General features: G+C 37.5%; 7 protein-coding genes, 1 non-coding gene and 6 pseudogenes across 8 annotated transcripts; 7 read left to right on the top strand and 7 right to left on the bottom strand.

Moving 5' to 3' along the window:
* Window positions 1–4,036: 4,036 nt before the first annotated feature.
* Window positions 4,037–4,984, top strand: LOC110121996 (olfactory receptor 8B8-like; annotated as a pseudogene).
* An 8,455-nt stretch (window positions 4,985–13,439) lies between these two features.
* On the top strand, window positions 13,440–14,372 carry LOC110121994 (olfactory receptor 8B3-like). The gene has a single exon (XM_020869320.2). The coding sequence runs from the start codon at window positions 13,440–13,442 to the stop codon at window positions 14,370–14,372; it is 933 nt and encodes a 310-aa protein (XP_020724979.2).
* Window positions 14,373–19,762: 5,390 nt separating this feature from the next.
* On the top strand, window positions 19,763–20,696 carry LOC110125163 (olfactory receptor 8B3-like; annotated as a pseudogene).
* Window positions 20,697–22,590: 1,894 nt separating this feature from the next.
* Window positions 22,591–22,663, top strand: TRNAV-CAC (transfer RNA valine (anticodon CAC)). Its single transcript has one exon. It is a non-coding gene; the product is annotated as a tRNA-Val (tRNA).
* Window positions 22,664–29,011: 6,348 nt separating this feature from the next.
* Window positions 29,012–32,733, top strand: LOC110123154 (olfactory receptor 8B3-like). The gene is made up of 2 exons (XM_070463003.1): window positions 29,012–29,022; window positions 31,797–32,733. The coding sequence occupies exons 1-2, from the start codon at window positions 29,012–29,014 to the stop codon at window positions 32,731–32,733; spliced, it is 948 nt and encodes a 315-aa protein (XP_070319104.1).
* A 9,442-nt stretch (window positions 32,734–42,175) lies between these two features.
* Window positions 42,176–43,114, top strand: LOC139033582 (olfactory receptor 8B8-like; annotated as a pseudogene).
* Window positions 43,115–44,413: 1,299 nt separating this feature from the next.
* LOC110121988 (olfactory receptor 8D1-like) lies at window positions 44,414–51,698 on the top strand (annotated as a pseudogene).
* A 10,473-nt stretch (window positions 51,699–62,171) lies between these two features.
* LOC110121987 (olfactory receptor 8D1-like) lies at window positions 62,172–63,113 on the bottom strand. Its single transcript, XM_020869315.2, has one exon. The coding sequence runs from the start codon at window positions 63,111–63,113 to the stop codon at window positions 62,172–62,174; it is 942 nt and encodes a 313-aa protein (XP_020724974.2).
* Window positions 63,114–76,351: 13,238 nt separating this feature from the next.
* Window positions 76,352–78,068, bottom strand: LOC139033583 (putative olfactory receptor 8G3; annotated as a pseudogene).
* A 4,360-nt stretch (window positions 78,069–82,428) lies between these two features.
* LOC139033574 (olfactory receptor 8G1-like) lies at window positions 82,429–83,391 on the bottom strand. Its single transcript, XM_070462982.1, has one exon. The coding sequence runs from the start codon at window positions 83,371–83,373 to the stop codon at window positions 82,429–82,431; it is 945 nt and encodes a 314-aa protein (XP_070319083.1). The 5' UTR covers window positions 83,374–83,391.
* A 3,700-nt stretch (window positions 83,392–87,091) lies between these two features.
* LOC110121986 (putative olfactory receptor 8G3) lies at window positions 87,092–88,051 on the bottom strand. Its single transcript, XM_020869314.2, has one exon. The coding sequence runs from the start codon at window positions 88,025–88,027 to the stop codon at window positions 87,092–87,094; it is 936 nt and encodes a 311-aa protein (XP_020724973.2). The 5' UTR covers window positions 88,028–88,051.
* A 9,789-nt stretch (window positions 88,052–97,840) lies between these two features.
* Window positions 97,841–98,803, bottom strand: LOC110121985 (putative olfactory receptor 8G3). Its single transcript, XM_020869313.2, has one exon. The coding sequence runs from the start codon at window positions 98,777–98,779 to the stop codon at window positions 97,841–97,843; it is 939 nt and encodes a 312-aa protein (XP_020724972.2). The 5' UTR covers window positions 98,780–98,803.
* A 9,323-nt stretch (window positions 98,804–108,126) lies between these two features.
* Window positions 108,127–109,095, bottom strand: LOC110121989 (putative olfactory receptor 8G3). Its single transcript, XM_020869317.2, has one exon. The coding sequence runs from the start codon at window positions 109,060–109,062 to the stop codon at window positions 108,127–108,129; it is 936 nt and encodes a 311-aa protein (XP_020724976.2). The 5' UTR covers window positions 109,063–109,095.
* A 9,511-nt stretch (window positions 109,096–118,606) lies between these two features.
* Window positions 118,607–119,617, bottom strand: LOC110125530 (putative olfactory receptor 8G3; annotated as a pseudogene).
* Window positions 119,618–126,900: the final 7,283 nt, after the last annotated feature.

Consider the following 126,900-nt stretch of genomic DNA (forward strand, 5'->3'; position numbering starts at 1 on the left):
TGATTGGATGATTATTCAGTAAAAGAAAGAGGCTTTTTTGCTTTGTGTAAGTGAAAACTATTTTCAGTTTTCTTTTTTATTCTGTTTTTGTTCCAGGAACCCAAAATGTGGCTGAAATATCCTTTTTTCAGAAAACAAATTTTTCTTGTTATAATGTAACACACAGTTGTCTGGTATTAAAAAAATTGAAGAATGAATAACACAAAATTTTTGAAATCTGAAAATTCATAAATATATAAAACATAAAAATCATGAGTAATCCCATTACTCAGAGATACCAACTGCTATCTGTTTAATATACACCTCTCATGAACTTTTAAACTGCCATTTATATAAGCATTTATTAATATATTTGTGTATTTATGTGTGTGTGTATTTTTCTTCTTAACAAAAATAAGATTTTAGTGAGGCATTTTTTTTTTAAATTTCAATAAACATAAAAGCACCACAAGAAAAAAGTTATTTTCAAGACTGTGTAGAGAATTTATGGATTAGGAAATCTCACAGGGAACATTTTTCCTATTAATGAGTCATTGATAGGCCAGTTAATTGGGATTCCCTGGTAGCTCAGCTGGTAAGAATCCACCTGTAATGCAGGGTACCCCAGTTCAATTCCTGGGTCAGGAAGATCCCCTGGAGAAGGGATAGGCTACACACTCCAGTATTCTTGGGCTTCCCTGGTTTCTCAGATGGTAAAGAATCCATCTGCAATGAGGGACACATGGGTTTGATCCCTGGGTTGGGAAGATCCCCTGGAGGAGGGCATGGCAACCCACTCCAGTATTCTTGCCTGGAGAATCCCTATGGACAGAGGAGCCAGGTGGGTTACAGTCCATGGGGTCTCAGACAGCTGGACAAGACTGAGCCAGTAAGCACAGCACCAGCACTGACTTGCTAGGACTCATTTCTGAATCACATTGTCCAGACATGCAATTTTTCATTGCCCTTACACCCAGCTTCAGTATGGCTGGCTTCATGCGTGAACTGGGTGAAAGATTTTCTTAACAAGTTTCTGAACTTCTTACATATTCACTATATAAATTATATTTGCATCAGTTTTTCTGTAGTAAAAAAAGAGACTAGGGCTTCCTCTTCATTTCTGTAGCCTAAATGAACAGAAAATGAAAGGTGGGAAATGGACAGTCCCTAAGTGAAGGGAAAACTTGAGTAAACTATTGAATCTCTAGGGGACTGACAAATTAAGGAACAGAATGTAAATGCAATCCCCCCAGGTTCCTATTATACATAGACTGTTTTCCTGTGGAAGAGACTGAGCAAGCTTCTGTCACATTTATAACTGAATGCATTATAGCATTACACTGACATTAAGTCTTTTGTGACTAAGTGACGAAACTAATAATAATGAAGAATGTTTATTTTTCTCTGTTGCTTGAGTGGACTGAAAGTCATAAACATAAATTGTGATCTATATTTCTAGAAGATTTTGAAGGCAAATCAGAAAATGCATATGCATTCTCTTAGAATCAAAGGAATCAAAGCTTCAGAACTTGAAGTTGCCGTACCAAGACCAGAGGGTAAAACCAATGATAAGAAAGCCCTGGGGTTTTCTGGAGACAGGAAGGTGAGTTTCTGAATTCCATTTATTCATGTGCTTCTTGTTTGAAATGGAAGTCCAAGGATCTAAGATATGACAACTTATTTCCCAATTTTGCGTCATGAGACTCACACAAAACTTATTCAATGCAGGAATCAGTGAATGACCAGAGATACTAGGGGCCTAAAAGTGTGCATTAGACAGTCGGTAAGTCCCCTCTCCATGGATGAAAGTCTCACTCATCTATAGTTACAGCTTTTACTCCGTGATGTGGAGTGAAGAGTTAACCTCACATAGACTCTGGCTGTTTAGTTTTAGTTAAGCAATTTTCTTTGTTCTCACCCCACCAGGTCTAATCTGCTTTAGAGACCAGCACCTAAGTGCTAGAGTCTCTGCCTACAGTCTTATTGGTGAGTGGAGACTTCAAGTGAATGGAGAAATGTTGAGATGTGGGAAGAATGAGTCAATCCCGGTCCAAACCTTTCCTTTATCCACTCTTTGTTTTTTTCCCCAAGCTGTCGAGTCTGCACAGGGCAGTCATTTCCTTCCTTCTGTAGGCTAAGTTTTGATACTCTTTCCTACTTAGTTTACAAAGACCCAGTTCAGTTCAGTTCAGTCACTCTTTGTGACCCCCATAGACTGCAGCATGCCAGGTCTCTCTGTGCATCACCAACTCCCAGAGCTTACTCAAACTCATGTCCATTGAGTCGGTGATGCCATCTAGCCATCTCATCCTCTGTCATTCCCTTCTCCTCCTGCCTTCAATCTTTCCCAGCATCAGGATCTTTTCCAAGGAGTCAGTTCTTCACATCAGGTGGCCAAAGTATTGGAGTTTCAGCTTCAGTATCAGTTCTTCCAATAAATATTCAGGACTGATTTCATTTAGGATGGACTGGTTGGATCTCCTTGCAGTCCAGGGGACCCTCAAGAGTCTTCTCCAACACCACAGTTCAAAAGCATCAATTCTTCAGTGCTCAGCTTTCTTTATAGTCCAACTCTCACATGACTACTGGAAAAACCATAGCTTTGACTAGACAGACCTTAGTCGGCAAAGTAATGTCTCTGCTTTTTAATATGCTGTTTAGGTTGGTCATAAATTTTCTTCCAGGGAGCAAGAGTCTTTTAATTTCATGGCTGCAGTCACCATCTGCTGTGATTTTGGAGTCCCAAAAAATAGTCTCTCACTGTTTCTGCTGTCTCCCCATCTATTTGCCAAGAAAAGATGGGACCAGATGTCATGATCTTAGTTTTCTTTTTTTTTTTTCCCTTAGTTTTCTGAATGTTGATCCTCAAGCCAACTTTTTCACTCTCATCCTTCACTTTCATCAAGAGGTTCTTTAGTGCTTCACTTTCTGCCATAAGGGTGGTGTCATGTGCATATCTGAAGGCTCTTGATATTTCTCCCGGCAATCTTGATTCCCACTTGTGCTTCATCTATCCCAGCAGTTCTCATGATGTACTCTGCATATAAATTAAATAAGCAGGCTGACAATATACAGCCTTGACACACTCCTTTCTCTATTTAGAACCAGCCTGTCATTCCATGTCAAGTTCTAACAGTTGCTTCCTGACCTGCACACAGATTTCTCAGGAGACAGGTCAGGTGGTCTGGTATTCCCATCTCTCTCTCTCTCTCTTTTTTTTTTTTTAGGATGGGGCAATTTATTCAAAGCAAAAGGAACAGGACAAAGGTCCTGAGTTTTTTGCAAACAAAATCTCTGCAATAATTCTGCAAAATCAGCATGATTGTTATATCCATCCCATCTCTTTAAGCACTTTCTGCAGTTTGTTTTGATCCACCCAGTCTAAGGATTTGGCATAGTCAATAAAGCAGAAGTAGATGTTTTTCTGGAACTCTCTTTTTTTGATGATCCAGTGGATGTTGGTAACCTGATCTCTGCTTCCTCTGCCTTTTCTAAAACCAGCTTGAACATCTGGAAGTTTGTTGTTCATGTACTGTTGAAGCCTGTCTTGGAGAATTTTGAGTGTTGTTTTACTAGTATGTGAGATTAGTGCAACTGTGCGGTAGTTTGAGCATTCTTTGGCATTGCTTTTCTTTGGGATTAGGATGAAACCTTACCTTTTCCAGTCCTGTGGCCACTGCTGAGTTTTCCAAATTTGTTGGCGTATTGAGTGCAACACTTTCACAGCACCATCTTTTAGGGTTTGAAATAGGTCAACTGGAATTCCGTTACCTCAAATAGCTTTGCTTGTAGTGATGCTTCCTAAGGTCCACTGGACTTTGCATTTCAGGATGTCTTGCTCTAGGGTGGTGATCACACCAGATGCAAAAAGCAAAAATTATGGTAACACAGTTCCATGAGAGAGTAGCTAAGACAATTCTGCGAGTCCAGGCTGGGTTACTCTCAGATATTCCCAGCCCAAACATCACACTTGTGAGAGGAGATATTATGTGAAAATTGAGTCATTGTTCTCTATGTAACCTTTTTCTTCTGTGCTCACAGATCACCTTAGAAAAGAATGGCTCCTGGAAAAGGCTTTTTTGTGACCAAATTCATTCTGCTGGAATTAACAAACCAGCGAGATCTTCAACTCCTTCTATTCTTCCTGTTCCTAGGGAAGTACATGCTCACTGCGCTGGGAAGTTTGGGATTGATAATCCTAACTGCACTGAATTCACACCTACACACCCCCATGTACTTTTTCCTGTTTAACTTGTCTTTCATAGGCCTCTGTTATTCTTCTGTACTCACACCCAAAATACTGATTAACTTCACATCAAAGAAGAATATTATTTCTTACCTGGGGTGCATGACCCAGCTCTACTTCTTCTGTTGTTTTTTTTTTTTTTTTTTAATCATTTCTGAATGCTATGTGCTGACATCAATGGCCTATGATCACTATGTGGCCATCTGTAACCCACTTTTGTCTAATGTTGCCATGTCCCCTAAAGTGTGTTCTAGCCTAATGATTGGTTCATACTTGGCATTTTCTGGTGCCATGGCTCACACTGGATGCATGCTGAGACTGACCTTCTGTGATGCAAACAAACACCATCAATCATTATTTCTGTGACATCCTCCCTCTGCTCAAGCTCTCCTGCACAAGTACCTATGTCAGTGAGCTGGAAGTCTTCATTGTAGTGGGCATCAATATCATTGTGCCCAGTCTCACCATCTTTGCCTCTTATGGTCTTATCCTCACCAACATCCTCCACATCAGCTCCACAAAGGGCAGGTCCAAAGCCTTCAGCACCTGCAGTTTGCACATCATTGCTGTTTCTCAATTCTTTGGATCAGGGGCATTATGTATCTCAAACCACCTTCTGCTGAGTCTATGGATGAGGGGAAAATCTCTTCTGTCTTTTATATCAATATGGTTCCCATGATGAACCCACTAATCTAGAGCCTGAGGAACAAAGATATTAAACTTAATCTGAGAAAAACCCTGAGTAAGAGACAGTTTTGATTAGAACTGTCTGTATGCATGAGTTACAAGACTGAGATGTTGAGTGTTTAATTTTAGTGACAACCTTCTTGCCATATTTTTTATTATCTTTTTTTACCTCGTATCTTAAAGAACTTTGAGTCCTGTTTGAATAATTTATTTCCATTTTTATATATTTCTCTCACTGTTTTCAAAATACATATAATTTCCTTTTCTTGCATAGTAATAATATTAAATAGTGAATATATTATCTCTTTTCATTATCATTTTGAATTTATTTTTACACTGGGAAAAGATGAATGGTCTCCAAATAAGGAATTACATAACACTAGATTGAAAACATATCACTGGGGTTGTTTTTAATCTATCAACTTGCAATAAAAATGATAAATAAAATACTCTGTTTCTACTCTTATCGTCCATATTTAACAAGGCAATAATATACCTTCTTTAAATACCTTCTTTAGATTATTGGTTCTAAGAGTATCAAGGATAATCCATTTCCCATCTGTAAACATTTAGTGTTAATCTTCTTTTGGCAAAGAGTTTATTTTTCACCTTTGTAAGTCAAATTGACACATAGCCAATCATCAAAATACATGTTTTGCATGGGTGGGAAAGTGAAGCCAAGTCTGGATAATGATTTACTTAAAGTCACACAGCTTTAGAAAGAAAAATTGTAAACTAACTTCTTATTCTGATTTCAAGTGTATTATTCTTCAGTATACTCTATATACTCTTGATCATGTTATTCTATTTCAGTGAGCATGAAATATAAGAAAACATTCCTGATTTAAAGTTGACTCTCCTCTGTCTCAGAATGACATATGAATCGTTCTCAAGGTGGGTATTCCTTTCTTCTTTTTAGCAAAACAGTTTGATTGTCTTTTGCTGTTGTTGTCAGACAGAGAAAGCCTTTTAAGCTCATATATTACAGAGATGATTTGTTCAAAAAGGGAAATTACTACTTCTGCAAAATTGAAAACCTGAATTTGGAATGCTTTCTAGTGTTTATACTTCAGAGAGCAGGGCACGAGCAGTAAGGATGCTCAGAAACATTTAATTATGTCAGGACTTAAGAAGGCATATGGTCAATAAACAAGATGTCCCAGTGTGAGATGTGGTCATGAGATTTAGGGACTCAGTCTCCCTTGTGGCTCAGTTGGTAAAGTATCTGCTGCAGTGCAGGAGACCTGGATTTGATCCCTGGGTTGGGAAGATACTCTGGAGTAGGGAACCCACTCCACTATTCTGGCCTGGAGAATTCCATGCATTGTATAGTCCCTGGGGTCACAAAGAATCAGACATGACTGAGTCACTTTCACTTTCATTCTGAAACTGTTTCCTGTTTTGCATATTTCACTATTCATAAATCTTTGATAAAACTATTTGCATAATGAGCACACTTGTTTAGTGTTTTGGAGAAGGGAAGTGGAAGAGCTGTGATTTCATTTGGGGAAGTAAATAGAGAGACGGCATCAATTACAGGAGATAAATCGTGAGGAGTAACTGAATTAAGAAAGGAAGAAACAATTTATACAAAACAGTTTTGGATAAAGAAAACCTTTACCTATCGACTCACTCCTTGTGCAAGGCCCTAGATACTACTGAGATCACAGAATTTCTCTAGATAAGGTGAAAGCTTAAGTTATTTATGATTTAAAATGTTAAACCAACAGGAATAAATGACCTTTGAACAAGTAGATTATTGTGCTACATTCATATGGAGTTTTAGGTATAGAAACATCAAATTGCAGCTGGGAGAATAATGACAATGTGAAAGAAATATTTGGAGAATGAAGCAAGTTATGACAAGAATCTTGGATTATTTTTTGAAAGCAAAAATGTGCTACTTAAACATCCTCAATGTGCTGTTATCAGTGGCACTGTAATCATTTTCTAAGATTTTTTTTTCACTTTTTAAAAGAACAGTATTTTATTTTATTTATTTATTTATTTTTCTTCATTTATTTTTATTAGTTGGAGGCTAATTACGTTACAATATTGTAGTGGTTTTTGTCATACATTGACATGAATCAGCCATGGATTTACATGTATTCCCCATCCCATTCCCCCCTCCCACCTCCCTCTCCACCCGATTCCTCTGGGTCTTCCCAGTGCACCAGGCCCAAGCACTTGTCTCATGCATCCAGCCTGGGCTGGTGATCTGTTTCACCCTAGATAATATACATGTTTCGATGCTGTTCTCTCAAAACATCCCACCCTCACCTTCTCCCACAGAGTCCAAAAGTCTGTTCTGTACATCTGTGTCTCTTTTTCTGTTTTGCATATGGGGTTATCATTACCATCTTTCTAAATTCTATATATATGTATTAGCATACTGTATTGGTCTTTATCTTTCTGGCTTACTTCACTCTGTATAATGGGCTCCAGTTTCATCCATCTCATTAGAACTGATTCAAATGAATTCTTTTTAATGGCTGAGTAATATTCCATGGTGTATATGTACCATAGCTTCCTTATCCATTCGTCTGCTGATGGGCATCTAGGTTGCTTCCATGTCCTGACTATTATAAACAGTGCTGTGATGAACATTGGGGTGCATGTGTGTCTTTCAGATCTGGTTTCCTCGGTGTGTATGCCCAGAAGTGGGATTGCTGGATCATATGGCAGTTCTAATTCCAGTTTTTTAAGAAATCTCCACACTGTTCTCCATAGCAGCTGTACTAGTTTGCATTCCCACCAACAGTGTAAGAGGGTTCCCTTTGAATAATAGTCATCACTTAACATTCTTCTTAATCTCCAGTGATTATTTATGTATTTTGAAATTTGGCAAAGCTGATTTTTGACTTGTTTTTTGTTTTTGTTTGTTTTTTTGATGTTCAGCATAGCTTAATCCTTGGCTGATATTTTTAGATGACCACTCATGTTTCATCTCCTGATTGCAGTATGAACATGATTGATTTTTCTTTAACAAGTTTTATTTACATACATCTAAACTAGTGAAATTAACTGGGCCATTTGGAAACCTACAGAGTACAGCTGCATGTACTCTATTATGTATTTTATAACAATTGGAAGATCCCTAGGAGTGAGTTAAGCCTGGTCACTAATCTTCCTTTTCATGAGCCTCAAAATTAGAATGAAATCTGTTCACTTACATAAAAGAACTACTCCTTAAAATGAGTAATTTATATCTTTGGTTAACTTGAAAATAATATAAATCACTTAAAATACAATTTGTAATAATTACATGTAGTAACATTGTAAAGGAGGCAACTTTGCTGATTGTTCAACAAATTAATCATGTTTTAGTTAGCAATGGAAATGTGCATCTCTCTATTTGGACTTCTTCTAAGTGGAGGGGAATCAAGCCAGAGTATCTTAAATGTTCAGTCCAGTCACTCAGTTGTGTCTGACCCTTTGTGATGCCATGGGCTGCAACACACCAGGCTTCCCTGCCCATCACCAACTCCCAGAGCTCGTTCAAACTCATGTGCCTCGAGTCGGTGATGCCATCCAACCGTCACATCCTCTGTCGTCCCCTTCTCCTCCTGCCTTCAGTCTTTCCCAGCATCAGCGTCTTTTCTAATGACTCGTTTCTTCTCATCGGGTGGCCAAAGTGTTGGAGCTTCAGCTTCAGCACCAGCCCTCCCAGTGAAAATTCAGGACTGAGTTCCTTTTGGATTGACTGGTTTGATATCCTTCTATTTCTTCCTTTCTTGAGTTATGTGACTGGCACAGACAGGTTTTGAGGAAAGTTACAATTCTACTGAAGGTGTTCAATCTTAGAGTCAAATTTGTAAGCTCTGGGTTTCTCCTATGCTCATCAACCAGGACACTTCAGCTCAGTTCAGTTCAGTTCAGTCGCTCAGTCGTGTCTGACTCTGTGACCCCATGAATCGCAGCACGCCAGGCCTCCCTGTCCATCACCAACTCCCCGGAGTTTACTCAAACTCATGCCCATTGAGTCGGTGATGCCATCCAACCATCTCATCCTCTGTCGTCCCCTTCTCCTCCTGCCCTCAATCCCTCCCAGCATCAGGGTCTTTTCCAATGAGTCAACTCTTCGCATGAGGTAACCAAAGTATTGGAGTTTCAGCTTCAGCATCAGTCCTTCCAATGAACATCCAGGACTGATCTCCTTTAGGATGGACTGGTTGGATCTCTGTGTAGTCTAAGGGACTCTCAAGAGTCTTCTCCAACACCACACTTCAAAACCATCAATTTTTTCAGCACTCAGCTTTCTTCACAGTCCAACTATCACATCCATACATGACCACTGGAAAAACCATAGCCTTGACCAGATGGACCTTTGTTGGCAAAGTAATGTCTCTGCTTTTTAATATGCTCTCTAGGTTGGTCATAACTTTCCTTCCAAGGAGTAAGCGTCTTTTAATTTCATGGCTGCAATCACCACCCACAGTGATCCTGGAGCCCAAAAAATAAAGTCTGACACTGTTTCCACTGTCTCCCATCTATTTCCCATCAGGTTGATGAGACCAGAAGCCATGATCTTAGTTTTCTGAATGTTAAGCTTTAAACCAACTTTTTCACTCTCCTCTTTCACTTTCATCAAGAGGCTTTTTAGTTCCTCTTCACTCTCTGCCATAAGGGTGGTGTCATCTGCATATCTGAGGTTATTGATATTTCTCCCGGCAATCTTGATTCCAGCTTGTGCTTCATCCAGCCCAGTGTTTCTCATGATGTACTCTGCATAGAAGTTAAACAAGCAGGGTGACAATATACAGCCTTGACGTACTCCTTTTCCTATTTGGAACCAGTGTGTTGTTCCATGTCCAGTTCTAACTGTTGCTTCCTGACCTGCACACAGGTTTCTCAAGAGATGGGTCAGGTGGCCTGGTATTCCCATCTCTTTCAGAATTTTCCACAGTTTATTGTGAGCCACACAGTTGAAGGCTTTGGCATAGTCAATAAAGTAGAAATAGATGTTTTTCTGGAACTCTCTTGCTTTTTCAATGATCCAGCGGATATTGACAATTTGATCTCTGGTTCCTCTGCCTTTTCTAAAACCAGCTTGAACATCTGGAAGTTCTCAGTTCACGTATTGCTGAAGCCTGGCTTGGAGAATTTTGAGCATTACTTTACTAGCGTGTGAGATGAATGCAATTGTGCGGTAGTTTGAGCATTCTTTGGGATTGCCTTTCTTAGGGATTGGAATGAAAACTGACCTTTTTCAGTCCTGTGGCCACTGCTGAGTTTTCCAAATTTGCTGGCATATTGAGTGCAGCACTTTCACAGCATCATCTTTCAGGATTTGAAATAGCTCAACTGGAATTCCATCACCTCCACTAGCTTTGTTTGTAGTGATGCTTTCTAAGGCCCACTTGATTTCACATTCCAGGATGTCTGGCTCTAGGTGAGTGATCACACCATTGTGATTATCTGGGTCTTGAAGATCTTTTTTGTACAGTTCTTCTGTGTATTCTTGCCACCTCTTCTTTATATCTTCTGCCAGGACAGAGTTCTTTCTAAATTGGTGTGAAATTGGATTCTTTTCCAAAATGTTGCATCATGAATATATATTTTCTTTCCTAATTTAACTAGACTAGTGACTTCAAATATTATACAATATGTTGGGAAGATTCTAAACAAGAGATTGAGAGCTAAGAAGATGTTTCAAAGAAGCTTACATGTAAAATTTCATATGGCATGATTTTAATTTTCATTCATTAGAAATTCAGTGCTTAGAAGTTTCTTCCATCTCCCTTTTAAGTTTTGCCCCACTAAAAAGAAACAAACAAACAAATTATATAATTGTGGTAGCTCACAAGTCATTATTTTGTGTGTGGATGACCTCTTTTTGGGGGGTATTTTGAAGGCATGTTTTTCAGTGTTTGATGCTTTTCTATCTATAAGAGAACACTCTATTATCATAGAACGATACTCTTCTCCCTCCTTCCATTCAATATAAGTAGAGTGTTTAAAGATAAACTCATGTAGAATTATTTTTCACACAAAAACACATATATTTATAAAATGGGTTGAATCTCCCAAGACAATTGAGTGGTCTTTGAAAAGTAAACATTCTCCTGCTTTCTTTTTTATGTTTTTGAGAAGGTTAAAGTTTTGTACCATATTTAAAGTGTGCAAGATATTCGATCAATCAGAAGAGGACTTTCATGGCTTCTCATCAAGTTAACTCTGACTCAATTTCTTCTATAATTTTAACCAAGCCTTAATCATAGTTTTGAGAATTATGTTTTTACTACATAGCTTCAGTTTTCAAGTGGGTAATGGAGAACCACTGAAAGTTCTTGAACTAGGGAGGGACAGAGCTGTGATTTCAGACTTTATTCTAGCAGCATTATTCATGAACAAATAAGAGTGAATATGTGGCAAAATGTGAAAATAATAGTTAGGAGCCTTTATAGTTCAACATTACACTAGTTCAGTTTAATCATAAAGCCAGAAGTTGTATGGTGTCTGGGGACAGGTGGGTGCAGGTCACTGTCATTGTAGATGATGTGGTTTAGCATAAGAGAAGTTTTGGATGTATTCTGAAAACTCTTAGATTAAAAATAAGATGAGTTTCAGAAGTATTCATTGAATTCTTTCTGTGTACTCAGGATTGTTCTTAGTTTCAGGATCCAAATAGTTAACAAGATAGAACAAATGTTTGTCCTTATAGGACATACAGTTCATAGAAAAGCACAAATTAAAGGGGAAAAGCCTAATGAGTATTATGAAAGAGAATCTACTGAAATTTATGAGAACATGAGTAATAACAGCTGACGTTAATTGACTCTCACATGCCAATACTGGCCCAACCACTTTACTTAGGTGTTTTTTTTTGTTTTGTTTTTTTTTTTTCATTTGGTTAGCACAATAGCTCAATGAAAGAGAAGCTATTTTTACATTCCTTATTTTACATAGAATCAAGAGATTCAATAACTTGTCCAAAGTGTTATAGTGTGTAAAAGTGGAAGACGGGAGGTAAGAAGGATTCACAGCACTCTCTCTAACTCTATAACCCATACCCTTTTCTATGATGAGAAGAATTGATAACTTCAGTTATCTGAAATGTTACTAAAATGTTTCAGAAAATTAGGCCGCAGTAAAGTCTCCTGGTAGAAATTTCAGGAATACATTAAACATATAAACTATAGAAGGGATATCCTAAATTGCAAATTATTTCAGAGACATCTCACAAAGAGAACAACTGAAATGAGTTGCTGCAACATTTGATGTGTTCAGATAAAGAAATAAAGAAACCTGGAAGTAGGTCTTTTCTGGAAATATGTCCATTTAGTAAATGTGAATAAATGTAGTAGCTTTCCCCCCAGAGGTGTAGATAATGAGGAGGTGGGAATTCGCTTTGGATCTACCGAGGGATGTACAGTGCCCAGAGTAAAGCAAAAATGAAGAAGAGCGAGTCCCTGAGGAACTAAGGACAGATCAAGAACCAGAATCCATAATTTCCTTATTCCATATTGTGCGTATAATCTACACCTGGGGAGGAGACCAAGCAAGCTTCTAACCTGCCTTTCACCAAGTACATTACATCATTACACTCATGTAAGGCTGATAATAAAAGGATTATTTTTCTTCTGTCACATGAGAACACTGAAAATAAGAAAAATTACAGAAGCTCAGAGTGCTTTCAGGGCACAGGTGAATTAATGTCTAGCTCCTCTCCCCTAAAATCAAATGGATCAAGCCTGGAGAATGTGAAATAACATTTCCAGAATCAACAGGGTAAAGATATAGGGTAAGGGAGACAGTCCTGCAGTTTTAAGATCAAAGTTGGGTGAGTTTCTGAATTTAATTTACAATACTTATTCCTTGTTTTGTGATCAAAGTCCAGGGACCTATTATATGTCCATTATTTCTTATTTGTGCAGCTGAGACTCAAGTAAAACTACTAGAAGCATCTGTTGGAGAGGAATCAGAGAATATTAGAGGGGCTCAAAGGCCATATCAGTCAGGAAGTTTCCTCTAAATAGGTAGATCTCTCACTCTTCTTCCTTTATGATTTTTACTCTGTGACAAGGTTGGTAACTTAATTCTCATAGACTCTGGTCCCCTCATCTTGATTTAGAAACAGTGCTCCTGGTTCCTGCCACATTAGGTCTAATCTGCATGAGAAGCCAGCGCCAGGTTGCTAGGGTCACTGCCTCCAGTTGTACTGGTGAGGGAAGAGTTCACAGGAATGAGGGAATGTTGAGAAGAGAATAGAAGATTTGCATCCTTGTCCATCCTTCTTTTCCCTGGGTTTTTCCAGAAGGTATATTTGCATATGGTAGCTCTTGCCTTCCCTCTCTAGTATGATTGTGATGTCCTTTGCTATATTTAGCTTATAAAAACTCTAATTAGGTGAGTCCACATCACTCTGTATCCTGATAATGGAAAAGGCAGACTGTATGGGATCAGGTCAGGATAGTGTCAGGCATTCACAGTGTGTATACTGTTTTGTAGAATGGGACACTGGATGAGGTGAGTTGTTCTCTAATGGAACCCTTTCTCCTGTATCCACAGAGTCCTTTAGAGAAGAATGGCTCCTGGAAATGGGTCTTTCGTGACTCAGTTCATTTTGATGGGATTAACAGACCAACCAGATCTCCAGCTCCCCTTGTTCTTCCTGTTCCTAGGAGTGTATATGGTCACTGTGATGGGGAACCTGGGCTTGATAATCTTAATTTTGCTAAATTCACACCTACACACCCCCATGTACTTTTTCCTCTTTAATTTGTCCTTCATAGATCTCTGTTATTCTTCTGTGTTTACACCCAAAATGCTGATTAACTTCACATCAAAGAAGAATATTATTTCTTACATGGGGTGCATGACTCAGCTCTACTTCTTCTGTTTTTTTGTCATTTCTGAAATCTATGTGCTGACTTCAATGGCCTATGATCGCTATGTGGCCATCTGTAACCCACTTTTGTATAACATTGTCATGTCCCCTAAAGTGTGTTCCATCCTTATGCTTGCTTCCTACTTGATGGCATTTTCTGGTGCCATGGCTCACACTGGATGCATGCTCAGGCTGATCTTCTGTGATGCAAACACCATCAACCATTATTTCTGTGACATCCACCCTCTGCTCCAGCTCTCCTGCACAAGCACCTTCATCAATGAGCTGGTAGTTTTCTTCGTGGCAGGCATCAATATAATTGTGCCCAGCATTGCCATCTTTGTCTCTTATGGCCTCATTTTCTCCAACATCTTTCATATCAGCTCCACGGAAGGCAGGTTCAAAGCCCTAAGCACCTGCAGTTCTCACATAATTGCTGTTTCTCTGTTCTTTGGGTCAATGTCATTTATGTATCTCAAACCATCTTCTGCTGGGTCTGTGGATGATAGAAGAATCTCTTCTGTCTTTTACACCAATGTGGTTACTATGATGAACCCCTTAATCTACAGCTTTAGAAATAAAGATGTGAAAACATCTCTGAGAAAAAGTATAAGTGGAATTCAGTTTTGATTAGCAACAGTCTCTTTTTGTGCAGATATTCAAAGTATAGGAAGATATTCTTTTCAATTATCATAATTTTATTAGCATCTTTTTATGTTATTTTGTTTTTATCATATTGTAGAAATTTGAGACTTAACTTATTTATACTTATCATACAGGAACACTTCTCTCCTTATTCATCATTTGCATAATTTCCTTTTCTCACATGTTCCCATGTATTAGCACTATTAAAAAGACATTTACTATCTTATTTACTATTTATAACTGTGGTGTTGGAGAAGACTCTTAAGAGTCCCTTGGACTGCAAGGAGATCCAACCAGTCCATCCTAAAGGAGATCAGTCCTGGGTGTTCATTGGAAGGACTGATGTTGAAGCTGAAACTCCAATACTTTGGCCACCTGATGCGAAGAACTGACTCATTTGAAAAGACCCTGATGCTGGGAAAGATTGAAGGTGGGAGAAGAAGGGGACAACAGAGGATGAGATGGTTGGATGGCATCACCGACTCAGTGGACATGAGTTTGAGTAAACTCCGGGAGTTGGTGATGGACAGGGAAGCCTGGCATGCTGCAGTCCATGGGGTTGCAAAGAGTTGGACATGACTGAGCCACTGAACTGAACTGAACTTTCTATTTATGAGCTTCCCAGTTGGCTCATTGGTAAAGAATATGCCTGAGATTGCAGAAGATGCATTTTCAATACCTGGGTCAGGAAGATACTCTGGAGGAAGAAACAGCAACCCACTCCTGCATTCTTGCTTGGGACATCCCATGGACAAAGGACCCTGGGGGCTACTCTCCATGAGGTCACAAATACATATGACTTAGTGAATGAGCTTGCACATGTTACTACTTATTCTAATACATTTTATTTGTTTATTATATTATGTTCTAGAAAACATTTTTCTCCATTAGTTTGAACTTCCCTTTCCCTCTGAAAATATAAGACTGGCCAACAAATGATCAAATCAGGGAACATTATTGTGACATAATGTCACTGGGGATGTCTTATCTGCCAATTGCCATTGGATGCATGAATCTCAGAATGTTTCCTCTTTCCATCTTTCCAGGCTCCATTTAGCAAGACTCAGTTCAGTTCAGGTCAGTCACTCAGTCTTGTCTGATGCTTTGGGACCCCAGACTATAACGCTTTTCATTCCTGAGGTGGAAGATCTCAAGACACTGTTAAGTATAACACACTTTGCATATATAAACACTGCATTATACTTCCTTTGACAAAGTACTTTTTTTTTTTACCTGCACTCAATGGTTTGTCAAAATATATCTATTATATGGATAGTGCAATAAAGCTCAGAGTAGTCAATGATTTATTTACAATCATATATGTTTTTGATGAAAAACTCTAGAATAAATTTAGGTTTCTGATGTCAAGTTTCTAATCTCCTTAGTATCCTTTGCTTCTATTTTATTTCATCAATTTTGTTTAAGTAAACATGGCACAGGAAAAACTATTCTAACTTGTAAGCTGACTGTGCTTTGTTTCACGGTGGTACATGAATTTTTTTCAGGGTGAGTATTGCTCTTTTATTTTATTGTTCTTTAGGAAGAGTTTTTCAGGGTGTTTTTTGTTGTAGTTACTTATTGGAAAGATAATACCTCTTGGGCTAGTATACTGGGAGATGATTGGTCAAGTAAGAAGGTTCCTTCTTTCACAAAATTTAAAAAAACAAAATAGATTTGGAATGCTTGCAAGTGTTTGCAATTCAGAGAACAGGGCATGGGAGAGAAAGGAACCCAGAAACCTCTCCTGAGGCCGGACATCAACAAACACATGGCCAATAAATAAGACGTCCCCTGTGGAGCGTGGTTGTGGGGCTTGGGTCCTGCATTTTAATTTGGAAGTTTATTCTGATCCATCTGGTGAGATAAATATATCCGGTCCATAAAGTTTTTTTCTAAACTTATAGTGCACAGCGACCATACAGTAGTAGAATTAGGTGAACAAAGGTGAATAAGCTATGATCAGACTGGGGAAAAAACAGGTAGAAATAAGACACTTTTTCATGACATAAAATGGTGAGTAGTAATTAAAGCTCAAATTAAAAGGAATCTAGAAAATATGATAGAAAACTAAACCTATATTTATGAGTCTCCTCCTTTTCCTGGACAGCCTTAGAAATATTATAGAGATCATGGGATTTATCTGGATAGCATAAAAACCAAAACTTTTGATATTAAAAAAAGCTAAACTCACAAATCTCTGTTCCTTTAGTGTAACCTTGGCACAACCAAACCACTCCTGCTTTTGTTGGCTTCTGTATGCTACTTCCTTATGAATTTTAAGGTATAAAACCATAAATCAATCTGCAGTTAGAACTACGATAATTTGAAAGAAACATTTGGTGGATATCTCAAGTTGTAATAATGTGTTTTCTGGAATAGGTTATTGTATTTCTTTCTTTCTTTCTTTCTTTTTTTTTTGAGAAAATAGGGAAAATGGTTAGTCTAAAATTCATAAGCCTTAATTTGACAATTTCAACATTTTTAAAGGTAATTTTAATAAGATTTTTGATTTTACTTGTTTTCTAATCTCCTCTCAAGAGTTAGATATTGTGAATTTAGCAACACTGGTATGTTTGCTTATTTGCATTTTTATATGTTCAGCATTGACTTATGTTTTCTTTCTCCTTGCTGTATCCTTGACTTATGGTTTTAAATGACCACTCATACCACAGCCCCTGGTCTCAATACAAACATATATGATTTTCACATGCCAAGGTCTATAGGTATACAAAATAGTTGACTTAGTTAGGTATTTTTTCTCATTTACATATTATCCCTTTTAATAAACTTGTCTTCCTTATTGATAGAGGAGTGCATCTAAAGAAGTAAATAATAATTACACTATTTGGGAACTGTTATATGCACTGAAGAAGTGCATCCAATCTGTCCTGAATTTTAGCATTATTTGAGGTGCCAAAAATCCGTTAAAGATGACCACAAGTCTTCCTTTTGAGAAACTTCAAAATAGAAGTGAAATTTGTCTCATTTTTAGAAAAAGTAAGTGCTCTTTCATATTAGATGTCATTCTGTCAAAGTATTGCAGAAAAAAGGCTGAGCAACTAAACAACACAAGTGTTATAGTCAGTAATGGTGGAATAAGGAAAACAAGATTCACAACAGTCTAACTCAATATCCCCTACTGTTTTCTATGATAAGAAACTGATAACTTCAGTTACTGAAATTTTACAGAAAGTGACCCAACAGGAGAGCCAGGTAGAAATTTCAGGTGTTTATTAAAGATATAAACTATAGAAGGGATATCTGTGCTGTGTGCTTAGTCGTGTCCGACTCTTGCAACCCCGTAGACTGTAGCCTGCCAGGCTCCTCTGCCCATGGGATTCTCCAGGCAAGAATACTGAAGTGAGTTGCCATTTCTTTCTCCAGGGTCTCCTGCATCGCAGGCAGACTCTTTGCCAACTGAGCTATGAGGGAAGTCCCAATAGAAGGGACATAGAGTATTGCAAAATATTTCAGATATCCTACAGAGAGAACAACTGAAATGAGTTATTTCAACATTTGAAAAAATTTAGGTAAAGAAATAAGGAAACCTGAAAGTAGGACCCTTGGAGAAAATACATTCACTTAAGAAATGGACAAAAAAGGGAATGAAGCAATGCAGTAACTTTCCCTTTGGATGAGAAGATAATGAGGGAGACGGGAATTAACCTTGATCCACCTGAGGAATGTTCAGTCCCTAGAGTAGAGTGAAAATGGTTAAAAGAGTGAGTCCCTAAGGAACTAAAGATAGATCATGAACCATGTATATAATTTCCTTCTTCTTCTTTTTTTTTTTTTAATATGATCTACTCCCTGGGGAATTGTTGGAGCAACCCTCCAGTCTGTTTTTAACCATGAGCATTACATCATTGCACTCATATTAAATCTTCTGTGTCTAATCAAGTTGTGATTGTGATAATAAAATGCTTTATTTTCCTCTACCTCCTGAGGGGACTGAAAATAACTGGAAATTATGGTAGTTCATAAAGTTTTTGAGGGCATACATCAATGCTGTCTCATTTTAGAGTCAAAGGAATCAAGCCTCAAGAACCTGACATTATGTTTCCAGTACCAACAAGGTGAAGACTAATGATAAGGGAGACAGCCCCAAGGTTTTCTGACCTGAGGGTGAGTTTCTGAATTCATCTTACATGCTGAATTCCATTTATGATAATTATTCCTTGTTCTGAGATGAAAATCCAGGGTCCATTGTTTCTCATTTCGTGTGGTTCTGGGAGTCAAGTGAAACTAGTAGATGAATCTGTTGGAAAGGAGTCAGAGAATGTTCAGAAACACGAGGGGGCTCAAAGGGCATATCAGTCAGGAAGTTTCTTTTAAGTAGGTGCAACTTTCACCCTTCTGCCTTTATACTCTGTGACAGGTGGAGTAACTTAACTTATAGATTCCATTCCCTTCATTTTGGATTAGAAGACATGTTTTGATGTGGACCATGTCACAGCTATTCTGCCTTAGAAACCAGTGCCAGGTTGCTAGGATCACTGCCTCCAGTTATAGCGGTGAGGGAAGAGTTCAAATGAGGAAATGTAGAGATGATAGTAGAACAATTGTCCTAATCCATCTCTTCCCGTTAGATTTTCCAGCAGGAATGCTTGCATATGGTAGGACTGGCTTTCCCTCTGTAGGCTGTTTGTGATGTACTTTGCTATATTTAACTTGTAAAGCTCTAATAAAGGGCAAGTCCACATCACTCTGTATCGCGACAATGGTAAAGTCAGATTCTTTTTTTTTCCATTTATTTTTATTAGTTTGAGGCTAATTACTTTACAATATTATAGTGGTTTTTGTCATACATTGACATGAATCAGTCATGGATTTAAATGTATTCCCCATTCCGATCCCCCTTTCCGCCTCCCTCCCCACCCTATCCCTCTGGGTCTTCCCAGTGCACCAGGTCTGAGCACTTGTCTCATGCATCCAACCTGGGCTGGTGATCTGTTTCACCCTTGATAATAAACATGAACAGCATCAAAACATGTATATTATCAAGGGTAAAGTCAGATTCTATGCGGCCAGATAGGTATAGTGTCAGACATTCCCAGTGTGTATACTCTTGTGCTGTGCTTCCCTGGGGCTCAGTGGTAAAGAACACTCCTGCTAATGCAGGAGATCTGGTTTGATCCCAGGGTTGGGAAGAACCTCTGGTAAATGAAATGGCAATCCACTCCAGTATTCTTGCTTGGAAAATTCCATGGACAGAGGAACCTTGTAGGCTACAGTCCATAGGGTCCCAAAAGAGTTGGACACAACTTAGTGACTAAACAAGAAAAATAACTGAGTTCTTTTATAGGATGAGACACTGTGGAAGAGCTGGGTTGTTCTCTAATGGAACCCTTTTCTTCTCTATCCACAGATCCCTTAGAGAAGAATGACTCCTGGAAATGACTCTTTCGTGACTGAATTCATTCTGTTGGGATTAACAGACCAACCTGATCTCCAACTCCCTCTATTCTTCCTGTTTCTAGGAATGTATATGGTCACTGTGCTGGGAAATTTGGGATTGATAATCCTAATTGCACTGAATTCACACCTGCACACCCCCATGTACTTTTTCCTCTTTAATTTGTCCTTCATAGATCTCTGTTATTCTTCTGTGTTTACACCCAAAATGCTGATTAACTTCACATCAAAGAAGAATATTATTTCTTACATGGGGTGCATGACTCAGCTCTACTTCTTCTGTTTTTTTGTCATTTCTGAATCTATGTGCTGACATCAATGGCCTATGACCGCTATGTGGCCATCTGTAACCCACTCTTGTATAATGCTGCCATGTCCCCTAAAGTGTGTTCCAGCCTTATGCTTGCTTCCTACTTGATGGCATTTTCTGGTGCCATGGCTCACACTGGATGCATGCTGAGACTGACCTTCTGTGATGCAAACACCATCAACCATTATTTCTGTGATGTCCACCCTTTGCTCCAGCTCTCCTGCACAAGTACCTACATCAATGAGCTTGTAGTTTTCATTGTGGTGGGCATCAACATCATTGTGCCCAGTTTCACAATCTTCATCTCTTATTGTCTCATCCTCACCAACATCCTCCAAATCAAGTCCACAGAGGGCAGGTCCAAAGCCCTAAGCACCTGCAGTTCCCACATCATTGCTATTTCTCTGTTCTTTGGATCATGTGCATTTATGTATCTCAAACCATCTTCTGCTGGGTCTATGGATGAGGAAAAAGTCTCTTCTGTCTTTTATACCAATGTGGTTGCCATGATGAACCCCTTGATCTATAGCTTGAGAAATAAAGATGTGAAAACTGCTCTGAGAAAAACACTGAGTAGCAGATAATTTTGAGTAGATAGAGTATCTCTCTGTGCAGTTGGGCACAGGAAAGTTTCTGTGTTTAATCTTAGTAACTTTATTGACAAACTTCTTGTTTCTTTTTCACCATGTGGAAGGATATCTGAGTCATCTCACAATTTATTTCCACTTTTTTAGAATCGGTCTCTCTTTTCTTACCACCACTTTCCTTTTCTCACTTTCTTGTATTTATTAATACTCTTCAGAAAAATGGATTTAATCTGTTTTTCTCTATCATTTTGAACTTTTTTACTTGTTGAAATAGAAGACTGGTCTACTGATGATCAAACTGGGGAACAATAGGTTAACGTGGTGTCTTTATGGTTGTCTTATTTGCATCTGCTACTGGAAGCATGAATCAGACAATGTTTTCTCTTCTCTTCCTTCCAGTCTTCCCTGAGCAAGAATATATTTCATTTAACCCCTGAGATACAAAGTTTCATAATGACTGTTCATTATAAAGAGTTTTGTTTTTGTTAACAGTGCACATTTTGCTTTCTTGAAAAAGATTTTTCTTACTTTTCCACAGCCAGTCCTGCACATAACAGATTATAAACATATACTGCCTGGATGGGAAAGTATGACTCAGGGTGGTTTTTGCTTTATTTACAGTTGCGTATCTTTTAATGAAAACTTCTAGACTAAATTCAGCTTTATGATTTAAAGTCTACTATTCTCGGTATACTTGCTTCCACTTTATCTCATTATTTTTGTTTCAGTAAACATGGTAAAGAAGAAAATATTTTAATTTTAAATTTGACTGTGCTTTGTCCCTGGGTGGTACCTGAATTTTTCTCAGAATGGGTATTTATTTTTAGTTTTCTTAGTTTTTGAAAATAATTATTTTGTTCTTGTCATTGTTGGAAAATAGCAGGCCTTATGAACCTGAATACTAGGGAGATGGCTGGCTTAAGTAAGGATATTATTTATTCCCAAAAATTAAGGGGGAAAAAAAAAGGAACATTTGCAGGTATTTGCAGTTTAAGGAAAAAAGCTTGGGAGATTAAAGAGTCCAGAATCCTGGCATGAGGTCAAGGTTCAACAAGCCACATCACCAATAAATAAGAAGTTTTTGTGTTGATTTCTCATGAGGCTTAGGAAATGCCTTTAAATATATTTTATTTTAAACTATTCCATCTAGAACGTTAGATATTTTGTCCATAAAGCTTTCATAAACTTATGATACAGAGTGACTATATGATAGTAGTGTTGTTTGAAATGAAGGCAGAAAAGTGGCTACATGTGAGGAGAAAATTAGAGAACTTTGTTTTTTTTTTTTCTGAAGATAAAATAACTGTTAGTGATTAAAACAAATTAGGGATAAGGAAATTAGGAAATAAATTTTTGAAAATAAAGGCCTCTTTTTTATGATTCTCCTTTTTTTTCTGGAAGACCTAGAAATATGAAGATCCCAGGATTTTGATGGGTAGGATGAAAACTTATTTGATAATTAAAAAATTAAACAAATCAACCTCCAATGCTGCGTTTAACCTGGGCAAGACTAAATCATTTCTCCTTTTGTTGGCTACTTCCTCTTGTATTTTAAGGTATAAAATCTTCAAATTGCTGTTTGAATGACTGAATTGGTGTTTGAATGATAGTTTGAAAAATACATTTGGTGACCAACTCAAGTTATGACTTTTCTCAAATAGGACATTGGATTACTTTCCTTTTGAGAAAATATGGGGAAATGGATACTCTAAAATGCTTAAACAACTCTTGTGCAGAGTCACTCAGTTGTGTCCTACTCTTTATGACCCCATGGACTGTAGCCCACCAGACTCCTCTGCCCATGAAATTTTCCAGGCAAGAATACTGGAGTGGGTTGCCATGGGTTTGTTGTACATGGCCTTTATTATACTAAGATGTACCCCTAGGCCTTGTTTCTGTAGTGTAGTGGTTATCACTTTCGCCTCACATGCCAAAGGTCCCTGGTTCAAAACTGGGTAGAAACAGACTTTCAGAAGCCTAAGGGTCTCTGTTTGTCGCTAACTATTATGGGCTTCCCTGGTGGCACAGTAGTAAAGAATCTGCCTGCAATGCAGGGGACCCAATTTCGATCCTTGGTTTGGGAAGATCCCCTGGAGAAGGAAACGGCAACCCACTCCAGTATTCTTGCCTGGAGAATCCCATGGACCAAGAAGCCTGGCGGGCTACAGTTCATAGTGACACAAAGAGTTGAACATGACTGAAGCGACTTAGCCCACATACATATATATTCTCTATGTCCACTTTCTGGAGAGTTATTACCATAAATTGGTGCTGAATTTTGTCGAAAGTTTATTGTACATCTATTTAGATAATCATATTGTTTTTATTCTTCAGTTTGATGTGGTGTATCACATTGATTGATTTGTGACTACTGAAAAATCCTTGCATTTCTGGAATGAATCCCACTTGATCATGGTGTATGATCTTTTTAAAGTATTGTTGGATTCAGATTGCTAGGATTTTGTTGAGGATTTTTGCATCTGTTTTTCATCAATGATATTGGCCTATAATTTTCTTTTTTGTGCTATCTTTGTCTGGTTTTGTTATCAGGTCCTGGTGGTCTCATAGAATGAGTTTTAAAGTTTTCCTTCCTCTGCAATTTTTGGGAACAGTTTCAGGAGGTTATGTATTAACTCTTCTCTAAATGTTTGATATTTTTTTTTATTTTATTTTTTTCATTTATTTTTATTAGTTGGAGGCTAATTTCTTTACAATATTGTAGTGGTTTTTGTCATACATTGACATGAATCAGCCATGGATTTTATTGGGAGTTTTTAAATCACAACTTCAATTTCAGTGCTTGTGATTTATCTGATCATATTTCTATTTTTTCCTGGCTTAGTATTGGGAGACTGTGCTTTTCTAAGAATTTGTCCAGTTCTTTGGGTTGTCCATTTTATTGGCACACAGTTGCTCATAGTAATCTCTTTTGATCCTTTGTATTTCTGTGGAGTCATTTGTAACTTTTTCTTTTTCATTTTTAATTTTATTAATTTGAGTCCCCTCCCTTTTTTCTTGATGAGTTTGGCTAAAGGTTTATCAATTTTGTTTATCTTTTCAAAGAACCAGCTTTTAGGTTTCATTGATCTTTGCAATTGTTTTCTTTGTCTCTATTTCATTTATTTCTGCTCTGATCTTTATGATTTCTTTCCTTCTACTCATTTTAGGTTGAGTATTACTTCACACCTGCCAGAATGACTATCATCAAAAAGTCCACTAAGAATAAATGCTGGAGAGGGTGTGGAGAAAAGGGAACCCTCCTACACTGCTGGTGGGAATGTAAATTGGTACAGCCACTATGGAGAACAGTATGGTGGTTCTTTAAAAAACTAAAAATAGAGGTACCTTATGACCCTGCAATCCCACCCCATAGCATATATCTGGAGAAAAATATGATCCAAAAGGATAAACAAGCACCCCAATGTTCATTGCAGCACTATAGCCAACACAGTAGGCAAGACATGGAAGCAATCTAAATGTCCATTGACAGAGGATAGATGAAGAAGTTGTGGTGCCTATGTACAGTGGAATATTACTTAGACATTAAAAAGAATGAAATAGTATGATTTACAGCAACACAAATGGACCTAGAGATTGTCATACTGAGTGAAGTATGTCAAACAGAGAAGGGGAGATATCTTTTGACATCCCTTATATTTGGATTCTAAAAAGTAATAATACAAATGAACTTACTTACAAAATGAACTTACTTACAAAACATAAAGAGACTCACAGAGGAAGGATGGGAAGAAACTGTTAGTGAGTTTAGAATGGACATGTACACACTGCTATATTTATTTTTATATTTATTTATTTATTTTAAATGGAGGCTAATTACTTTACAATATTGTAGTGGTTTTTGCCATACATTGACATGAATCAGCCATGGGTGTATATGTGTTCCCCATCCTGAAGCCCCCCCCCCTCCCTCCCCATCCCATCCCTCTGGGTCATCCCAGTGCACCAGCCCTGAGCACCCTGTCTCATGCATCAAACCTGGACTGGCAATCTATTTCACATATGGTAATATACATGTTTCAATGCTATTCTCTCAAATCATCCCACCTTCGCCTTCTCCCACAGAGTCCAAAAGTCTGACCTTTATATCTATGTCTCTTTTACTGTCTCATATATATGGTAAAAAATGGATAACCAACAAGATTGTATGGTATACCACAGGGAACTCTACTTAATGTTATGTGACAGCTTGGATGGGAGAGGAGTTTGGGGATGGATACATGTATGTATATGGCTGAGTCCTTTCACTGTCAACTGAAACTATCACACTATTGTTAATGAGCTATACCCCAATAGAAAATAAAAAAGTTTAAATTTTAAAAAAGAATTGCTTTCCTTCCCTATTAACATTCCTCCAAAGAACTCAAAGTCTCAGAGCGAGATAAGAGGAGGTAAAAGTATATTGCTAAATAATTACCAATTTGTTCTCCCATAGGGCCACAAAGTTTTCTGCAATTAAAAGCATTAGACATATATTGCAAGGATCTTAATCTGATTTTTAAAGTTTTTCTTAATAGCTATCATTTGGGAAATTCCCTAAAGCAATTTTTTGCTTTTAATTATTTCAAGTCTTATCCAAAACTTAAAATTCCCACCAATGGGAGATGATTACTCAGATTATCTTGAAAACATTTGAAAGTGTTTCCTATACATTACCAGATGATAAAATCCCTGTTCTCTGACAAAGATCTACTCAGAGACAAATAGCATTCTTCCTTAACAACAGGGAGAGTTATGAGAGATTGATTTTTCACACTGTGGTAGTTTTGATTCAGAAGAATATTATTACTTTCAGGACAGATGAAATTTGTAAGAAGGCTCTCTTTTCCCCTTTAGGAAAAAGACCTTTAGACCCAATGTTCTTTCTCTCATCTATCATCTATTATGTTGTAGACTATGGTGAATTTATGAACTAATAAATCTCAGAGGCAATAATTTTTTCCTGTAAGTGGTTCATTGATAGGATAGCTGGTACCATAAGTAGAATAGACCACAGATTACTGCACATCTCTTCAAATAATGAATGAAATATTACACTGTGGGATTTGTTAAGACACATTTCTGCATCTTACTTTTCATTCTTTCACGTCTCTGAAATTTCTGGTTAAGGAAGTTTTTAAGGAAATGAAAGGGCACTCAAATATGGCCACTTGCTTCTGAAGAGGACATGAAAACAACACTGATCACATGAATCATGGATTGGCAGTTCCTCTTTCTGCTTCATTATCTTTACTTAGAGTCTTTACTTTTCATTATCTTTGATTAGGTCTTGGAAGCATCACTATCAGCAAAGTTAGTGGAGGTGATGGAATTCCAGTTGAGCTATTTCAAATCTTAAAAGATGATGCTGTGAAAGAGCTGCACCCAATATGCCAGCAAATTTGGAAAACTCAGCAGTGGCCGCAGGGCTGGAAAAGGTCAGGTTTCATTCCAATGCCAAAGAATGTTCGTACTACAGCACAATTGCACTCATTTCACATGCTAGCAAAGTAATTCTCAAAGTTCTCCAAGCCAGGCTTCAACAGTACATGAACTGTGAACTTCCAGATGTTCATCTGGACTTTTAGAAAAGGCAGAGGAACCAGAGATCAAGTTGCCAATATCCACTGGATCACTGAAAAAGCAAGAGAGCTCCAGAAAAACATATGCTTCTGCTTTATTGACAATGCCAAAGCCTTTGACTGTGTGGATCAAAACAAACTGTGGAAAATTCTCAGAGATGGAAATACCAGACCACCTGACTTGCCTCTTGAGAGATCTGTATGCAGGTCAGGAAGCAACAGATAGAACTGGACATGGAACAACAGACTGTTTTGAAATATGAAAAGGAGTATGTCAAAGCTCTATATTGTCACTCGGCTTATTTAACTTATATGCAGAGTACATCATGCAAAATGCCAGGCTGGATGAAGAACAAGCTGGAATCAAGATTGCCAGGAAAAATATCAATAACCTCAGATATACAGATGATACCACCCTTATGGCAGAAAGCGAAGAAGAACTAAAGAACCTCTTGATGAAAGTGAAAGAGGAAAGTGAAAAAATTGGTTTAAAACTCAGCATTCAACAAACTAAGATCATGGCATCCAGTTCCATCACTTCATGGCAAATAGATGGGGAAACAATGGAAATAGTGAGAGACTTTATTTTCTTGGGCTCCAAAATCACTGCAGGTGGTGACTGCAGCCATGAAATTAAAAGACACTTGCTCCTTGGAAGAAAAGCTATGACCAACCTAGATAGCATATTAAAAAGCAGAGGCATTAGTTTGCTGACAAAGGTCCATCTAGTCAAAGCTATGGTTTTTCCAGTAGTCATGTATGGATATGAAAGTTGGACTATAAAGAAAGCTGAGCACTGAATAATTGATGTTTTTGAACTATGGTGTTGGAGAAGACTCTTGAGAGTCCCTTGGACTGCAAGGAGATCAAACCAGTTAATTCTAAAAGAAATCAGTCCTGAATATTCACTGAAGGACTGATGCTGAAATTCCAATACTTGGCCACCTGATGTGAAGAACTGACTCATTTGAAAAGACCCTGATGCTGGGAAAGATTGAAGGCAGGAGAAGAAGGGGATGGCAGAGGATGAGATGGTTGGATGGCATCCCTGACTCAATGGACACGAGTTTGAGCAAGCTCTAGGAGTTGGTGGCAAACAGGGAAGCCTGTTGTGCTCCAGTCCCCTGGGGTCACAAAGTGTCGGGCATGACTGAGCATCTGAAATGAACTGAAGGGTCTCAGAAACACAGTCAGCTTAGTCAGCTCTTAATACATCATAAATTCCACTGGAATCGTTATTGTGTATAATCAGACTTTCTTTGAGATGGAGAGCCAGGACTGGTTCAAGGATTTCCCTGAAGAGAGCCTAGTGTCTCTTATTTAATATCAATATCAAAAACATTTGTGAAATGTCCTGGGATATTTCTAATCTCTATTCATAGAATTATTAAGTTTTCTTTACATAGAATTCTTTTCCAAAATGCTGTATCATACCTTCTCTTGCCTAATTTAGTTAGACTAGCAGATTTAAATATTATACAGTATATTAGAATGATTCTATACAAGAGATAGGGAGCTATGAAAAAGTTTCAAAAACCCTAATAATTTCAAATGGCATAACCTTAATTTAGAAATTCATGGCCTGTTGGTCTTTTCCGTCTCTCTTTCTTAGGAGTTGTTATGTAAAAAATAAATAAATCACATAACTGTGGTAGCACAAGTTACCAATTTGTGTGTGGAGAAACTTTTTTCTTAGCACATTGGAGACTTTTTTTTGACAGTTTGATGTTTTTCTACTAATCACAGAAGTCTCTTACATTGTCAAGTGATAATCTTCCCCTCATTCCACTAAATATAAGCAATGTGTGTATACATATAGACTTATATATGTTTATTTTTCATCTACAAACACATATATATTTCTAAAATAAGTTGAACTTTCCAAAGCAATTGCATTGTCCCATAAAAGTAAAATTCTCCAATTTTCTTTTTTAGGTTTTTGAGAAAGTTAAAAGTTAGTACAATAGTTAATCTGCACAAAATGCTTCATAAATCAAACTGGTCCTTTCATGGTTTTTCATCAAAGATAACTCTGACTCAATTTCTTATTTAGTTTTAAGCAAGATTTATTCATAATTTTAAGAAGCATATTTTTATTTTATTGCTTGAATTTTCAAATGAGTAATGGAGGCACACTGAAGTACTTGAACTAGGGTGGGATAGAGCAATGACCATATTTCAGTGTCTATTGCTAAATAAGAGTGAGCTTAGCAATGTTTATGGCTAAATAAGAGTGGGTACATTGGGAAATGCTAAAATAATCTTTAGAAGCTGCTAAAAGTTCAACAATACAGTAGTTCAGCTTAAACATCGAAAGCCAGAGTTGTTGTGTGATGGCTGACAGACATGTGTTGAGGTCACTGTGGTTGTAGAGGTTGTGTTTTGGTGTAAGAGAAATGTTGAATACATCTGGAAGGCACTTTGAGAAAAATAACATGATTTTCAGAAATCTTTATCGAGTTCTTTCTCTGCACTTTACACTGTCCTTAGATCTAGAAGCCAAACAGTAAACAAAATACAAGAAATGTTGTTCTTTACAGAACTTATAATTTATAGAAGAACACAGGTATTCAGGGGGATAAAGCTCTGATGAGTGTTATGGTGGAGAGTCTAGTTTAATTTTTGTTCAGTTCAGTTCAGTCACTCAGTCATGTCTGACTCTTTGAGACCCTATGAATCGCAGCATGCCAGGCCTCCCTGTCCATCACCAACTTCCAGAGACCACCAAAACCCATGTCCATCGAGTCAGTGATACCATCCAACCATCTCATCCTCTGTCATCCCCTTTTCTTCCTGCCTTCAATCTTTCCTAACATCAGAGTCTTTTCAAGTGAGTCAGCTCTTTCGCATCAGATGGCCAAAGTATTGGAGTTTCAGCTTCAACATCAGTCCTTCCAATGGACACCCAGGACTTATTTCCTTTAGCATGGACTGGTTGGATCTCCTTGCAGTCCAAGGGACTCTCAAGAGTCTTCTCCAACACCACAGGTTCAAAAGCATCAATTCCTTGGTGCTCAGCTTTCTTTATAGTCCAACTCTCACATCCATACATGACCATTGGAAAAACCATAGCCTTGACTAGATGGACCTTATTGACAAAGTAATGTCTTTGCTTTTTAATATGCTATCTAGGTTGGTCATCACTTTCCTTCCAAGGAGTAAGCGTCTTTTAATTTCATGGCTGCAATCACCATCTGCAGTGATTTTGGAGCCCCCAAAATAAAGTCAGTCACTGTTTCCACTGTTTCCCCATCTATTTGCCATGAAGTGATAGGACCAGATGCCATGATCTTAGTTTTCTGAATGTTGAGCTTTAAGCCAACTTTTTCACTGTCCTCTTTCATTTTCATCAAGAGGCTCTTTAGTTCTTTTTCACTTTCTGCCATAAGGGTGGTGTCATCTGCATATCTAAAGTTATTGATATTTCTCCCAGCAATCTTGATTCCAGTTTGTGCTTCCTTCAGCCCAGCGTTTCTCATGATGTACTACTGCATAGAAGTTAAATAAGCAGGGTGACAATATACAGCCTTGACATACTCCTTTTCCTATTTGCAACTGGTCTGTTGTTCCATGTTCAGTTCTAACTGCTGCTTCCTGACCTGCATACAGGTTTCTCAAGAGGTCGGTCAGGTGGTCTGGTATTTGCATCTCTTTCAGAATTTTCCACAGTTTATTGTGATCCACACAGTCAAAGGCTTTGGCGTAGTCAATAAAGCAGAAATAGATGTTTTTCTGGAACTCTCTTGCCTTTTTGATGATCCAGCGGATGTTGACAATTTGATCTCTGGTTCCTCTGCCTTTAATTTATGAGAACATAAATAATGACAACTGACATTTATTGACTACTTACCATATGAAAGGCACTTTCTCAACCAGTTTACTTAGGATTTTTTTCATTTAATTAACACAGTAGCCCAAAGAAAGAGATGCTATTTTTCCACCCCTATTTTCCCACATTGAACAGAAAAATTAAGTAACTTGTCCATAGAATTATAGTTTGTAAGTAGGAAGTTAATATTCACAATACCCTCTCTAAATCCATAACTTCTACTCTTTTCTATGACAAGAATAAATTGATAACCTCGGTTACTGAAATGTTACAGAAAATGGCCCAGCAGGAGAATCAAGTAGAAATTTCAAGTAAGTTTTTTTAAAGTATAAACTACAGAAGGAACATGCTGCTGTTTAGTCACTAAATCTGTCCAACTCTTTGCAACACCATGAACTCTACCCATCAGCTCCTCTGTCCTTGGAATTTCCAGGCAAACTACTGAAGTGATTTGTCATTCCTTCTCCAGGGTATCTTCCCGACCAAGGAATCGAATCTGTATCTCTTGCACTGGCAGGCGAATTCTTTACCCTGAGCCACTGGGAAAGTCCCATAGAAGGAATATACCACATTGCAATTTTTTTTAAGAGATATTTAAGAGAGAGAAGAACTGAAATGAGCTACTGCAACTCTTGAAAATTTTCCGATAAAGAAACAAGGAAACCTAGAAATAGGAACCTTACAGAAAGTATGCGCATTTGGGAAATGGGAATAAAAAGGGAATAAAACAATGTAGTAGCTTTCCCTTTAGAGGTAGATGTAATGAGGAGATGGGAATTTACTTTAGATCTACATTGAGGGATGTATAATACCTAAAATGAAAAGGAGTGAAAGATAGAGTCCCTAAGGAATTAAAGACTGATCAAAATAAAGATATGTAATTTCCTTATTCCCTTTTATACAGTTCTATACCCTGGGGAAAAGAGTCAGCAAGCATCTAGCCTGTTTTTAACCAAGTGCATTACATCAGGACTCTCACATTAAATTTTCTGTGTCTAATCAAGTAGCAAGTATGATAATAAAAGGCTTTATTTTCTCTGCTGCTTGAAAGGACTGAAATAATTATCAGAAATTATAATAGTTCAGAAAGGCTTCTCAGACATATGTCTTGGCCAGCTTCTCTCAGAATCAAAGAACTCAAGGCTCAGAAACCTGAAATTGCATTTCCAATCCCAACTGGGTAAAAACCAAGGATAAGGGAGCCAGCCCTGAGGTTTTCTGAACTAAGCAGGGTGAGTTTCTGAATTTAATTTATAAACTTGTTCCCTGTTTAGAGATGAAAATATAGGGACCAAATACATGCCCATTCGTTCTCATTTTGTGCCCATCTGAGACTTAGGTGAAACTAGCAGAGAAATCTGTTAGAAGGTCATCACAGAATGTTTACAGACATTAGGTGGCTCTGTCCTGATCTATCCTTCTTGCCCTTTGTTTTTCCAGCAGTTATATTTGCATATGACAGCACTGGCCTTAACTCTGATGTTTGTGATTTCCTTTGCTATGTTTAGCTTATACAAGTCCACATCACTCTGTATCCTGATAAAGGTAAAGGCAGATTCTGTGGGACCAGGTAGGACTAGTCTCTGACATTCCCAGTGTTTACCCTCCCTTGAAGATGAGACACTGTGGCAAGGGCTGGGTTGTTCTCTAATGGAACACTTTCTCCTGTGTCCACAGATTCCCTTAGAGAAGAATGGCTCCTGGAAATGACTCTTTTGTGACCGAATTCATTCTCTTGGGATTAACAGACCAACCAGATCTCCAACTCCCCCTGTTCATCTTCTTTCTAGGAATGTACATGGTGACTATGATGGGAAATTTGGGATTGCTAAATCTAATTGTTCTAAATTCACATCTACACTCCCCCATGTACTTTTTCCTCTTTAACTTGTCCTTCATAGATCTCTGTTATTCTTCTGTGTTTACACCCAAAATGCTAATTAACTTCACATCAAAGAAGAATATTATTTCCTACATGGGGTGCATGACTCAGCTCTACTTCTTCTGTTTTTTTGTCATTTCTGAATGCTATGTGCTGACATCAATGGCCTATGATCGCTATGTGGCCATCTGTAACCCACTCTTGTATAATGCTGCCATGTCCCCTAAAGTGTGTTCCAGCCTTATGCTTGCTTCCTATTTGATGGCATTTTCTGGTGCTATGGCTCACACTGGATGCATGCTGAGGCTAACCTTCTGTGATGCAAACACTATCAACCATTATTTCTGTGACATCCTCCCTCTGCTCCAGCTCTCCTGCACAAGTACCTACATCAATGAGCTTGTAGTATTCATTGTGGGAGGCATCAACATCATTGTGCCCAGTCTCACCATATTTGTCTCTTATGGCTTCATCCTCTCTAGTATCCTCCGAATCAAGTCCACAGAGGGCAGGTCCAAAGCCTTCAGCACCTGCAGTTCCCACATCATTGCTATTTCTCTTTTCTTTGGATCATGTGCATTTATGTATCTCAAACCATCTTCTGTTGGGTCTCTGGATGAGAGAAAAATTTCCTCTGTCTTTTATACCAACGTGGTTGCCATGATGAACCCCTTAATCTATAGCTTGAGAAATAAAGATGTGAAATTTGCTGTGAGAAAAACTCTGAGTCATAGACAGCTTTGATTAGAAACACTGTCTCTCTTTGTAGTTAATCACAAGGTAGGAAGGTTCTGGTTTTAATAATAACAATTTTATTGACAATCCTCATCTTATTTCTTTCTCACCATGTTGAAGGAAATTTGAATGTTCTCTTAACTTATTTCTGCTCTTTGTAGAGTAGATCTTCCATCCTTCCTCACTATTTGCACAATTTCCTTTCCTCACAGTCTCTTACTATCACTTTTATGAAAAAAAAAAAATTTTTTTTAATCTCTTGGTGTTTTTCTTTAGCATTTGAACTTTTTTCCCCTCTGCGAATAGGAGACTGGTTTACAAATGATGAAATCAGGGAACATGAGGGTGGCATAGTGTCATTGAAAGTGAAAGCTAAAGTCACTCAGTCATGTCTAACTCTTTGCGACCCCATGGACTTTCCATACAGTCCATGGAATTCTCCAGGCCAGGGTAGTGGAGTTGGTAGCCTTTCCCTTCTCCAGGGGATCTTCCCAACCCAGGGATCAAATCCAGGTCTCCTGCATTGCAGGTGGATTCTTTACCAGCTGAGCTACATAGTGTCATTAGGGTTCTCTTATCTGCCACTTCCCATTGGAAGCATGAATCAGACAATATTTTTTTTCCCATGTTTCCAGTCTTCCTTGATCAAGACTATATCACATTTAATGCCTGAGATGGCAAGTCCCATAATGACTGTTAAATATAAACCACTTTTCATCTGTAAACACTATATGCTATGCTTCCCTGGGCAAAGGATTTCCTTTTCTTTGCACACACAGTCTTGCTAATAATAGATTGTTAAAATATATTGCCTGGATCAGAGGGTAAAGTTCAAAGTACTTATTAGTTTATTTACAGTTATATTTTTTCATGAAATTATCTAGACTAAATTAAAGCTTATAGTTAAAATCTACTGATCTTAGTTAACATTGTTTCTACTTTATGTCACTAATTTTGTTTTAGCAAATATGGCACAGGAGGAAATACCCCATTTTAAAGTTGAATATGTTTTGTTAGAGGATCGTACATTAATTTCTTTTAGTGTGGGTATTGCTTTCTTTTGGGGGGGGTTTCTTTTGTTTGTTTATTTAGGAAAACTGTTTGTTGACTTTTGTTGTTACTGTTGGGAAAGAGGAGGCCTTTTATTATATACTGTTGAGATTACTGGCTCAAGTAAAAAGCATTGTGTCTACCACAAAACTAAGAAAAAAGCTTTGAAATGCTCGACGACTTTGTAATTCACAGAACAGGACATGCGAATGAAGGAGCCCAGAATCTTGTTATGAGGTCAAGAATCAACAAGTCACATGACCAATAAATAAGAGGTCCCTGTGGGTAGTGTTCATAAGGCTCAGGGACTGCATTTTAATACATTTTTTTTCATATTCTATTCAGTACAGTTGGTGTACATGTAGTTCACAAAGCTTTCATAAACGTATGATGCACAATGACCATGTAATAGTAGTGTTTTGGAGAATGAAGACAGAAAAATTGTGTCTATATATGAGGAAGAAGTTAGAGAGGACATTTTTTTCTGAAGTGATTAGCAATTAATTAATTGAGTAATTAAATTGAGTAATTAATTGGGTAATTAAAACTCAAATTATGGATAAGGATCTTAAAAAAAAGAAAGGTTGAAAAATAAAAGTCTATTTTTCTGATTCTCCTGTTTGTTCTGGAACACCCTGGAAATATTATGGAGAAAATAGGATTTTTATGGATAGGATAAAAACTTATTTGATAATAAAAAAAATTAAACCCACCAACCTCCAACCCTGTGGCTGTGACCTGGACACATCTAAATAATTCCTGATTTTGTTGGCTTCCATATGCTACTACCTCATGGATTTTAAGGTGCAAAGTCCTCAAACTGCTCTTATAGCAATCATAATTTGAATGAAACATTTGGTGAATAAATCAAGTTATGACAGTACCTTCTCTGAAATAGGATATTGAGTTATTTTTTGAGAAAATAAGGGGAAGATAATACTGGCATGTTTGCTTTTTGGATGTTTGGCATTTACTGAGAGTTTAACTTCTTGTTAAAACTTCATTTTGTGGTTTAAAATGACCACTCATATCACATTCCTGATCTCAAACGTGTATGATTTTCACTTAACAAGTTGTATTTATATATTGTAGTTGATCCAGATTTGTGTTTCTTTTATTTATTTACTGTCCCCTTTCATAACATTTTTTTATTGAGGGAAATGTATTAAAATAAATAAACAATAATTACACTATTTGGGAGCCTTTATAGGCATTGCATAGTTGCTTCCACTCTGTTGTGTATTTTATAATTATTTGAGCTGTTCAGAAGATAAAGAATCTGCTGGTAATGCAGGATACACAGGAAACTTAGGTTTGATCCCTGAGTCAGGAAGATCCCCTGGAGGAGGAAATGGCAACCCATGCCAGTATTCTTGCCTGGAGAATCCCATGGACAGAAGAGATTGGCAGGCTACAGTCCAATGGGTTGCAACGAGTCAAACATGACTAAGAACACACAGGTGTTCATTCATAGGAATTGCCCAAAATGTGTTAATACTGCTCAAAACCTATCATGTAAGAAACCTCTAAAAAAATTAAAATTGTTTTATTTTTAGAAAAAATTAACTTTCTTTCAAATCAGGTTTTTATTCTTTCAGATTATTTTGGAAAAAACTTAAAAGTTCAAATATTACTTGTAAATGTTATGTCTGGAAACATTTTAAAGGAAGCAACCTAAGTATAACTTATTGTTAGCAACTCAAACTCTGTGTCCCCACCACTAAAAGGAGGGGAATGCAGTTAGGGTGTTTACATGTATGACATAAAGTTATCCTTCATATTTGCTTTTTTTGTGTTATGCACTGAAGAAGCTATAAGAGAAAGGATAATTCTATTAAAGTTTTTCAGCTAAGTGTTAAATAGGCAAGCCATGAGTGTCTTCCATACCTGTGTAATAAGAAGGCTATTTTTAGAATCCAATCTGGAAGGATGGACCTTGTGGACAATAACAGAAAGTGGTCCTCTTAGTTAAACCTTAAAGAAAATTCTTCAACTTTATTTAACTCCATTTTCCACTCTCCTTCACAGATCCTCCCTACACACAAAGACACACACACACACACACACACACCACATCACACCAGGCATGGTATCTTTAAGTATTGCATTTTATGAAATCACTACCTAACATCCACTGCATGGTATGCGACCCACTTTTCATCCTAGGCAAATTTGGGTAATGTTTCCAGGTTCCAAGTCCTGAGAGGAAGAGTTGAGCAGGAAATATTTACTGAATTTAGGAAGAAGAAATATAGTTATTGCTTTAGCTATTCACTTGTTTATGTTAAAACAAAATGAAACATGACACATATTTTATACCTAAGGGGCCTAGCAACAGGTAGCAATGTGTTGTATGTCAGGATCATAAACAAGGAAATGGAAGCAGTAGTTATAATGTTAGATTTTTATAATGCAACATAGTAGATTAACATCTTATTTTGGGATAGTTTTCAAAATAGATCTTACATGGTTGCATTATTCCTGAAAATTGATTATATCAGCAAATGTCCATACTGGAGACAGAAGTGGTATTCTTCCATCAGTTTGACTCAGTTTCTGTTTTCCCCACCTTTGAGATATTTCATTGTATATTCATTTTACTGTCAGATGAAGTAAGTGGATTATATGCAGGACTTTGCTGTACAAAATATGAACCTTTGCATGTTAAAATTACTCTCTTATGTGGGGAAGTTTTACATTTTGAGACTGGGATTTCCAGGCCCCTCAGTGAGTGGTAAGTTGATGGGATCACCTTGGTTGTTTAAAGTCCCTCTGACATCACATTGAATTAACCCAGTTCAAATATTAATAAAGAAAACATATATACACCAGACATGGTAACTTAAAATATTGCATTTTATGAAATCACTGCTTAAAATCTACTGCATGGCATGCAACCCATTTTTCATCTTTGTGGGCACATTCAGGTAATGTTTCCAGGTTCCTGGTCTTGAGTGGAAGGGCTGAGCAGGAAATATTTAAAAGAGATGATGAAGTTTACTCTGCACTATTGCATCTGTCAGTATAGGTGTTTTCAGAGGAAAACCTTGAGGTACATAGGAAAGGAACCAAGTTCCCATCTCATAGGTGTTAAAACTGATTCTCAGGGATATTCATGGCTTGTTCTAAATCACAATTAATAAGTGGTACAGCTAAGACTAAGTCTTGGGTGTTTAGATTCTAAATTTCTCATGGTTATTTTTTGAAATGATTATTCAATAATTTCCATACTTTCAAAAATCAGTGCAACATGAACAACAATTTTAGTGAATAAAAATGCCTCTAAACACAAGAGAGACATACTCATATATAAAAAACTGCCAGAAACTATATTTTATATTTCATATTCAACATCTTATTGCCTAATTTAGAATGTGTGAATACATGCTTATTTGACACAGCTCTCTGCAATAAATGAAAAACACAGAAATGTAGTCTATAGTATTCACTATTGACATAGTGCTTATCCAGGTATAGCTCAGCACTAAGCTCATAATTTCAACATCTTATTTAATCTTCACATCAGAGGCACCAATGTAATTAACCCAGTGTATTAGAGCTCCACTTAAAGTAAACATTAAAGTATTCCATAAACAAAGTGTGAGAAGAAAGTCTTAAGTCTTATAGTAACAACATTTTGAGTACACAGTGGAAGAGAACCACTGTATAAAGTTCAATATTACAGAATAATACAGACTAGATCAGGGCAGAGACAATTCTCTTTACCAACCTGATGAAGAATTTCCATTAATGTCTGTAGGAGAAAGAAAGACCATGTGTAGCTCCATTTGATGGAATTTTAGTATTTCATGTATCATAATGCCCTCACCCTGGCAACTAAGGCGACTATCAGGTCACCAAGACACAACCAGTCAGAGACTATCAGGCCACCCAGATACAGCCAATCAGAACTTGTTTACGGAAAGATCCCGCGCGCGCGAATGTCTGACCAATGAAAAGACCCCCGCGAACATGTAACCAATCCGCTTCGCTAAATGACCCCTGCTTATGTTTGAAATTGGATGTTCTATAAATATGGGTAGAAAACCGGGCTCGGGGCTCTCAGCCTGTGCGCCACTGCGTTGGACACAGCGGGGGCCCTAGCTCGAGCTAGCAATAAACTTCCTTCTTGCGTTTTGCATTGTCTCTTGGTAGCTTTCTCTCTTCCCGCTCGGGGATTCGGACATCGGGCATAACACATAATGCTTAGGTTAATGATGTAGTACAAAGCATACAGTTCCAATTTCATGTTATAAAATTTCATTCTCTGAATCATTACTTTCTTTATAAAATAGTTACTTAAGGAACTTTATTGGCATTTTTTGACATCTGAAATGCAAAGAATTTGAAAACAGAGGAGTATGAAAATACTTAGATGTGGAGGAAAAGACTGCTTCAAGCACCAGTAGTTTTATCAAGAGTGAAGATTAAATCAGAATCAGGAATAAAATTGAATTTCTCATTCAGAGATGATTCAGAAGTAACTTTGTGCTGATTCTCAGTGTATTGTGTCAGAGTAGCTTATACCTCATCTGCCTCACCTATTTCTGAGTCTGAAAGTGAAATTCCGTGATATTCAGTTAATTAGAGTGTGAATAACTAGTTTGTGTATATTCATGGTCTTTGTGTATATTTATATGGCAGTTATCATGGGTTTAATCATTCTACATATAGGTGACAGTATTGAAAATTTGTCATGAATTCAGAATAAATTGTTTGACTTATAAAAGCAATGGTGAAATGTGAGGATGAAAAATCAGTGAAATAAAAATACGATAGTTTTTGCTAAGAATAATAAAGATAAATGACTCAAAAAGATTAAACCTAGAATGTGAATATTATACAAAATAAGGGCCAAGAAAAATTGCTAACTTGCCACTGACACTGGGATTAAAATATATGATATAATTCACATTATTCTGACAGAATTCAGTCTTAAAAATATGGGTTAAATTTTCCAAGTAATAAAGTTTGCAGAAACTGAGATTCAGTGTTTTTTTTGTGAATTTAATTTTTATTTCAGTGGTTACTAATAATATTGATCATCTGTTATTGGCCTTTTGTATATATTCTTTGGAGCAATATCTATTAAAATTATTGTCCCATTTAAAAATTGCTCTCAATCTAAGAATAAATTATCAATTATCAATATATTTGTACCTGACATAGGAGCACTTAAATGCATAGAGCAAATATTGACAAACATAAAGGAAGAAATGGACACACTAATACCAGGGCATTTACCATGTGATTTATATAATTGACACATTAAATCAGTTGGATTATACACACTCACACGTATAACATTTGATTCATAAACTGCAGAATAGAGATTCTTTTCAATAGCATATGGAACACTGTCCAGGATAGATCACATACTATGGCCCACCAAAATAACAGGAAACTAGAAATCAAATACAAGAAAAATCCTTTAAAGAACACAAACATGTGAAGGATAAACAACTAGCTACTAAAAAACCAGTGTGTTGGTCCTTTAATGGACTGGAACCTGGTGGTCTGGAGTCGACGATGAGAAAGTGAAAGAAGGAAAGAGGCTAATATTCCCTGGGTTATGCAGCCGGCTTCCGCGCTCCAGGGAATCAGCCAGAAATAGAGAGATAGAAGAGAGAGAGAGAGGAAAGACAGACAGACATGGGGACCAAAGCTCTGATGAAGCAAAGGTGTTTTAATCAACATGGTGTGGGCATATATACTGTCTTACAAGGTAGTTATTCTCAGCAAAGATAAAGATTAAAATTCCAGACTTACAAAACATAAGGATCCCTATCAAAGAGAGAGTTGCAAACAATCACCTTTTACCATATGGCTCATAAAAAGGAAGAGTGTACTTATCACCGTAATGAGAAATGCCTGGATTCCTCAGCCCCGGGAAAGGCCTGCCTCTCCTTTTAATTCCTGAATATTCAGGAATCAATAAGGGCCAGAGGGTTCCTGACAGATCCAGAACAGCACACAGGAAGCCTCTTGTTCAATGCTTCCTGACACCAGTGGGTCACTAAAGAAATTTGAAAATAGCTAACAAGAAACAAAAATACTAGCACAACTAGGCGAAGTCTATTGAACACAACAAAAACAGCTCTTAGAGGAAAGTTGATAGCAGTAGAAGCCTACCTCACAAAACAAGAAAAACTTCTAATTCCTTTAGGTTTAAGGGATTAGAAAAGAATTAGAAAAAGAACTAACAAAACCTAAAGTTAATCAGAAAAAAAAAGTAAATCATAATGATTAGTACAGAAATAAATAACATTGGGGCTACCCTGGTGGTCCAGTGGTAAGGAGTCCAATTTCAATTCTGGGGACACCAGTTTGATCCCTGGTCTGGGAAAATCGAGAGCTGTGTACCTGAGGAGGGCATGAAAACTCCACACTCCTTCTGGAAACCTTTCCCTATTCACCTCTTCTATCTGGATTTTCAACTGCATCCTGTATCAGATCATTTTATAATAAACTGGTAAACATAAGCAAACTTTCCCCCCGCGCGATGGGGCGCTCTTCTCTTCCCGTCTTTGGATCGACGTGCCCTCACGCCTCAAAGATGGATTTTCCTGCTATCATCTAAATAAATAGAGCTGTAACACTGAGCTGTAACACTGATTTATTTAAGAGCTATAACACGGTCTGTCCTCTGAGAGCTGTGACCCGCCAAGGGGCTTTAATGTCCGTCACTCCAAATTTTTGTTGTGACAAGGCAAAGAACCGAGGAGCATACACTCGCGTGACAGTTCAATGCATTATGATATATCCACACCATAGAATTTTGGAGAGATTTTAGTAAAGTTCTGTTCAATGAAAAAAGGAAAATGTCAAAAATATGTAGTTTGTAATCAGTTGTAAAGTCTATAATTGTAATGTTTTACATCAGCAAATAGGAAAATATAGGAACATGTTCTTGATTATAAGCATGGATAACAGGGTGATTGATAGAGGGGAGATAATATGTGGGGGAAAGACAGTCCTAAGGAGAAAGGAAAAGGAAGTGATGTGCTCTAAAAATATATAGTATGATTCATATGATCATTTGTGCCATAATGTTAGAAACACATATGTGTGGGAAGATGTGTATGTACATGTCATATTTTTACAACTTTTAAAAATATCATTAGCTGCGTGCTAGCAATTGTACCTAAAGTTCAAAGAAATGCTAGGAGAAAGAGGAGAGAAGAGAAAATATTTCTACCTGGAGGAATGTGCAATCCCTAATGTGAATTTTTGAGTAGAATATTGAATTTCCAAAGATATCAGTGTTAAATTATCTTCACACGTGCATAAACAATTTTTAAAACTATATTTCCTCTATGCAGATGTTTCTGAGAAAGCCTCTTAATCAAACCACAGAGACCTTGAAGCTCAGAATAAAATAATGTACATGATGCTAGTATTAATATGCTGAAAACAAATAGTGCTTTTTGGATTTCTTTCTGTGGTTTGATGATCACTTCTGGGCAAAACCTTAATTAAAAATCATGTTCTTCATCTGACTGACTCTCACAGCAAGAGAAATGATGAGATAAAAATGCTCAGAGACCCTCCACAGGGATGGAGGAGACAAGTGAGTTCAGTTCTGCTGCCTCCTACAGCAGAAGAGCTCTCCCTCTTTGGAGAGCCGTGGTCGAGAGGAAACCACAAGAACAATTCTGATGCCTGTAGACAAAGAAGAGTGAGCATTGAATCCTTTTTGTTTTTATGTCTTTCACAACCCATAGTTTTTAGTAAGTAACAGATTTTTCTGCTTCCCCCAGTTCTGGCCCTGAGGTAGAGATGACTAATGGGTTTGTGGGGGAGGAAAGTAGAAATTGAAGACAGTGCTGAGATCAGAGGGTTTGCAGTGTTTCTACTTTGTGCCCGTTAGGGAATTTCTTGTGCAGGAGACCCAGGTTCTAAGCCTGACTTAATGACTCCTTATTGTGTCTGCTCTGAGAAGCCAAAGGTTCTCTCTGAGTCTCTGTTTCCCCACTCTGCTGTGGACATGTGATTATGATCACCCTCTACACAGTGTCCAGTCTGGATTGATAGCTAGCACAGGGTAGATGAAGTGTGGTGAGTAAATATTAGCAAATAAAATGAACAGGTGAAGGAATAAAAATGGTTAGCAACAAATTGAGGGGAGAAAAGGTGAGAAACACTTGCTCTTCTTACATTTTCTTACACTCTTATATTCTCCCAGTATTACTATGCTGATGCACCCCATGCACTTGTCTTTCTCAGTATGAGCAGAGCCAGATCCATTTATTAATTATTTATTTCTATAAAGTAGTTAAGCCTCAGCAGTCTTTGGGCTTCCTGGTTCCAGAATGGACTGGGCATGGGATTGCATGGGGAGTCTGGGTTCTGCCTCAAATATGACTCTATTCTCCTATCTTTCAGATCCCACTGGAAGAGAATGGACATTGGAAAGAGCTCATTGGTCACTGAGTTTATCCTTGTGGGTTTAACTAAACATCCAGAGATCCAGGTACCCCTGTTCTTCCTCTTCTTGGGAATTTGCATCATCACCATTGCAGGAAACCTGGGTTTGGTCACACTAATTAGACTGACTTCTCACCTTCACAACCCTATGTGATATTTCCTCTTTAATTTATCCTATATTGATTTCTGTTACTCTTCTGTCATCACCCCTAAACTGTTGGGAAATTTTTTGTCAAAAAAAAAACACTGTCTCCTATGCAGGATGCATGATTCAACTGCTTTTCTACTGCTTCTTTGTCAGTGCGGAGTGCTATGTACTGACAGTGATGGCCTAGAACCCCTATGTGGCCATCTGCAAGCCCCTGTTATACAAGGGCACCATGTCCCTTCAGGTCTGATCTCTGCTGACTGTGATTGTATACTTGGGTGCCTTTTATGCTGTCTGGGCCCACACAGGCTGCTTGCTAAGGTTGAACTTCTGTGATGCCAGCATCATCAACCACTACATGTGTGACATCCTCCCCCTCCTGGATCTCTCCTGTACCAGCACTCACATCAATGAACTGGTGGTTCTCATTGATTGTTGGCCTTGATGTTGCTGTGCCTGGCCTCACCATCATCGTCTCAATTTTGTTTTATCCTTTCCAGTATCCTCTGCATCAGTTCCACTGAAGGAAGGTCCAAAGTCTTCAGTACTTGTAGCCCACATATAATTGTTGTTTCTGTTTTCTTTGGGTCGGGGGCATTCATGTATCTTCATCCTTCTTCTGTTTTGTCCATGAACCAGAAGAAAGTGTTCACCATATTCTATACAGTTGTGGTTCCCATGCTTAATCATCTAATATACAGCTTCAGAACAAAGGAGGTTAAGGTTGCCCTGAAAAAAACCTTGAGTAGAAAAATATTTTTCTGAGCTGGAGCAGTAGTAATTACTATAATAGAATACAGCTTTCTTTCAAAATCATTTTTGTTTCTGTATAGAGTTCTTTCACACAGGAAGAAGTGAGGTATAATAGAAATACTGTGTAACAGAAAGACTTTGATTTAGAAGATTTGGGTTGGTCACTGTGCAAAATATGGGCATCCTGTTACTTTATAGGGTTATTGGGAAGAAACTGATGCAACTTAATATTTGTAGCAAAGAATTGGGGGTCTCACAGTTGTGAAATTTATTCCTTCTTCCTTTCTCTTCTTCCTCTATTTCTATCTTCCTTCCCAGTGTTTTCCTCTTAAAAATCAGCAAGAATATTCACACCTTTTTAAAGTAAATTGACTAGTTCATAGTAGATAAGAATGTTCTGATTATGGAAAATTTCTACACAGAAAACACAAATAGGACTCACATTTGAACTTCAAACCTATGTTTAACTGCCTAATATCTCTCTTTGAATGCTCCATAGGCATCTAAATTTATAAGAATCAACTTAATCACAGAAACATCACCAAGCCTACCAAACTCTCTTCTCTTCTTCTGGTCTCTGTCACTGTGAATGGCACCATCTACTTAATTGCTCAAATCCCAAATTGGTATCTTCCTTGAGCCCTCTCTCTTTACTTGTCCTCCACACCCAATTTACCAGTTGCTAACAATTCTTGTTCTTCTTATAAACATTTCTCATCATTTCTCATCCAGACACCAGCCTTCCAAATTGCTTCTCCCTTTCTTGCCGTTCCCCTTAAAATCCACTCTCCACACTGCAACTGGAATGCTACCATGCTTCCAATAAGATCACATTTACCTTGGTTTACTCTGTTCACTGGAATTTCTTTCAAGGTAAAAGCAAAGTTCCACAGTAGGCCAAGCAAGGATCTTTCTGTTTGAACCCTGCTCACCTCTCCAGTCTGATCTACTGTCACTACAACTCCTTCCTCCCTGCTTCTTCCCAGTACTCTGCTGAAGTTATACTGAACTTTCCCAAATTAAATAAACTTTTTTTTCTTTGCATACTTTTCTACAAGCTCTTCTCTTAGCCTGAGACACTTTCATGTACAAAGAAAGAGTCCTTTGTCTTACTCAGTCTATCTATCCAGAACTCCAGGGTGTCTTTCCTGGACAAAAAGATGGGTAAATGACCTTCAGGTATATGCTTGTGGCATATATTCTACTGTACTGTAATTTCTTTGCTTTCTAAATGTTTAATCTCACTCTAGATATTTAATGATAAGAAAAATTTAAGACATTTATTTGCAGGAAGAATTTCAGTTAAATACAATGGAATATGTTAGGTAAGACATACGTTTGTTTATTCCACTTGGATTTTCAAAAGTGGGGTGAGAATCACATGATAACTTATAGAGTACATAGAGAGTTTCTCTTGTTTTCATTTTTCTGCCTTTCCATAAAAACTCATTTTGCTCACCGAACAATGAGGTTTCCTCCCTGATTATATTCTATTTGCTTTCCTTTTTCTAGCATGCTCTTATTACCTATTTATAACCCACTTCATTTTCTGTTGAAGTTTTAAGTATCAGTTAACTGTAAACCTATTTAACCCTTCTTATAAATTTAGGTGCTCTTTTTTTGTATTTCCCAGAGTGTAGCAGTCAAGCCTGACATGCAGTAATTGAGCAATTTTCACATGTTTTTCTAATCATCTGATTATCTGTCTTCCCTGTGAGGAAGGCACCTTGGGTATCTTCTCAGTTCTATCTCTAGGGCTTAACATAGTGTTGGGTGTTTAGTAAAGGCTCAATAATTATGTCTGGAATAAGTGAATACTTCTATTTGATTTTAAGCTTTGAGTCATAAAGAAGAGATATTTGGGGAGAAGGCAAGTCATTCTAAGAATTACTATCACTTCTCCTTCCTAGAATGATTTTTGTAACAATTTACTTTCACAGTGTTTTTCTTAATGCACAATGATGGACAACAAAGATTGATTTATTTTTATTTGGATTGTTGTGTGTAAATACACACAACATGCCAGGGAAGCCTGGTGTGCTGCAGTCCATGGGGTCACAAAGAGTCAGACATGACTGAGAGACTGAACTGAACTGAAATGAATTGCAACATTAAGGAAAATAGAGAAATTACTATTACTCAGTCTTTGCTATGTGGAATGAAATCTACCTCTGGGACAAATATTGCAGATTCTGTAATAAATTAATAGAATAATATCACAAAATATCTATCTACACACTAAAGTGGTATATCCAATATGTTGATGACTTAGTGCTAAGTACGTCCTTGGTGTCCATATTAGAATTCATATGACACAGACACAGTTTCAAATTTGCTCACAAAAGCAAAAGCAGTGAACAAGAGCATTTGTGATTTACTATTTTCATTCTTTCCAGGTTTTATTAACATTTGCAAATTTTTGCCAACTTCTATTAGTCTTTAGAAATTATTAGATGAAAAAATATAAAATGGCAGTCAGTGTAGATGTGTGTTGAAAATAAGTCCTATGGTGAATGCTGCCTTTCACAGTTTAGTATCTATCAACTTCTCTAGCATTAATCAGTTCTTCATAGTTTTAAGTAGTCTTTGTTAACCCTGGTATACTACTTGACCCAGTTAATCTTGAAAAAGAATTATTTCTCTGCTACCCCTAATATATTGTGAAATCCTATAAAACTCTGATTGATTTTTGTTTCACCTTTGTATTCCTGGTGTTTGGAAATCATTCAGTGTTTTATACTCTTAATATTGTAATGTAAAATAAATTGTAATATACTTTGCTTCCAAAATATAAAAGTTGGTATTTCAACCATTCAGTATGATGAAGATACTGCTTAATATAAAATTTGAGAGATAATTAAAATGCTTAAAAATGCTGCAGTGTCTATCTTTGCATCTAATCTTAGTGATTTTTTTAATTTAAAAATTTCAGAAAATCAATACAAATCATGCATATATATTTTATTTTTGTGGTTTTAGAGCATGAATTCATTAAAAACAATTTTAAAAGTGATTGTAGTTTCATATCTTAAGGCATAAATAAGATATATGAAAGTATTTGTTAATTTCTGACAAACAATTCCACTTTGCTTTGACAATGAATTAGGTGAATATTTGTCTTAGAGGTTGTTTTGAAATATGGAGTCTATTTTCAAATATTAAAACATGGTAAGCATATTGCTTTTCTCATTCTCAAGAGAAATTGTGCAGTGAAATAGAAAGCAAGGAATTTTACTGAGGGTAAATGAAATGCAGAAAGAAATTAAAAGAGCTTTAGAAAAGTAAGAGTTATTTTGTTAACATTGGAAGCAATTTCCAAGAATACATCTCTAGGACAAATATAGCTGGTTGCTTTGAAAATATGCTTTTGATGTATTTCACTGGGTAAAATAAAACTGTTTTTCAAACCTATCTCAGAAGTCCTAATGTTTCTAAATTTATCTTCCACGATATTTACATTTTATTTATCTATACCAAATCTGTCATATCTGTTCAAAAGCAGATCAATTAATATACCATGTAGAGATTGGTAGGTTAAATTAAATTATCACAATAAGATAAAATGAAAAAAAAAAACACTAAAAATAGCCACTGTGTATGTATATTCAAATTTAATACCATAATATTGTCTTTCATAATTTGGCCTCTATCAAAGCTCCAGCATTTTCTCTTGATATACTGACTCCTAGTCCCTACCCCCCCAAAATCCCACTTTTCCCTCTTATATTCCAAATATCTCTTAACTGTGTATATTTGCTTAATGTCTTCCTCTTCTTTGAATTCAATTGTTCCTTCATCTTAGGTAATAATACTGGGGTGCCTGAAAAATGCACAAGAATTCTCTGGGTGGAAATTTCTCATATGTCAGTCTGCAGGGCATTGTCTCAGGGAAAATTAAATGCTTAAACAGAGAAGGGAATTATTTGGTATGAATGCGAAGTAGCACATATAACAAATAGACACTTTAGAGCCCCAATAATTTTTATTAATAGAATATTAATCTGTAAAAATTATTGTGGGGTTACTTGGGCTCCAAGAACAGAGGGTAAGGGGATACCTATTCTCTGCTCTTGGAGTTTCCTTCCATATGGAGTCAGAGCGTTAGTGCAATCACCTCACCTTTCACTGGCCTGATTGGGAAGAACATTTACCTTCTTCTCCTTTTTCCTTCTTTGTTCAGTCACTCAGTCATGTCTGACTTTTGGGGACTCCATGGACTGCAGCACGCCAGGCTTCCCTGTACTTCACCATCTCCTGGAGCTTGCTCAAAATTATGTCCATTTAGTCAGTGATACCATCCAACCAACTTGTCCTCTGCCGTCCCCTTCTCCTCCTGCCTTTGAACTTTCTCAGCATCAGGGTCTTTTCTAAAGAGTTGACTCTTCGCATCAGGTGGCCAAATATTGGAGCTTCAGCTTCAGCATCAGTCCTTCTAATGAATATTCAGGATTGATTTCCTTTAGGATGGACTGGTTTGATCTCCTTGCAGTCCAAGGGACTCTCAAGAATCTTCTCCAACATCACAGTTCAAAAGCATCAGTTCTTCAGCATTCATGTGCTCTGTTGTGATCCTCTATCTCAAACACCAGGCCCTCCCACTGCAGGGAGAAGTGACCCTGGTGACCATAATAGCAACTACATAATCATGTATTAGGAAGTGTTACAAACTTAAAATGTCAGATGAGATTTAAAAATATGTATACTGAGAATATGAATAATTTTACATAAATTTGAAAACTTAGATGCAACCAGTAACTTTGTGCAAAAACACAACTTATTTATCAAAACCTCATTTTAAAAAATGGAAGAAGGCAATGGCAACCTACTCCAGTACTCTTGTCTGGAAAATCCCATAGATGGAGGAGCCTGGTAGGTTGCAGTCCATGGGGTGGCTAGGAATTGGACACGACTGAGTGACTTTACTTTCAATGCATTTCACTTTCATGCACTGGAGAAGGAAATGGCAACCCACTCCAGTGTTCTTGCCTGGAGAATCCCAGGGGCGGGGGAGCCTGGTGGGCTGCCATCTATGGGGTCACACAGAGTCGAACATGACTAAAGCGACTCAGCAGCAGCAGCAGCAGCGACAGCAGCAACATTTTAAAAAACAGTTAATACATATGCCCCCTCCTATACTTAATTTATGTTAATGCACAGCAGAAACAAAACCTATATTGTAAAGTAATAATGTTTCAATTAAAAATAACTTTTTAAAAAATAGTCTGAATAAAACTTTACATGAAAAAAATTAAATCAATATTTTAAAATCTCTGTCTTCATGAAAATGCTGTGATGGTTTTACATATAAATTCTAACATAACTTCAAACATAGATGATCTCTATTTATGTGAACACTTTTGTGGAGAAGAACTAGAAGGAGACCTCCCTCAAATTGTTAACAATAACACTGAGATCTAACCAAAAGATGATAGTATAAGAAACAGCAATTAATAAGTCAACCTAACCTGTTTGGCCTTAGAAAGCATCACTACAAACAAAGCTAGTGGAGGTGATGGAATTCCAGTTGAGCTATTTCAAATCCTGAAAGATGATGCTGTGAAAGTGCTGCACTCAATATGCCAGCAAATTTGGAAAACTTGGCAGTGGCCACAGGGCTGGAAAAGGTCAGTTTTCATTCCAATCCCAAAGAAAAGCAGTGCCAAAGAATGTTCAAACTACCACACAATTGCACTCATCTCAGATGCTAGTAAAGTAATGCTCAAAATTCTCCAAGCCAGGCTTCAGCAATACATGAGCCATGGATTTCCAGATGTTCAAGCTGGTTTTAGAAAAGGCAGAGGAACCAGAGATCAAATTTCCAACATCCATTGGATTATCAAAAAAGCAAGAGTTCCAGAAAAACATCTATTTTTGCTTTATTGACTGTAACAAAGTCTTTGACTGTGTGGATCAAAACAAACTGGAAAATTCTGAAAGAGATGGGAATACCAAGCCACCTGACCTGCCTCTTGAGAAACCTATATGCAAGTCAGGAAGCAACAGTTAGAACTGGACATGGAACAACAGATTCCAAATAGGAAAAGGAGTATGTCAAGGCTGTATATTGTCACCCTGCTTATTTAACTTACATGCAGAGTACGTCATGAGAAACGCTGGGCTGGAAGAAGCACAAGCTGGAATCAAGGTTGCCGGGAGAAATATCAATAACCTCAGATATGCAGGTGACACCACCCTTATGGCAGAGAGTGAAGAGGAACTAAAAAGCCTTTTGATGAAAGTGAAAGAGGAGAGTGAAAAATTTGGCTTAAAGCTTAACATTTGTAAAACTAAGATCATGGCATCTGGTCCCATCACTTCATGGCAAATAGATGGGGAAACAGTGAAAACAGTGCCTGACTTTATTTGGGGGGGGGCTCCAAAATCACTGCATATGGTGATTGCAGCCATGAAATTAAAAGATGCTTACTCCTTGGAAGGAAAGTTATGACCAACCTAGATAGCATATTAAAAAGCAGAGACATGACTTTGCCAACAAAGGTCTGTCTAGTCAAGGCTATGGTTTTTCCAGTGGTCATGTGTGGATGTGAGAGTTGGACTGTGAAGAAAGCTGAGTGCTGAAGAATTGATGCTTTTGAACTGTGGTGTTGGAGAAGACTCTTGAGAGTCCCTTAGACTGCAAGGAGATCCAACCAGTCCATCCTAAAGATTAGTCCTGGGTGTTCATTGGAAGGACTGATGCTGAAGCTGAAACTCCAGTACTTTGGCCACCTCATGCGAAGAGTTGACTCATTGCAGAAAGACCCAGATGCTGGGAGGGATTGAGGACAGGTGGAGAAGGGGACAACAGAGGATGAGATGATTGGATGGCATCACTGACTCGATGGACATGTGTTTGAGTAAACTCCAGGAGTTGGTGATGGACAGGGAGGCCTGACATGCTGTGATTCATGGGGTCGCAAAGAATCAGACACGACTGAGTGACTGAACTGAACTGGATATGCACCAAACTCTTGAAGGTTATTCCAAAGCCACTGTCGAAACACCCAGAATTGCCAAACTGCTTTGCTTTTTAAGTTATAATTTTAAAAAGAATTTTTGCTTTTCATTGTTAAAGAGAGTGCCCTTCTTGATGAGATCCTGGAATAAACACTGCTCTTCTTGGTGAATACACTTCTATACTTTCATTATGTTAGTAAGGGTGCCTGTTACTTTGGGGAACATTGGCATATGCAGGTAAAGTAAACTCAGAACATATTTTGTAAGTGTAAGAAATAACAAATGGTAACACAGTGGAATAAAGTTTTCAAATCTCAGTACAAGTCTTTATCTTCATAGCTACTCTTTTTCTAGTTGAGGAAACAAAGATTGAGAGAGGGTAATTGACTTGCTTTAGTCACACAGACTCTATACAAAGTGCTCTTAGCCTCCTCTTCAGACTCTGTATGTCATTATACAATCATAGCATGTAAGATTTGAAGTTAACAAAGATTTTGATCTCAGTCATACAGATGTTTTATAACATTTGTTTTGGATAAAGAAACAAACAGGAATATCTCCTTTTCACAACATTTGACTTCTATGAAGAATTAAGCTTCATTCTCTACCCAAAAGATTAAACTTTATGAATTCTACTTTCTTGACAAAAATACCCACTTCATCAGATCCTAAAGAGACAAGCATCTACTTTCCCAATGGTGTCTGAACTTTGGGTATCAAGCCAATTTTATTATTCTCTCTCAAGTAAAGCTACATTGTAGAGGGTTTAACATCACAGCCAGAGCTCCAGCTGCCCCTCTTCCTCCTGTTCTTGGGAATCTATGTGGCGACAGTGGTGGGGAACTTGGGCTTGCTTCACTTGATTGCAGTAAGCCCATTGCTGCACACCCCTATGTACTACTTCCTCAGCAGCTTATCCTTCATTGATCTTTGCTATTCCTCTGTCATTACCCCCAAAATGTTGGTGAACTTCCTAGTGAAGGAAAATACGATCCTTTATTCTGAGTGGATGGTGCAGCTTTTTCTTTTTCTTCATGGTGGCCAATGATGACCTTCTCACTGTGATGGCATATGATTGCTATGCTGCCATCTGTAGCTCACTGCTCTACCACCTGATCATGTCCTTTAGAGTCTGCTCAGTGCTCGCCTTGGTTTCCTTCATCCTGGGCTTTCTCTGTGCCTTAGCCCATACAAGTGCCATGATGAAACTGTCCTCTGCAAGTCCCAAGTCATCAGCCATTACTTCTGCGATGTCCACCCTCTCCTCAACCTGTCCTGCCCCAATACACACATCAGTGAGCTTCTGCTCTTTGTCATTGCATAATTGAACACATTGGTGCCCACCCTAGCTTTCTTCATCTACTATGCCTTCATCTTCTACAGTATCTTTTTCATCCAATCCTCAGGCAGTCAATCCAAAGCTTTTGGTACTTGCAGCTCTCATCTCATGGCAATGGGGATCTTCTTTGCATCTATCACGTTCATGTATTTCAAGCCCCCTTCCAGTAACTCCCTGGAACAAAATAAGGTGTCCTTGGTGTTTTATTCCACAGTGATCCCCATGCTGAACCCTTTAATATACAGTCTCAGAAACAGAGATGTGAAGAAAGCATTTTGGAAGTTTTTGGTGAAGAAATGATTCTTGGCTTTGGGGTTTTATAAATGGGAAAAAAATAATGTTTTCAAGGAAAATATGCTGTTTTGTTCATTTTCCCTTGTTATTCCATTGAGTTTGTTTAACCAGGTCCTGGACTTCTTTCACAACTGTGCCTACCTGACCTTTAAATATATCTTTTCATCTCCATATATTTCTTTTGTGTTTTCTCAGTGTCTAGGTCATACCTAGGTAACTACCTTCTCAGGCAATACCATTCCTTAAGCTTTTTCCATCTTTAAGGAGAATGTATACTGCTTGCTCTTTTTCAGTGACTTTAATATTTCAGAGAATAGTTTCCTGGAACTGGTTCCTGGCCTTCAAATTACCATTGTCTAATACACATGTTTATAATTTGACCTCCATTCTCTCCTTCTCTTTCTCATTTCAGTTTAATTAACTTGTTTTACTCTAATTTGCTTTCCTTTTTCTACTGCTGCTATTATAAGATTGAAGCAACGTTTCTAAATTGCTTGATTTCCTAAGCAGCCTTAATTCCTAGAACCAGAGTGCTCCAAATCAAGATTTTTAATCTACCCTCTCAGCTGTTAGGTTAGAAATAATTTCTCTGAGCTGTTTCTCTTTCTCAGTATAAAAGATACTATTCTTTTTATGGTAAACCCTCTTCCCAGTTTTGTTGGTTCATTAATGAAATTTACCATCCATTTAAGTGAAGCTCCTTATTAGAAGATTACTTTACCAATAAAGGTCCATCTAGTCAATGCTATAGTTTTTTCAGTAGTCATGAATGGATGTGAGAGTTGGACCATAAATAAAGCTGAAAACCAAAGAATTGATGCTTTTGAACTGTGGTGTTGGAGAAGGCTCTTGAGAGTCCCTTGGGCTGCAAGATCAAACCAGTCAATCCTAAAGGAAATCAGTCCTGAGTATTCATTGGAAGGACTTATGCTGAAGCTGAAGCTCCAATACTTTGGCCACCTGATGCAAAGAGTTGACTCATTAGAAAAGACCCTGATTCTGGGAAAGATTGAAGGCAGGAGGAGAAGAGGATGACAGAGGATAAGATAGTTGGATGCATATCACTGACTCAGTGGACATGAGTTTGAGCAAGCTCCGGGAGATAGTGAAGTTCAGGGAAGCCTGGCAAGCTGCAGACCATGGGATCTCTTAGAGTCAGACACGACTAAACGACTGAACAACAACATATTAGAAGATGGAAATTCAGAGCCCTGTAAGCTCTGAGCTTACCTATTTAACAAATCAAGGGACAAGTGGTGCCCACTGGGCAAGAGCTACTTCTTGAGCCCATCCACAAGCCATAGTAATTCAGTTAGGCTCTCCACAGTGCGATGTATGGGTCACAAAGGCAATTTAAAACAACACAAGAGTGTCACAATGTACAGCAGCCCAAACCACCCTGCTCTACTAGTCTTAGAATTCATGTTTCTTGAAGATAAGGCTGAAAACAGAGTGGAAACAACAGATTGTTCCACTTCCTATTTTCTGAACAATACTTATATGAATGTTTCGCTTTTCATTATAATCAAATCGCTGCTTGGGGAAAGCTTCGTCTCTATGTTCAGGTTTAAGCTGCAGCAATATTTGCTTGTACAAATACTAAGATTGGCTCAATTTACCCAACCCACATTTATCGTGGACCATAGACATATGGCTCTGTGGATACTCAGTTCACATGTTTCAAGGGGTAGAGCTTCTATTGAGACATTTGCACTTTTTTAAGAGCCAGCACTAGTGGTACAACCACATAAAAATGAATGTGTGCCCATATAAAATTATTCACTCAGCTTTAAACAAATCTGCACTATGAAGCATTTGTGAAGGTGAAAATCCCACACTATTAGAAATTTAGACTCATAGTCGCCTGCAGGGATCTGGTTAGTGAAAAGTTATGCATAAGCTATAAAATATAAAAACATCAAAATAATTGTCAATTCATGCCACTGAAGTAATATTCCCATCTCCCCATCAAAAAGCCCCAAACCCTTAGCTCCCTTTTTGTTTCTAAATCTTCTCTTTTTAACTTCTTTATATCCCTGGTCCAATGCACAAGGTACTTTTGAGGGAATCAATTACAGCGCCCCTGTTCTAGACCAATAGAAAAGTATATAAACAATCTGTCAATAGAAGAACAAAATATCTTTATTACATATTTATTGTTGGACAAGGTATACGTAAATCCAAGCCCTGAGTTGGCAACCTCCTACTCTAATCACAGGAAGTGCTAGATTCCTGCCGCTCTCTACCAGAACAGGGAGGAATGCATGGGAAATATATGAGAATATGCTCTTTCTGAAAACATGCTTACTCTCAGAAAGAAAATAAACAATAAAAGAATATTTTCTTATTTGAAGCTCACCTATCAGATAAGTCATTCCACCTTTCCAGGAGGTGTGAATAACGGTGTAAAACAGAGTCCAGAGTGAAGGAATTAATGTTCCACCACATGGAAGGAATATTGGGGATGAGAAAGAGCTGTTTCATATTCATCTTTCATGCACACCTAAAATTTAGAAAAGGCAGATTTCAATCAATCTAGAAAAAAAGCAAGTCTATGATGGATAAAAATAGTATTAGGAAATAGAAAATACTCAAAATTGAAATTTTTTTTTATAGCTACAGCCTTAAGCACTTTATTTACTTAACAGTAAAAAAATGAATAAACTAACCATTTAATTCAATAAACTAAAAAATTAAGACACAAAACAAACAAAAAAAAGCAGGAAGAAGGAAAATACAAAGAAATAAGTAGAAATCCGTGACTAGAAGACAGAATAGCCAATTAATTAATACATGAAAGAATCCAAGATATTTGGAAGATCATTAAAATAATTAAGAAGGAAAAAAGATAATATACATTTGGTGAAATCAAAAACATTGGCTACAAATATAGAACAGAGATGAGTTGTAACAACTTTATTCTTAAAAAGATAGAATAAGAAAAGAAAGGAGAGAGGGAGAGAAGAAAGGGAAAGAAAAAAGAGCACAGAAAACCTGGGGCGAGGGGGTTGGGGAATGGATTTCTCTGGGAAAACTGATTCCCAAAGAGGTATAACCATAGAAAAAATTTAGAAGATTGTCAAATAATCACACTCTCAGAAGCTCCAGGCAAAACTGTTTCTCAGGTAAAACTGCTTCTCAGGTTTCAAACAATCATGGAATAATAATTCCCACATGATTTAAACCATATCAGAGAATACAAACATGAATAGTACTTTATAATTTTTTTCAAAGGTAGCATAACCCCAAAAACAAAACCCCAAAGCTCCCTGAAAACTACAAATTTATAAATACAAAAATTCCTGAATAAAATTCTAGCCAAAAGCAGTTTTCCTTTTCACTTGGATGCCATGAAAGAATAATACATGCTGTCAGGTAAAATTCACTTCAGGAAGACACATATATAATGGAATATAATATATATATTAATATTAACATATACCTTAATATACATATGTTGTTTTCTTCCTAGGAAATTTAAGAGGATGGACTGAAAAACCATTAGATCTAAAGTTTAGTAACACATTATAGAGTAAACATACCAAAAAAAACCCCATCAACTTTATAGTAACAGCAGCATTCCTTCCGGTGAATGTTCAGTGTTGCTCTCCTTTCAGATTCACTGGTTTGATTTGCCTCTATATCTCCTGGATAAATATTAAATCACTTTTGTATAGTTCTAAAAGTATATTATTATATTATTTTTGCACAGTTCCTTTTCAAGGTATAAACTTATAAGAGGATAATTGTCATCTTTTAACAATGAGGCCTCCCATCCAAGAACAAAACAAGTCTTCATGTATTAGAGTTTATGTGCTTTAGGACAGTTTTATATCATAGACACATTTCACATGATTTACCCCTAAGTGAATCAAAATTGAAATTATAACTGAGAAGTTCTAAGTAAGATTTAGGCAAAGTGACACAAAACCCTCTTTATGGTTAAAACACTTATTAGTAAACTTATTAGGATTATTCTGTTCTGATTCCAGAAAGAAAAGTCAGAATGACGTTAGAAGAGCAAGAGGACTTTCATTGACTAAAATAAAAATATGCAAAGATCCTTATAAATTAATACAAAAATGGATGGCCCATAGAAATTAAGCCAAAATCACTCAATAGACAAATATCAAGAATAATATAAATGCAAATTAGCACATTAAACTTCTCCAACTCTGTTAGAAACACAAATTTTGATAAAACAATAGTGATATACATGCTCAAATATCTATATTAATTTCTGTAAGACAGTTTAACAACATATATTAAATACATTATATTGTAAATTCTATATGAACTTTTACCAAGTTGTTCAATTTCTGGTCATCCATATTTAATAAATAAAATAAAACTGGCAAAGATAAAGCTGCAAAGATAAAGTGCTACTGATAATTAAAAAAATAATTTAAATAAATGTTCTTCAAAAATATAAGCTTAAGTAAAATATGGTAGAGATGTACAATAGAATAAAAAGTAGCCATTAAAATAATTTATAAAATTATACTTAGTGACAGTGAATATATTCAAGATAAATAGAAATTTAAAAAGATCTGCTTGCAAATGGCACTCATATACATGATTCAACAGGATGAAAATTTCAAAGTGCATTAACATTTTTTCCTCTTTTCCAGCTGTAATAATTAAATAGCCTGCATATGAATGAGGACATTGTTATAGAGATGATTTTGAAGTAATTTTCTATGTGTCTATGTTGAGTGCAGGGGAATTGAAGGAGTTTTACCTTCTATTCCAAGCATCTTTCAAGATATACTTCAACTGTATCTCAGTGAATTTTTACATATCTATATATACAAAATATACTAAGAATACAGCTCTTTGAATTTTTTATTATGCTCATACCTATTTAGTGACTAATCAGTTAAAAATATAAATAGAAAATTAGCATCACATCAAGGCTTTATCATGTTCCAAGGAGTGAAGTGAAGTAGCTCAGTCACATCCGACTCTTTGTGATCCCGTGGACTATAGCCTACCAGATTCCTCCGTCCATGGGATTTTCCAGGCAAGAATACTGGAGTGGGTTGCCATTTCCTTCTCCAGGAGATCTTCCCAACCCAGGGATCGAACCCAGGTCTCCCGCATTGTAGGCAGACGCTTTACTGTCTGAGCCACCAGGGAAGTTCTCCAAGGAGTAGAAGCAGTGTACATTTTGGTAGTTTTACCTTTTCCGGACTGCGTTTAAGTGGGATCACACAGTATACACTTCTGTGTGTAGATTGTTTCACTCAAAAATTTGTCTGTAAGACATTTTTGTGTCGTGACATGTTTGTGTGCTCTCCATTGTATAAATACAACACGCTTAATTATCCATCCTTCTGTTTGATGAATGTTTAAGATCATGTTCAGTTTGGAACTGTTATATCTTTTATATATGTTATCTTACCAATCTTTTAATTGATGTACATCTTTCTTTCTCTAGGCTATATAAAGAAGATTAATATTTAGTATTAGAAAATAATGCCAAACTGCATTACAACTCAATTGGTAATGCTATACTGCCACTAGTGATGTCTGAGAGTTCCAGCTTCTGCAGATTCTTGCCAACACCTAATATTGTGGGTCTGTTAAATTGCAACATTTTTGGTGTAATGTTATAGTGTCTCATTGTATGCAATCCCTTGATATCCAATCATGTAGACTAATTGATTATTATTCAGCTATTTGGTAGTACTGTTAAAAATTTCAAATATTTTATCAAGAGCTTTGTGGGTGACTGAGGTGATGGCACCTGTGCAAATTGAAATCTCTCCATACATTCTCCTGAAAGCTGTACAGATCAACTAGAAGAACAAGTGAAACCACATAATCACTGCACTTTCAGCACAGCTATATAAAGAGAGCACTACTAAGTTCAAGCTACCTATATGTAGAAATATGACTCCATGTTCTAGCAGAAGTATTGGACTCTTAGAATTAAAAGATATGGCTTAAATGCAATAAGTACCAAAAACAGTAGTCTTGATAGACTAGAATATTGACTATAGGAAAGAAGTCAAGAAAGTTCACATAAGACTCAAAGATGCAACCTTAGAAAGGCAACACTTCTAGGGAAAGAGTATTAAGTGAAGGAAGAGGAAACTTTTTGAATCTGTATTGAAAGAGGAAAAGAAAAGTGAGTGGTTAAATGTAAAATCCTGAGAAGAAAGATAAGGAGGAGAAGGAGCAGGAGGGGAAAGGGAGAGGAATTGGTGGGGAGGGGAAAAGGGAGGAAGGGGATGTAAAGGAGGAGGATGGTGGAGGAGACTCAATGTCCTAAGTGAAAAAAAAAGATATCCATTAAAGAGCCTGTATGCTTTTGTACTGGGCTTCTCAGGTGGCTCAGTGGTAAAGAATCTGCCTGCAATGCAGGAGATGCAAGGAGACATGGGTTTGATCCCTGGGTCAGGAAGATTCCTTGAAGAAGAAAATGACAACCCATCCAGTATTCTCACATGAAAAATTATATGGAGAGAGGAGCCTGATGGGCTATAGTCCATGGTCCACAGAGAGTCAGACATGACTGAGCACATTATATATTACACTTCATGCTTTTATACCAACAGAAGAGAGCATGGATTAGCTAAGATTACTGGAAATTATCTCAAAGAGAAAAACTTGTCACCAAAATTCATGTGAAGATCAACCACAGGCAAAACTCATCTACAGTTAAAAAATAATAAATAGTAGTGATTGGAGGTGTGGGTATTGATTAGCAATGGGCAAGAAGGAACATTTTCAGTTATGGAAATATTTTACATCTTTTTTGGGGTGTAGGCTACACAGGGTGTTCATTTTTCAAACTGATTTGTCTGCATACTTGATATCAACTCATTTCACTGCATGGAAATAATACCTCAAAAATAAACACTAGAATATAAATTAAGTTCTTAATTCCAAAATTGAGAAAGAGATTAATAAAGCAGAAAAAGCACCAGAAAAAATATATAAAGAAACAAATCACAGAGTAGAAGAACATACATAATTAATTTTGATTTTAGACAGGTTTATTCCCAGAGGAGAGAAATATATGCATCTAGGAGTTTGACTGCATACATTACCTCTACTTATTTTTCATTTATTTAATTCTTGCTTATCACTTTTATTCACAGAGATTCATTGAGTCATTCAATGAATATTGTTTGAACAACTGTGTATCATTTGTTACCATAGGTATTAGAGATAAAAAGGCACACAAGAAAAACATGGCCATTGTCACCATAAAACTGAATTGTGTTTAATTTGGGAACACACACACACACACACACACACACACACACACACACAATGCCATCTCATTTGAGAGATGACTATCCACATCACTTCATGATACTTTATCCCTAAACAGTTTGGCATAAGTCCCCTAAGAAAGGAGATGTCCTCCTATACAACCATAATGCAACTATTACACTCAGAAAATTTAACATTGATTCACTTTAACGATGAACACATAACCCACATTTAAATATCCTCAATTGTCCCCAATAATGTGTGTTACAGGTTACTTTTGTTTTGTTTTGTTTTGAAGAGCTAACTGAGCATAATGTTTAATTGACATTTACCTTTAGTATACATAATTTAAAGTCCTTTTCCCAGCCTTTTTCAGTCTTTGATGACATTGGCATTTAAAAAGAACATAGTTCATCATGTTTGATGATCTTTCAGTTTTCACTTCTCTAACTCCTTGTGATTAAATTCAGGTTAAACATCTTTGACCCAGATGGCTACTTTAGGTGACATTGTGTTATTTCTTTCAGAAAATCACAGTAGAAGGGATGAGACATCAATTTGTTCCATTATTGCTAACGTTAAATTTAATCATTTGGTTAAAAAAGTTTTCCATTAAAATTTACTATTGCAGAGGTATTCCCTTTGCTTTATTATGAATGAGGAATCTGTGACATGACACCTTAGGATTCTAGGTCTGGCTTGTTCTTATTCCTTTATGAGGGAGGTACTTTTTGTTTTTTTACAGGGAGGCATTTTCAACCCATTGACTTTAGCTTCCATTCATGATTCTTAGCTAATTCAATTATTAGTATGGTCATTGCAACTTGATAAGTTTCTAATTATATAATTCAGATATAGATTCATATCTGAATTTATATTTATATATAAATTTATAAACATAATATATAATTATAATGATTATGTAAATTAATAAATATATGTTTAAATTTTTCAAGTGGAACTATAAAGCCTCTTGATGAAAGAGAAAGAGGAGAGTGAAAAAGTTGGCTGAAAGCTCAACATTCAGAAAACTAAGATCATGGCATCTGGTCCCATCACTTCATGGCAAATAGATGGGGAAACAGTGGAAACAGTGTCAGACTTTATTTTTTTGGCCTCCAAAATCACTGCAGATGGTGATTGTAGCCATGAAATTAAAAGATGTTTACTCCTTGGAAGGGTAGCATATTAAAAAGCAGAGACACTATTTGCCAACAAAGGTCTGTCTAGTCAAGGCTATGTTTTTTTCTGGTGGTCATGTATGGATGTGAGAGTTGGACTCTGAAGAAAGCTGAGCACCGAAAAATTGATGCTTTTGAACTGTGGTGTTGGAGAAGACTCTTGAGAGTCCCTTGGACTGTGAGGAGATCCAACCAGTCCATCCTAAAGGAGATCAGTCCTGGGTGTTCATTGGAAGGACTGATGCTGAAGCTGAAACTCCAATACTTTGGCCACCTCGTGCAAAGAGTTGACTCATTGGAAAAGACCCTGATGCTAGGAGGGATTGGGAGTAGGAGGAGAAGGGGACGACGAGGATGAGATGGCTGGATGGCATCACCGACTCAATGGACATGAGTTTGGGTAAACTCCAGCAGTTGGTGATGGACAGGGAGGCCTGGTGTGCTGCTATTCATGGGGTCACAAAGAGGTGGACCTGACTGAGTGGCTGAACTGAACTGATATATAATTTATATATATATATATATAAATTTATATCAGATGTAGATTTATTTAGATGTAGAATGATGTCATTCTAATTATATCATTAGTTGACATCATTCTGTAAAGAAGTACTTTCCCTTTTCTATTACTTTTAATTTTATTCATGTCATCATTATTTTTGTATTAGGAAGGACTCATAGACTCTCATAAGCCATCCACTCTGATATTTAAATTGTTCTAAATTTGTCCAGTATAAGCTCCTTAGTTTTGATACATCTCCATAATTATTGGGTACTTTCTTCCTCTATGAAATATTCAGATGCTCTAGACTCATCCTGAATTTTAGATATCCTACCTTGGAATCTGCAATTTCTCCATTAAGTCTTGGTTTTCCTTAGTGGAGTGTGATAGTTAGAAACCAAATATCATTAGATGATATGTATGATCTTTGTTACTTGGATTTCATTGCTTGTAGGCCCATTCAACAAAAAGAGAAAAAAATCACCTATTAATCAGATCAGGTCTTTTGTTCACACCCTCAGTGACTTCCCATTTCACTTAGAAGGACAGTCAAAACTTTCAAACCTTCCCATAAAGCCCTACAGATACTTGCCATCCTCCCCCACCATTCTTCTGTCACCTTCTATTACTCTGACATTTGTTTTCCCTATTTATAGCACACCTTTAAAATTTCTGCTCCTTATATGCAGTGTATATATATATATTTTTCATTATGTGTTCCCTAAAAGGGTAGGGATTTTGTCTTCTGTCACATGGTTGTCCATCAAAAATTGATTGATTGACTGGAAGAATGAAATATAAGGGTATGGTGGGGCAGAAGAATTATGAATAGTGAGAAAATAAGTAGGGAGTATCTAAGGAAGTCATCCAGAACAAAGTCACATTAAGCTCCAACTTAAACTACACAATAAGTTGGACAGAAAAATATGTAAGTTAAAATTAGAGTGAAAATTTAAAATAATTTTGCTCTTTTGTTCCATGCCCATCCCAGCCTCTACCCTGCTTGAGACCACCACAAGACAGATCTTATTTTTGATGGTTATAACAATGACTAGAAATCTTAGGAAAATGCTATTTCTTCTTATATACTAGAAACTATGTAGGATTGCAAAGAGCCAGACATGACTTCAGCAACTTAGCACTCAGATTTCCTTAAAAAATTTTTACAAAAAAATGTATATTGCCTCTATAACTCTGTTGTGTATTAAAAATGCAAATACCTATGGGGATTTACATATTTAGTCATCATTCAATATTACAACTGAAAAAAGTTTGGTCAGGAGTTTTCAGTTTAGCAAGAAAAATTACAAAGAGTTCTGAGATACCTATAAGCTTATACCAAAGGGTGAAAATATATGTAAGAGTTTGTTTCTTGAGTAAGTAGGAGAATAAGGAGAGTTAGAAGACACTTGGTGTTGGGAGTAAGAGCACCTAAAGAGTAACTGAAAATAAGTTATTCAGACCTTTTAGCTTAAAATGGCTCTTGATTTGAAAATAATTAATGTTAAAAACAAGCTAAAAGAAAACACAAGGTCTATTTGTGCTATTTCTTTTCAAAAGTACTATTTTCTACCCAGACCTGGGAAGTTTCCCACCCTTCAGAATTTTTTTAATGGATTCTTTGACATCCTTGTTCCTAAGGCCGTAGATAAGGGGGTTAAGCATGGGAATCACTGTAGTATAAAACACAGAGGCCACCGTCTCCTGTATTCTGTCACTGGTAGATGGTTTAAAATACATGAAGATGATGGAGCCATAGAAAACCCCAACAGCTGCAAGGTGGGAGCTACAGGTACTGAAAGCTTTAGATCTGCCTTCAGCTGAGTGGATGTGCAAGATGCTGGGAAGGATGAAAGCATAAGAGATGAAGATGGCTACAACACATACAAAGACATTGAATCCAACCAAAATCATCACTGAAAGTTCCTTGGTGTAGTCTCTTGAACAAGATATATTCAGAAGAGGAAGGATGTCACAGAAGTAATGGTGGATGACATTAGTGCCACAGAAGGAGCGACTAGATATGAAGCTGGTGTGAATCAAGGCTCCAACAGCCCCCACTATATACACACCGGTGACCAGTAGGAAACAGACTCTGTGGGACATGGTAACAGTGTAGAGCAAGGGGTTACAGATGGCAACATAACGATCAAATGCCATGGCTGTCAGCATGTAGGAGTCATTAATAATGAAGAAGGAGAAGAAAAAGAGCTGGGCCATGCACTCAGGAAAGGAAGTGAAGTTCTTCTCTGACACGAAGTTTACCAGCATCTTTGGAATTATGACCGAGGAGTAGCAGAGATCTATGAAGGACAAATTACTGAGAAAATAATACATGGGCGTGTGAAGCTGAGAACTGATCCTGATTAAAATGACCAAGCCCAGGTTGCCCACCATGGAGACCATGTAGATCAATAGAAACAGGAAGAAGAGAGGGAGCTGGAGTCCTGGCTCATCTGTTAACCCCTCAAGGATGAACTCAGTTACCAAAGAATGATTTCTTGTGTCCATTCTTCTCCCAGTGTGGTTTGGGGAAGAGATTCTCATTGGCCAAATATTGTCATCTGACAGGATTTAACAATCCAAGATCTGATGAATGACATATTTTCTAACTGACCCAGAATTTCAGGAAACAAGAAACTAAAATCTACTCCTGATTGAAGACTTTCTGAAGATGTTGATGCTTTATTTGGCTCCAGTTTTTACTACTCTCAAGTAACATTTAGGAGTGAAAACCATTTTGTCTTTACAAATGGAATTTTAGATTCCTCTACTAATGGATGGATGGATGGAATCACCAATGCAATGGACATAAACTTGGGAAAACTTTGGGAGATGTTGAGGGGCAGGAAGGCCTGGCATGTTGCAGTCCATGGGGTTGCAAACAGACAGTCATGACTGGGTGACTGAACAACAACAATTAATGGAAAACCACCTTTCTGTAATTCAGACACCTTTGGAGAAATAGTACAGTGTTGCCACCCTGTTTTGTTGATGTTCAGTCTGCAACAATCTATGCTCACTTACAACGTCTCAAGGGCTGTTATAAATGGTCTCTTGCTGGTATCGCTTGCATTTTTCTTCTTGGCTTTGGCATCTTTAACATCTTTAATTTGGTCTTCTCTGACTCCAGTTGCAAAGTGCTTATTTCCTCCAGGATATCTTGACTTTTTCTTTGTTTTTGCTTGACTGAGAGACTGAGAAAGAGGTTAAGTAAACATGTGCGTTAAATCATACAATTTAAAAGCAATAATATTTTCACTGCTTATTGCACTAAACAAACCTTTAAGATTCTGGTGGGCAGGTGTAGAGATCTACTGCCATATGGCCACCAGAGACTAGCCTCATTTTTTCGTTTATTAAACCTGCCACGTACCAATCTGCAGTGACTTGCCTCTTTTCTCAGTCTTTCTTTGCCCTCTATGAATGGGAGCCAAAGAGGGGCAGCCATGTCCGTATCTGGATAACAGCTTAGAGGGGTGGGATAGGGTGGGATGGAGTGGGAGGTGGAAGGGAGGGACAGGAAGGAGGGGACATATGTATACTTATGGCTGATTCATGTTGTTGTATGTCAGAAACCAATACAATGTTGAAAAGCAATAATCCTTCAGTTAAAAATAAATAAAAATTTTAAAGACAAATTATCCTGAGTGAAATGAATTAAAAGCATCTAAAGGCAGAGAGCATGCTTGGGGTGTTGGAGGAACGCTAGGAGGCCAATGAGGCTGGACTAGACAGAACCTAAAAGACAAGTGGAGGCTGTAAATGGAACTGTGTGCTGGTTGCAGGTATTAGTAAAACCTGTGACTCTCATCTCATCTATGATGGGGCAATGCTGGAGTTTGCAGAAGGCAGTGTGTTCTGTGCTCTGATGTTTTTTTTTTTAAAGGATCCTTCATGCTCTGGTTGCTCTGTCAAGAATGTTCATTGAAGAGTGAACAAGGTGATTCAGGGAAATCAGATAGGAGACAAAATGTGCTCCTGTTGAGAGATGATAGCTTGGACCAGACTAGTAATGATGGGGATATCAAGAAGTAGTCAGAAAAATTGCAGCTGGATTACAAATTGGATATGGGCATCTGAGAAAGAGTGCAGAGATAGGATGGAGGATATGAGCCTGAGGTTGGATCAATGGTCATGGTAGAGAGAAGGCTTAAGAGACAGTTTTCTGTTTTTGATATTTTAATTTGGATGTCTTATTATATGACCAAATGGATAAATTGAGTAGGAAACTGAAGATATGAGTTTGGAGTTCAGAGGCGAGGTCTGCCTTGGACATTATTTTCTGAATCATCAGTGCATGCATGACATTAAAAGCCGAGGGACTGGATGAGGTCAATCAGGTATGATGTGTACAAACACCTTAAAGCAGTTCCTGGTATGTGAAAAGTTATCAATAAAGTTTGGTGTGGTCATTTTTATTGTTATATCTGATATTTTGAAATAGACATTAAGAATTTTTAGTGCCTTTTCTCCGTTCTTTTTCTATTCCTTATCACCCCTTCCTGACTACTCCCTACAGCAATTCCCCCAGAGCAGTATTCCAACAGAGCAACAGTGCTGCTCTATAGACATCCAACACAGACCCTAGGACCCAGCAGAGATCTGTACTTAACTGTTCACTTTTCTCTCTTCTTTCAAATTCTACCAACATGACTTTGGTACACTTTCTACCCCTAATTCTTTTCAGTCTTCAAGTAAAGCAATGCTCTCAGACAGTAGCCTATATTTACACGAAAGTTCCCCTAGGTTTCCTTTCTTTTTTAAAAATTTTCTTTGGATGCATTTACATTCTTTGCATTACTCTCTTTTCTTAGAAAAATCTGAATAAGGAGTGCCAAGGCTGGGATAAGATTTAATTATCTTAGTGCTATTAGAAACTGGACACACTTCAGATAAATATTAAAAATATATATACCTGTATGGATTGTGACATTAACAAAAAATAGTTCAAAATTTCTTTTTTTTTAAATTTATTTTTATTAGTTGGAGGCTAATTACTTTACAATATTGTAGTGGTTTTTGTCATACATTGACATGAATTAGCCATGGATTTACATGTATTTACTTTTTCCTTGACAAAGTATTAGATACAAAGTTCCTTTAACTTCTTCTAATACAATAGCAACTCTTGGGTGATTCTGTCTCTGAGGCATAGGGTTGTTTGAAAATTTTTGAAGATCTTGATGTTTAAGCCATGAAAAAGAGTCTTTTTTAAATTAGAAACATCTAACAATTTAAGTTCTGGGATATGTTTCTCATTCTAGTATTGCAACCAGAAGAGAAAAGCAGACAGAATAAATGAATAGAGGTGTCAGAAAAAATGCTAGGATTTCCTGCCTTTCATTTTGAAGGTTTGTGAATCCACTGTTAGAAAGCATAGAATGGAGAATGGCATGATTTTTGACCCTTAATGTAGCAGGTTATGAATTAGACTGAGTGTCAGGAGCTTGAATTTTTATTCATCAATTGACCCATTGCTAACTCAGAGACGTTGGATAATATCAATTGGTTAATGTCAGTGTCTTTCTAGTGAAAGGAATTCCTGGCCTGACTAAATCTTGTGATGTTACATTATTAATGCACGTGAAAATTCTCTATAAACTGCAAAGTTGCATATAAATGAGAGATATTATTAATATGACAGCACTCAGGAAATCAAGAGTTTGAAGTCAGAACAGGTATAGAACTAGTGAGAGAAGAAATGGTCTCTATGCATTACATGCTTTATGCCTACCTGTCAAGAAGCAGACACCTGCCTGTTCAGTATTACCCATTAGCGTGGGTGATAAGAATTTTTAACTGCCTTACAAAATTCAGCTTCAACTACAATATCTTATTAAGGGTGGATAGAATTTCATGACTTACCTGAATATTACCAACAGGTAAAGTGTTGTTGGTCCCATATGATGTTTTAACTTTGGTCTCACATAGTGCATTCATGTGTGCGCACACACACACACACACACACACACACAAGATAATTTTACAACCAAGCATTAATGGCTCCAAATCTTTCTGATTCTGGAAAAGCCATGGAGTTGATGTTATATAAGGATTCAAGAAATGTTATCAATGAGTAACAGCTTAAAACCAATTAAGCAGAGCAAGAAAAGTAATCCCACTGACTCTCAGTCCTCTGTTATTGAAGAAACATTTTATTTGCATCTACGTGGACCTGAAGGAGATGATGTAAGCATAAATTCCCCTTAGGGCATCGTCATCCCAGTAGTTGAACTCTATAGGGAAAAAACAATTATAAAGTATCTGTTTGTTGGCAGTATAGTGGTATTCCTATTCCTGGAGTGCTTAAAACAAACATCAAACTTCTTTCCCTGAGTGGTAAGAAAATTAATGATTCCATAACAAATATACTGTGGTTGGATGGCATCACTAACTCAATGGACATGAGTTTGAGCAAGCTCTGGGAGATGGTGAAGGACAAGGAAGCCTGGAGTGCTGCAGATGATGGAGTTGCAAAGAGTCAGATACGATGGAGTGACTGAACAACAACAGATAGCAAATATCAAACTTTGGAAACCATATTAAAATTACATTGCTTTATTAAAACCACACAATATCAAGTATTTCCTTAGCATTTAAAATTTTCTATAATCCAGTCAAACCCATTCTATTATCTCTGAACATAGAAAAATTTATTGTTCTTAACTCTTCTAGATGTTTTCATGGATTATACATGGAGAAAAAGAATAGGTGATTTTTTTTTTTTCTATAAGGTGTCACCTGGTCTCCAAAGTTTTTCCTTATATGTCACATGTCTGTGGAAAGTGTATATACATACACTTCCCCAGGTCAGTCCTGATTTCAAATATGTGTCTTTTAGCCAATAGAAGCCTCCATAAATTGTTCATTTCTTTTTCAAAATGCTAGCAGCTTTATCATGGTATAATTGACATACAATCAATTGCACATTTAAAGTGTATAATTAGGTAAACTCGACATGTTTACCCATGAAATCATCGCCAAAATTAAGAGAATGAACATATTCACCCCGCCCTTTGTAATCTCTCCCTCTCAAGCTTCTTCCATTCATTCCCAGGCAACCATGAATCTACTTTCTGCTACTGTAGATTAGTTTGCCTTTTCAAGAAATTTAAACCTATAAAACTATCTAGTATATACTCTTACCTTGACTTCTTTTATTCAGCATAATTATTTTGAGATTCACTCATGGTTTCTTTGTGTGTATACATAGTTTCTTTTCTTCCCCTTCTTTTCATTTTTTATTTGTTTTGAATCATATGTCCAGCTTTTCTAGTACCATCAGATGGCCTTGTTTTGTAAATTTATTGAGATCAATTGGCCAAATATGTGAGTCTATTTTTAAAATTTTTGCTCTTCATTGATCTATTTATCTATCTTGATGCCTGTATCACACTGTCTTGTTACTTGCAACTTCATAATACATTTTGAAGTTTATAACATAAATCTTCAAGCATCATTCTTTACGAAGGTTTTTTTTTTCCCTAGGACTTTTGCATTTTCTTATGAATTTTATAAGTAGCTTATCATCATTATAAAATGTCTGCTGGGGTTTTGAATGGGATTATATTGAATCTGTAAATAAGCTTGAGAAAAACTGACATCTTAATATTGAGTCTCCTGCTACAGGAACACAGTATATTCAGGTCTCCCTTAATTTCTCTCAACAAAGGTTTGCTTATAAAGATCTTACATATATTTTGCCAACTTTATCACTAAGGATTTGATAAGATTTTTGCTTTTGAAAATGGCATTTTTTAAATTTAATTTTCTGTTGTTTTTTGAGAGTGTATTGAAAATAATAAATTTTTGTTTGTTGATTTTGTTTCCTACAATCTGACTAAAGTCGATTACTATTTATAGTAGCTCATCTTATAGATTCCATTGGGTTTTCTACATAGACTATCCATGCTATTAAGAAGTTTTACTTCTTCCTTTCTGGGCTAGATGAACTTTATTATTTTGTTGTTGATATTTTGCCTATTGCTTGGAAGTCTATTTGACCCGATATTAACAAATCCACTCCTTATTTTTAAATAGTAATGTATCCATAGTATATAATTTTTATCTTTCTACTTCCACCTGCATATGTCACTCTATTTAAAAAGATTTCTTGCAGACAGAGTTGCTCTATTAGTGATTCTGTAGATGATTCATGAATTAGACCATTTGTAATTAAATTGATTATTGGTATGTAAAGGACTAAGTCTGCCACTTTATTATGTTTTTTTTCCCCTATTTTCCCTGATTCCCTTTCTTGACCTCCTATGGTTTACTTGATATTTTTTGGAATTTCATTTTAGTTTATTTATAGTGAATGATGTGAGAATGGATGTGAGAGCTGGACTATGAAGAAAGTTGAGCACTGAAGAATTGATGCTTTTGAACTGTGGTGTTGGAGAAGACTCTTGAGAGTCCCTTAGAGACTGCAAGGAGATCCAACAAGTCCATCCTAAAGGAGATTAGTCCTGGATGTTCATTGGAAGGACTGATATTGAAGCTGAAACCCCAATACTTTGGCCACCTGATGTGAAGAACTGTCTTCGCATCAAGGTCTTGGGAAAGATTGAAGGCAGGAGGAAAAGGGGACAACAGAGGATAAGATGGTTGGATAGTATCACCAACTCAATGGACATAGTTTTGGGTGGACTCCAGGAGTTGGTGATGGACAGGGAGTCCTGGCATGCTGCTGTTCATGGGTCGCAAAGAGTTGGACATGACTGAGTGACTGAATTGAACTGAACTGATACACGTATACATATACACCCATGAGCAAAGTCAAAACAGCCCAACAAAAATAAAGTACAGTAGATTGACCCAGGTAAAAAAAGAAATAAAAAATTACATTTACCAGTTAAGAATAAAACTAACTAAAGCATAAACTGGAAAACAAAACTAAAGCAAGGTGCCAAGTTGGGGAATAAAACAATGAAAACAAAACTAACAAATATGTTCAGAGGAAAGGAAAGAAAGAAAAGAAAGAAAGACTAGATATGCAAAGTTAAATGGAGGTAGATGAAGAAGATCTATATACATTAAATGTTAACTGCTTGGAGAAGACAATGGTAACCCACTCCAGTACCCTTGCCTGGAAAATTCCATGGACGGAGGAGCCTGGTAAGCTGCAGTCCGTGGGGTCGCTAAGAGTCGAACATGACTGAGCGACTTAACTTTCACTTTTTGCTTTCATGCATTGGAGAAGGAAATGGCAACCCACTCCAGTGTTCTTGCCTGGAGAATCCCAGGGACAGGGGAGCCTGGTGGACTGCCGTCTATGGGGTCGCACAGGGTCGGATGCGGCTGATGTGACTTAGAAGCAGCAGCAAGGAGGAAAGAGCAGTAAGAAAGGCAAACAAAGGAATAAATATATAGATAATAGAATAAATTTTAAAATTATGATTATAAAAATAGACAAGAAATAATAAGAAGAAACATCCCACCCTCGCCTTCTCCCACAGAGTCCAAAAGTCTGTTCTGTACATCTGTCTCTTTTTCTGTTTCGCATATAGAACAGCAGCAAAACATATATATTATCCAGGGTGAAACAGATCACCAGCCCAGGTTGGGTGCATGAGACGAGTGCTCAGGCCTGGTGCACTGGGAAGACCCAGAGGGTTGGGGTGGAGAGGGAGGTGGGAGGGGGGATCAGGATGGGGAATACTTGTAAATCCATGGCTAATTCATGTCAATGTATGACAAAAACCACTACAATATTGTAAAGTAATTAGCCTCCAACTAATAAACAAATAAATGGGAAAAAAAAAAGAAGAAGAAAGAAAAGAAAAAAAAAAAAAGGAAAACTCTGAAGAACTGCAAAAGCCCAACCTAGAGGGAAAAGTTGATAACAATAAAAAGTGTGACTGAATATACACGTATACATATACAACCATAAGAAAAATCAAGAGTCCAACAAAAATAAAGTATAATAGATTGACCAGGCCAACAATGGAAATGAAAAATTAAATCTACTAGAGCAAAACTAACTAAAGCACAAACTGGAGAACAAAACTAAAGCAAGGTGCCAATTGAAGAATAAAGCAATGGAAATAAAACTAACAAATATGTTGAGAGAAAAGGAAGAAGGAAAAGAAACAAATAATAAATATTCAAAGTTAAATAGAGGTAGATAAAGAAAATTTATATGCATTAAAGATTAATTGCAAGGGGAAAAGAACAGCAGGAAAAGCAAATACAAGAATAATGTAGAAAAGGCCATAATAGATTTTAAAAATTCAAAGTTTAAATTAAGAAAAGAGAAAAGAAAAAAATAAAGGAAAACTCCACAGAACTGCAAAAGCCCAAGTAGAGGCAGAAGTTTATAACAACAATAAAAAACATGACTGCGCGGGGGTGGGACCCTCAGAAGTTAATTAGATTTCATAGTGACAATAAAATTGACAACTACAACAGAGGGATACTGAGCAATACTGCATAGGAACCTGGAATACTAGGTGCATGAATCAAGGCAAATTGGAAGTGGTCAAACAGGAGATGGCAAAGGTGAACGTCTACATTTTAGGAATCAGCAAACTAAAATGGACGAGAATGGGTGAATTTAACTCAGATGACCATTATATCTACTACCGTGGGCAAGAATCCATAGAAGGAATGGAGTAGCCATCATAGACAACAGAAGAGTCCGAAATGCGGTACTTGGATGCATCTCAAAAACAAAAGAATGATCTCTGTTCTTTCCAAGGCAAATCATTCAATATCACAGTAATCTACAGTAATCACAGTAATGCCCCGACCAGTAACGCTGAAGAAGCTGAAGTTGAATGGTTCTATGAATACCTACAAGACTAACACCCAAAAAAGATGTCCTTTTCATTATAGGGGACTGGAATGCAAAAGTAGGAAGTCAAGAGATACCTGGAATAACAGGCAAATTTGGCCTTGGAGTACAAAATGAAGCAGGGCAAAGGCTAACAGAGTTTTGCCAAGAGAATGCACTGGTCATAGCAAACACTCTCTTCCAACAACACAAGAGACAACTCTACACATGGACATCACCAGATGGTCAATACTGAAATCAGATTGATTATATTCTTTGCAGCCAAAGATGGAGAAGCTCTAGACAGTCAGCAAAAACAAGACCGGGAGCTGACTATGGCTCAGATCATGAGCTCCTTATTGCCAAATTCAGACTTAAATTGAAGAAAGTAGGGAAAACCACTAGACCATTCAGGTATGACCTAAATCAAATCCCTTATGATTACACAGTGGAAGTGACAAATAGATTCAAGGGATTAGATCTGATAGACAGAGTGCCTGAAGAACTATGGATGGAGGTTGTGACATTGTACAGGAGGCAGTGATCAAGACCACCTCCAAGAAAAGGAAATGCAAAAAGGCAACATGGTTGTCTGAGGAGGCCTTACAAATAGCTGAAGAGAAGTGAAAGGCAAAGGAAAAAAGAAAAGATATACCAATCTGGATGCAAAGTTTCAAAGAATAGCAAAAAGAGATAAGAAAGCCTTCCTCAGTGACCAGTGCAAAGAAATAGAGGGGAAAAAATAGAATGGGAAAGACTAGAGATCTCGTCAAGAAAATTAGAAATACCAAGGGAACATTTCATGCAAAGATGGGCACAATAAAGGACAGAAAATGTATGGACCTAACAGAAGCAGAGACTATTAAGAAGAGATGGCAAGAATATGCAGAAGAACTATCCAAAAAGATTTTCATGACCCAGATAACAATGATGGTGTGATCACTCACCTAGAGCCAGACATCCTGGAATGTGAAGTCGAGTGTGCCTTAGGAAGCATCACTACGAGCAAAGCTTGTGGAGGTGGTGGAAATCCAGTTGAGCTATTTCAAATCCTAAAAGATGGTGCTGTGAAAGTTCTGCACTCAATATGACAACAAATTTGGAAAACTCAGCAGTGACCACAGGACTGGAAAAAGTCAGTTTTCATTCCAATGCCAAAGAAAGGCAATGCCAAAGAATGCTCAAACTACCACACAATTGCACTCATCTCACATGATAGCAAGTAATGTTCAAAATTCTCCAAGCCAGGCTTCAACAGTATGTGAACCACAAACTTCCAGATGTTCAAGATGGTTTTAGAAAAGGTAGAGGAAAAAGAGATCAAATTGCCAACATCTGCTGTATTATCAAAAAAGCAAGAGAGTTCCAGAAAAATATCTACTGCACCTTTATTGACTATGCCAAAGCCTTTTACTGTGTGGATCACAACAAACTGTGAATCACAACCACCTGACTTGCCTCTTGTGAAATCTGTATGCATGTCAGGAAACAACAGTTAAAACTGCACATGGAACAACTGACTGGTTCAAATAGGGAAAGGAGTACATCAAGGCTGTATATTGTCATCCTGCTTATTTAACTTACATGCAGAGTACATCACGAGAAATGCTGGGCTGCATGAAGCACAAGCTGGAATCAAGATTTCTGGGAGAAATATCAATAACCTCAGATATGCAGATGACATCACCCTTATGGCAAAAAGCAAAGAAGAACTAAAGCGCCTCTTGATGATGAAAGAAGAGAGTGAAAAGGTTGGCTTAAAGCCCAACATTCAGAAAACTAAGATCATCGCATCTGGTCCCATCATTTCATGGCAAATAGATCGGGAAACAGTGACAGACTTTATCTTTTTGGGCTCCAAAATCACTCCATATGGTGACTGCAGCCATGAAAATAAAAGATGCTTGCTCTTTGAAAGAAAAGTTATGACCAACCTATACAAGGTATTTAAAAACAGAGACATTACTTTGCCAACAAAAGTCCTTTAGTCAAGACTATGTTTTTTCCAGTAGTCATGTATGGATGTGAGATTTGGAGTATAAAAAAGCTGAGCACCAAAGAATTGATGCTTTAGAACTGTGGTTTGGAGAAGACTGTTGAGAGTCCCTTGGACTGCAAGGAGATCCAACCAGTCTATCCTAAAGGAAATCAGTCCTGAATATTTATTGGAAGGATGGGTGTTGAAGCTGAAACCCCAATATGCTGGCCACCTGATGCAATGAACTGACTCATTGGAAAAGACCCTGATGCTGGGAAAGATTGAAGGCAGGAGGAGAAGGGGACGACAGAGGATGAGAGGGTTGGATGGCATCACTGACTCAATGGACATGAGTTTGAGTAAACTCTGGGAGTTGGTGATGAACAGGGAGGCCTGGCGTGCTACAGTCCATGGAGCTGCCAAGAGTAGACATGACTGAGTGACTGATCTGAACTGAACTGAACTGAACACGGGGAGAAAATGGAGGGAAAATTCAAAACAATCTACAGAACAAGTCAAAACATAGGAATAATAAATGTTTTTGTTGAGTCACTGCTGTTAAAAGACCTTTGCCTCACTGGGAATCACAGTCCACCTCACCTCTCTAGAATGCCCTCTGACACTGTTCTGATCTTTGGACCTTCTTTGGGGGCAGCTCAGCTTCTAAACTGGTCCTAATCCTGTGTGTTCTTGCCTCCAATCCGCAGCTATCAGAACTAGTGCATTTTCTTTTGTGGGAGCTCTCAATGACCTTTTATATATTCCATAGACACAGAGTCTGCTTAGTTGATAGCGTAGATTTAATCTGCAGGTTGTACAGCTGGTGGGAAGGTGTGGGGTCATCTTCCTTAGCCACACTGCCCCCTGGGTTTCAACTGTGGTTGTATTTCCACCTCTGCAAGTGGGTCAATCTCCCGGGTTTGCTCCTGTCTGCCCTGGAGGATGTGGGCCTGCCTCTGTGAGGGCCTGATGTGGAGGTAGTTCAGCTGTTTGCATCACAGGGGTTATGACAGCACCAGGTACTCAGGGGAGTTGGTGGCTAGGGCAGCAGGAAACACAGTGCTCTAGAAGGATATGGCAACCAATGTTGGCCAATACACTCCAGTTTTCTTACCTGGAGAACCCCCTCCCTGCCAGAGAAGCCTGGCAGGTCACAGTCTACAGGGTTGTAAGGAGTTGGACACTACCGAAGCGACCCTGCACGCATAGACGAGACTTTTTGGCCTGCAGCAGCTCTGTCCCATTGAGATTTGAACGTGAAGGTGGCACAGCTGCTTGGCTTGCAGGGACTCTGGCAGTGCCAAGCTTGCAGGGACATGCTCTGCCTCCAATGCAGGAGTTATGGCCCTATCAGAGTCTTTTTTCGAGCCTCTTGTAGCTGGCGATCAAAGGCCTCTTTAGCCAGTCTTTCTCCATAGCTCCACCGATGCAGGTTCTTAGAGGGCTCCCTTCCCTGGATTCCTTCTCTGTTGTTCCGGGTGTCAGGCACTCAGAGGGGCCCCGCCTGACTGGGGTCCTACACTGTAGATCAGCACGTCAGGCATTAAAGGGGCGCCCTGGGTGGAGCCCTACTCTCATCGGTCACTTAAAGGAGCACCTTGGGAGTGTCCCTGCTCTCTAGTTCAGTGCGTCAGGCATTTGATGGGCCAGCCTTGCTATTCTTCAGCTGCAGATGCTGTCCTGTGGGGAGACAGAGGCTATGGTGATGGCTCCACCCCCTACATGTGACTCAGTATCACTTTGCTTCCATGGCCGTAAAGCTCTCCTCCGCATGCATTTCCCAGTACAATCTCCCCCCTCACATCCCCTCGATCAGTCTCTCCACAGTCAAGAGCAGCCCTCCCCCTGGGGTTGTTCCACAATCCTTAAACTTCATCTCCCAGCCACTGCGCCTTCCAGGAGACCTGTGTCCCTGTCCGGGGCATGAATGTATGTATGTGTCCAGCAAGGACTATCTGATTCTTATTCTATTTAGGCTGCCACAGATCGGCTGTTTCACTCTCCGCCTTAAATGTTTTTCCTCTGACTCAGACAATTGCCCTGAACTGGGGATCAGACCCCTGCTTCAGTTCCCCCACCCACAAGGGCAGGTCCAGTCCTACTAACACTCCTGTTTTTCCCCCTAGTTCCTAGTTTTTTGTGATTCTATATATTCTTTTCCTCTGGTCAGGACTTCTTGTCTACTGTCAGATGGTGTTCTGCATGCACTTGTGTCTGAAGGTGTATTCCTCTTGCATCCGTGGAGGGATATGTACTGTACATCCACCTACTCATCCACCATCTTGTTCTCCCATTTGGTCTTTTTGTTTGATCAATACAGGTTTGAAATATTTTTATTTTCATTATATCAAATGAAATAAAAGTGAAAATAGCATTGGAGATATCTAATGGAAAGCAATAGAATCTCAAAGGAAAGGTAGAAGCCTAATGTGTAGAAGAAAATTACTGGAAAGGCCTTACACTTACACACAATTACCTGGGGCAATATATATCTTTGAGTAAAATCACAGTTCCTGAAGTCAGACATTCGAGCCTCTGTCTTTATTAGGTTTGGGACTGTGTGAATTTCCTCTATGTAAACTAGCTTCAATTTATTCTTCTTTCAAATGAAAACAATACAAAGGCTTGCCTTGAAAGAATACCATAAATATAAAAGTTATCTAACATAAAGTGCTGGGCACAGTGTTTGATATTTTACACTATCTCAATAATAATATGTTATTGTTTTATGATGATCATTTACAGTTATTCTTGTTGTTTCTATTTTTTGTACCTCACTGGAGCTTCTTTAATTCTCAAGGTCTTTGACTTTATTCTTGATATTTCTCCATACATAGTTAATATAACACAAAGGAATCAGCCTGGAGGCAACTTGGGAAAAGTATTGTATGGGAAAATGATCCAGAATTTCCAAAAATTTGAACAGTAAAACTGAAACATTATGTATCTTGGCAAACATTCAATTCTGATATGACACCATGACACTGAGTCTATTCATTTACATTTTCCACTGTCCAGAATTTTCCTCAGGGTCAATTTGACACCCTTATTCCACAAACTGTAGATGACATGATTCATCATGGGCACAGTGCAGGTATAAATACAGACAACCCTTTTCTTTGTTACATGGGGCTCACAGATGATGGCTGCAGGAACATGAATCCTGCAATCCATAGAAAACAGCAACAGCTGAGATGTGGAAACTGCAAGTGCAAGATTTGGGCCTGCCCTCCATGGAGTGTATGGAAGATTTTGTAGAGGATGAAGATGTAGGAGGTAAGAGTAGTTAAGGCAGGAATCAGTATGTTGAAAGACAAGAGCTGATAACTCGTTGAAATAGATGCTAGAACACAATGGCTCCATGAGTGGAAAAAAATCACAGAAATATTAGTCAATCACGTTGTCCTTGAATAAATGAGTCTCAGCATAAGGCAAGTATGGAATGTCGACTGAATGATTCACAAGATGTAAACTGCTGCTGTGAGCTGGAAGCACCTATAATAAGACATGATGGCATTATAAAGCAAGGGGTTACAGATGGCAACATAGCGGTCATATGCCATTTCACCCAACACATAACTCTCTGCAATAATAAAAAGAAGAAAGAAATAGAGCTGAGTCATGCATTCAGGGTAGGAGATGATGTTCTTCTCTGTCACAAAGTTCACCAGCATTCTGGGGGTAATGACAGTGGACTGACAGAGGTCAATAAAGGACAAATTGCTGAGGAAATAGTACATGGGGGTGTGCAGGTGAGAACTGACCCCAATCAGTATGATCATGCCCTGGCTCCCCACCACAGTGATGACACAGATTCTTAGGAAGAGAAGGAAAAAAGGGCAACTGGAATTGTGGTTGTTCTGTGAGCCCAGTGAGGATGAACTCAGTCAGTGAGGAGTGATTTCCAGAGTCTGTTTTCTTCTTAGCAGGTTTTAAGTTTAAAAAACAGAAAATGAGTGTACTTGTGTGTGAGTGTGTGTGAGAGAGAGAGAAAGAGAGGTTTATGCACATATGTATGTATGTGTGTGCTTGTCTGTGTGAGAGGCAGAGAGTAATTTTACAGAGATCATTCTTAATCCCACTTCAGAGGACATACATAATGAAGGGAATTCTCCAATATATCCTGCTACTGTTGGACAAACAATCATTCTGATTGAACCAGAACAGAAATTATAAACTTCAAGAACTTTATAATTAAGTCATTTCATAAAGTTTAAGAGAAGCAACAATTTATGAATTTTTAAAGCCAGTCCAAAAAATATTTCTAGTATTATTTCTGATTACTCATCTTTTCTCCAAGTTTCTATGTTTATATATTAATATCATGCATGTTGAATGACATAGAATTTTCCTTTCATTTATAATAAGTAATAGTAGTACATGCTTTCTATAATTAATGTATAGAGGATTGTATATATTATGTATAATTATAATATATATATAAGTATATATATAATATATAATATAAAATGTATAATTCATGTATAGAGGATTCACGAGTCTGTGGAAAGTAGTTATATTAGTTGGGGCTGTCTTTTTTAGTAATATCTCAACTGAAAATATCTGAAGACCAGTATCATTTCACCTGAGATCTGATGTTTTAATGTCCCAACTTCCTTCTCCCTGGACTTTGACCACAGAGGGCAGAAATATAACTGCTTGGCAGACACCATGTTCATACCTCAATAGGTTTTCCCACTCTAGGAACCATTCTTCTTATTCTAATTAGGATAATCTTAGGGGTGAGAGTATAATGGCCTAAATACAAGTCATGTGCTCCACCACTGTGACCAGGGCATCAGTGTACTAAGATTGATCTATGCCAAAGCACTAAGCATTTGGTATGCCAACATTTTTTATATATAATCATGTATTTTGCACATGTTCTAAATAGGATTCAAAGATGGTAAAGATGTGGATTAGTAAGGTACATGCAAAATAAAATAAGTAATTTTAGTGTCAATTCAATACTAGTCAACAGTGATATGCTTTTTAAAAGACCAATGTATCATTTTTTTTTAGATTTGAAAAGGAAATGAGTAGGTTCTAGAAAACAGAAATTTATATTCTTAACACTCAAGCAATATTTGGACTATTGTGTTCAGTTTGAAGTAAAATACTGTGTGTGATATAGGAAAAAGCTACACAGTTTCATAAATATGATCTAGAAATATGGTATTTTAAGATGACTAAAATAATCAAGGATACTTTTTTCTAGCAAAGCAAAAATCCATGTGCACAAGACAGTTATCTCAACATTCATCACATGGCAGTGAGAGTACTGAAAGTATTGTATGTGTTCAACAGATTTGGTAAAATTAACTGCCTCAAACTATGGGAAGAAATATTTGGTTTCACAGCAAAAACAAACATCCCTATCATCAGACACACCCTGAGCTGACAGTCATAAAAGTTTGAGTACAGACTGAATAACCACACACATAGCAGATATTCTCTAAGGACACACGTAATAGGTAGTTGGATTAAATGTATTTCTTTTATCTTCATTCTAATGAATCCTGATTTTGTTAGACAGTAGAGGGTTGAATCCTCAGCTCAAACCCATTCTTGCTATGTGGTCTTGAGATATGTCTGTTCTCCAACTCTCTGAAAAACAGAAACACTAAAATCTACCTTCTGTGTAAACTCAGGTAAGTGATTTCTATGATATGCTTAGCACAGTCCCATACCCTTGGAAAGACCTTAATACTGTCAATGTTATTTTAATCTTAACCTATTGAGTTTCTTTCCATTATATCTTTTGTCTCAGTGGCATTTTCATTTCTACTATGATGGCTGGAATTTATTTTATTTTTCCTTAAGACATTTTCTTGTTCCTCCTTTCTATCTAAATGCATACAATGATACAGAAATTTGAAATTTTTATTAAATGTTAACTTTCTAAGTATTAATATTTCCTAAGACACAAATAAAGCTTGAATAAATCTCTGTCATTCAATTATTTATATCACCCAACAACAAAATCTTTTATTTTTATGTCCCACCAGGTATCATAGGATTTAACTATTACACAAGAGCATTTGTTAGAATATCTTCTATGACTTATATTTCTTTATCTGTCTTTCACACATTCCCAGGGTACCTGATGAAATTTATTCAATAGTTAGGGTCCTTAAGTTAAGGGCTTTAATAATGGAAACCCCAGTTTACTATGTGCTCAGGAATACCTTTCTCAAGTTTACATTTTGCACATGCTTAATTCTGTATCAGTTATTATGAGTTAGTTATGAATTTTCTTCTGTAATAGATGGTAAACTCAATACAGTGTTTGGCACAATGCCTTACATACAAGTATCAATAAGTATGACTTTTTAAATGAAATTATTGAAAAGAGTGTAGTAATAAGTTAACATAGACTCCAACACAAGTGAACAAAGCTCTCACACAGCCTGAGGTGAAGTGAGTAAACAAAGAAATACTGGCTATACTTTTATCCAGCAGGGACAGAGAGACTATAAGTGAACCTTTGCTCCTCAGGAAGTGTGGATATTAGAGTGAGGACAGATAGAGATGGAAAAACAGCTACTCTCATCTATTAGTGCACTGTGAGGGAGCTAGAACAGGAGATCCAACTTTTTAAAGTCCAGGACTGGGATTCAGATCCATCCCTCTTGCTCCCCAAAACATCAGTGCCGTGTATTCTTCTCCTGTATTTCCATGAAGGGAAAAATGGTTCTGGTGATGCTGGTGGATAGTTCTGAGTACTGACATTGCAGGATTTCTTGTTGTAGGGCCGTAACCTAGAAGACTCCGCGGTAATAACTTTGAATCACTGCTTGAAGTTGATGGCCCTCTGCAACGGTTGCTTGATATGAACTGTGATTTATACTCTGAGTACTGATGCTAACAAAAGATGAGGAACAGTAATGCTAATGATCTCCCATTAGGATCGATCCCACAAGTATCAGCTCTTGGGAAAAGTTACAATTAGCAAGTCCCTTTTCTCCCATTGACTCTCAAGTGTTTAATCTTGTCATATAGTTGTAATTTGTCATTTCTGTGAGATAATTGCTTGGAAACAAAAATGTGAGAAATTTTATTAGAGCTCCAGTGAACTTCATGTCAAGCTATATAAGAATTTAAAATTTTAGGAAATTTTTAAGACATGCATTAAAGGAACTTTCTAAAGTGATTTCACAAAAGATAAATTAAAAAACAAAAACAAAAAAAAACCCTTTGTGTGCAATATTTGAATGATTTTCTTTTTTCATTGACCTCTATTAACTGTATTTAGATGCCATGATATATTTATAAAACAGTAATACTTGAAACATTTTAACATGTAGGCTGCAGGAAGGTTTCAACTGTTTACTGTCATAACCCCATGAAAAGTTCCTAACAAGTATAATAAGTTGATGACTTTATCTAACTCTATAAATAAAAGAAATATTGATGAATAATATAGAGATCTGTTGCTTACTGTGAAAAAGTTTACTAAATGTTGATTGCTTAATATACAGAGTAATATATGTTCTGGTTCAACGTGGCAATCTAGGAAGATCCACAATTCTGACTGCAGCAATATAGGTCACCATATTTTCTCTTTATCTTGAAATCAAATTTATTGAATTTTAATTTATATGTGATAAAATTCTACATGCTAAGAATTTTCTCAATGTCAACATAGGTGATGTTCTTTTCTAGTTTGGGTATTGGAAACCATGGTATTCTAGACTGGAGTATTCAAGTTCCAGATATCAATGTACCTCTGATTTGCTATGTTGACCCATCAGATATCAAACATACATATTATTTTTTAACACATGTAGGCTGCATGATTGAAAACCAAGAGTTTTTGTTTTGAGGATATTGGATTGTTAACTTTATTAAATGACTTAAGAAATTAGGTGCTCACATGGTGTATTATCTGCACCGGGGTTTGATATAGCGCCCACTTTTTATTTTTATAAATTTTTGCATAGAAATAAGTTAGGATGCCATCAGTTTTATTGCATACCTTTGAAGAACTCTTCAGGTATAAATTTAATTGATTTTAACATTTAAAAGTGATGTGTAGATAATTGGAGAAAGTAATGGATAAAGATAGTATGAGAGATATGTGACTTCACATCAGTTCAGTTCAGTTCAGTCACTCAGTCATGTCTGACTCTTTGCGACCCCATCAACCTAAATACTTTTCAAAAAGAAATAAGAAAATTATCAAGGTCTTTCTAGTGCCAGAAACTATCTTAGGTCCTGCAGATATGGCAGGAATACATGCATGGGGGTGACCTTTAGGAACATTACAGTTCAGTGCATTTTGAACAATAAGCAGGCAAATACATACCCAAAACAATAAATGGCATTGTAGGAGGCATACTGGTTTGAGCAGTGTTACAAAGCATGAAGGAGTTCTTAACTCAGATTTTAAGCTCTGGTAAGGATTTCAAAGTAAGAGAACTGAAAGGTTGTTGCTGAACCATGAAAGACACCAGGATTCTTGGTCTCCAGAGGAGAAGAATTCAATCCGGGGCCAGAGACAAGGCTTGATTCGCTCAGAGCTTTGGGGTAATAAAGTTTGATTAAAGTATAAAAGAGAGAAAGCTTCTGACACAGACATCAGAAGGGGGATGGAGAGTGCCCCCTTGCTAGTGTTAGCAATGGAGTTATATACCTTTTAATTAGTTATTACAATGAATCAAAAGAATGTCTCAAGTTTGTGAAAATTTTACCAGACCCACTCCCACAATTTACATTTTAAGATAACAGGATTAGCCAGAAGGTTGTCAGGAAGGAGAGACTGCCCTCAAGCAGGATGCATTGCTGTTATATAACCCTTAGTACAGAGTTTAAACTGAGCTGTTGGTTGTGTAATCATCAGTTCCAGGCTTAAAGATAAAAATGTTTTATGTGACTAAGACTAAGGAATGTAGAAGAAAAAAAAAAAGTTTGTCCTTTCCTCCTCCTTGAGAATTCCAGACCCCTCTCTCCTTGGGGGCCCCCAGACTTCTTATCAACCTGCCTAGGAATTGGCTCTCTCAGAACCATAAATCCATGCAATGTAATGAGCAAAGACTAGATCTAAAATATCATGCTCATTTCATGTCTGGTCACAAAAATATTCTCTCAAGCATTTTCTTCAGGGCAACATTGACATCTTTATTCCTGAGGCTGTAGATCAGGGGATTCAGCATGGGCACAACAATAGTATAAAACACAGAGGACACTTTCCCTTGGTCCATGGAGCTCACAGATGATGGCTGCAGGTACATAAATGCTGCAGATCCATACAAAGTAGCGACAACTGATATGTGGGAGCTGCATGTGCTAAAGGCTTTGGACCTGCCCTCCAAGGAACGAATGTGGAGGATGCTGGAGATGATGAAGATGTAGGAGCTGAGGATGGTCAGGATGGGGGCAAAGATGTTAAGTGCACCAAAGCATAGAACCAGTAATTCGTTGACATAGGTGCTAGAGCAGGAGAGCTTTAGGAGGGGCAGAAGATCACAGAAATAATGGTTGATCACATCTAACTTGCAGAAATGAACCCTAAGCATGCAGCCTGTGTGAGAGAATGCACATACCAGTCCCATCATATACACTCCCCAAATGAGGGAGAAACAGGCCTGGTGTGACATGATGGAATTATACAGCAAGGGGCTACAGATGGCAGCATAGCGGTCATATGCCATTGCAGCCAACATGTAACCCTCTGCAATAATAAAAAGAAGAAAGAAGTAAAGCTGAGTTATGCATTCAGGGTAGGAGATGATGTTCTTCTCTGTCACAAAGTTCACCAGCATTCTGGGGGTAATGACAGTGGACTGACAGAGGTCAATGAAAGATAAGTTACTGAGGAAATAGTACATGGGGGTGTGCAGGTGAGAACTGAGCCCAGTCAGTGTGATCATGCCCAGATTCCCCAACACTGTGACCACATAAATTACCAGGAAGAGAAGGAAAAGGGGCAGGTGGATTTGTGGACGCTCTGTGAGCCCAGCGAGGATGAACTCAGTCACTGAGGAGTGATTTTCTGCTGCCATTTCTGTCTGCATAGTCTCTGGAGGGGAAAGACAAAAACACAGTCATTGGAGGGAATCCATTTTGCTTTTTTTTTTTTTCTTTCGTTTGCAGTAGAATGTTCTATATAAATGATTCACTGTTTAGGTATCCTTTTGACCTATATAATCACTTAACTCTGGGTCTATTTATGGAATCACAATACATGTCAATCCAATATTTATAAAACCTCATTTTCAAATATAATAAATATATTTTCTATTAAAAAATTTAGCCATGTTTATCATCATTAAAAAGTGCATGGCAGCTGTATGCATAACAATCCAAATTGGAAATAATTCAAATTTATGTTCAGCAACTGATGAATAGATGAATTAGTCATAGTATAATACATGCATACATAAAATATGCATATCCATATATATACATTTGTGTGTGTACATATAAATATAGATAAACATATACAGAGACATATACAGAGGGCATCTATAGTTGGGATTTAAAGTGTGACATGCACAATCTCTTAATTCTTCACTTTTGGCCCCAAACTGCCTCATCTGTCTACCTCATGATGCCATATCATTGTTACCATTTCCTATGAATGCCATCAAAATCAACCCTGAATATTCGTTGGACAGCATTGTTGCTGAGGCTGAAGTTCCAATACTTTCGCCACCTGATGTGAAGAGCTGACTCACTGGAAAAGACTCTGATGCTGGGGAATATTGAAGGCTAAAGGAGAAGCAGGTAGCTGCTGTCTGTCTTTTTACATGTTTTTTTCTTTTTTTCACATGAAATAATCCTACCAATTCTCTTTGTCTCTGTTGTGTGCTAAATAAGTTCTCTTTTCTTTTCAATCTTGTTTAAGTTAGAAATCATTATGAAAACATTCTCCAACACCTTGTAATTGATTTAACCTTCCTACTTCAAGTTCAGAAAACTGTCATTTCTAAACAGCACATTTTTAGACTTGAGATATACTGTAAGTCAGATGATGCACCGAATCAGACTTATTCTCCTCTGTATAACAAGTAATTGTATAGTGCTGAGGATATAAATGGGATTTTATACATAATCCCATACATGAATATATGAGGAATATTTGCCTGAATTTTCACATTAGTATTTCCAGACTTAATAGTCTCAAGCCACAAATGTGAGATGAATATACTCACCTTTCTTCTTGTTGGAAATCTCAACACCAAATTTTATTTGCAACATGCTTCCTTTGACTCAGAAGATAGCTCTGTATTGGTGTCAGGAATGATAGGTACCCAGCTTTCTGCTGTCTTTAGTGTCGAGAGGGCCAGCACAGCCCAGGTCTCAGAGCCCCTTTTGAAGCTGGTCTGCATCACAGGTCAGCATCTCTTTCTAAGTCTTCAGTGTGTGTTTCTTCAGCTTCAAGGGAGCAAACATCTGCCCCTTTCTCAGTTCTCCCCTGAGCGGTTGTGATCACTGTGCTATGAAGGTGTGTCCTGGATTTCATATAAGCCAGGCAATAAATAACATGGAGTCAAATACTCTCCAAGGATTTCCACTTCTCAGGAGACAAACTCTTGAGAAAGAAGCAGTTACAGTTGACATGTCCCCAGTTGTCTAACTTTTCCCTTCAAGAGGGATTCTCTGTCAGTCTTAAACTCATCAATTAGTGATTAAGATTTCTTCACAGATTCACCTGGATATTTTTTTCAAAATCAGATCCTCATCCAGCGGTTCTGAGGAGCATTTGAGGTCTTGAGATTCTGCATCTCGTACAAGCTTCTAGCCAGAGCTACTAGTTCCCAGTCCACTCTGTGAATAAAAGGTTTTAGAGGATTGGGCAACATTCTGACAAGTTATCTTAATATTAACATGGCAACACATTTTAATATGATGAAGTAAATCATGTATCCTTATACAAAAATGTATTTAATCAATTTTATATGTAAATACAAAATATACATATTAATTCAAAGTCAAATCTATATGCTATTGGATTTAAAGTTATGGGGTAAGAATTCAGAATATTAACTTAATTTTAGATTTTTATTAGGTGCTCACTGTTAATGATTCTAGTTGCTAAGTTGCATATATAAAATAGTTTATTAGACATCTATGTTTCATGTTACTTCTTATATATTATATTTTCACTTTTTGTTCTAAAATAGGAAAATTGGGACCATACTTAGAAATAACTGAATCAAGGTAATTGCACACTCAAGTCAAGAGAGATCTTATAGTTAAATATAAGAAGAGTCAGTTACTTTTACCAGTTTATACTTGTGTTACGTTGAAAGTTAAAGTCACTCAGTTGTCTCTGATTCTTTGTGACCCCATAGACTACGGGTTCATGGAATTCTTCCAGATCAGAATACCAGAGTGGGTAGTTTTTCCCTTCTCCCTGAGATCTTCCCAACCCAAAGATCAAACGCAGGTCTCCTGCATTGCAGGTGGATTCTTTACTTAGCTGAGCCACAAGGGAAGCTAGTGCTATGCAAAGAACTTTGATCTGTCAGTAATGAGAAAGACGGTTTGAACTGAGACGAGGCAGAAGAGTGAGTATTTAGAGCTCCATGTGAATTTATAGTTGATGACCAGAAGTTAAAAAGGAGCAATATGAGGGGAGAGAAGTGATGTTTCCAAGATAGAACTGACAAGAAATAACAATTGCTTATAACTTATGTGGCAAAAGGGTGTGAAAGTAATACAATTTACAGAATTTGGGGTTATTATGAGTAGCTGTTAACATAAATTTATTGTTTAGTGGCAAGATTGTTTTTGGATGGACACTTTGTGACCCTGTGGACTGTAGCCCACAAGGCTCCTCTCTCCATGGGATTTCCCAGGCAAGAATACTGGAGTGGGTTGCCATTTCCTTCTCCAGGAAGTCTTCCCCACTTAAGGACTAAACTCACGTCTCCTGCATTGGCAGCTGTATTCTTTACCACTGAGCCACCAGGGAAGCCCCTAGAGATAAACATGTGTTGGCTACTTGTGTAAAATTGTTGGCATTAAGCATGATAATTTGAATCTCTTTGATTAGTCTTACCATAAGTTTCTGCAGTCACTCTGCATTTGATCATTTTGCTTGATCAACACAAGTTTGAAATATTGATTATTTTCATTAAATAAAAGTGAAAATCAAATTGAAGAGATCTAGTGAAAAACAATACAATCTCACAGGAGATAGAAGCTTAATGTGTAGAAAGAAATTACTGGGAAGGCCTTACACTTACCCACAGTTACCTGAGGCCAATAGATTACTTTGAGTAAAATCACAGTTCTTGGAGCCAGACATTCTAGCCTCTGTCTTTATTATGTTTAGGACTATGGGGACATTTACTCAAAGTAAACAAGCTTCAATTTATTCATCTTTCAAACAGAAACAATACTAGGGCTTGCCTTGAAAGAATATCATAAATATTAAAGAAAGTTGTCTAATATAAAGTGTTGGGCACAGAGTTTGATATTTTATACTATCTCAATAATATTATGTTATTACATTATGATGATCATCATAGTGATTCTTGTTGTCTGTATTCTTTTTTATATTACACTGTAACTTCTTTAATTCTCAACAGTCTCTGACTTTATTCTTGATATTTCTCCTTATACAGTCATGTAACACAAATTCAAAGGAATTAGCCTGGAGGGAATTTGGGAAATGTATTGTATGGGAAAATAATCCTGAATTTCAAAAATTTGAACAATAAAACTAAAACATTACGTATCTCAGCAAAGGTATTTCTGATATGACACCAACATTGAGTCTATTCATCTACATTTTCCACTTTCCAGAATTTTCTTCGGGGCCAATTTAACATCCTTATCCTGCAGAGTGTAGGTCAGAGGATTCAGCATGGGCACAATGCCGGTATAAAACACAGAGGACACGTTCCCTTGGTCCATAGGACTCACAGATGATGGCTGCAGGTACATGAATGCTGCAGATCCATAGAGAACAGCAACAGCCAAGATGTGGGAACTGCAGGTGCTGAAGGCTTTGGACCTGCCCTCTGTGGAGTGGATGTGGACTGTTTTGTAGAGAATGAAGATGTAGGAGATGAGAATAGTTAAGGCAGGAATCAGGACTTTGAAAGAGCTGCAGACTAGAGCCAATGATTCCTTGAAATAGATGCTAGAACAGGATAGTTCCACGAGTGGAAAAACATCACAGAAATAATGGTTAATCACACTGGCCTTGCAAAAATAAAGTCTCAATGTAAGGCAAGTATGGAATGTCAATTGAATGATCCACAAGATGTACACGGCTGCTGTGAGCTGGAAGCTCCTATAATAAGAGATGATGGCATTATAAAGCAAGCACTTACAGATGGCAGCATAGCAGTCATATACCATTTCAGCCAACATACAGCTCTCTGCAATAATAAAAAGAAGAAAGAAGTAGAGCTGAGTCATACATTCATGGTAGAAGATGATATTTTTCTCTGTCACAAAGTTCACCAGCATTTTGGGGGTAATAACAGTGGACTGACAGAGACCAATAAAGGACAAATTGATGAGGAAATAGTACATGTGGGTGTGCAGGTGAGAACTGAGTCCAATCAGTGTGATCATGTCCTGGCTCCCCATCACTGTGATCACATAGATTTCTGGGAAGAGGAGGAAAAGGGGCAGCCGGAGTTGTGGCTGTTCTGTGAGACCAGTGAGGATGAACTCGGTCAGTGAGGAGGGATTTCGAGGGTCCATTTTCTTCTCAGCAGGTTCTAATTTAAAAAGCAGAAAATGAGTGTACTTTATGTGTGTGTGTGTGTGTGTGTGTGTGTGTGTGAGAGAGAGAGAGAGAGAGAGAGAGAGAGAGGTTTATGCATGTGTGTGTGTGAGAGAGGAAGAGAGGTTTATGAATGTGTGTATGAGAGAGAGAGAGACAGAGAGTAAATCCATGATCATTCTTTATGCTTCATCAGAGGAAATACATAAAGCAGGGAAATCTCAAGCATCTTCTGCTACTCTAGGACAAACAATGAATCTGGTTGAACTAGAATAGAAATTATAAACTTCAAGAACTTTATAATTAAGAGATTTCATAAATTTTAAGAGAAACAACAATTCATGCATTTTTAAAATCCATCAGCATGAACATTTCTAGTATTATTTCTGAGTACTCTTCTTTCCTCCAGGTTTCTATGTTCATAAATTAATATGCATGTCAAATGACTTAGTATTTTCCTTCCATTTATAATAAATAGTAGTATTGTATGCTTTCTGTAATTAATGCATAGAGGATTCACAAGTCTGTGAAAAGTAGTTATATCAGTTGGGGCTGTCTTCTTTAGCAACATCCCAGCTGAAAATATCTGAAATGTGACAACCAGTATCACTTCACCTGAGATCTGATGCTCTAATGTCCCAGCTTCCTTCTCCCTGGAATTTGAACCCAGAGGACAGAAATGTAACTGCTTGGCAGACATCATGCTTATACCTCAATAGGTTTTCCCACCCCAGGAACCATTAGAAAAAGAAGACTTTTTCTAATTTGGATAATCTTAGAGGTGAGAGTACAGTGGTCTAAATACAAGTCATGTACTCCACCACTGTGACCAGGGCATCAGGATACCAAGATTGACCTATGCAATTTGACTTCATGATTTAAATGGTGGAGGTGAGAAAATGATTCTATTCTCCAAACTGTAAAGGGCTTTTGAACACAAACACTAGGTGTTTGGTATGCCAATGTTTTAAAAATATAATCATGTATTTTGCATGTGCTCTCAATAGAATTCAAAGATGATAGAGATGTGGATGAGTAAAGTAAATGCAAAATAAAATAAGCAATTTTAGAGTCAATTCAATACAAGTCAAAAGTGTGATGCTTTTTTTTTATTTAAGTGTATCAAAGTTTCATTTGATTAAAATTATTTAAGTGCCTAATCTGGGCATAAATTAGCTGCTATATATTAACTGAATAACTGTTATACCCATAAAAGCATGGTCATCTTATGGCTTCTTTTTTTTTAATTAATTCATTTGCTTTAATTGGAGGCTAATTACTTTACAATACTGTAGTGGTTTCTGCCATACATTCACATGAATCAGCCGTGGGTGTAAATTTGACCCCAATCCTGAACTCCCCTCCCACACCCCTCCCCATTCCATCCCTCAGTGTCATCCCAGTGTACGGGCCTTGAGCGCCCTATCTCATGCATCAAACCTGGACTGGTGATCTATTCCACATATGGTAATATATATGTTTTAATGCTATTGTCTCACATCGTCCCACCCTCGCCTTCTCCCAGAGAGTCCAAAAGTCTGTTCTTTACATCTGTGTCTCTTTTGCTGTCTCGCATATAGGATCATAGTTACCATCTTTCTAAATTCTATATATATGCATGAATATACTGTATTGATGTTCTTCTTTCTGACTTACTTCACTCTGTATAATAGGCTCCAATTTCATCCACCTCATTAAAACTGATTCAAATGAATTCTTTTTAGTATCTGAGTAATATTCCATTGTGTATATGTACCACAGCTTTCTTATCCATTCGTCTGACGATGGACATCTAGGTTGCTTCCATGTCCTAGCTATTGTAAACAGTGCTGTGATGAACTTTGGGGTACATGTGTATCTTTCAATTCTGGTTTCCTCAGTGTGTGTGCCCAGCGGTGGGATTGCTGGGTCGTATGGTAGTTCTATTTCCAGTTTTTTAAGGAATCTCCATACTGTTCTCCACAGTGGCTGTACTAGTTTGCATTCCCACCAACAGTGCAAGAGGGTTCCCTTTTCTCTGCACCCTCTCCAGCATTTATTGTTTGTAGACTTTTTGATAGCAGCCATTCTGACTGGCGTGAGATGATACCTCACTGTGGTTTTGATTTGCATTTCTCTGATAAGGAGTGAGGTTGAGCATCTTTTCATGTGTTTGTTAGCCATCTGTATATCTCCTTTGGAGAAATGTCTGTTTAGTTCTTTGGCACATTTTTTGATTGGGTCATTTATTTTTCTGGAATTGAGCTGCATGAGCTGCTTGTATATTTTTGAGATTAATTCTTTGTCAGTTGCTTCATTTGCTATTATTTTCTCCCATTCTAAAGGCTGTCTTTTCACCTTGTTTATAGTTTCCTTCGTTGTGTAAAAGCTTTTAAGTTTAATTAAGTCCCATTTGATTATTTTTGCTTTTTCCATTACTCTGGGAGGTGGGTCATAGAGCATCCTGCTGTGATTTATGCCAGAGAGTGATTTGCCTAGGTTTTCCTCTAGGAGTTTTATAGTTTCTGGTCTTATATTTAGATCTTTAAACCATTTTGAGTTTATTTTTGTGTATGGTGTTAGAAAGTGTTCTAGTTTCATTCTTTTACAAGTGGTTGACCAGTTTTCCCAGCACCACTTATTAAAGAGATCTTTTCTCCATTGTATATTCTTGCCTCTTTTGTCAAAGATGAGGTGTCCATAGGTTCGTGGATTTATGTCTGGGCTTTCTATTTTGTTCCATTGATCTATATTTTTGTCTTTGTTCCAGTACCATACTGTCTTGATGACTGTAGCTTTGTAGTCTAGTCTGATGTCAGGGAGGGTTGATTCCTCCAGTTCCATTCTTCTTTCTCAAGATGGCTTTGGCTATTTGAGGTTTTTTGTATTTCCATACAAATTGTGAGATTATTTGTTCTAGTTCTCTGAAAAATACCATTCATAGCTTGATAGGGATTGCATTGAATTTATAGATTGCTTTGGGTATACTCAAGTGAAAATGAGTATACTCAGTATATTGATTCTTCCAACCCATGAACATGGTATATTTCTCCATCTATTTGTGTCGTCTTTCATTTCTTTCATCAGTCTTTTATAGTTTTTTACATATAGGTCTTTTGTTTCTTTAGGTAGATTTATTCCTAAGTATTTTATTCTTTTCACTGCAATGGTGAATGGAATTGTTTCCTTAATTTCTCTTTCTGTTTTCTCATTGTTAGTGTATAGGAATGCAAGGGGTTTCTGTGTATTAATTTTATATCCTGCAACTTTACTATATTCATTGATTAGCTCTAGTAATTTTCTGGTGGTGTCTTTAGGGTTTTCTATGTAGAGGATCATGTCATCTGTAAACAGAGTTTTACTTCTTCTTTTCCAATCTGGATTCCTTTTATTTCTTTTTATTTTCTGATTGCTGTGGCTAAAATTTCCAAAGCAATGTTGAATAGTAGTGGTGAGGGTGGGCACCCTTGTCTCATTCCTGACTTTAAGGGAAATGCTTTCAATTTTTCACCATTGAGGAAAATGTTTGCTGAGGGTTTATCATATATGGCTTTTATTATGTTGAGGTATGTTCCTTCCATGCCTGCTTTCTGGAGGGTTTTTTGTCATAAATGGATGTTGAATTTTGTCAAAGGTTTTCTCTGCATCTATTGAGATAATCATATGGTTTTATCTTTCAATTTGTTAATGTGGTGTATCACATTGATTGATTTGTGAATATTGAAGAATCCTTGCATCCCTGGGATAAAGCCCACTTGGTCATGATGTATGATATTTTTAATATGTTGTTGGATTCTGTTTGCTAGAATTTTGTTAAGGATTATTTTGCATCTATGTTCATCAGTGATATTGGCCTGTAGCTTTCTTTTTTGTGGCATCTTTGTCTGGTTTTGGTATTAGGGTGATGGTGGCCTCATAGAATGAGTTTGGCAGTTTATCTTCCTCTGCAATTTTCTGGAAGAGTTTGAGTAGGATAGGTGTTTAGCTCTTCTCTAAATTTTTGGTAGAATTCACCTGTGAAGCCAGCTTGTCCTGGGATTTTGTTTGTTGGAAGATTTTTTTTATTACAATTTTGATTTCTGTGCTTGTGATGGGTTTGTAAAGATTTTCTATTTATTCCTGGATTCAGTTCTGTAATGTTATATACTTTTCTAAGAATTCATCCACTTCTTCCAAGTTGTCCATTTTATTGGCATATAGTTGCTGATAGTAGTCTCTTAAGATCCTCTGTATTTCTGTGTTGTTTGCTGTGATTTCTCCATTTTCATTTCTAATTTTGTTGATTTGATTCTTCTCCCTTTTTTTCTTGATGAGTCTGGCTAATAGTTTGTCTATTTTATTTATCTTCTCAAAGAACCAGCTTTTAGTTTTGTTGATTTTTGCTATAGTCTCCTTTGTTTCTTTTTCATTTATTTCTGCCTAATTTTTATGATTTCTTTCCTTCTACTAACCCTGGGGTTCTTCATTTCTTCTTTTTCTAGTTGCTTTAGGTGTAAAGTTAGGTTATTTATTTGATTTTTCTCTTGTTTCTTGAGGTAAGCTTGTATTGCTATGAACCTTCCCCTTAGCACTGCTTTTACTGAATTCCATAGGTTTGGGGTTGTCGTGTTTTCATTTTCATTCATTTCTATGCATATTTTACTTTCCTTTTTGATGGATTTTTTTAAAATGCAGATCCTCATCCAGCAGTTCTGAAGAATATTTAAAATTTTGAGATTCTGGCATCTCTTACAAGCTCCTACACAATGCTACTGGTTCCCAGTCCACTGTGTGAAAAACAGATTTTAAAGGATCATGGCTTATCTTGACAAGTTGCATGCATGTGTGCTCAGTTGTGTCTGACAGATTCCATGGACTGTAGCCTGCCAAGCTTCTCTGTCTCTGGGATTCTCCAGGCAAGAATACTGGAGTGGGTTGCTATGCCTTCCTCCAGGGATCTTCCTGACCCAGGGATCAAAACTGCATCTCCTATGCCTCCTGTATTGGCTGGCTGGTGAAGACCACCATCACCACCTGGGAAGCCTCCTGACAAGTTATCTTAATGTTAATAGGAAAACAGATTTTAAAGTAATGAAGTAAATTAATTAACCTTGTATAAAGATACATTTAATTCATTTAACTATAAATAGAAAATATAAATATTGATTCAAAAATCAAGCTTCTATATAATAGGATTTACAGTTTTGGGTTAAGAATTCAGAATATTGATGTAATATTTGATTTTTTAAGGTCCTCACTATTAAAAATTCAACTTGCTATTTGCATATATAAAGAAATGTTTTATTAGGCATCTTTGTTTCTTATTTCTTCTATTTTTGTATTTTCTCATATTTTCATTTTTTGTTCTAAAAGCAGAAAATGGGAAATAATCTAATATTTAACTGAATCAAGGTAAATTGGTCTGTCAAGTGAAGAGAGATACTATATAGTTAAATATATCAGTTCAATTATTATTACCAGTTTACACTTGCATACACTAGTGTTTCTCAATTTTGGATACTCATTTCAAGTAAACAAGGGAGTTTGTTTTATTATTATTTCAATACCCAGGGTATACTCTATGTAAATAAAGTCAAATTTTTCCAGTATAACATAAGATATCAGTATTTTTTGAAAACTTTTAAACCTTTAATGTGCATGGGAATAACCTAAGGATCTTGATCAAAAGCCCAGATTCTGATAGTAAGTCTCATAAATGACTTGAGATTATGTATTCTAAACAAAATGTCTCAGATCTTGTCACTGCTGCTCATCTATGGATCACTTGAAAAAATGAAGGATAGATCTCTTGTTTTGAATATCTTCCTAGAATTCTTACAGATTCTAGTAAAGTAGCCCCAATTAAAAGGTTTCTTTAGCATTGGATTTGGTGTGGCTGCAGGATTCTGGGATGTTTGAAGGGTAATATATGTGTACGGAATGCCACCTTATAGGTGAGCACACTATGATTTATACTTACTTCAGTGTGCTGAATAAAAGAAGCGAGAAAGAGACTTGGAGTTTGGTAAAGGTCAAGGCTGTATATTATCACCCTGCTTGTTTAACTATTTTGCAGAGTACAACATGCAAAATGCATGGCTGAATGAAGCACAAGCTGGAACTAAGATTTCCAGGGGAAGTATCAGTATCTCAGATATGCAGATGACACCACCCTTATGGCAGAAAGAGAAGAGGAACTAAAGAACCTCTTGATGAAGGTGAAAGAGGAGAGTGAAAAAGCTGGCTTAAAACTCAACATTCAAAAAACTAAGATCATGGCATCTGGTCCCATCACTTCATGGCAAATAGATGGGAAAAAATGGAAACAGTGACAGATTTTATTTTTCTTGGGCTCAAAATCACTGCAGATGATGATGGCAGCCATGAAATTAAAAGACATTTACTCCTTGGAAGAAAAGCAATGACCAACCTAGACAGCATGTTAAAAAGAAGAGACAGTGACATTGCTTTGCTGACAAAGGTCTATCTAGTCAAAGTTTTGCTTTTTCTAGTAGCCATGTATGGATGTGAGAGTTGGACCATAAAGGTTGAATGCTGAAGAATTGATGCTTTTGCACTGTGGTGTTACAGAAGACTCTTGAGAGTCCCTTGGACTGCAAGGTCAAACCAGTTAAACCTCAAGGAAATCAATCTTGATATAGACTGATATTGATATCAGTCTAATATTCATTAGAAGGACTGATGCTGAAGCTGAAGCTCCAATAGTTTGGCCACCTGATGTGAAGAGCTGAATCATTTGAAAAGACCATGATGCTGGGAAAGATCGAAGGCAGCAGAAAAAGGAGGGGATGACAGAGGATGAGATGGTTGGATGGCCATCACCTGACTCAGTGGACATGAGTTTGAGCAAGCTCCAGAAGATGGAGTGCTGCAGTTCCTGAGGTCACAAAGTGTCAGACATGACTGAGTGACTGAACAACAACAGCAAAATTAACAAAAGTTCAGACACAGAGAGAATGTAAGGAGAAAGTATAAACATATTTTCCTATGACTCTACATCCTGAAAAATATTAAAATACTCATAGAAGCCAATCTTTCTGTTCTAACAGGATACATTTTCTGATTTATGTGAATATATATGTTGTTTTTGTTCAGTCACTCAGTCATGTATGACTCTTTGTGACCCCATGAACTGAAGCACACCAGGCTTCCCTGTCCTTCACCATCTCTCAGAGCTTGCTCAAACTCATGTCCATTGAGTCAGCAATGTCATCCAACCATCTCATCCTCAGCTTCACCTTCAGTCCTTCCAATAAATATTCAGGACTGATTTCCTTTATGATGGACTGGTTGGATCTCCTTGCAGTCCAAGGGACTCTCAAGAGTCTTCTCCAACACCACAGTTCAAAAATATCAATTCTTTGGTGCTCAGCTTTCTTTACATTCCAACTCTCACATCCATACATAACTGCTGGAAAAACCATAGCTCTGATTAGATGTACCTTCGTTGGTAAAGTAATGTCTCTGCTTTTTAATATGCTCTCTAGGTTGTCCATAACTTTTCTTCCAAGGAGCAAGCATCTTTTAATTGCATGGCTGCAGTCACCATCTGCAGTGATTTTGGAGCCCAAGAAAATAAAGTCTGTCACTGTTTCCATTGTTTCCCCATCTATTTGCCATGAAGTGATGGAACTGGATGCCATGATCTTAGTTTTCTGAATGTTGAGTTTTAAGCCAACTTTTTCACTCTCCTCTTTCACCTTCATCAAGAAGCTCTTTAGTTCTTCTTCACTTTCTGCCATAAGGGTGGTGTCATCTGCATATCTGAGGTTATTGATATTTCTCCTGACAATCCAATTCCAGCTTTTGCTTCATCCAGCCCGGCATTTCACATGATGTACTCTGCATGTAAGTTAAATAGGCAGAAAGAAAGAAAGCGAAAGTGAAGTCACTCAGTTATGTCCGACTCTTTGCGACCCCATGGACTGTAGTCTACCAGGCTCCTCCATCCATGGGATTTTCCAGACAAGAATACTGGAGTGGGTTGCCATTTCCTTCTCCAGGAGATCTTCCTGCCCCAGGGATTGAACCCAGGCTCCTACAGTGAAGGCAGACACTTTACCGGTTGAGCCACCATGGAAGTTCATACTAGAGTGGGTAGCTGTTCCCTTCTCCAGGGGATCTTCCCAACCAAGGGATCGAACCCGGGTCTCCCACATTGAAATGGATTCTTCACCAGCTGAGCCACAAGGGAAGCCATAAATAAGCAAAGTGACAATATCATCCTTGCCCGTACTCCTTTCCCAATTTGTAAGCAGTCTGCTGTTCCATGTCCAGTTCTAACTGTTGCTTCTTGACCTGCATACAGATTTCTCAGGAAGGCAGGCTCAGGTGGCCTGGTATTCCCATCTCTTTAAGAATTTTCCAGTTTGTTGTGATCCACACAGTCAAAAGCTTTGGCATAGTCAATAAAGTAAAAGTAGATTTTTTGGGGGGAACTCTTGCTTTTTCAATGATCCAACGGATGTTGGCAATTTGATCTCTTTACCTTTTCTAAATCCAGCTTGAACATCTGGTAAGTTCATGGTTCTCATACCACTGAAGCCTCAGATGAATAAGGCAGCACATTATCCAAAGAGCATGATCTTGATGAATAAGATGGTTTATTTGGGAAAAGACTGAAGACAATTGAGCAGTGAATTCATAGTTACAAGGCAAATGTCCAGAAGCAGAAAAGCAATATTTCAAGTGGCAGAGAAGAGAAATTTCAAAGACAAAACCAACATGAAATGGCAATTATTTGTAAATTATGGTGCAAAACAGCCTGAATCATACCACAGTGATGAAAATTAGCATATCAGCAGTTGCTCTGTAAGTAGCTATAGCATTGCACTGAGAAGATAAGTCAAGGTTGTTGAGGTTGCTTTTATAAAAATCTTTTTCTATCAAATATAGTAATTTAAGTCTCTAATATAAGACTATAGTAAGTCTCCTTTTTTCTTGTTTTGATTAAGTTAGAAATATTTTGATTATTTTTATGATACTAGATGAAATAATAGTAAAAGAAAGTATTAAGGAGATCTAGAGGAAAGCAACACAGTTTTATGGGGAACTGAATTTGCTTGATGTGTAGAAGATAATTCCTAGGGAAACCTTAGTTCATGCATATTCAGTCGTGTCTGACTGTCTGCACACCCCCTGGACTGTATCCAACCCGTCTTTTCTGTCCATGGGGTTTTTTCAGACAAGAACAGTGGAGTGGGTTGCCATTTCTGCCTTCAGGGAATCTTCCCAACCCAGGCATCAAATACTTGTCTTGCGCATTGGTAAATGGGTTCTTAACTACTAGCACTACCTCCCACAATTACATGGGGCCAAATAATCATCTTGAGAAAAATCATAGGTCTTGGAAACAAACACTCTAGGCCTTACCATTTGTTATGTTTAAGACTGTGGGCAAATAATCAAACTAAATTCGACTAGGGTTTACTCTGATATAGGCTGTGCATATAAATAAAGTTATCCATTTCAAGTGCTGGAAATAGTGCATAATATTTCATAAAATTCTGATAATATAGATTACTAGGATTGTCTTCAAAATCTTCATTCCTTCCTCTATATTGTTCTTGTTCTCTGCATTATCATTGAAAATAAAACTAAGACTCCTTTAACCCTCAAGTGTTTTTAGAATATTATACATAATCACAGTTTCTGAGTTTATATATAATGACTTTAATATATGTTGAAGAATGGGCCTGAAGTAGAATTTTGGATATATTTTTTATATGTCACTAAGTTTCCCAAGTCAATAAACTCAATACATATTATACCTCAGGGAGCAAAAGGACTTCTATGTCATCATGATAGTGATTCTATTCATACACGTTTTTCAGTCTCCAGAATTTTTTCAGGGCAAGTTTGACATCCTTGTTACGCAGACTGTAGATCAGAGGATTCAGCATGGGCACAATGCAGGTATAAAACACAGAGGATACTTTTCCTTGATCCATGGAGCTCACAGATGATGGCTGCAGGTATGTGAATGTTGCAGATCCAGAGAAAACAGCAACAGCTGAAATATGAGAACTGCATGTGCTGAAGGCTTTGGACCTGCCCTCAATGAAGTGGATTTTGAGGATGCTGGAGATAATGAAGATGTAGGAAGCAAGGATGGTTAAGGAAGGTGTCACAATGTTAAATGCACTCAAGACTAGAACCAATAGTTTGTTGATGTAGGTGCTAGAACAGGATAGCTCCAAGAGTGGAAAGAGATCACAGAAATAATGGTTAATCATCTTGTTCTTGCAGAAAAAGAGTCTCAACATAAAGCCTGTATGGATTGTAGACCCGATGAAGCCCAAAATATAAACTCCCACTGTGAGGCGGAAGCAGATGTGGTAAGACATGAGGACATTATAAAGCAAGGGGTTACAGATGGCAACATAGCGGTCATAGGCCATTACAGCCAACATGTAACCCTCTGCAATAATAAAAATGATGAAGAAATAGAGCTGAGTCATGCATTCAGTGTAGGAGATAATATTCTTCTCTGTCACAAAATTCACCAGCATTTTGGGGGTTATGACAGTGGAATGACAGAAGTCAACAAAAGACAGGTTGATGAGGAAGTAATACATTGGAGTGTGCAGATGGGAACTGAGCCCAATCAGTGTGATCATGCCCAGGTTCCCCACCACTGTGACCATATAGATTCCTAGGAAGAGGAAGAAAAGGAGCAGCTGGAGTTGTGGCTGTTCTGTGAGCCCAGTGCGTATGAACTCAGTCACTGAGGAGTGATTTCCAGAGTCCATTATCTTCTCAGTCTGCTCTAAGTTTACAAAAGAAAATCAGTATACTTTAGTGTGCATCTGTTATAAGGGAGAGTAGTTCTCTGGAGATCATTATTTGATCCCTTCTCAGAAGAGATTGACAATCTTTTCTGGGATCTCTCAAGTCTCTCTTGTTTCTCTGGTACCAAAAAAAAAAAAAAAAGAAGATCCTGGTTGAATCAGAGAAGGAAATATAAACTCTACAAACTTTTATAATTCAAGCAGTTCATAACTTTATCAGAGGCAACCCCAATTGCTGGATTTTGAAAATCATCGGAATGGGCTTCTGTGGTATCTCAAATGAGTCTGCCTGCAATGCATGTGACATGTGTTCAATTCCTGGGTTGGAATGATCTCCTGGAGAAGGGAATGGCAACCACTCCAGTATTCTGGTCTGTAGAATCCCGTGGACTGAGGAGCCTGGCAGCTACAGCCCACCGGATCACAAAGAGTCAGACAGAGCTGAGTGACTAAGCACTAAGCATGCACTTCCATTTCTGAGTATTTTTTCTTTCCTTCCATATCCTATATGTGTATACTAACATATGCATGTCAAATGGCATAATATTCATTTCACCCACAATAAGTAATAGCAGTGCATGTCTTCTATAATTAATAAAGAGGATTCATAGATCTTTGAAAAGTAACTTTATTACTTTTAACTGTATTAGTCTCAGCTACTTTCCTTACTAGAATCCCACTTCAAACTATCTGAAGCGCTGGATGACTACCAGTATCATTCCACCTGAGGGCTGCTGTTTCATATGGCAGCTTCCTTCTCCCTGGACCATGACCCCAGAGAGTAGAAACATAACTTTTTGGCAGACATCATGCTTTTATCTCCATAGCTTGTCCAACTCCAGAACCCATCTTCCTTGTTCTAACTTAGATAATCTTGTGCATGTGTGTGTGCAAGCTAAGTTGCTTCAATCATGTCTTTGCAACCCTATGGACCATAGCCCACCGGGCTCCTCTGTCCATGGGATTCTATAGGCAAGAATACTGGAGTGGGTTGCCATGTCCTCCTCCAGGGGATCTTCCCAACCCAGGGATCAAACCAACTACTCTTTTATGACTACCTGCATTAGCAAGCTGGTTCTTTACCACTAGCGCTACCTGGGAAGCCTTAGATAATCTCAGGAACCAGAATATAATGTCCTAAAAGTAGGGCAGGTATTCCATCACTGTGACCAGGGTGGCAGTATACTCAGATTGATCAATGCAATTTGAACTGCATGGCCAATGGTAGAGGTGAGAAAAGTATTCATATTCCAAAAACATAAGAAAGGTTTTTAAAGGCAAACAGAAGATTCCTTGCTGGTCTTTGTGTGTGTGTGTGTGTGTGTGTGTGTGTGTGCGATCATGTATTTTGCGTGTGCTCTCTATGGAATTCAAAGATGGTAGAGATATAGGTTAATAGAGTGCATGCAAAATACAATTAGGAATTTTAGTTTATAAGCAATTTTGGATAATGTTGGTCAGTTGTGTGATTTTTTTAAGAGACCAATATATGTTTAGTTTACATTTGCAAGGAAGATGAGCAGATTCTAGGAAATGGAAATTTATATTCTTAATTAAAACTCAAACAGTGGTTGGATTAATATGTTCAGTCTGATGTAAAATACTTAATGCAACAGACAAACTAGACAATTTCAGAAAAATGATCTAGAAATCTGTCATTTTAGAATGTCTGAAAAAAACTGAAGATAGTTTTAGAGCAAAGCAAAAATTCATGTAGCATAGGACAGTTAACTCATGTCTCAAAATATTGCTTTACTTAAGACATATTGGTGTCATTTTATATGTCATCAAGAGACTGAAGTAAAATTAACTGCTTGAAACTACAGGTGAAATATTTGGATTCAAACTGAAATGACTGTTTCAACTCTGACATAACTAGATCTTAGTCAAAGTTGCTTTCAGCCTGAATAGCTAGTTATTTAGCAGATATATTGTTAATGACATAAGCACTTGATGGCTGGTTGGATTAAATAGTCTTTTATATCTCTTCCAGTTTCAATGTTTAATGAATTTATAATTATTATAAGTTCTGATGTTAAGCTAGTAATGAATTAAAATTTCATATCAATTCCATACTTGCCCTATGACCTTAGGTTAATTACATCTACTGTCCAGTTCTCTGAAAAAACAAAAATACTAATATTTGTTTCATGTGAAAATTAAGTGGATCTTAGTAAGAAAATATCAATGTTATTTTACCTTTGATATATTATTTCTTTCCAATATATCTTTTATTTAACCAATATTTTCATTCCTTAATGATGGCCAATGTTTTAAATTTTCTTCTTCTTAGCACACCTTCTTCTTGCCTCTTTTACATTAACACATATGGTAATACATATTTGAAGATTTTTACTGAATATTAGCTTACTAAACTATCAATATTTTCCATAGTGACTAAATAAGTTCAAATCAATTTCTTTGTCATTCAGAGATTTATATTGTCTGACAGCTAAAGAAATGTTTTCTTATTCATGTTGGAACAGCTATCACATAATTTATTTCACAAAAAAGCATAGTAGGCTCTCATTCAATTCATCAAATTCCTTTAGCTTTTCTCACTCTACCCCCTTATCCTGTGAAATCTATTTAATAGTAAAGACACTGTAATCAAGATCCTTAAAAAGTAGAAGACACAGTTAATAAGAACATTTTCTACGTGCCCAAGAATACATTTCTTATGTCACATTTAGCATGAACTTTAATATCTATTAATTTCATTATTTACTAGTTTTTCTTCTGTACCTGATGATTAACTCAAAACAGTGCCTTCCATAAAGAAAGTATTGATAAATATGATACTTTAATAAAATGATTGAAAATTTAGCAAAAAGTTAACATAGACTTCACATAAGTGAATGAAGCTCTCAGATGTGCCAGAGTTGAAGTGAGTAAACAAAGTGTTTGCTATGAATTTCTTCAACAGAGAAAAGATAGGTGATAAAATATTACTTGTTCATCTGGGAGTTGATTGTTCGAGTGAGGACAGGCAGAGATAGAAAAAATAGCTACCTGTATCTCCTGTTAGTGCACCAGGAGGGAGACATTTAAAAAGTTAGAACTGGAGGCTAATTACTTTACTATATTGTAAAGTAATTAGCCTCCAACTAATAAAAATAAATTAAAAAAATTTAGAAATGGGTTTAAGACACTTCTTCCTTAAAAATTTTGAATTGTGTCCCCCCCCCCACTTCTCTGAAGGCAAAAATGATTCTGATGATGCCAGTGGATAGTTATGAGTACCAACCTTGCAGGACTCTGTGGTGTTGAGGGTCATAGCCTAAAAGCGTCTGTGATAATAATTTTGTGTCACTAGCTGATCTCTGATGAAGCTGATGGCCCTCTGCAAAAGTTATTTGATAGATGAGAATTTTATACTCTGGGTATCAATGCTAAGTGTCTGATGATGAGGAACAAACAATGATAATTATCTCCCACTAGAATCTTACCCCACAACTATGGCTGTTGGGAAAATAAATAATTAGAATTTCCTTATTTCCCCATTGACTCTCAAGTGTTGAACAGTGTCACATAACTCTGGTTATTTTTTCTTGTTAGGTTATTTATCGTAAACAAGGATGTAATAGATTTTGTTAGAGCCCACTAAATTTCATGTCAAACTAATTAAAAGTTCAAAATTTAATGAAATTATACAGACATAGACTAAAGTAATGTCTTAAAGTGGTTTTTCACAAGGGGAAAATGGAAAATTGAGGGAAACAAATTTTATATGTAAGATTTGAAATTTCTGTTTTTATATATAATACTAACTGTATTTATATATGATGATACATTCCTAAGTAAAAGTACTTGGATATTTTAACTAGAGACTAACTAAAAGCATCTTATAGCTATTGTCATAACCCTGTGAGAAGTTCCTAACAAATCTAAAATCGAAGGATGATGACTAATAATTTTATAATTTCCCCAAAATTATAAAATATATGCTGAAGAACAATATACAGATACATGTGTTATAAAGATTATTTTAGTTTTTTAATACAAAATAGTTTTATTTATTAGGAAATAAAAATTACATTTAATATTTTTATTCAAAAGACTCATGCAAATGTGATACCGGAATCGACATACTATTAACCAATTTGGAGAGCTTTTGCTTGAGGGAAGAGGTATAAATAGTGCTTCAGTGAGTATGCTTAAAGTCCAAGTGCTTCTGTTCATCTCCTGATAACCATTTACTGCTGGTAAACTTGGACAAGCAGCCTCACTCTCTATTTAGCAGAGATACAGCATCTGAAGGGCTTCCCTGGTGGCTCAGATGGTAAAGAATCTGCCTGCAATGCGGGAGACCCAGGTTGGATCCCTGGGTCAGGAAGATCCCCTGGAGGAGGGCATGGCAACCCACTCCAGTATTCTTGCCTGGAGAATCCCCATGGACAGAGGATCCTGGCAGGCTACAGTCCATAGGGTTGCAAAGAGTGAGATAAGACTAAGCAACTAAGCACAGTATAGAGCACCCTGAAAAATAGTAGTAACAATAATGATAATTTTTTTGTTATAGTTGTTACAATGTGCTATTAATTAGAAAGTAAGTGGTCATTACACAAGTCAAAATACAAACACCAATTACAATGTTTAAAACATTCATCTCTTTGTCTTCCATTAAGTAAGAGGCTATAAATAGACATCAAATTAGGGGATGTAGAATCATATATGCAATCTCCTATTCTGTTATTATATAGATTATTTTATGATTACATGCCTCAAAGTAAAATTTAAAAAGAATTTCACTTGATTAAAAATAAAAGAAGAAACAGAAAATCTGAAATATCTACCTAACAGCTAAAAAAAGATGAGCTTGGGGGGAAAAAAATGAAATGAATTTTACAAATAAGCATGAAGCCTGAACTATTCAACTTCTGGAGAAATGAGTAAAGAAAATCTAATATATTGGAGTAGCTTGATAATTCTTAGAACACAGATTAACCATATAACGTTGACAAACTCTGTTTTGTCCAACTTAAAAACTAGTCTTAAAAGACATCATTAGAAAATTGAAACAAGCCACTATGGACTGTTATTGGAAATGTATAAACAATACAGACAAGACAATAACATGAAGATTATCAAGCCAATGAAAAATAGGAAAACTGTCTGAACAGATATATCATAGAAGATGATAAAAGAATAGTTAATAAGTTAATAAAAATCAATAAAATCATTACTCATTAGGAAATGAAAGCTATAGGTAAACCACAGTGACAAACCACCATATACCTATACTGAATTAACATTAAATACATAAGTAAATAATGGACAAACAAAAACCTACAATTGAAAACTTTGAGGCAACATGAAACATCTAGAGAGGATATAGAGCTACCACTTTGGAAAACTGTGCAGCAGTTTTAGAAAGTCAGATATACACTTATGTTATAACCTAGCACCTCTACTCTTTGGTATTTTACCCAAGAGAAATGTACACATATGTATACACTAAAACGTGTACAAAAATGAGCATGGAAGATTTGGTACTAACAACCCACTGAAAACAACCCAAATATCTAACTAATGAATAGGTAAATGAATTGTGATATGTACGTGTATGCACAGGGTGGAATACCATTTATTAATAAAAGTAGTAAATCACAGATGCATGCAGAAACATGGACTAATCTTAAACATGGCATGTTGTCTAAAATGAGCCAAACATAAAAGAGTGCCCACTGTATAGTTCCATTTATATGAGAGCCCGGAAATCTAGAAAAGTAGAACTAATAGTCTATACAGTGGAAATGAGGTCATTTCCAGACTGCAGTGGGGCATGGGAGAATATCTGGGAAAGGCCATGTGAGAGCCTTTTAGAATGACAAAAATATTTCATACCATTACTGAGGTGTTTGTTTCACCAGTGCACAGTATATGCAATTTCCAAAACTTTTGGTAGGAGGACTTCATTTTTAGAATGAGTATATACATTCTTGATGTAATCTTGACAAAACTGTATCTTGATACAGTCTCGATTTAATCTCAATATAATAAAAATAGAATGAAATGAATCAATGTTAATTATAAGACAGAAAAATCTAATAAAAACCAGCAAGATATAGAACAGACTTTTGGACTCTGTGGGAGAAGGCAAGGGTGGGATGTTTCAAGAGAACAGCATCGAAGCATGTATACTATCTAGGGTGAAACAGATCACCAGCCAAGGTTGGATGCATGAGAAAAGTGCTCGGACCTGGTGCACTGGGAAGACCCAGAGGGATCAGGCGGAGAGGGAGGTGGAGGGGGGATCGGGATGGGGAATACATGTAAACCCATGGCTGATTCATGTCAATGTATGACAAAAACCACTGCAATGTTGTAAAGTAATTAGCCTCCAACTAATAAAAAAAAATCAGCAAGGATAAGAAAGATCTGATCAAGATTCATAAATTTGAATATATGTGTATTTTCATAGCTTGCAGAAACATTAAATGAAACACATTCTTTTTAAAGGCAGATTTGGGGCTTCCCAGGTGTCCCATGAACAGAGGGCAGCATAGGATTAGATGGCTGGATGGCATGAGTTTGAGCAAACTCTGGGAGATAGTAAAGGACAGGAAAGCCTGGCATACTGCAGTCCATTCGGTCACAAAGAGTCTTCTAATGACTTAGCAACCAAGCAACAACAATAAGGTGGAATTAATTACCTGCCAAGGAGACATAAGAGGCATGAGTTTGATCCTTGTGTCTGGAATATCCCTGAAGGGCATGGCAACCCATTCCAGTATTCTTGCTTGTAGAATTCCATGAACAGAGAAGCCTGGCAGGCTACAGTTGAGAGGGGTATCTTTGAGTCCAAGACAGAAGCAAATGAGCATGCACCCATGAAGAACCTTTATAAAATTATTTGTATGGTGGTTCATGATGCAAGCTATAGTACCTTTTCAAATGCTTTCACTGGTCTTTACATTTAAGAAATTAACAACACAATTCTTACAGGTTTTCTCATAAAATATTTTAAAAAGAGGCAAAATACATGCCATGTAGTGTCATGTTTCAGGGAGAGAAATTTGACTTTTTTTCTCTTTTATCTTCTCATTTCTTTTCCTTCCTTACAATCAGCCACTCAATTTGGCTGTTTTCTTGCTCTCTGTACATCCCCTGCCTGACCACACTTACTCCTTACTCACATGACTGACCTTCTGCACCAGGCCCCAGCTATTAGTCATTTCTTTTTGCCTAGGGGCAGTGAGAGATGTGTCTCTCTGCTGTTTTCCCGGGTAACTAATGAGGCTATCTGAGGTCAATTCCCCTATAACTGGTAATCTCCCCTACTCCAGCCCTCTCTCCCCAGAGTGAAGACAGCCACCATGCCCTGCCCATCCATGAGCTGCACATGGTGGGGTGTCCCTTCAGGATCTTGCTTCAGAAGCATAAAATCCATTGAACCATTGATGTCTTAATACTGACTCTGAGCTCTTTCTTTGATCTTAAAGCTGGGAAAGAGCAGACCCATAGGACTGAGGGGTTGCAGCCCAACACCTCCATTCTTCTTTTTCTTCATTTTCAACCTCTTTTTCATCCTTCTTCCTTCTTTCTGTATTCTATTATTCAGCAAAAATTACTTATAAGGCATTTTACCACTTAATGAGGTCTGTTGTTGTTCAGTCCCTAAGTTAAAGTAAAGTGAAAGTCTCCCAGTGAAAGTCCAACTCTTCGCAATCCCATGGACTCCATGAAATTCTCCAGGCCAGAATACTGGAGCAAGTAGCCTTTCCCTCCTCCAGGGGATCTTCTCAATCCAGGGGTCAAACCTAGGTCTCCTGCATTTCAGGCATATTCTTTAAAGCCCAAGAATACTGGAGTAGGTAGCCTATCCCTTCTCCAGAGGATCTTCCAGACCCAGAATTGAACGGGGGTCTCTTGCACTGTAGGCAAATTGTTTACCACCTGAATTATCAGAGAAAAACCTGTTCAGTCCCTAAGTGGTGTCCATTTCTTTGTGACCCCATGGACTATAGCATTATGGGCTTCCCTGTCCTACACTATCTCCTAGAGTTTGCTCAAACTCATGTCCCTTGAGTTAGTAATATTATCTAACCATCTAATCCTCTGTCATCCCCTTTTCCTCTTGCCCTCAATCTTTCCCAGCATCTGGATCTTTTCCAGTGAGTCAGATTTTCAAAACAGGAGACCAAAGTATTGGAGCTTCAACTTCAGCATCAGTCCTTCCAATGAATATTCAGGACTGATTTCCTTTAGGATTGATTGGTTTGATCTCCTTGCTGTCCAAGAGACTCTCAGGAGTCTTCTCCAGCACCAATTCGAAAGCATCAGTTCTTCAGTGCTCAGTCTTCTTTATGGTCCAACTCTCACATTGAAACATGACTACTGGAAAAACTATAGTTTGACTATATGGACCTTAGTCAGCAAAGTGATATCTCTGCTTTTTAAAGTACTGTCTAGGTTGGTCATAGCTTTTCTTCCAAGGAGCAAGCGTCTATTAATTTTCTGGCTACAGTCACTGTCCACAGGGATTTTGGAGCACAAGAAAATAAAATCTGTCCCTGTTTCCACTTGTTTCCCATCTAATTGCCATGAAGGAATGGCACCAGATGCCAAGATCTTAGTTTTTTGAATGTTGAGTTTAGAAAGCATTTTACCACTCAATGAGATTTAAACTAGAATATAAAAATTACAAAACCACAGTTATTAACTTTGTGGAATTTTAAACTTCATACTAAGGAGGTCTAATATTTAATGTAATGAAACATAATATGAAAATAAAATAGGAGTAAACTCAGAGAGACATACTTTGGCCACCTGAGGCAAAGAGCCAACTCATTGGAAAAGACCCTGATACTGGGAAAGATTGAAGTAAGGAGGAGAAGGGCACAACAGAGGATGAAATGGTCAACAGTTGGATGGCATTGCCAACTTTATGGGCACTAGTTTGAGGAAACTCCAGGAGTTGGTTCAGGACAGGTAAGCCTGGCGTGCTACAGTCCTTGGGATCACAAGGAGTCAGACACGACTGAGTGACTGAACAGCAGAGAGACATACAAATTTGAATGGGTCTCCTAATGGATTCATAACTGGGGAACATTAGCTGCAACATCTTAGAATTTTTATTAATTTCAAATAATCTCCTCTATTACTTATTAGTTCTGACCTAATCTCCAAAGTATTTACCTCTCAGAGCTCAAATAACATATTAGTTGGAAAACAGGTTACTAATACCTATTACAAAAGAATAAATTAAGGATAAAGTTTTCTCTATTAAATATATTCTAGATAATTAAGAATTAGTATTCCTCAGCAGTCCACATGACTGATATGGATCATGATATTGGCTCTGTTCATATATGTTTTGCACAGTCTAGAATTTTTTTCAGTGCAAATTTGACATCCCTATTCCATAGGCTATAGATCAGGGGGTTTAGCATGGGCACAATGATGGTATAAAACACAGAGGACACTTTTCCTTGGTCCATAGAGCTGACTGATGATGGCTGCAGGTACATGAATGCTGCAGATCCATAGAAAATAGCAACAGTTGAGATGTGAGAGCTGCAGGTGCTGAAGGCTTTGGACCTGCCCTTTGTGGAGTGGATTTGGAGGATGCTGTAGAGGATGAAGATGTAGGAAGAAAGAATAACTAAGGCAGGAATCAAAATGTTAAATGCACTTAAGAATATAACCAATAATTCATTGACATAGACGCTGGAACAGGATAGCTCCAAGAGTGGGAAGAGATCACAGAAGTAATGGTTAATGATATTGGTCTTGCATATAAAGAGTCTCAACATAAATCCTGTATGGATTGTGGATCCAGTGATGCCCATAATATAAACGCCTATCGTGAGGCAGAAGCAGATGTAATAAGACATGATGACATTGTAAAGCAAGGGGTTGCAGATGGCAACATAGCGGTCATATGCCATTGCAGCCAACATGTGACTTTCTGCAATAGCAAAAATGATGAAGAAATAAAGTTGAGTCATGCATTCAGGATAGGAGATAATATTCTTCTCTGTCACAAAGTTCACCAGCATTTTGGGGGTAATGACAGTGGACTGACAGAGATCAATAAAGGACAAACTGCTGAGGAAATAGTACATGGGGGTGTGCAGGTGAGAACTGAGCCCCGTCAGTGTGATCATGCCCAGGTTTGCCACCACCGTGACCACATAGATTCCTAGGAAGAGGAGAAAAAGGGGCAGCTGTAGTTGTGGCTGATCTGTGAGTCCAGCGAGGATGAACTCAGTCACTGAGGAGTGATTTCCAGGCTCCATTATCTTCTCAGTCAATTCTAAGTTGAAAGAGAAAATAAGTAGATTTTATGCCCGTGTGTGCATGTGTGTGAGTGTCTGTGTGTACGTGTGTACATGTGAGTGGGTTCTCGGGAGAGTAATTCTGGGAAGGTCATTGTTTGATGTCTCATCAAAAGAGACTCATGATGCAGAGGTCTCCTGAGTCTCTCTTGCTTCTCTGAGACAAACAATGATCCTAGTTGAACTAGGAAAACAAACAAACTTCTTCACAAAATTTATAATTAAGATACTTCATAAGATTTTAAGAGAAAATACCAATTTGTAGATTTTTAAAATCAAAGTGAACATTGCTATTGAGACCTCTGAAGACTTTTTCTTTATTCCCATAATCTTTATGTATGTCTTAATGATATTGATGTAAAATGGCATGGTATTTTTATTTCACTCAGAATATGTAAGAATAGTGTGTGCTTTCTCTAATAAATTAACAGAGTATTCATAAATCTATGAAAAACAATTCTATTAATTTTAGATATTTTCCTTACTAGAATCATAGCCCAAAATATCTGAAGAACAGGAAATTATATATATCAGTTCACCTGAGGTCTACGGCTTTAATGTCCCAACTTCCTTCTCCCTGGACTTTGATCCCAGAGGGCAGAAACATAACTGCGTGGCAGACATCATCCTTATACCTCAGTGGCATTTCTAGACTTAGGAACTCCTCCTTTATTCTAATTTTGATAATCTTGGGGGTCAGAATATAATGACCTCAGTATAGGTCATGTATTCCACCACTGTGACCAGGGGATCAGTGTACAAAGTTTATTCCATGCAATTTGCACTTCATGGTTGATGGAAGAGGTGAGAAAACTATTTATATTTCCCCCAAATATGAGATGCATTTTGAAGACAAATACTAGGTCTCATTTATTCTCATCTTTTTTATTAATATTATCCTATATTTTGCAAATGTTCTTTATGGAATTCAAAGATGATAAGAGAGGTGGATTAGTAGAACACAAGCAAAATACAAATAGAAATTTTAATTTAAATTTAGTATTGGTTAACTTTGGCATGTGTTCATTGTTTAAAGATCAACTCACTTTCAGTTTACATTTGTACAGATAATGAGTAGAGTCTATAAAATAGAAAATCATAATCTTAGTTAAAACTCAAACAAACAATGGTTGGATTAATCTGTTCAGTTCAAGATGCAATACTTTATGTGACAAAAAAGATTGGAAAATTTCAGAACTAGGATAAATTTTTTTCCATATTAGAATGGACGAAATAACTGGGGATGTTTCTTCAGCAAAATAAAAACTCGTATAACCCCTGACAGGTATCTTATAGTTCAAAATATTGCTTTATTTAAGAGTTATTGGGCTTATTTTATATGTCATCAATAGAGTGAAGAAAAATAACTGCTTGAAACTATTGGAGAAATATTTCATTTTACAACAAAACAAACATTCCAATCATCAAAATGCCCAGATCTTACAATCAAAATGTTGATTTTGTTCTGAATAACTAGTTACGTAGCAGGCATTGTTAATAACAAGAAACATCTGATGCTTGGCATTTAATCTTTAACATCTCAAATTCACTGTTTCATGGTTCTATAATTTTTATAAGAATCTGCTTGCGATACATGACACACAGGAGACTAGGGTTTGTTGGGAAGATCCCCTAAAGTAGGAAATGGCAACCCACTCCAGTATTCTTGCCTGGAGAATCCAATGGACAGAGGAGTCTGGCAGGCTATTGTCCATGAAATCGCAAAGAGTTGGACATGACTTAGTGACTAAACACACACCTGTAATCTCTGATACTAAGTTAGAACTAGTGCATTGAAACCTCCCTGGACCCCATACTTGCCACATGATCTTGAGATAACCAGGTCTGCTCTCCAACTCTGAAAAAGCAAAAATCTGTTTCATGTGAAAATTAAGTAAAATGATTCTTACAAGGAGCTTAGCCCTGTCCCTGGCTCTTGTTAAGAAAATGTCAATGTTAATTTACTGTTAATCTATTCAGCTTCTCTCTATAATATGCTTTATTTGAACAACATTTTTATTCTTTAGTCATGGCCAGAGTTTTAAGGTTTCTTTTCCTTAGCACATCTTTTTGTTGCTCTTTTCTGCATTAACACATATGGTAATATAGAGCTTGAAATTTTTTTACTGAATATTAACTTCTTAAATTATTAATATTTTCCATGGTTTTTAAATAAAGTCAAGCCAAATTCTTTGTCATTCCAAGATTCATATCATCTGACAAGAGTTTTCTTTTTAATGTTTCAACAGGTACAACATGATTTAATTATTTCACAAAAGAGCATAATAGGCTCTCATTTTTTACTCAACAAATTTATTTAGCTCTTCTCACTCTATTCCCTTTACCTTATAAAGTGCACTTGATTTTAAAGATCCTTTCAGTTCAGTTCAGTTCAGTCACTCAGTCATGTCTGACTCTTTGTGACCCCATGAACCGCAGCATGCCAGGCCTCCCTGTCCATCACCAACCCCTGGAGTTTACCCAAACCCATGTCCATCAAATCGGTGATGCCATCAAACCATTTTATCTTCTGTCGTCCTTCTCCTTCTCCTCAGCCCCTCAATCTTTCCCAGCATCAGGGTCTTTTCAAATGAGTCAGCTCTTCACATCAGATGGCCAAAGTATTGGAATTTCAGCTTCAGCATCAGTCCTTCCAATGAATACCCAGGACTTATCTCCTTTAGGATGGACTGGTTGGATCTCCTTGCAGTCCAAGGGACTCTCAAGAGTCTTCTCCAACACCACAGTTCAAAAGCATCAATTCTTCGGTGCTCAGCTTTCTTCATAGTCCAACTCTCACATCCATACATGACCACTGGAAAAATCATAGCCTTGACTAGATGGACCTTTGTGGACAAAGTAATGTCTCTGCTTTTTAATATGCTGTCTAGGTTGGTCATAACTTTCCTTCCAAGGAGTAAACGTCTTTTAATTTCATGGCTGCAATCACCATCTGCAGTGATTTTGGAGCCCAGAAAAATAAAGTCAGCCACTGTTTCCACTGTTTCTCCATCTATTTGCCATGAAGTGATGGGACCGGATGCCATGATCTTAGTTTTCTGAATGTTGAGCTTTAAGCCAACTTTTTCACTCTCCTCTTTCACTTTCATCAAGAGGCTCTTTAGTTCTTCTTCACTTTCTGCCATAAAGGTGGTGTCATCTGCATATCTGAGGTTATTGATATTTCTCCCAGCAATCTTGATTCTAGCTTGTGCTTCCTCCAGCCCAGTGTTTCTCATGATGTATTCTGCATATAAGTTAAATAAGCAGGATGACAATATACAGCCTTGACATATTCCTTTTCCTACTTGAAACCAGTCTGTTGTTCCATGTCCAGTTCTAACTGTTGCTTCCTGACCTGCATACAGGTTTATCAGGAGGTAAGTCAGGTGGTCTGGCATTCCCATCTCTTTCAGATTTTTCCACAGTTCATTGTGATCCACACAGTCAAAGCCTTTGGCTTAGTTAATAAAGCAGAAATAGGTGTTTTTCTCGAACTCTCTTGTTTTTTCAATGATCCAGTGGATGTTGTCAATTTAGTTAAGAACTTTAACCGTGGAAGACCCAGTTGATAAGAAAATTTTCTATGTGCCCATAAATATATTTCTTATGTTATGTTTAGTACATAAATAAACCTGTATCATTTATTATGGGTTATTACTGAGTTTTCTTCTGCACTAGAGTGTTTATTCAATACAATGTTTGGCATGGTGCCTTACATGCAATAAGTATCAATAAACATGAGTTTTTAATAAAATCATTTGAAAGATGCTTAGCATGTTAATATAGACTCCACATAAGTGAACAAAATTCTCACACTACCTCCATCGAAGTGAGTAGAGAAGGAAGTATTGGTCATAATTTTATTCAGCCAGGGACAGCTAAGTGTCCTTGCTCATAAAGTAGTCCTTGTTCATTTGTTGTTGTTCAGTTGCTCAGTTGTGTCTGATTTTGTGACCCCATGGACTGCAGCAAGCCAGACTTCCCTGTCCTTCACCATCTCCCAGAACTTGCTCAAACTCATGTCCATTGAGTCAGTGATGCCATCCAAGCATCTCGTCCTCTCCTTACTCATAATGTAGTGTGAATATTAGAGTGAGGACAGATAGTGATAAAAAAAAAAAAGAGCTGCATTTGTAATTGCACTTGGAGGCAGCCACAGAGAGCTTCCCGGGTGGTGCTAGTAGTAAAGAACCTGCCTGCCAATGCAGGTACATGTAAGAGATGCAGGTTCTATCCCTGGATTAGGAAGATCCCCTGGAGGAGGGCATAGCCACCCACTCCAGTATTCTTGTCTGAAGGATCCCATGGACAGAGGAGCCTGGCAGACTACAGTCCATGAGGTCACAAAGAGCTGGACACAACTGAAGTGACTTAGCACTTAGCACAGAGTCAAAGCAGAAGATCTTAAGTCATAAAAGTCAGGACTGGGATTCAGACACACACTCCTTCTTCCCCAAAATTTCAGACCTATGTGTTTCTCCCCAAATTCTCTGAAGGGAACAAGAAAATCTGATGATGCTGGTGGATAGTTCTGAACACTAACCTTGCAGGGCTGTTAGGTGTTGAGGTGTCATAGCCTAATAGCCTCCACGGTAAGGATATGTCACTGGTCCTGACCTCTGATGAAAGTAATGGCTCTTGGTAAAGATTGGTTGATATGAATGACAATTTTATACTCTGGATATTGATTCATAGAGTCTAATAAGGAAAAATGAGAGTGAACTCCCACTAGGTTCATATCTCACAGGTATCAACTCTTGGGTAAAGAAGCAATTAGAATTTTGCTTTCCCCCTTTGGCTCCCTTGTGTTTAACACTGTCACACAGGTGTGTCAGTGCTCTTGTTCGATTCTGTATTGTAAACAAGGATGTGACACATTTTGTTAGAGCTCCAGTGAGTTTCATATCAAACTGTTGATAAAGTGATTTCCTACTAGGTGAAAAGTAGAAAATCTAGGAAAACAAACTGTATGTAAGACACGAAATTTTTTTTTCAAGTGTAATACTAATTGTGGTTAGATATCATGATGTACTCAGAAAACAAAAAAATATTTGGATTATTTTAGTATCCATGAGGAACTGGAAGTGTGCCTGATAATAGAGTGATCAAAAATGTATGGAAAATTAAATACTAGTATTTGGTTTAGAAAGGTGTGTAGAATTGAAAGATGTGTAAATCTGAAAAAGGAGAATGGAGTCATGAAGTCATTTCAGGATGGAAAAGCAGCATGCCAAGGTCATAGGGATGAACCCAGCAATGTTGAGATCTTACAGAAACTACATGGAAAAATGTAAGAGCTTTCTAGTAGATACTAACAGTTATGAAAATAGTAGTGTATTTTATTTATGCCCTACACATTTTCTTTTAATCAATTTCATATTGCCATCCTCCTCAGATGGACCGATAAGTTCAAATGTTGACTCTAGATGAAACAGCATACAGCTGTCTAAGACTAAATGTAAATATTGAAAGAGTGGAGGAGATTGTTAGTTATTCCTAATTTTCATTCTCCCATTTTTCCTCAATAATAAACGCCCTGAATCTTAGTTGGGTGCATGGCTATCTAGACACCTTGATATTTTCTTAACCTCTCTTCCAGCTGAGTTTGATCACATGACCAAATTGCACCAAAGGGAAATAGGAGGAGGTAAGTTCTGTCGCTTCAAGTGGTGGTCTCCAAGTTAGAGGATGTTTCCTCCCCTTCCACATTTTTTCTTCTGATGGCTGAGGGATGAAGATGCAATATCAATCTGGAGCTATTGTCTGAGACCAAGAGATGGATAGAAGCTAGATGTTGTAGCAGGTAACATTTTAAAAGAAGTTTATGTTCCACAGTGAGCTGCTGAACCAGTCCTGAAGACCTTTAAGGCATCATGGTGCATGTGTGTGTGTGTGGGTGTGTGTGATGCACACTGAAACCTAATTGCAACTAAGCCTAATTGCAATTAAATTTGAAAATAAAGAATTATCTAAAGTCCACTCCTGTGAAATGCAAACTAAAGATCCTGGAGCATGCTAATTATGCATCCGGAACAGTTTTTTTTTTTTTTTTCTTATTTTTTCTTATTTTTTTAAAGAAATTAATATAGGGTTGAATCCAAGTTAATGAGAGTAAATTCTGCATGGGAACATTATTCAAGTCCATCAGAGCACCTACTTTAAAATGCATTTACCTAGTCATGCTGTTTTCAATTACTAAAACATTTAAAAACATCTCCCACCATAATAATATTTAACAAATCCTATGTATTCATGAAATTTTTTCTCATTTGTAGTAGGTTTCTTTTCACAAGTCCTTGATTTCTATTTTTCATGTTTTGGAAATACTCTGATATCTATTCTAATATTTTAATACCACATCTTCCACTAGTTCTCAGATAGAGATCCATAATCCTGCAAATACATAGAAAATTCCTAAGGAGGCTTTAAATTTTTATCTTTCTTAATGCTTTTAAAATTTGCATGTGTGTGTTAGGCCTTCCCTGATGACTCAGACAGTAAAGAATCTCCTGCAATGCAGAAACCCAGGTTCAATCCCTGGGTCGGGAAGATCCCCTGGAGAAGGAAATGGCAACCCACTCCAGTATTCTTGCCTGGAGAATTCCATGGACAGAAGAGCCTGGTGGGCTACAGTCCATGGGGTCACAAAGAGTTGGACACGACTGAGTGACTAACACATTTACCTTTCATAACACTTTTTAAGTTTTAAATGTGCATAAATGCTTGAAAACACAAAGAATTTTCATATATCAAACCTCAATGTAAAAAAATTATTAGCTGTTGCTTGATTAATGGGTAGTGTACTAAAAGAAAAACACACACGGGTATTCTGTTTCAAAGTAGTAACATACAGAACTCACCTTTCCCCATGGATACAGTGGATCTACAGATATATAGGAAATAATTTCCTGTGTGGTGCTTTTTGGGGGAAGGAGAACTAGCTGATTAATTCTTATACATTGGGAAAACAAGAAAAGGCCACACTGAAGTGGATATGAGAGGCTAAGACACAATCTTGTCATAAACCGCAGCTCGCTGCAGCAAGCCACAGTCAGCATACCTCAGAACCCTGAGTTTCTGCTTGAGGAGCTAACAGCTTGAACCCCACATATGGCATCCCAACTGTTAAAACCTGGACCCAAGAGAGAAGCCCACAAAACATTTATCTGGAAAGTCAGCAAGCTTTGTGATCATGAGACCCACAGTATTATAATGAATTGAGAAACAGTTCTTTAAAAAAGTCTTTTTTTTTTTTTTTTTTTTTTGGCTGCTGAGTCTTCAGTGTGGCATGCAGGTTCAGTAGCTGTGGTGCACAGGTCTCTCTAGTTGCAGCATTTGGGCTTTGTTGCCCTACAGCATGTGGGAATCTTAGTTCCCAGAGGAAGGATTCAACCCATTGTCCCCTTGCATTGGAAGACACATCCTGAACCATTGGGCCACCAGGGAAGTCCCTGAGACACAGTTCTTAAAACTTACCAACAGATAGACTAACCCACCCCAGAGCTCAGCTCAAGGCAAATGACTTTTAGAAAAGCACCTGGGCTTCTTGTGAAAGAGGTTCTTTTGCTTATTTTTAAGCATAAGCAAGGGGAATAGGCATCTAAGGAGACACACATTGAGGGCTTATTGAAATACTCTTTGGGATATAGACAACAGGGCAGCAGTTCTGCACTCTCCCTGTCCCTAACTCCAGCTTCCAAGTATTTCCTGGAAGGAAGGTCATACCCTTGTCTGGAACCCTGACTTTTGTGGCTGCTTCTCAGAGGACTGCTCATTGGAAGGACTGATGCTAAAGCTGAAGCTCCAATACTTTGGCCACTTGATGCAAAGAGCCAACTCACTGGAAAAGACCCTGATGCTGGGAAAGATTGAAGGCAGGAGGAGAAGGGGACGACAGAGGATGAGATGGTTGGATGGCATCACTGACTCAATGGACATGAATTTGAGCAAACTCAGGGAGATGGTGAAGGACAAGGAAGCCTGGCATGCTGCAGCCCATGGGGGTCACAAACAGTCAGACATGACTTAGAGTCTCAACAACAACAGTTCACAGGATGCTGCTCAGTCATATGGGTGCGATCATCAGCCAGGCTTGTACAGTTGAATCTCAGGATTAAACCAACAGAGATAGAGTTCAGAAATGGAAAGTATTTAACCAGGTCTTTAATAAATGATTTTACAATTATAAAAAATTATTAAGAGGTCATAGCCATTGTTTTAATTCTATCATTGCATCTGTACTTGTTATATCAGATAAGATGGCACATTAGACAAAGAACATCAATTTGGCAAATAATAAGGTGATTTGAACTGGGAAGAGACAGAAAACAACTGAGTACTTAGAAAGTCATGGAAATTCATAGATATAAGATGTTAAATGCTTAGAAGCAGAAATACAATAAAACAGGATAGGAGAAAAGATACTTCAAAGATACAATTGACATGAAATGGTGATTATTTGTAAGCCATGGAAGGAAAGAGCATGAACCATATGACAGTGATACAACTTAGCTGGAATGTTGGCTTTCATGAGCGTCTGCTTTCATAAATAGCCATTCCTTGTTTAAAGATAAGACAATAATGCTAAGGATGTTTTATAAAAATCATTGCTATATATTGCTTTATTATATCAAGTATAACAATTAGGTCTCTAATATGTGCTCAGTTGCTCAGTCATGTCCAACTCTTTGGGGACCCATGACTGTATCCTGCCAGGCTCCTCTGTCCATGGAATTTTCCAAGCAAGAATACTAGAGTGGGTTGCCATTTCCTACTCCAGGGGATCTTTCTGACCCAGGGATTGAACCTGCATCTCTTGTGTCTCCTGCATTGACAGGCAGATATTTACCACTAGTGTCACCTGGGAAGCCCCAAGTCTCTGAGACTGTAATGAATCTTTTACTTTGATGAAGTCAAGTTTGAATATTTTTTATTATTGTTCATGATATCAGAAGAAATAAAGAGGAAAAAAGCATGGAAGAGATCTGGAGGAAAGAAACTCAGTCTTATAGTGAACTGAGTTTGCTTGCTGTGTAGATCATTTTGGGACCATGGCATTTATGCAAACTAAATGCCATTCAATTTCACCCTACTCCTAACAGAAACAATATTATGACTTGCTTATATAATACTGTGAATATAAAATAAAGTATCCATTTAAATGCTGGACATTGTGTTTTATCATTCATAAAATTAACTATATAGATTACTGTGATTAACTTAAAAATCTTCTTCCTCAATGATTGTCTTCCTGTATGGATTATCATTAAAAATAAAAAAAATAAGACTCCTTTATCTTCAGGAATTTTTTACCTTAATCATAATCACAGCTTATGATTTTATGTATAAATATTACAATATAGGTTCAAGAAGTGGCCTGGTTAAAATCTTGGAAGTGCCCTATATAGGCAAGTATGATTGATTTTTTGTAAAAAATAATCCTAATACATAACATATTTTAGGGAACCAAATAACTGATATGTCATCATTATGTTGTTTCTATTCATCTACACTTTCTGCTGCCTACAATTTTTTTCAGGGCAAATTTGATATCCCTACTTTGCAGACTATAGACCAGAGGGTCTAGCATGGGCACAATGATCGAATAAAACACAGAGGACACTTTCCCTCGGTCCATGGAGCTCACAGATGACGGCTTCAGGTACATGGATGCTGTTGATCCATAGATGACAGCAACAGTTGAGATGTGGGAACTGCAGGTGCTGAAGGCTTTGGTCCTTCCCTCAGTGGAACAAATGTGGAGGATGCTGGAGATGATGAAGATATATGAAGCAAGAATAGCTAAGGCAGGGGTCAAGATGTTAAATACACTGAAAAATATAACTGATAATTCATTGACATAGATGCTGGAACAAGATAGCTCCAAGAGTGGGAAAAGATCGCAGAAATAATGGTTAAACACATTGTTCTTGCAGAAAACTAGTCTCAAAAAAAATCCTATGTGGATTGTGTATTCAATGATTTTTAAATATAAACTCCCATTGTGAGGCAGAAGCAGAAATAATAAGACAATCTGACATTCTAAAGCAAGGGGTTGCAGATGGCACCATAGCAGTCATATGCCATTACAGCCAATACATGACACTCTGCAATAGCAAAAATGAGGGAGAAATAGGGCTGAGCCTTGCATTCAGGGTAGGAGATAATGTTCCTCTCTATCGCAAGGCTCATCAGCATTTGGCGGGGGGGGGGGGGCGGTGGGGGGTGGGGGGAGTAACGATAGTGGAATGAGAGAGATCAATAAAGACAAGTTGATGAGGAAATAGTACATGGGGTTGTGCAGGTGAGAACTGAGCCCAATCAGTGTGATCATGCCCAGGTTCCCCACCACTGTGACCACATAGATTCCTAAGAAGAGGAGGAAAAGACACAGCTGGAGTTGTGACTGTTCTGTGAATCCAGCAACTAGGAACTCAGTCACTGAGGAGTGATTTCCAGGGTCCGTTATCCTCTCCAAGGCTCTAAGTTTAAAAACGAGAAAATGAGTGTACATGTGTGAGCAGACATGGTCATGTGAGTGAATGTTATGAAGGGGAGGGACAGATTCTGTTCAGTTCACTTCAGTTACGTCGCTCAGTAGTGTCTGACTCTTAACGACGCCAGTACGCCCTGTCCATCACCAACTTCCGGAGTTCACCCAAACTCATGTCTATTGAGTCGGTGATGCCATCCAATCATCTCATCCTCTGTTGTCCCCTTCTCCTCCTGCCCTCAATCTTTCCTAGCAGTCAGGGTCTTTTCAAATGAGTCAGCTCTTCCCATCAGGTGGCCAAAGTATTGGAGTTTCAACTTCAACATCAGTCCTTCCAATGAACATCCAGGACTGATCTCCTTTAGGATGGACTGGTTGGATCTCCTTGCAGTTCAAGGGACTCTCAAGAGTCTTCTCCAACACCACAGTTCAAAAACATCAATTCTTTGGTGCTCAGCTTTCTTTATAGTCCAACTCTCACATCCATACATGACCACTGGAAAAACCATAGCCTTGACTAGATGGACCTTTGTGGACAAAGTAATGTCTCTGCTTTTTAATATGCTGTCTAGATTGGTCATAACTTTCCACCCAAGGTGTAAGCGTCTTTTAATTTCATGGCTGCAATCACCATCTGCAGTGATTTTGGAGCCCCCCAAAATAAAGTCAGTCACTGTTTCCACTGTTTCCCCATCTATTTGCCATGAAGTGATGGGACTGGTTGCCATGATCTTAGTTTTCTGAATGTTGAGCTTTGAAGCCCACTTTTTCACTCTCCTCTTTCACTTTCATCAAGAAGTTTTTTAGTTCCTCTTCACTTTCTGCCATAAGAGTGGTGTCATCTGCATATCTGAGGTTATTGATATTTCTCCTGGCAATCTTGATTCCAGCTTGTGCTTCATCCAGCCCGGTGTTTCTCATGATGTACTCTGCATATAAGTTAAATAAGCAGGATGACAATATACAGCCTTGATGTACTCCTTTTCCTGTTTGGAACCAGTCTGTTGTCCCATGTCCAGTTCTAACTGTTGCTTCCTGACCTGCATACAGGTTTCTCAAGAGGCAGGTCAGGTGTTCTGGTATTCCCATCTCTTTCAGAATTTTCCACAGTTTATTGTGATCCACACAGTCAAAGGCTTTGGCGTAGTCAATAAATCATATTTGAAATAGATGTTTTTTTCTGGAACTCTCATGCTTTTTTGATGCTCAAATGGGTGTTGGCAATTTGATCTCTGGCTCCTCTCCTTATTCTAAAACCAGCTTGAACAGCTGGTAGTTCATGGTTCACGTATTGCTGAAGCCTGTCTTGGAGAATTTTGAGCATTACTTTACTAGTGTGTGAGATGAGTGTAATTGTGCAGTAGTTTGAGCATTCTTTGGCATTGCCTTTCTTTGGGATTGGAATGAAAACTGACCTTTTCCAGTCCTGTGGCCACTGCTAAGTTTTCCAAATTTGCTGGCATATTGAGTGCAGCACTTTCACAGCATCATCTTTTAGGATGTGAAATAACTCAACTGGAATTCCATCACATCCACTAACTTTGTTCTTCATGATGCTTCCTAAGGCCCACTTGGCTTCACATTCCAGGATGTGTGGCTCTAGCTGAGTGATCACACCATTGTGTTTATGTGGGTCATGAAGATCTTCTTTGTACAGGTCTTCTGTGTATTCTGCCACCTCTTCTTAATATCTTCTGCTTCTGTTAGGTCCATACCATTTCTGTCCTTTATTGAGCCCATGTTTGCAAGAAATGTTCCCTTGGTATCTCTAATTTTCTTGAGGAGATCTCTAGTCTTTCCCTTTGTATTGTTTTCCTCTATTTCTTTGCATTAATTGCTGAGGAAAGATTTCTTATCTCTCCTTGCTATCTTTGGAACTCTGCATTCAAATGGATATATCTTTCCTTTTATCCTTTGCTTTTCACTTCTCTTCTTTTCACACCTATTTGTACGGCCTCCTCAGACAACCATTTTGCCTATTTGCATTTCTTTTTCTTGGAATGGTCTTGATTCCTGTCTCCTGTACAATGTCACAAACCTCTGTCCATCGTTCATCGGGCACTCTGTCTATCAGATCTAGTCCCTTAAATCTAGTTCTCACTTCTACTGTATAATCATAAGGGTCATACCTGAATGGTCTAGTGGTTTTCCCTACTTTCTTCAATTTAAGTCTGAATTTGGCAATAAGGAGTTCATGATCTGAGCCACAGTCAGCTCCTGGTCTTGTTTTTGCTGACTGTGTAGAGCTTCTCCATCTTTGGCTGCAAAGAATATAATCAATCTGATTTTGGTGTTGGCCATCTGGTGATGTCCATATGTAGAGTCTTCTCTTGTGTTGTTGGAAGAGGGTGTTTTCTATGATCAGTGCTTGCTCTTGGTAAAACTCTATTAGCCTTTGCCCTGCTTCATTCTGTACTCCAAGGTCAAATTTGCCTGTTACTCCAGGTGTTTCTTGACTTTCTACTTTTGCATTCCAGTCCCCAATAATGAAAAGAATATCTTTTTTGTGTGTTAGTTCTAGAAGATCTTGTAGGTCTTCACAGAACCGTTTAGCTTTTTCAACATTACTGGTCCGGGCATAGACTTGGATTACCATTATATTGAATGGTTTGCCTTGGAAACGAACAGAGATCATTCTTTCTTTTGAGATGCATCCAAGTACTGCATTTCAGACTCTTTTGTTGACTGTGATGGCTACTCCATTTCTTCCAAGGGATTCCTGCCCACAGTAGTAGATATAGTGGTGGAGATCATTGTTTGATCCCTCATCAGATGACATACATAAAGCAGAAATCTCTTGAGTCTCTCCTGCTTCTTGGAGGCAAACGATGATCCTGGTTGAACCAGAGATGGGCATATAAACTTCACAATACTTAGAATTCAAAGACTTCCTCACTTCTTAAGAAAAAACACCCATTTATGCATTTTTAAAATCAGTCAGCATGAATGTTGCTATTTTTATTTCTGAGGACCTTTCCTTTCTTCCCATATTCTAGATGTGTATGTTACTCATAGTCATATAAATTTGCATAAGATTTAAGTAATAATGGTGTACACTTTCTGTAATTAATTAATAGAAGATTCATGCCCCATGTGATCTTGTGTTAGTTGCATCTACTCTCCAACACTCTAAAAAACCAAAATCACCAATATGCATTTCATGTGAAAATTAAGTTAAATGATTCCCACAGGGAGCTTAGTGAAGTCAACAGTTCTTTGTAAGAAATGTCAATGTTTTTCCACCTATTGAGTTTGTCTCTGTTATATCTTCCATTTGACCAACATTTTCATTTCTAAATCATGACCAGAATTTAAAATTTTCTTTTTCTTAGCACGTCTTTTTATTGCTCCTTTCTACATACATTAGCACATATGGTAAAAATGGAAATTTTAATTATTTTACTTGCTATTAGCTTTCTAAATTATCAATATTATTTATCAATTAACAGTATTTTCCATGGTATCTAAATAAATTCAAATCAATTTCTTTGTTATTTAAAGATGTATGTCATTTGTCAATAATTTTTTTAAATGTCCCAATAGCTATCACATGATTTAATTATTTCACAAAAAATCATGGTGTGCTGTCATTTTTGACTCATCAGATTCCTTTAGCTTTTTTCTCTCTATCCCCTTTATCCTGTGAACAGTCAATACCCTTCAGTTAAAGACTTAAATAATGGAAGCCCCAGTTAATAAGACCATTTTCTATGTGTCCAGAAATACATTTTTATCTGGTAAAAATTTCACCTGTAAATGTCAGAACACAGGTTCGATTCCTGGTTGGGAAGATTCCCAGGAGACAAAAATGGCAACCCACTCCAGTATTCTTGCCTGGGAAATCCCAAGGACAGAGGAGCCTGGAAGACTACAGTCCACGAAATTACAAAGAGTCAGACACAACTGAGAGACTAGACAACAGTAACATGTTGCATTTAATGCATACCTAAATCTGTATTAATCATTGAGAGTTTTTTATGGTTATTCTTCTGTACTAGGTAGTGTTTGGTATCATGCCTCACATACAGAAAGTATTAATAAGTATGATATTTTAATAAAATTATTGAAAGAAGTTTAGTGAAAAGTTAACATAGACTCCCTGGAGAAGGAAATGGCAACCCACTCTAGTATTCTTGCCTGGAGAATCCCATGGACAGAGGAGTCTGGCGGGCTACAGTCCATGAGGTCACAAGAGTCAGACATGACTTAGTGTAAATCACCACCTCCACCACATAAGTGAACAAAGCTCTCACAATGCCTGAGCTGGAGTGACTAAATAAAGAAATGTTGGCCATAATTTTATCCAGTGGGGACAGGTATGATAAGGAAAACTTTGCTGCTCAGGGAGTGTGATTATTAGACTGAGGACAGATAGAGACAGAAAAATAACTACCCACATCTGTCAGTGAACCAGGGGGGTGGGGGCAGGGGTTGCTGTCATAGAAGACCTAAAATTTTTAAATTCAGGATTGGGATAAATCCTCCTCCCCACACTTTCTCTGGTGTCTCAGTTGGTAAAGAATCCACCTGCAATGCAGGAGACTCAGGTTCAGTCCCTGGGGGAAGGGAGGGGGAGATACCCTGGAGAAGGAAATGGCAATCCACTCTGGTATTCTTGCCTGGGAAATCCCATGGACAGAGGAAGCTGGCGTGCTGCAGCCCATGGGTCACGAAGAGTTGGACACGACTTAGTGACTAACCACCACCATCACCACCTCCGTTCCAAAACTTCAGAGGTACGTGTGTCTCCCCCAAACTCTGAAAGTAAAAATTATTCTGATGGTGGTGGTGGATAATTCTGAGTAATAACCTTGCAGGATTTCTTGGTGTTGAGGGTCACAGTCTAAAAGTCTCTGTTTTTGTGATTTTGAATCACTGGTCCTGACCTCTGTTGAAGCTGATGATACTTAGCAAAGATGGTTGATATTAATGGTGATTTTATACTTTAGGTATTGATGCCAAGAGTCTGATGTGGAATATTTTGACAGGGGTCCAAAAAGTCCAGTAGGCATTCTAGTAGGGACTGCTTGAGGGTAAAGGAAAAAATCATTTAGGGCTGGTATATCGACGGCAGCACTGCTGGATGTTGAGGGTTTGAAGGAAAAGATAGAATTTGCCCCTGGTTTTTGTTGTAGGGGACCTGGGAAGTCCCCTGTTTGGAGTTTCCTGGAATAGGTTTTCCATCAATATCAAATTTAAATTTACAACTTTTGGCCCAGTGCATTCCTCTATGGCAGCGAGGGCAAATTTTTGGTATTTTATTAGCCTTCTTAGGGCAGTCCCTTTTTAAGTGATTTTTATCTCACAATTAAAGCATCCTTCATTTCCCTTTCTAAAGGTAGCAGCCATTGCCTCAACTAGCATTTGCATCTTTTGAGTTTCTGATCCTAGATTGTGACAAGCCTTTAAATAATCAATAATAATCCTAGTCTGACAAATTGCAGCTATAGCTCTTTGACATTTCTGATATGCATTCTCATAAGCAAGTAATTTCTCTAGCTTTTTTTTTTTTTTTTTTTGGTTTCTTCTCCGATTACAGTATGGGAAATAGCAGCTTCTAGTCTAGCTTAAAAATTAATGTAACTTTTCATTAGGTTCCAACAAAGAGACTTTTGGAGTTGCGACTGTTGGCAGAGGAGAAGCATTTGGAGCAGCCAGGGCAGGGCTAGCAAGAAAATTTTGAGATATTTTGTATTGTTTTAATTGAGCCTTTTGTAAAGTTTAATCATTTAATTTATATGTATATAATAACAGTGTTTTGTCTGTTGCTGAATATTGGAAGGGCTAGAATATACCTTGAAATGGCAGAATTACAGCTTTAATAAGAGCGCATAGGGGCTAGAGATCAATTGGAATAGTTTTTCCTTGTTTGGCTGCTCATTTAACATTTTCTTTGACCCGGAGCCAAATTTATAAGTCAAAACTGCATTTATGAGGAAACTAAGGATTATGTTCAACTACTGTTTGAAGGCAAGCCTCTATTCATTGGCGTGAAACCAGAAGTCCCTGAAATGTAAAGAAATGGTGAAGTAAAGTAGAAAAATAATGGGGCTGGCCAGCCTTTTAACCCATGCCTTAGTACTTACCGACCTCAATAGGTCCATGAGTCACTCCACCCGATATGCCACATATACCAGTGTCCCTGTTCCTTGGCCACATTTGCTGGGGTCCTTTAATGGACCGGAACCTGGTGGTATGGAGTCGACGATAAGAAAGTGAAAGAGAGAAAGAGGCTGATATCCCTTGGTTTATGCAGAGGACCAATAAAGTCCTTGACACAGGACTTGCATCGCTCACGAAGGCACCAGGCGCCCTCTGGAGGGGGTCTTAGAAGCCTAGGCAGACAAAGTAACCTTGAGAAAGAAAAATGGAACCGGAGGAATCAACCTGCCGACTTCAGACAATACTACAAAGCCACAGTCATCAAGACAGTATGGTACTGGCACAAAGACAGAAATATAGATCAATGGAACAGAATAGAAAGCCCAGAGATAAATCCACGAACCTATGGTCACCTTATCTTCGACAAAGGAGGCAAGGATACACAATGGAAAAAAGACAACCTCTTTAACAAGTGGTGCTGGGAAAACTGGTCAACCACCTGTAAAAGAATGAAACTAGAACACTTTCTAACACCATACACAAAAATAAACTCCAAATGGATTAAAGATCTAAATGTAAGACCAGAAACTATCAAACTCCTAGAGGAGAACATAGGCAAAACACTCTCTGACATAAATCACAGCAGGATCCTCTATGACCCACATCCCAGAATTTTAGAAACAAAAGCAAAAATAAACAAATGGGACCTAATGAAACTTAAAACCTTTTGCACAACAAAGGAAACTAAAAGCAAGGTGAAAAGACAGCCCTCAGATTGGGAGAAAATAATAGCAAACAAAGCAACAGACAAAGGATTAATCTCAAAAATATACAAGCAACTTCTCCAGCTCAACTCCAGAAAAATAAATGACCCAATCAAAAAATGGGCCAAAGAACTAAACCGACATTTCTCCAAAGAAGACACACAGATGGCAAAAAAAAACACATGAAAAGATGCTCAACATCACTCATTGTCAGAGAAATGCAAATCAAAACCACAATGAGGTACCATTACACACCAGTCAGGATGGCTGCTATCCAAAAGTCTACAAGCAATAAATGCTGGAGAGGGTGTGGAGAAAAGGGAACCCTCTTACACTGTTGGTGGGAATGCAAATTAGTACAGCCACTATGGAAAGCAGTGTGGAGATTTCTTAAAAAGCTGGAAATAGAACTGCCATATGACCCAGCAATCCCACTTC

The sequence above is a fragment of the Odocoileus virginianus genome, unplaced genomic scaffold, assembly GCF_023699985.2.
Source record: "Odocoileus virginianus isolate 20LAN1187 ecotype Illinois unplaced genomic scaffold, Ovbor_1.2 Unplaced_Scaffold_19, whole genome shotgun sequence".
NCBI lineage: Eukaryota > Metazoa > Chordata > Mammalia > Artiodactyla > Cervidae > Odocoileus > Odocoileus virginianus.

Coding starts and splice junctions, on each gene's coding strand:
- LOC110121986 (XM_020869314.2), bottom strand. CDS start 88,027: ATGGACCCTCGAAATCCCTCCTCACTGACCGAGTTCATCCTCACTGGT.
- LOC110121985 (XM_020869313.2), bottom strand. CDS start 98,779: ATGGACTCTGGAAATCACTCCTCAGTGACTGAGTTCATACGCACTGGG.
- LOC139033574 (XM_070462982.1), bottom strand. CDS start 83,373: ATGCAGACAGAAATGGCAGCAGAAAATCACTCCTCAGTGACTGAGTTC.
- LOC110121989 (XM_020869317.2), bottom strand. CDS start 109,062: ATGGAGCCTGGAAATCACTCCTCAGTGACTGAGTTCATCCTCGCTGGA.
- LOC110121994 (XM_020869320.2), top strand. CDS start 13,440: ATGGCTCCTGGAAATGGGTCTTTCGTGACTCAGTTCATTTTGATGGGA.
- LOC110121987 (XM_020869315.2), bottom strand. CDS start 63,113: ATGGACACAAGAAATCATTCTTTGGTAACTGAGTTCATCCTTGAGGGG.